Genomic DNA, 144179 nt, shown 5'->3' on the forward strand with positions numbered 1-144179 from the left:
AAATGGTGGTGAAAATTCAAAGGAGAAACACATCAAGTGTCCAGAGCCCTTGTTCTTGTCATACTGTCATCCCAGCAGAAGTCTCTTTGGTGGCATCTGAGGAACCAGAAGAATCACATAGGGCTTGCTGACTTCAAGGGTACAAGGGAGATGCCACTTTTCAGGAGAGGAGCATTTCTGGAGACTGCCAAGGGTCATCCTGATGTTCTAATGCCTCTTGATCTCAGCAGAATTCTGCTCTGCTTCTATTGACGAGCACAACTCCCATGCTGCCCTATGGCTGTGCAAATGCATGTCTGTCAGGGTACTTTTGCAATTGCCTGCTGGAGTTAGAGCAAGAGACTTAGTCTCTGCCCAACTGGGATGACCTTGAGCAGCTACACTGGTCAGCAGGAGCTGGGACACCTAGCTTTGTAAAGGCCCCTGTACTTTGTTGTGTTTCTTGCTGTGGAACTGTTTGTTGTATATGCTGACAACCTGGAACTATCCCAAGGGTAGACAGAGGTTATGTAGGGGCTCTCTGTCTCACTCTCCTGGAGCTGAGTTGGTGGCTGAAGTTGGTGGTCCTGACAGCAGGTCTGGTGGGCTGGGGAAGAATGTGCAATAGCCTCTCAAGTTCCTGGCCTAGTGGTTCACTTCACTCATCTTAGGGTAGAGCAGGGCAGGGCAGAAGCCATCCCTGTCTCAGGCTGGCAGCACCATGGCATACTTGGAGGACACTTCAGCAGGGCCACCGCCCACTCCCTATCTAGGTCCTTAGCATATCCTGACACAGAAGTTGCACTCCTTTAGTGGTCACCATGGGTTTGGGAGCATGGACCATGGAAAGGGGAGAAAGACTTCCACAATCTGTGTGAAGTTCCACATGCTCATTATGCAGCTTCTTTGTTGTTAACAAAGGAGTGCTGCTTACCATCATGCCTTGAGAGCAATGCCAGAATGCAGACATCCTAAACAGGAGTGGGCAGGTGCACATAGGCTGTGAGCTTGGCATCGGGATTAACCTAGGCAACTCTTCACAGGCAAGGAAAAGCATGCTTCTTCATGGTTGATAGTGAATCTTTTATTGCTCACAAGTCTGTACTCTGTAGGGGAAAGCCAACAAATATTTAATGACCAGTGGTGTCATGGTCTCTGGGACTTGAAGTCTCCTTATCAAAATCATACTAGGGAGTCAATTTGCCCGGTCCCTGCCTTGCTTTCCAAGATAGCACCCCCAGCAGGCCCGGGTCTCCAACCCGCTCCCAGCCATTGCTGGATCTTCACCTCCTCACCACCCTAGATATGGCATGGAACCAAAAGAAAGCCTCTCTCAGTCTCTTAGATGAGGAGTGGGCACCCCCTAGCTTTCCCAAGTCACTTCCCTGAGGTGCCTCTGGTCCACAAATAGAACCCTCCTGAAACTGGAATCCCAAGGGGAGTGTGAGAACCACGTGTCTTGCTTCTCCCTTTTTATTTTCTTTTCCCACTACCTCTTTGGCCTGAAGTGGAGTGGCAAGGGAGAAGGGAACAGGAGTGCTTTCCACCTCTTTTATGGTGTCCATTATGTGTACTACCCCTAGCATATAACAGAGTTGACCTTGATTCTTGATATAATAATGGGGACTGTAGCAGTCAGGGTTTTCTCAAAAAAACAAAACCAGCAGTAAGTATACACACACACATACCTATGTCATATATCTGTGCATATGGATTACATGATTGTGGGGACTAGTCATAGGATGGGTGACAGGCTGGGAACTCAGGCAGAAATAAATGCTTCAGTCTTAAGGCAGAATTTTGTGTTCCTCAGGGAAAATTTAGTTTTTGTTCGTAAGGTTTCTCAACTGATAGTTGGCTGAGGCCTGTCACATTATCAAAGATTAGTAATCTTTCCTTAATGTTGACTGAGTGTAGATGCTAAGTACAGTTACCAAACATCTTCACAGTAACACCTCTAGTGTTTGATGGAATCACTGGAGACTAGAGCCTGGCTGAGCTGACAACAAAGCTGATCATCATTTAATCGAAGACGTTTAGGAGAAGAATTTTTTTCTCAGTAGTCACAGCATGGCTTTTGTTTTCTTTTTCAGCACTAGGAATTTAACCCAGGGTTAGTACGTCCCCAGTCCTTTTTATATTTTTGTATTTGGAAACAGGTTCTTGCTAAGTTGGTTATGGTCTTGCTAACTTGCTGAGGCTGACCTTGAACTTATAATACTCCTGCCTCAGCCTTCCTAGTTGCTGGAGTTACAGGTGTGCACCATCATCCTGGCTACACAGCATGGCTTTCAAGACTACCATCTGGTCAATGGATACCAGAAATACTTTCTGGATATTAAAAGCTGACTCTGTTTCTTGTTATGTTCTTTCTGTGTGAATTTTAGCCATCTAGTTATCTGTGGAAGGTTGTGGGGAACATTACCTCTGGAATATTGTGAACAGAATATCACCCACAAGGAAATGTAAATGAAAAAATGTAAAAATTAATACATTTTACCAGTATGTTTTGCCTGGGAGAGGACATTGTTGTATCTTCACAATTATGAATCATCTCAATGAAGAGAGTGACAACTAATGACAGCTGCAAGCTTCCATTGGAAATGAACACAAACAAAGGACACTGATAGGGTTTATCCCCCCAGCATGGCAGGTATAGACTATTAGAAAAGTCCCAGGAAGGCCATGCCTGCAAGGCCAAAGTTGAGGAAAAGATGAGAGGAGTGGAAGAAGGCAAGGACACAGCAAGGGGCATGCTGTCAGTTCTGCTTGGCACTAGGTGATTCCAGAAGTGATAGGCCTGTTGCCTGAGGAGGCAGGTTTCCTAGGACTAGCTGCTGGGGGGGGGGATAGTCAATTACAGTTTTGCTTTTCATCCAATAGGTAATTTCACATTGCAAAGGATCCAACTAGTATCACCAGGTGGGCATCGCTATCTGAGAAAGAGAATAGTGGGGCACAGGGTCTGGACATCAGCTTCCAGCTTCCCTCAGGGACTCCTGCTTCTAGGCTCAGGCAGACCATGGCCATGATCACATGTTCCTGGAAGGTTGGACGAGGAATCAAGAGGGAAAGACACCCATGAGGTCCTCTGTACACAGAAAATTGACTTTTGAATCCAGCAAAGGGGATGGCTTCTAAGCTATTTGTTCATTGGAGTCTCCCTTGATCCACATTTTTCTCTACTCTTGTTCAGGCCTCTGTGCCTCAAACTGGTGGCATCTTCTGAACTAAGGTTGCAGTCTAATATCTTGAGCCTTACAGCCCTAAAAGGGGCAGGTGATATACCCAGAGGAGGGGGAAACTTGCACTTGGGCTCTGTGTTGAAATTTCATGGGTGAACTTGCTCAGGGTGCCCAACTCATGGGAAGGCAGTGACATACACAGGAAAGGACAGCAGCTAGGATTAGTGAGTGCTGTTCTACAGGCCTTGTGTGGATTCAATCTTGTTAAAAGTGAATTCAATGGAAAATACATTTTTTTTGATGGTCAGCTTATTTCAATCAACATAACATTTTTAGTTTTTAAAAATTTTTAAATTTGTTTTAATTAGTTACACATGACAGTACAATGACCTTGACATTTCATACATTTGAATCACATGGGGTATAATTTCTCATTTTTCTGAGTGTACAGGTTGCAGAATCACATTGGTCGTGAAGTTATATATATATATATATATATCAATGATAATGTCTATTTTATTCTGCTGCCCTTCCTATCCCCCCTCCTCCTATCACATCTCTCTACCCAATCTAATGTGACACACTTCTTTTTTTTTCCTCACAACATCATACATAGATTCTGTATAACAATGAGGGTCTCCTTCCATCTTCTGTGCAATACCCCTTCTCCCTCCCTTTCTCTCCCACCTCTCTTCCCTATTTAGTGATAATCTTCTTCTCATGCTCTTCCTCCCTACCCCATTTTGAGTCACCCCCCTTATATCAGAGAAGACATTCAGCCTTTGTTTTTTAGGGATTGGCTAACTTCACTTAGCATAATCTGCTCTAATGCCATCCATTTCCCTGCAAATGCCATGATCTTGTTATTTTTTTATTGCTGAATAATATTCCATTGTGTACATATGCCACATTTTTTTTATCCATTCATCCATTGAAGGGCATCTAGGTTGGTTCCACATTCTAGCTATTGTGAATTGTGCTGCTATAAACATTGATGGGGCTGTGTCCCTGTAGTATGCTGTTTTTAGGTCTTTTGGGTATAGTCTGAGAAGAGGAATAGCTGGGTCAAATGGTGGTTCCATTCCCAGCTTTCCAAGGAATCTCCACACTGCTTTCCAAATTGGCTGCACAAATTTGCATTCCCACCAACAATGTATGAGTGTACCTTTTTCCTCACATCCTCACCAGCACTTGTTGTTGTTTGACTTCATAATGGCTGCCATTCTTACTGGAGTGAGATGGTATCTTAGAGTAGTTTTAATTTGCATTTCTCTGATTGCTAGAGATGGTGAGAATTTTTTCATGTATTTGTTGATTGATTGTATATCCTCTTCTGAGAAGCGTGTGTTATTTCAAGGAATATAACATTTTTGGTTTTTTAAAAAAGTTTTATTGAGCTACTATTCACACAACATACCCATTTAAAGTGTGAAATTCACTGGTTTTTAGCATTTTCATAGATATGTGCAATCATCACACAACCAGTTTTAGAACATATTCATCACCAAAAAAGAATCCTGTGCCTTTAACTGTTAACCCTTGATGCCTCTCTTCCCACCCATCTAGCCTCTGTCTCCATGGGTTTGCCTGTTGTGGACTTCCAAATGAATTAAATGAGAAAGTTTTGTGTCTGGCTTCTTTCACTTAACACATTGTTTTCAGGGTCTATCTAAGTTGTAGCATAAATCAGTACTTCATTCCTTTTTCAGTCTGAAAAATACTCCATTGTATGGATAGACCACATTTTGTTTATCCAGCCACCAATCCATTAATGGCCCTTTGGGCTGTTTCCCCTTTCAACTCTTGTAAATAGTGTTGTTATGAACATTCCTACATGTGTGTCCATTTGGATGTTTGCTTCATTTCTCTTGGCTATATACTTAGGAGCATCCTGGAGTAACTCTTTCTGTATTTGTTTTCTTACTCCTCAGAAGAGCTCCATGAAGAGAAAATACTTGCATTTTCTCCATTTGGCAGATGGGGACACTGAGGCACAGAGACACTAAGTGGTTTGCTGACCCCACAGCTAACTAGTTCTGGAGCCATGATTTGAGCCCAGGGTCTCTGGCGCCAGACACCAGTGCTTAATGGCTGCCCTGTGCTGCCCCTTGGCTTACAGACTGCGTCCAAGTCCCATGAGGCCTTGGGGCAGCTGGGTCTTTGCCTTTGGCTTGAGTCCATGCTTGCTGAATCCTCCCACTGCTGCTTGCAGGCCAGGGTGTTCAGCATGCCAAGTCTGTTCCCTTTGTCCCCAGAGGAGCTTTGCAGCCACAGCCACTCAAAAGGGGCAGGGCTTTGGGCAGGCAGCATGCAGAGTGGGCCAGGGCTCTGCATAACATTTTGAAAAGGGCCACACATTTCCTCATTTGTTGCTGACCATGGGCCACATTATTGAGTGTGAGGAGATTGATTTATCAAACCCAAAGCAAAGCCACTCAGAAAAGAGAAATGACAATGCTGCATTTCCATGAAGGCTCTGTTCCACGTGCCTCACATCTTCAATGGCCAGAGAATTTCAATTTACAGAAAACCAGTATATGCTTCAGTAACCATGGCCAAACTCTCAGATGTTCTGATGAAGAAGCCTCCACTTGTGGCCTTATAGAGGGAGCAGGTTGGAAAGAGAAGGAGAAAAATCCACTTATTTATTTGTTTACTTATTGTGGTACTGGGGATTGATCTTGGAGTTCTCTAACACTGAGCTACATTCCCAGTCCTTTTTATGCTTTTTCAGTTTTGACACAGGATTGTGTTAACTTGCCCAGATAGCCTGGAATTTTCAATCTTCCTGCCTCAACCACCCAAGTAGCTGGGAAAGTTTGCCACTGTGCCAGACTGAAAAATCCACTTTTAGAAGGAAAGAAGTAGAGCTGGCCTGTGCCTGTGTAGGTGGCTTGTGGGCTGAGACAGAACCCAGGCAGAGGGGCTCTTCTGCAATCTGGGATTTGGAAAGCTTCTGCCTAAATAAAAAACAACCCTGAGAAGGCCCAGGTAAGTCTGGGCAAATGGAACCTGTTGGAGGACAGAACTCCCCCATTTTAGGAAAGCACAGAAGCAAAATAAGGAACGCTCTTCACCCCCACTCCAGAAACAATCTCTGCTAACAGTTTCGGGTTCACTTTCCGTTGAGGAGACTGTATTCCCACAGATGGCAAGGTCTCTTGTGATGATACATATATGTTACCCTCACCATTTCAAACAGGGTGCCTGGCCTGCCCTTTTTCAGGCACCCCAACTTCATGAGGAAATGACTCATTGTCCACGTTCCTTCCACTCATTGGAAGATCAGATGGAGGTGATGGTGAAGGGTGCTGGGGTGAGTGGAGCCAGAACCTTGTGCCCAAGAAGCAAGGAAGAAGAGGGCTCTTGCTTACACTTTTCTGGGTCTCTGGTGTGTGTGTGTGTGTGTGTGTGTGTGTGTGTGTGTGTTGGGGAGACTTAGGCAGCACACTTTCTTTTCTAAGCAAAACTGATTTTAATGGTAATTTCCTCTGAACACATTAATTTGATACTAAAAATGGGAACACAATTTTTATGGAACAGATAAATATTCACATTATTGCAATTGTGTTTTACCTAAACAATACAATGAAAAAGCACCAATATCTTTTTGCTCCAAAAATGTTTTGCTTCATACTCTTAATATGGAGACTCATAGTATTGACTTTAAAATCTGAAGATACACATGCTGTGTGCCAAAGAATGGGCAATCTGTAAAAACAAACAACACACATTCAAGTCCCAAGGCATCCAAAGTGTGTAATTTTTTATCATAGATAACATGATGGAAAGGGGAATGACAGATCTGAAGAGACCAAAAAGACAGCTTCCATCTTGGAACCCTACCAACTTGCTCCATAGTGTTCTTCAGGTTACTAGTGGAAAGTCTTGGTATTGGCCCTGAAATCAAATCAAGTCTGCTGCATCTTGTTGCTATTTGCTGATTCCTTGTTGTTTTCACTTACAAGGAACAATCTTTGCAAATGCAATATGGAAATTCATACCTGTATTTGATCTAATTCCATGAGCAAGACAAATCTTTAACCCCAAATCTCAGGTGCCTCAGAGTTCCTCTTTTATGGAGAAAGGCCCAGTCCCATTTCTGCTGCCTATTTGGTTGGATCTTTTCTCTGCAAACTGGTTTTTGAAGCAACTCTTCTAGCAGAGGGGAATGATAGCCAGTTAGTACCAATTTTGATGGTCAAGTTACTGAAGCTTTTAACCTGTGTTATTGAGGAGGAGGGATGAGAGGTGCTTTCTTCACTCCAAGGTTCAAAGAGCAATTTATAAAATAATGGCAGTCAAAATTAATATCAATTAATTCTGATAAAGTAAATGCATGAGGGAGGGTTAAATGCTGAGCATTGAAACGTCCAAAGTAACAATGATTCCCTTGAAGACCTCTTTAGTTCAGTCTCCTATTCACTGTCTGGTTCTTGGGCAGTAGAAGCTCCAGTTGCTGAGGCCCCTCACTTAGCATTTTTGTGGAGCAAGGATGAGGGCTGTTGTGTCTCCCTGAGAATTTGCTTTTAAGGGCCTGCAGAAAAGTTCAGAAGACAGGAGTAGATTAAACTTTTGAAGCAGGTTCATGCAGGCTCCTCTTGCATCTTTGGGTCTGCAGAGGAAGGTGATGTTCAAGGTTCTCAAATGGGGCCAAACTGGCTAGAAAATGTTCCCAGACTTCCAATAAATGGGAAATTCCATATGCTTTCTAATAGCTGCCTAATACTCCATAGAAAGGCTGTCACTAGTCTTTATTTTGAACACTTGAGAATTTTCCAGATTGGTGTGAGATCAAAGGATGTCATAATCAACTATTTTGTACACACATCCATGAATGACTTTACTACTTTTCCCTATGACAGATACTTATCATGTCAAAAGCCAAAGCAGTTCTCCTTGATCCTGAAGCTTAATAGGAAATTCCTGAGCCTTTTCCTAGTCCTGCTAAATGTTTGTCTTTGAGGTTAGGGCCCAGTGCAGCCATATTTTTCAAAAGCCCCACAGGTGGTTCTGATGGACAAACCAAAATTGAAACTCTCCTGGGACTTGCCAAACTGTCCCCACAAAAGTTGTGTGGATTTGTCCTCTAATCAGCAGTGAAGGAGAGGGGGCCAGGACCCCATGCTTCATCTACACTGGCTATTTATTATCAATTCTTACATCTGGGGCCAACCTGACAGAAATGACACAACAGAGTGTCATTAGTCTTATTGGCATTCCTTTCACCTTAAGGAAGGTTGTGGATTCACTGCATGTTCATAGACAATTTGTATTTATTCTATTTTTATTTTTTGTGCTGGGGAGGGAAGCCACTGACCCCATCCCCAGATTTGTGTTTCTTCTTCTTTTAAATTTCCTCCTCACTGGGTAGTTTATCTTTTTCTTATTGATTGAAAGAAATCTGCTTTTTAATTTTTTATATGTAGTATAAAAATGAAGAAATACAAAAGAAGAAATGTGGGCTGGGATTGTGGCTCAGTGGTAGAGTACTTGTCTAGCACGTGCGAAGTACTGGGTTTGATACTTACGCATCACATAAAAACAAATAAATAAGGGCTGGGGATGTGGCACAAGTGGTAGCGTGCTCGCCTGGCATTCGCGGGGCACTGGATTTGATCCTCAGCACCACATAAAAATAAAATAAAGATGTGTCCACCGAAAACTAAAAAAAATAAATAAATATTAGAAAATTCTCTCTCTCTTAAAAAAACAAATAAATAAAGGTATTTTTAAAAGATAAATAAAATAAAGCTATTGTGACCATCTACAACTAAAAATATTTAAAAAGAATAAATGTTTATCAAGATAATCATTTAGCTAAGAAGTTGAAAATGGAAAGAATTGAAAACAGCAGTTTTGAAAATATTGAGAACACAGGGATAATTCAAGTGAGCAAAGCAGCTGAGCAACTGTTCAGGTGATCAATTTCTGCATATTGCCATAATAGAACGAAGACTAATCTGTTTGGTTGTTTTGTGTATTTAGGTCCCCCCAACACTGTGCCCTGGTTATGGCGTAAACTCTGTTAGCTTCTGGAAAAGCAGTTGTAGGAGAACTGAGACCATTCCTATTCTCTTTCTAAATGCAGCTTACTTTCTGGCCTTTTCATTCTGCCTCAGATTGCTGGATTTGTATTAAAAAAAAAAAAAACACCTCTGTACATTTACAAATTATTTCCCTCTAATATTGTGAAATTTTCAACTATTCATAAAAGTTTGAAGAAATGTACAGACCTACCTCCTAGATTCAACAATTAACATGATAGTCTACTTGCTTTGTCACATATCTGTTCTCTACCCTTCCATTTATCAACCCATCAATCATCTTTGTTTATTTATCTTATGGGCTTCAAAGTACACACAGGCTTCAGTACACCTCACCCCCAAGCACTCCAGCAAATCATTAACTAGAGTTCAATGTTTGTTTAAGATCCTTCTATTGTAGGTTAAATTTATTTATAAGGAGATGTCTAGATTTTACATGAGTCATTCTCTGGATTTGGGCAAATGCATGCACCTGTATAACCCTAGCCCTATCAAGATACAGAACCTACCAGCACTCCAGAAAGTTCCCTTGTGCATTTTGCCAGCCAACCTTCAACCCTGGCCAGATGGTCTCATTATTAATTTTTTCACCATTCATTATTTTTGCCTATTTTAGCTCTTTATATAAATGGAGTCATACAGTATATATTCTTTTGTGTGTTGCTCCTTTCTTTCAGCATAATGCATTTGAAATTCCTCTGTGCTGTAACCTGTATCCATAGTTCATTTCTTTTCATTACTAAGGAGTATCATTGTTTATTGATGAGTAGTAAATGAATTGTATGAATATATGAGAGGTTTTTTGATATACACTTGGGCTATTTTTGTGAATAAAATTGCAATGGAAGTCTTTTTTTTTTTTTTTTTGGTACTGGGGATTGAACCACTGAGGCACTCAACTCCAGCCACAACCCCAGCCTTATTTTGTATTTTATTTAGAGAAGGGTCTCACTGAGTTGCTTAGTGCTTCGCAGTTGCTGAGGCTGGCTTTGAACTCACGATTCTCCTGTCTCTGCTTCCCAACCCGCTGGGATTATAGGCATGCGCCACTGTGCTTGGCTGCTATGGAAGTCTTATAATCATCTTTTTTTTTAAACTTATCTTTATTTTGTTCATTTACTTTTACAGAGTGCTGCGAGGATCGAACCCAGTGCCTCACACGTGGGAGGCAAGTGCTTTACTGCTGAGCCACATCCCAGCCACCTTATACTCATCTTTTTTTGTAGATAATTTACTGCTTTTTTGTTTTAAATCTTGGGAAAATTAGCCTTTGAATGTCATGTGTTGTGATTTTTTTCTAATTTTGTCATTTATCTTTTAACTGATGTGTTTTTCTTCAGGCAAGTTTTGAAAATTTTATATAAGCAATTTTAAGAGTCTTTTCCTTAATGTCTTCTGGATTTCATATCATGATTGGAGAAGTTTGATCTAACTTGACTATAAAAATATTTACTCTTTTATTTCTTAAAAAAAATTTTTGTTTTTCTTCTTTGTGTTTTTATTGATGCATTATTGTTACACATAATAATGGTATTTGTGGTTATATATTAGTACATGCAATGATGTAACAATATAATTTGTTCAATATCATTCACCAGTATTTCCCCTTTCCCTCCCCTTCTCCCTCCCCCTGGTCCCTTTTGCCTACTTTACTAAATTCCCTTCAATTGTCATAAGATCCTATAACCTTTCTTTCCCTTTTTTCCTCCTTAGCTTCCACATATGGGACAAAACATGTGACTCAAGGCCTTCTGAGTTTGGCTTATTTTACTTAACATAATGTTCCGATAGTACTAGAACCCTTTCTTCATTCTTCTTTTTAAAAAATTTCATAGATATTCTTGCTTTGTTGATTCCTCAGATGAATAATTCCCAGCTATTTTCAATATTCAGAAAATAATTCTATTGGGGTTTCATTGTGATCACAGAGATTGTGCAGATCCATTTGGGGGAGAAACACATCTATCTGAGATACAGAAGGGGTGAAGGAAAGACAAATATTAAAGATGACTCCTAGATTCTGGACTTGGAGACCAAGTAGATTTCTGGCATCCAGAACTGAGGAAGGGGAAAAGGAAGACGACCTTTCACTGAAGGATGCCCAGGCTTGGAGGAGGTACAGTGAGGAGCTTGGCCCTCCTGAATTGGAGCCGTCCTTGGCAAGCCCACAAGGAGAAGCAGGGAAGCAGAGACCCTCCTTATCCACCTACCCCATTCATTCTGAGGCCTGTTCTCTGCATGGGCTCTGAAGTGACCCAAGGCTTCCTCTGTTGAGCCAAGATGGCCTCCCCAGTGCTTTCCTGACCCCTCCTTTGTTCACCAGGTACTGCCCACTTGCCTCCTTCCCATTCCTCCTGACTTTTGTATTTGCTATTTCCTCTACCTGGAACATTCTGGCCCTAGCTCTTTGCATGGCTTGCTCTTTCCTAACCTTTAATCTCAGCTCAGATATCACTCTCTCAGAGATGTCTATCCTGAGCACCCTATTTGAAGCAGACTGTTTTTTGCTTCCCACTAGCCCCACCAAACTGAGGTTTCTCCCTCTTTCTGTCCCTCTTGTGTTTCCTTCACAGATCTTGACATGCCTTATTATTATTCTATTTGTCCATGTATCATTTGTCCCCATTCAATGGGTCATTTTATGTGTCAACTTGGCTAAGCTTTGGTGACTAGTTTCATCACTCACTCACCAATCTGTTGCTGTGAAGGTATTTTGTAGCTGTGATTAACATCAACTGATTACAATCAGTTGAATTTAAATAAGTGAGATTACCCTACATAATTCACTAGTATTTCCCTTTGCCCTCCCCTTCTCCCTCCTTTTGGGTGGGCTTCAGCCAGTTAATTAAAAGAACTTAAGAGCAAAATTGAAGTTTCTCTGAGAAAGAAGAAATTCTATCTGTGGACTGCAGCAGCAGCTTCTGCCTGAGAGTTTCTAGCCTGTCCATCCTGGTGCCCAGTCCTGTGGTTTTGGGTTTGCCTGGCCAGGTCTCCCTCCCATTACACAGTCTCCCACTGGTTCTCTTTCTCTGGCATAATCCTGATGGATGTATGCCCCCACCTTCCCCAGTTGATTTTATGAGGTTGGGGGTAATGTCTATCTACTTCCCATGCCTGGCATGTGCATGTTGACATGTCATTTGAATCACATAATTGCCACACACTAGGAAAGACAACCACGTGTGCTCTTTAGAACCTCTTGTCCACTGGATGCAGTGGCACACACTTGTAATCCCAGCAGCTCGGGAGGCTGAGGCAGGAGGATTGCAAGTTCAAAGCCAGCCTCAACAACTTAGCGAAGCCCTGTCTCAAAATAATATATATATATATATATATATATATATATATATATATATATATATAGAGAGAGAGAGAGAGAGAGAGAGAGAGAGAGAGAGAGAGGATGTGGCTCAGTGGTTTGGTGCCTATACGTTCAATTCCTGATACAAAACAAAAAGTAGAACTTCTTCTCCCAACACACTGGCTTTCCTGGATGGAGGACAAATGAGAGACAACAGTTTACCCATAGACCTTGGTCCCAGCACTCCAAGGGGCCTGAGCCTGCTGTAAGGGAAGAGGGAAGACCTGGGGTCTCACATACCTCCCTGGGCACTTCTGGCAGCTTCCCTGGGATTGGCCTCAGGGATGGAAGGGGGGGATTGTGGTTCTTTCTGCCTCTCCAGTGGGGAGTCCTCAGGCATCTGCCTGTAGCTCCTCAGGAGTCATGGGCAGCTGAGTGCCTTCTGCCCCACAGTCCTCCAAGAGAAAACCATGCAGCCAAGAAAGGGGTCCCTTAAGGATGGTAGATCAGGCTGTCAAAGGCAGGATGTAGACTCCAAGCTCTTGGAGGGCTTCATCCCAGTGTGGGACCCAGTCCAGCAGCATTCCCTGATGAGTGAAAGTCAGGACTCTGACCAGATGTCCAGAAGCTGAGCTGCTGGGATGGTGGATGCAGGATCCTGAATCAGTTTGTCTGAGTATGAAGTTTGAAAAGTAATGGCTGGAATGTCTCCTTGTAGAGAGGTGGGAGAATGGATGTCATTGTAAGAGAGAGGGCCAGATGTAGGCCAAAGGGGAAGAAGGGTCCCAGGATACTGTAGGCCCCAGGATCCAAGGGACAGCACATTTCTGCTGAAGGATTGAATCTGCTGAATATTGAAAATTTTCATTGGTTTTATGGACAGGAAGAAGTTTGTGTTACCTAGGGGGAAGGAGATGACACTGGACGCACACTGTTCTGGGTTGGCGGTGGGTAGGAAGAAAAGGTAGGGCACTGCCACTCACTCCTTGGCAAGGGCTGCAGAGAGTTGGGGTTGGCACTTTATTGGTGCTCCTGGAAAAAATCCAGCAGAGGAAAGGTTGATGGTGCTGGCGACAGAAGCAGTGAAAACAGATGAGAGGGGAGGCACTGCTGGGAGGCCATGAGGCCAGGCTGGGATCGGGTGTTAAGAACAGTGTTCAGGGAATTATCTGTGCTGTGGCCCAAACTGGTTCAGCCATGAGGTTACCCATGAGGTTTGCTTGGAAAGTTAAACCCTCTGCTAATGGAAGAAGGAATCACCTCAGTGGGACATGACCATCTTTTGTTTTGGTAGAGCTGAAACAGGGATAGCTCTGTCCCATGAGGCTCTCAGGAAGGCTGAGGAGGACATCTGGGAGGGCTGGGCAGGGGGTTTTACAGGGCATGGGATTCAGCTCCCTGATTAGCAGGTTCTGAGAAATAGTCACTGGGCATGTGGCCTAAACCCCTAAGAGGGGATCTGACAGCTGGGCCCTAAGGCTCCAGTGTATCTGGAACTATCTGGACAGGGCACTTGAGGAAGATGGATAATACTGATAAGGAGTAGAGACTGGCTGAGGGGCACTTGTGGGATACCTATTTCCTAGATCTACAGGAATGCTTAGCAGGAAGCAGGAGGGGCCTGTCTGAATGGGGGCTAAAAACTGAGGCTTTTGGGTAATGGTTGTTTCCATGACCCCTTTGGTCCATAGACAAGTAAGACATCTACCCTGGCGATCTTGGCACTTAGTCACAGCCATCTAGTATTAGATGTGGGCATTTTCTGAGAGCAGCTTTTGGTTCTGTTGGACATGACAGGCCCACCTCAGAGCATGTACATTTAATCCTGATCGTTTCTTCAACCATGCTATTACAGCACACGTGAGTGTGTGTGTGTGTGTATGTGTGTGTGTGTGTCCCAACTAGCTTCCTCCCCACCTTTTGGCAGATGTGGCTCCATTTGTGAATGCTTGCCACCTACTGGCTTAGTTCTGGCCACCTGGTGGGAGAGGCAGAGGTCCAAGCCATCCTATTAGGGTCCCCTTCAGAAGATGCCCAAATCAGATGAATCTCTGTAGAAGACACTTTCTTGCTGTGATGTTGGTGGCCCACAGGTGAAGCACATGGGAGTCCCTGTTGTTTCTGCAGCAGTTTAAGGAAAACCCACCACCCTTAGCAAAGCCTCTGGATGCACATGTGGATGGGGAGAGGAGGGGAAGGTGGGGGGACTGGAGGGCTTCCTGGGATGCTGGGATTGACCAGCTGGTCAGGATTTAAGGGAACTGGGTTGGAACTTCAGGGACCAGAGCTCCTCTGAAGGTGGAACAAATCCAAGTAATGCCTCTCCTTCCACTGACTTCCTGGACCTGGAGGCAAGCCAACTTTGACCTTCTACCTGCACCAATTAGTCTCCCTTTGCCCCACCGGCCCCAGCTCTCCTGGCTCCTCTCAGAATGAGCAGGGCTGCATTTAGCCCAGGCTTTGGACCACAGCCATGGGAGAGGGAGGCAAGAGGACCCTTCTTGCTACATGCTGCAGGGGTGCTCAACTGCCTGTGTCACCAGGGTCTTGTGGCTTTCTTTTCAAAGTATGGGTATATTTCCCTATGTAGCTGACATGTCACCCAACTCGAAGTCACCTCCCTGCCTAGCCACTGTTTGAAAAATAATTTTATTAGAGCTTTATAGTTACACATAGTAGTGGGATTCATCCAAATTCATTTGTGCAAGGTATTCAATGTCAGTTCATTACCCCTTTTTCCCATCCATCTTCCCTCCCCTCTCCTATTCTCCTTCCTCTACTCAGCTTACTTTAGCTCACTTTTTACTTTATATTTGATTGATTCATTCTATGTATGCATAAAGGTAAGGTTCCCTGTTGTATATTTATATATGAACATAACGTGACTTCCCAAGAATTCATTCTGCATTGCCTCCCCTTACCTGTCTCTCCACTCCACTTCTCTATCTCCTTCTTCCACATACTGATCTTCTTTTTATCTTTATGTTGTCCCATGCTTCCCTCCCCTTTCATTTATTTCACTCTAGCTTCCCCATATGAGAGAACACATTGACCTTTGAGTTTCTGAGTCTGCCAGTCACTCTCTATGGGTGCCCCTTCCATACCCAGATAGCAAGTTGACATAGTCATGTGCTCAATTCTGTCAGGATCCACTCTCGGTCCATTTTCAAGGGTGGAAGTGTTTGAGCAAAGAAGGGCAAGTGTGATCTTCACCAAGGGCAGGAGGATGGAGGTGCAAAGTCTGGATTCTCAGAGGGAATCTCCCACCCATCCTCTGTCCCCACTGTGGAATTACCTGAGTAGCCACGCAACCCTGTTCCTCTCCTGTAAAATGAGGAGTTGGGATTGAAAATGCTATGCTTCTATGTTACACTAGTCAATCACTGTAATGTGTTCTACCCAGCCAGTTACCCCTGTGTCCTCACCACAGCAGCTTTCTGATGCACAAGACATCAAACCACCTCTGAGAACCAGAGACACTACCAGGCTCAGCTGACTTGGGTTTGTAGGCACTGAATGCTCCCTGGAAAATGAAAACATAGAGGCACTTTTCTCCTGGCTGTTTATTACAGAACAGAAAAAACACACTGGCTCAAAATAGATGCCAGACTTTGATGTAGAGGCAAAATACGAGGTGGCAATTAAAATGTGATTACACAAAATCTGGACACTGAAAAAAGTTTACAGGACAGTGCGTGTGGATTTTTTTTTATAACAGACACTTAAATATACATGACAATAATTGCAGATAGAAACCATCAAAGACAAACTCCAAATCAACTATTAATGTTATAGACTCTTCACCCCAAACCACAGAGCCTTACACCAAGACGAATGCGGAAAGACTTGAAAGCAGGCTTGAAAGCAGGACGGGCTCACCTTCCCCCTGTGAGGGTGCACTGAAGCGGCAGGAAGTGGGGGTTTTCTCTGAGGTCTGAATGACAGAAAGAGGGGAATGTTCTAGCGCCTCGAGGTGGACAGCTCACACAGAGCTCAGCTCTTTGCACCTCTCCCAAATCTAAAGGACATCTAGCTTACCTGCAATTTCTCAGGGGGCACTTAACAATAAAACAGCTTCTGCTGTAGATGCTCATTAGGGAGGAGCTAGCAGGGACGAAGAAGTCTGCAATGAGATTAACAGTCACACCTGGCAGGCGACAGAATTTTTAGTGAAAATGGAAATCAATGACCAAGTGGTTTTTCTATTCAGCATTTGTCAGTTTGTACAACACCCATTGATCACATCCACATCTCTCATTGCATCAAAACCACAGCAACTCAGTCACCTGGCTTAACAAGGTGTCACTGCAGTGGACAACACAGTCTGCATATTTGTATAAAATGTATAATAAACACAAAACAAGGCATAATAAACACAAATCTATTGAAACAAAAGCCGTCACTTTATTTACAAAGTCACAAAACCAAGTATAAATACTTCTGTCATTCGTGTTTAGGAAAACCATTTACAAAATTTTTAAATATATACAAGTAGCTTGAAAAATCGCCAGCTTTCCATTGTTTCTGGTAGAGAGAGGGACAGGCTGGGCTGACACCACTAATGAGGAGCCAAGTGTGACTGTCTGGGGCCAGTTGTGAACTTGATGTGGATTCTGATGAGTCCTTTGAGTGACATCAACATGGGGGTTTCTGTGGGCATCCTGCTCTGATCTAAAACTCCCCAGTACCCTTGGTGAGTTGGTCAGCATTCTGGGCTATGGCATTTTGGACTGCAGCTTGCTGTTCCAAAATGTCATCGATCAGCCTCAAATTGCACACCCAGTCTTCATCTGGGCCCTCGCTAGAGCCTTTCAAGAGAGCTTCAATGAAATCCACCTCACTATCATCAGGGGGTGAAATCAGACCATTTAGTGGAGACTGGGGATGAGGTTGGGGCAAAAGGTTGTCAGGTGGCAGCTCAGGGAGGCTACCTGTTCTGTTAAATGGACCCAAGGACTGGCTAGCAGCGATGGCAGATGCAGCAGCGGCAGCAGCGGCAGCAGCCACATAGCTTGGTGGCTCAATGCCCTGAACGGGACTCATGGGAGCCATGGTGGCCATGCCCTGCTGGAGGGACTTGGTGGTGTTCAGCACAGGCACAGGGACCTGTATTGGGCTCTGCTGGAAGCTCTGGTTCCCCAGCAGCCTGAAGCTGGGGTTGGCCAGGGCATCACTAACCTTCTGGTCAGGTGTGCCTCCCGGGGCAGCCTGATTAGGGGGCACAAACGGCTGCTGAGATGGAAATGCCGAGGCTACCGGAGGCACTCCCATGGGCACCTTGGCAAAGACTGAGTTGCTATCAAAATGGTGCTTCATGCTGTCATCTCCCTGGCTTGGAGGAGGTTCCCTCGAAACTGCTGTGGTCATAGCTGCTGCCGCCACCATCCAGGCAGCATTGTTGAATACAGTGGGCATTCTTGTCATACTGGGCTGTCTGAGCTGGTGGGGACTTAGGTGCTGACTGTCCAGGGGGTGGGAGCAGAACCTGGGCAGGGGCACTCCTATAGGGGTGATTTTGGGATTCTGTGGATGCTGGCAGACAGAGCCAAGATTGCCCTGGGGGTTCTGGTTCAAGTGTGAGGATGTGGGACACTGGGGGCTGGAGTTGAATATTCTTTGCTGCTTCTTCAGAGTTGGTGAGATCGTGCTCATGCCCTCATGGCTCTGGTGTCTGGTGGGATGGATTATTCCTGGATTCTCATTGTTCTGAAGGAGCCCAGGTGTGGATGACATCATATGCTGGCTGGACAGGGGGCTTGCCTTGGTGTGGCTACACTTGGAGGTGACTTGTTCTTGGACGGCTACAGAAAGAGAGACATGGGGATCAGTTCCATAGGCATCCTCAGCAAGGACTGTGGCCACTGGACAGGCCATGGGTCCAGCATCCGTCACTTCTCACCTCATGTCCCTGACTAAGCAACCCTGCTCCCACTGACTCTTTTCAATTCCCCTCATTTCTCTGCCCTCAGCCTGGACACAGTTATTCTGTGAAGCCCTCCCATAACTCCTATGTCTGTACACAAAACACCCCTCACCCAAAGCAGATCATGCTGGATTGAAATGCCAGTTGCCCACCTTTTCAAGTAGACAGGAATCTCTGTGAGACCAGGGGCTGTGTCTGCTCTTACCCTCAGTGCTCTGTATTTAGGGGCTTGTCCTGAATATTTTGTAGAAGAAAGGAAGGGTTGGGGTGGAGTGTGGTGGGTTGTGGAAGATGGCTCAGCCCTCAAACTAGGGAGGATGTAGCTTGCCTCAGCTCTCCACCCAACAAACATGGTAAGAAGGAGTGCTCCCCATAGCCTCTGAGGATCATGTGTTTGCTGACTTGATCTGCAGTAAGTTTTCTTTCTAAAGGTCGAAATCTAGGAGGCCACCTTCTGAGCTTCCTGATTTTTGGAGAGAGACAGGGTGGAAAGAGACAGAGCAGAAGACAGAAGGTAGAATCCCAGGTACCTAAGTTTCAGAATGCATCCTGAGTGTGCTGTGGCTGACATCTACCGGCACTCTTGTTCAGTGGAAGCTGTGGAAACTGAGGCACGTGTCAGTCACATGGTTTGCCCGAGGTTAAGCAAGAAACAGTGCAGTTAGAATGCCAGCCTTGGACACTACTCATCTTACACTCCATGATCATAATTACTAATTCTATTTTTCTCTTGTAACTACGCCTAGGTTCTTTTATTACTGTGGCACATCCAAGTTTTTCAACTAGTTTACACTCTAGCCTCAGCCTTCCTGAAACTGACCTGCTCTGTCCCTGTAGCTGAAGCCTGCCCGACATGCCACTCCAGCCTGGGCAGATAGACACAAAGTTGGCTGGTATCAGGCTCAAAGGCACAGGGTTTTTTGCATGAGGCTGTAGACTCAATGGTGTAGAGGTGGCATTGGGTAAAATGAAGATACTGCCACTTGTCGGAGAGTGTTCCCATGAGTATGCTTGGCCTGCTCCAATCTCACCTTACTGGTTTGTAAGGACTGCTTAACTCAGTTCTGCCTGGAAGCCTGTAAATTCCACAAAGGTGGGACCATGTCTAGCTTTTTGCTAACTGGTACATCCTAAGCCAATAAATGTGGAGTACATTCACGGTTGCCATGTGGGTGGTGCGGTGGGGGGAGCTCCTGCTATCTGTAGAGGCTCTGGGAGCCAGTAGCCCTGGAACTCATTAGAAATGGAAGGCCAGCCCAGCTCTGTGTGAATGTGCATGGGGGAGTGAATGGGCAGGGTCAGAATTCATGTTCTACTTAACTGACTTACAGACCACTCAAGTGCTTTTCAGAAACACAGATGGTAACTGCTTACTCAGAAGTGAAATCCTGCCCCACCCCTACATATGCATCCCCCGGCAGGTCCCTTTGGGAAAACTGACCTTAACTACTTACCTTGAAAATGGCTCATCTGCTGGCCCATGTACATGCTCCTCTGTTTAGGGGTTATTGCCATAAGACCTGATCTCTGTTTCTCTTGCTAAACAGAAGATGAAAAAGACACATTAGATTATAGCTGCTGAGAAACGTTAGTCTTGGGATCACTGCTTGGGGACCTAGGACTCGGCTTTGGTGCAGCAAAAGCATGAGTGAACACACCAACACATACTTGCATGCATGTCCCACCCTCCACAGCAAAGTTCCACAGGTATAAAGAAAAGTAGGATTCTGCGCCTGGGTTAAAAAACCAACTGCAACAGCATAGGATGGGGCAAGAGGCAGAAATCAGCAGCAGTGCACAGAGAAAAAGACTGAGGCAGTTTGAATGTCTGTCTGTTCAGAATGGGTCAGCAGTGCGGTGTGGTCACCAAAAGAACAAATGTAACATTAGGCTGCATTAATAGAAGCAGAGAATGTAGAAGGACGGAGGTGACAGTCCTATGCTACTTTGTGTTGGCCACACATGCCCAGTGTGGATAGGAATCTGGCCATGCCATTTTCAAGGACACCCAGACAAACTGGCTGCATTCAAAGGACACAGTGGCTTGGGCAGAGCAGATTCTGGCCTATTTGGTGGTGGGTGTCCACTCTCTGCAAGGCTGTCATGGGGAAAGGACCAAGGTTTATCTGGGTGGTCCCAGCATGAAGGCTGAATGATCAAATGGTCACATGGACACTGAGTCCAAGAGTTGGCAGACACTGCCAATTTCTCTTCCTTTTCCTGATTGGCTGCAGCACGGACAATTGGGAGGAGCTTCCTGTCTCCTTCTCAAAGTTGGCTGAGTGGGTGAGGGAGGAGCCAGGTTTTTGGGCTGCAGTGAAGCCCCTTACGTTCCATCAAGTAACACATTGTACCAGGGTTGGGGCGGGGACAGATGAAAGTTAGAGGATGTGACCCAAGAAAAGGCAGGGGAGGGCAGAAAAGTGCAAAGGGAAGGATGTACAGAGAAAGTCCACCCAGGAGCATGAAAAAGAACAAATCAGTGTGGGATAGGCTCACAGACAAAGGAGAAAAACATGGCAGGGAGAGGATCAGAAGAAGGCCCAAGGCAGAAAAAGGCACAAATCACTAAGCCCCTCAGCCAGCCAGGGCAAGGTGGTGACTGGGACCCACATCTGACTTCAGTCCACTGCTCAACCTGTGCTCACCTGCTGCCGTCTCTCTCCCTTTCTCCAGAAGCCTGCCTGTGAGTGCACTAACCAACATTTTCTCTCACCTGTGCCCCCCATGTGACAGAGGTCTCAACTGTGCAATATGAGCTGCCTAGGCACTGCCTGCTTTCCTAGTAATGGGCTTCCCCGGGCAGCCCCTCTGTGCACTCAGTGGGGCTGGTGTGGGTGTAGGCAGGGCAGAGGGATGGCACTTTGGAATGTGCCCAGCTCTCAGGCCTGGCAGCAGTACCTGGCCTCAGCTCCTGGCAAGGCAGAGAGGACAAACACATGGCACTGGGAAGACTACACCAGGAGTGATTTCCCCAGCCTGGGCTTTGCTTTTCCATCCCACCCTTAGCCTGCTTCCTGCGCTGGCTCTTGTCTCCTCCCACAGCAGAGGCTGCTGGGATGTGGGTGGAGAGGGCTGTTTCTCGGCTGACCCATGGATCTGCCCTCTTCCTGCTAAAGCACTGGTTGGGCGGGGTGGGGTAGGTTAGCTTTTATGAGTGATCACTGTCTAGGGCACTTCGCACCCATTATTTCCTGTCATCTCAGAAAAAAATGCTCAGTGGGGACAGAAGGCATGACTGCCCCAGGCCATAGCCTCTAGATGTGCCTGAGATGCTCAGGGTGGGTGGGCATTTCTGAAGCAGCCCTTTCACTTATGTTCTTCTAATTGATTCTTAGATCAGCCTGAGGACATTGGAATACATCCAGAGTCCCCAGCTTACTGATGTGACATGGGAGGCTCACAGAAGTTAAATGACTATCCAAAGCAACATGGAAAGGAAGTGCAATGCTTCCTAACTGCAGACTCAAAGTCTATACCCACTGGCTGCCCCATCACTTTTATCTAGTATCACAATAGTACAGGGACCGGTGCAGATGGAGGTTAGAGAATGTGTCCCGAGCAAAAGCAGGGGAGGGCAGAAAAGTGCAAAGGGAAGGATGTACAGAGAAAGACCACCCAGGAGCTCAGAAAACAAGGAAAGCCTGAGCTGGGCAGGATTCAGAGAGTGGAGGCCCCTGCTCCCCTTGTACCATCTTTTGGATAAGAGAGTGCTTCACACTAAGTTTAGGGTTATAGGGACAAAGGGGATACTAGAGCATCCAGAGTTTAAGGGGAAAATCTGGTCAGCTGCATAACTATACATACTGCCAAGGTCAAACAGTGCCCTTGCCCAGCCAGTAGTGCTGGCAGCTGCTCTGTAGAAGCCCTGTGTCTGTGGGGACCCCCAGAAAGCTGGGGTATTCCACCAGCTCTTCACCCTGCTAGGGTGTCCAGAGACACTGCCAGTCCTCTCCTCCCTGACAGAGGGGGCCTGGGCACTCTCTCCAGCCTTTCCAAGGAGGCTGCTTCCTTTGTTTTGCAGAGGGAGGCTCCGATCCTTTGTTCTGAATCAATGTGCTCCAAAGATAAGCCACAAGAAAACAGTTGTTGCCTTTTGACACTGACAATTAGAATCGTTGGAAAATGGAGAAAACAGGAAATGACAAATGGTTTCAGTGACCAGGAGGAAATGGTGGCTGAAAATTGCTGCTTAGTGACAGACACTCACTTTCTGCCCTCTTGTAAAGGATGGCCCAGGTCGTGTGGCTTTTTATAAGCAAAGTTATGGAGACAGTCATCAAAGGACTAAATTTTCTAAGGCTGCGATTGTCATATACACTTTATCCTATTGTTCCCGGGACACTGATAAGTGAGCCCTGTGTGCCTCTCCCACAGTGGCCATCCTGATGGGCTAGGGCCAGCAGGAAGTCTCAGAGAACTAAGGCCTCCCCCTTCCTCTGTCTCACCTATTCTCAGCCCCACTCAGCCAATTCACAGACAAGTCCTGGGCTGCCTTTCAGGAAGCTTCGTGTTGATGCTCAGGAAGCTGTACAGCCCCACCAGTCTCTAGGGGCTCATAGAAGGGCTGATGCCTTAACTTGTGTGCCAAGCAGGAGCGAAAGGCAAAAGGCCAGGCCTAACCAAAGGCTGCCACTGCCTCCTGGCACCACTGAGCTCAGTACGGTGCCTGCCAATAGACTAGGCTGGGCACTGTACCAGCTTCACCCTGCAGCCACCACATGCTCATGTTTCTGTGCACCCCAGTACAATCACCTGGATGCTTCCTTCTCATCAGGGCAGAGGGAAAGTGATCTTAATAACAATTCAACCACCTAATCGGAAAAAGAGACTCTCCAATTGGGGGGAGTCAGAGGGCAGTAGAATCATATACAAAGACAGGTGCCCACAAAGGATTCCTGAGTTTCAGCCTGATTCAGATTGAAGTCACTCACTCCACGATCCCCTAGAGGAAAGCATTCTGATTCAGAGAAATACAGCATGTCGATTGAGAGAGGGAGGGAAGAGGGAGAGTGAGAGGGAAAAAAAGTGGGAGAACAGGAGGGAGGGAGGGAGGGAGGGAGAGAGAGAGAGAGAGAGAGAGAGAGAGAGAGAGAGAGAGAGAGAGAAAAGAGGGAGGAGAAAAAAGGGGAGGGGGAACAGAGGAGAAAGATTATTTTTCCCTCATAAGGGAATCCCCACCTGGTTTCCCCAGTGAACACTGCTTGTGCCAGCAAAGGCACTGAGCTATGTGTCCCATAGGGTAATGAGCTCTAGCGTGGGTTTGTTTATTACTCCACAAGGAAGAGCACCTTCTTTTGTAGATTATGGAAGCAAGAATTGGCAACAACTCACTGGCCCTTGGGACTTTTCCTTTGACATGACAGGAGGATGGCATACTGCATGGGAATTCCCACATCACTGAGATCTGATTTCTGAGGGGTCCCATGCTCCCCCATGGATGGGCACTCCTGAGACCCATGGGCTCTGGCCAGCCAGGACCCATAGAGAGACACAATTTAGTTACAGCTGCCAGAAGCCCAGTTTGGGGTGCTCTTATGCAAAAATTTCTTCTTGAGCATCTTTCAGAAACTGTGGGGGTTTCCTACAATGAATGGTAGGCAAGTATTCATTGTTTACTAGGTTCCTCAACTCTCAGAGCCTGTGACTCAATTTCTCCAGAAGATAGGGAGCGATGAGTACCCATCAGGTCACATCTCCCTGTGTATCACTGGGGCCATGACTTGGGGTGGAACCTGCTTAACACCTGCGCTTGTGTATGGCCTTGGCTTCATGGCTTCCCCTGCCCAGAGTGTCATGAGAGGGACAGAGGCCTCAATGACTCTAGGGTCCCTAAACTTAACTGTGCAAGGACGTGATGGGCTTACAGGGCAGCCCAGTCAGCCCCTCTGCCAGTCATTTGATGAACATGGGTCTGCTATGGACCAGGTTCTGTTTCCAGCTTGGAGTTGGCACTGTGTACCTCCGCTCTTATGGAGCTTACAGGAGACAGGAGGCTGACAAGACCCAAGTAAATCAGTCAAAGAGGATAATGTTCTACAGACAATATGCCAGGGTGAAGGGATGGTGGTGGAAGGTACTGGCAGAATCCCTGGGTGAGGCATGGGACCCTGAGGGGGAACTGGATCCTGACACACGGTTCCATATGCTTGGCAAAACCTATAGCAGCATTGGCCTTCTGGGGTCTTTTTTTGTCCCTTTGGACAGTGGTGCAGGAGGTGGAGCTCTCTCCCACAGAAAGAGCCCTTGGGTCCCAACCAGTGGAAGCTATCATCAGGGGCTTCACAAAATAAATACTATCAAAAGCAAATGGCTGAACTCCATGTAGGTCCTTTTTTGCTACTTGACCTATGACTGTGTAAATCATTCTGAGTCCTCCTCCATCTTGGTGGTTCCAGGGCCACCTGGAATCTGTCAAATGCTGGGATGATCCTTGGGCAGAGGAAACAAAATCTTTGTTATTTCTGTCCCAAACTCACAGGCTATTGTGACAAGTGCCAAGGACCCCCCTCAGTGTGGCCAACTTCTAAAGTTCCTAGAGAAAATGTTGGGGCCACACATGTGCTCTGACCTCTGCTACTCGGGCAGACAGATAATGAGGTGAGGTAAAGGAACTCTCCAGGCATGCTAGCTGGGATCCTCTCATTTGTGGCTTCTGAGGCCAGGGCAAGTCAGGACAGAGCAGGATAGAAATGGCGACATTCCGAGTGGACGACATCTATATCCTTTTTCTCTAATTTTGTTTCCCTGGCAGCTTTGGGCTGGACAATATTCTTCTGGTTTCATCTGAAGAGCGAACAGCTGAGGAGTACTGTGACTCTGAGGGAGAAAGAAATCAATAGCCCTTGAACGGAAAGCACTGCTTGTTCTTCCAGGCCAGGGCAGGCAGGATAAAGAGAACAAGGCTGGATGTACCAAAGCCGCATTTCCATTAAAGGCCAGAATCCCAGGAGGCCCTTTCAGCTTGATGGCCATCTTCTGATTACTATCACTTAGAAAATGCTTGTATCTCCAGCTCTCTCTCTGCAGATAGGGCAGACATCCTGTGCACATTGATATTTCATGCACCAGAATAACAACTCCAAGATCCAAATGAAATTCTCTGCAAAAGCTGGTATGCATCATCTTGCTGTCATGACTGTTAATGTGACTCTTTGGGGCATGTAAGCCAGCCATTCTTTCTAGACTCTAGAGGTTGATTCAGACTCTCAGCCATCTTGGGATAGGCTTGGCTTGGATGCCTTCTCCCTTCCCTCCTGGACTGCCAGGCCTTCAGTGGGGTCAGAGAATACCATGCGGTGCAGAACCCACAGCAGATTGCTGGCAGGAGAGGCGGTTCCTGAGCCCCCACTTGGTATCAAACAGGCAGTCATCTGGTAGGGGGATTTGGAAGCACAGAAGTACAACCCCTACTCCCCTTGGGCTCCCAGTCTGGCAGCAGGGACAGGCAGGCAGGAAAGGAAATGGAATGCCAGAAGGTGTCCAGAAGAGGGAGAGAGAAACTGCACCCTGAGCAATCCCCCACTTGTTTCCCTGCAGGTGAGGCCAAGATACCTGGAGAATTCTGCTTGCTTGGGCTAGAGAAAAAGGAAGGCCAGAAAGCACTACAAATCCCTCAGAGGCATACAGAACTTTATGGGTTGCCTTCAGAGCTGTCACCTCCTGTGTTCCTCCCAAATAACCCCGTGAGGCAGGCGGGCAGGCTGAGCGGGTGGCTGTGCCCCAGTTGACAGATGAGGAAAGCGAGGCTTGAGGAGAAGTGACTTACCTGCGGCATCGCAGCTAGGCAGTAGTGGAGCAGGCACCTGCCTCCAGTCCTTCGGATCCCAGCCGCCCCAGGGCGCTGCCTCTGAGGTGCTGTACGAGGAGGTGACTCTGGCCAGCTCATGAGCAAAGGAGCTGCCGGGCAGGAAGGACTCACTCCCCAGGGCCTGGCAGGATGGGGGCTGACGCCCGAGGCTGACCTGAGGGGGCCTGGCTTCCCCAAGCTTGCAGGCTTTGTCTACATGGGTCTACAACAACCGATTGAACAATCCATCAGCTGCTTGACTAGGAAAAGTTTCCGACTGATTTTGTCACTGTTCTGACCTCCTACTTGGGTGGTTTGGGTGTTGTGGTTATATACACCAACTGGTTTGGGGAAGCAAAACCAAATAGCTTTGTGGTCTTAGCTTGTCTTGGGTCACAGACTCCTTTGAGAATCAGTTAAAGGCTATAGTCTCTCGCCACAGAAAATGCCCCCGTAGTGTCTCCCCCTTCCTTCCCAGAGCATCCATGTTTTACATATAATTTTAGGGGTCTTCTTGACCACTTAATACCCATCCATGGATTTTGAGCAATTACTAGCTTGTGGAAAGCTGGAATAAAGCTACATCAGATACCTGGTTCATGGATCAAACCCCTCCCCACCCTGCCCCACCCCCACCCTCACAACAGAGCACACAACTCCAACTGGTTTGTAGTTCTGTGTGGGTAGACATGCTGCGGGGTCTGAAAAACCAAATGGTGAGTGCAAAACCAGTCAAGTGTACACCTCCCAACAGTCAAAACCCAAACTTGTCCGTGCCAGGGCCTCAAGGTTTCAGGATTGGATGGACAGGAACTCCCTTTCCATTAAGCTTTAGAAGGGAGGCATGACACCAGCATTGAATGTATGACCCAATTCATTCAGCAGAAGCAATTAAAATAACCTTCTACTTGATATCTATGTCAGCAAAAGCTTCAAAACTTAGATGAGTGGACGAGCCAGACTTTTACACCCTGACGAGCATGCCAAGTGTTTAGTAGCAGTGGTGTCCAAGAGGACTGGGCCAAAGACTGCATGATGACAACTCGTTGTTTTTCCCTGAAGCAGCATCTTCATTCTCCTACGTTTAATACTGAGCTGCAAGTGATCAAAAACTGGGTCCAAGAAACAGTCCAGTGGAAAGAAAAACACCTCTCACATCTAAGCTAAACACTTATGAAGCACCTACTATGAGCAAGTCTTTCCAATGGATGATAGTCCAGTAGATTTTTCGATATATTATTTGAAAAAAAGCAATAAAAATTGCCACTGCCATGAAATTTACTGAGCATTTTCTACACTCTAGCATTAACCCAAGTACTTGCAATATTTGGTCTTATTCAATTCTTATAAACAGTTGTCTCTGAAGTAGGGACTAATTACAGTCCTTACTATATGGATGAAGGCACTGAGGCCCAGAGATTTTAACTATGTTGCCCAAAGTTACCACAGCTAGCTAGAAGTAGAGCAGGATGCAGACCTAGGTATGCCTCAGTCCAAAACCCACACATACACGTTCAGGTACGAACATGGTATATAGAAAGCAAGTTTTGAAATGGAGAAATTGTCTTAATGTTCTATTAAGAAAAACACAGGCAGAGTATTACAAGGGAGGCTCCAGACAAATACTTAAGAGCAAGTTATAAATATTTAAAAATAGGCATTAGAAGACAACCTAACTACCTGAAGAGTTTTAGAGATAACACATTCTCATCCAAAAACAAATGAATAACCAAAAAACAAAAACAAAACTCCCCCCAAAGCCAAAAATAAAGCTAAAAAGAACACGAATTAGGCTTAGCAAGTGAACTTAATGTACCCGTGAAAAAGAGTTCTTTGCCATTCTGTTGGTGTTAATACCAACCATAGAGAACTCAGGTCCTCTTCCATTGGGGTGATTCATTAGCACAGAGCTGGGCTCACTGGCCATGTGCAGCTTTATTTCATCAAGCTCCAATTTGTCCTTGGAGCAAGGTCATCTGGGTGGAGTAAGTGCAGAAACGTGGCTTTCTACAACTCACAATCCTTTACTCCTGCACTTCTAGTTCCTTGATGATTCGGAACAATATTTTACAGCCGTATTGGTTTTTAAGACCCCAATATACAAATATTCTTAGGTTCTGATGACTTGCCTGCTCCATGATGACACATTCTAAAAGCAGTTGATGGGGCTTATTTGGACAGATTGAAAGCTTTTTAAGCTTTTGCTCAGGAATCTCTGGTAGCTTCATGTACTTGCAAGATATTAGTGATGGGTCAAGAAACAGGATCCCCTATCAGCATTAGCATAGCTTGCAATGCCTCAGTAGTCCATCACGCAGAAAAAAATGCAGATGGCACATGGATGTGTTCATCAGCAGAAGTCCCAACAGTGTGGGAACAATCAAGAGTGGGCCTGGAGCCACTCACTCAAGTGGAGCAGGATGGGATCAGGCACTACCAATGCAATCCCCAGTTTTAGAAAAATGGAATAAAGAAAATACGAAGCCTTATGAGTGTCTGTCCCAAAGACAGAGATGGATTTACCAAAGTTAATTATGTTTAGAAACCTTTAGAAGTTACAATGTTCCTAACAACCTTTTATACACTTATAGGATATAATTAAATAAAAGGCAGAAAACATGCCCATCAGCCATAAAGCTCTCACTTGGTCAGAGTCAAGATCAAATGACATTTCTTTTCTGATGGCAACTAGCTCAAAGTCACATGATAGGTAAGTGACAGAGCTGAAAGCTGAACCTGGGTCTGACTTTCAAAAAAGCCAGGCTTTTAGTCACAAACACTAAAGGTAGTTGAAGATGAAGCAGTGTTCAAAGAAAAACCCTTAGGCTTATGCATACTCCTTACTCCAATTTTCCCAGCCTCAAGTTCCCCAAGTGCCACCTTGCTGGGTACAGTAAGTACTGCTGATAGGCCCTAGGGTTCCTGAGAAGCCATACAACCAACTGACACATTCTAGCAAACAAGGAAGGGAGTGGCAGGATTTCCTTTGGAGACTTCCGGATTTAGACAGCAGATTTAATGCATGCATTTTAATTCATTCCTTCTCAAAGTCCCATTAGAACTACAGCAAAGGTTTATATTTTGCTTTGTTTTTAAAGGAAAAAATCCCACCAGATAGGGAGTGTAGAAGAGGAGATAGCACCATAATTTAAGAAGAAGCTATATAGTACATACACTTAGCTAGGCATGGTGGCATGTACCTGTAGTTCCAGCTACTAGGGAGACTGAGACAGAGGAACTGCTAAAGCTCAGGAGTTGGAGGCCATCCTGGGAAACACAGTGAGGCCCCATCCCCAAAGAAAAATGTCAACAGAGCAGGCTTCACTGACGACATAGCCCCATGGAAGCTAAATCACCAGTGGGCAGAACAGAAAGCTGAAAAGAAACTTGATCTCTATGGCAGAATCTTCATCAAGCTCAGAAATAGAAGCCTCAGATTGTCTCTGGAAATGGAAGGTGAAGTGGAAAGGTGCTGAGAGCCATAAAGTCCAAATGATACATGGCATTTTTGCCAGAACAGAGTGGTTGAGAGGTGACCAGCAAGCCATTGAGATGATAATGGTTATGTTAAGCTGTGTATATTAGACCCCTGCTGTCCGCCTCCACCTGCTACTTTGGAGTTCTTGTGCTACTTTGGAGTTCTCGCGGGGATTCCCGGAGAGTTCCCATTGGTTGGTGAAATGCCGCAGTCTGGCTGGGCACAAATCACGAGCCACTGAAGCAGGAACAAACTTTATTTCTGAACTCCACCAGCACACTCCACACACGCTCCCCGGGAACTCTCCCGAACGCCTCGAGGCTCCTCCAGGAACCACCAACCGGAATTCCCTCCTCCGGCACTTCCCCAACCAATGGGAACTCTCCAGGAATCCCCGCGAAAACTCCAAAGTAGCAGGTGGAGGCCGACAGCAGGGGTCTAATATACACAGCTTAACATAACCATTATCATCTCAATGGCTTGCTGGTCACCTCTCAACCACTCCGTTCTGGCAAAAATGCCATGCATCATTCGGACTCGGGTATGGCTCTCAGCAGAAAGGGGTGGTGGCCAATGTAATAGGGGTTGGTAAAAGCTGTTTAGGAAGCAGGTAGATCTCTGAATCCCCTCCTGACTCCGTTCTTGGGCAATCACCTCTCCCTAACTCTGGTGGAGATGAGAGATCTGATTTGACTTTTGCTGGTGAATTTCCACTCTGCTTTACAGGTGCTGCTGCCTGGATAACCTGAGAACTGTCACTTCCCCCCATGGAGATGTTTTGCACTGGCCTACACCTGATAGCTGAAGGAACTGAAGGCAGCCTATTATGAGCATGAAAGCAAAACCCAGCAGTGGCCCAATCCCTCTAACTGTATTTATTTTTTATGTATATAGCACCATGTCTAGAACTCTGCCAGGCATCCTGATGGTGGTGGACTTTGTACATTCCCAGGTTCATGGTGCCTTTAGCCACTTACTTCTCTAAGAGATAGTCTGGGGGTAGATAGTCAGAGGCAGCTTAGCTTTCCTTCTTCTAGAAGCCTTGTACCCTAGGTTGTGTTTGTCACTCAGTTTTCCAAAACAAAGCTATTGCATGTTTAAGAGTCCACTTATAAGTGATGAAGCTACATAGAAAATAAAGAGAATGATGATAGAATGAGGATAGTGGCTAACTCCATGACAGGAGGCTGTGGCAGAAGGGGTGTACAAAGTTCTACTTGGTGGTTGTCAACATTCTATTTCTGTACCTGATCAGTGCTAACATGAAGACTTTTCACTCTGTCACAATGTACACATCAACCTTCCAGACTTTTCTGTATCTGTTATATTTTCCAGTAATGGGGAAAGGCTATATACACAGGTTATTACCAACAATGTTATATACATTTCTGTATAGAAAAAGTTAGTGAAATACTATATTCCAACATGTTCACAATAGCTGTCCCTAGGTTATTTATATATTCATATGTTTGTATTTATATATTTTATATGAAGTTTGTTTTCTGCATTTTTTTCAAGTTGAATACAAAAAGCATATATTACTCTAGTAATCACAACATGAAGTTTGTTTTCTGCATTTTTTTCAAGTTGAGTACAAAAAGCATATATTACTCTAGTAATCAGAAAGTCATAAAATGTATTCTGAAAAGATAAGGTCCTTATGTAAAACTGAAACTAATAACAATCAACAAAATTGTGGAGACAAGTCATCTGTGGAAGTCTATGCAGAAAACAACTACCTAATGCATTTTGACTAAGCACAAGGACTAAAATGAGCTCAAAGCTCCTTGGAATCTTCTAGGGTGTATTTCTACAGTCAGCACTGGGAAGTCAGTATGGGTGTTATCTCTGGAAATAGGGAGGGTACCTGGGGATTTCTAAGCTATTGGATGTATTATTTCTTGACCTGGTTGATGGGTTATGTGGGTGTCAGATTTAGTATTACATGCTTTATAGTTTCTTCTGTATGTACAGTATATACTCCAAAATAGATTCCCTTGAGAGAAAATCAGGAATTGTGATAACAGAAAATATGATGCTATGTAAAAGAAGCAACCCAAGTTTATGTAAAAGCACCATTCCTTTGGAAAAGTTTATTTTGGAATTTGGGGCTTATTATGTGGTTTTGTGCTACAAATCATAGCTCTTTTTGGAGCTGCTTTAGGCACAGGGAATTGGGGTGGGTCAAGGTTGCAGTGCCCTGACTCAGTGCACTCTTGGTAGATTTAGAGCTTGCAGATGTCAGCTGTCTTGAGATCTTGTCAGGGATGCCAACCCTTTCAGGGTTTAGGATTTGGGTCCTGTCTTCTTCCCCCAGGTTTGTCCACATAGACAACTCAAACTACCCCATGGTTTGCTGCTACTCTTCTATGGTGGCCACCTATCTAGTCACTGAATCCATCAGTACCATAAAAGACTATTCACCATGATCAAATGGATTCATCCCAAGGATGCAAGCAGGGTTCAATATATGCAAACAAATGCACAAACGTGATCCACTATGTCAACAGAATGGACAGAAACAATATGGTCATCCCAATTGATGTATAAAAAGTTTTTAATAAAATTCAACATCCCTTCATGATAATATGCTGAACAAATTGGGCATATAAGGAATATACCTTAACATAATAAAGCCTATTTATAATAAACCAACAGCTAACAATATACTAAATGGAGGAAAAAGTAAAAGCTTTTACTCTAAGATATGGAATGAGACTAGGATGCTTACTTCCACCACTTTTATTCAACATAGTGTTGGATGTCTTGAAACCCCAAAAACTCCACCAAAAAAGACCCATTAGAACTAATAAATGAACTCAGCATGGTTGTAGGATACAAAATCCTACATACAAAAATTAGTAGTATTGCTGTACATTGATAGAAAATTACCTAAAATAGAAATCAAGAAGCCAATCCAATTTATAATAACTATAAAAGTAACAGACTACCTAGGAATAATTAACCAAAGAGGGGAAAAGTATCTACAATAAAATTTATAAATCATTGATGAAAGAAATTAAAGAGGTCACAAAATGTAGAACTATATCTGGTGTTCATGATTGGAAAAATCCATTGTTAAAAACGTCCATACTATCCAAAGTGATCTCAATGCAATCCTTGTGAAAATATCAATGATATTCTTTGCAGAACCAGGGAAAACAATTCTAAAATTTATATGGAACTACTACCAAACAAACAAAATCATGCCAAAGTCATCTTGAGCAAAAGAAGAAAGTAGGAAGCATTATACAAGTTCACTTCAAAACATTCTACAAATCCTTAATAACCAAAGCAGCATGATATTGGCAAAAAATGGACACATAACCAATGGAATGGAACAGTCCAGAAGTAAACCTATGAATCTACAGCCAACTGTTTTTTGACAAACATGTTAAGAACATGCATTAGAGAAGAGAGTCTTCTCAATAAATGGTGCTGGGAAAATTGGATATACAGATTCAGAAGAATGAATCTAGACTCCTGTAGGTCACCTTTTATAAAAATCATCAAGGGTCTAGGGTATAGCTCAGTGGTAAAGCATTTGCTAAGCATATGTGAGACTCTGAATCAGATTCTGAGAACCACACACACAAAAGAATTAAAAATTGATTAAAGACTTAAATATAAGATCTGAGATGATGACACTATTAGAAGAAAACAGTGGATATGCTTTAGGACTTTGGAATGGACAAGAATTTTTTTTTTGGAGAAGGATCCAAAAGCACAGAAAACAAAAGTAAAAATAGACAAATTTAATTAAATCAAACTGAAAAGCTTCAACACAGCGAAGTAAACAATCAATACACAGTAAAGTGTCACTGGGTGCGGTAGTGTATGCCTGTGATCCCAGTGGCTCAGGAGGCTGAGGAAGGAGGATCCCAAGTTCAAAGCCAGCCTCAGCAACTTAGCGAGGCCCTGAGCAACTCACTGAGAACCTATCATCTCAAAAAATAAATAAATAAATAAATAAATATATATATATATATATATATATATATATATATAAAACATGGCTTGAAATGTGGCTCTGTAGTAAAGTGTCTCTGGATTCAATCCCTGATACTGAAAGCAAAAACAAAAACAAAACAAAACAACTAAAACAAACAAACAAAAAGTCCAGTGAAGTGTCGATGTACAGAATGGGAGAAAATATTTGTAAACTATATCTGACAAGGGGTTGATATCCAGAATATACCAGGAATTTCAAAAACTCAAAAACCAAAAAAGCCTAAAAGGAGCAAAAGATATAGACATTTCTCAAAAGAAGACATAAAAATGACCAACTATATGAAAAATGTTAAACGTCATTAATCATAAGAGATATGCAATATCAAAGTTGGGGGTGGCATCTTACCCCAGAATGGCTCTTTTCAAAGAGACTAAAGATAACTAACTGGCAAAGATGTGGAGAAAAGGGAACTCTTGTACACTGTGGGTGCAAATGTAAATTAGAACAGCCAATACAGAACACAGAATACAGTTCCTCAAAAAATTGAAAATAGAACTACCATATGATCTGGCAATTCCATAATAGGGTTTATATCCAAAGGAAATGAAATCATTAGGTTGAAGATACATCTATACTCCCATGTTCATTGCTGCACTATGCACAATGACCAATAAGTGGAAATAACCCACGTCCACTACTGGATGAGTGGACAAAGAAAATGTGGTACATATACACAATGCGGTACATATACACCATTCAGTCATATAAAAAGAATGAGATGCTAGAATTTGCAGCAACATGGATGGGATTGGAGATCATTATGTTAAGTGATATAAGCCAGGCACAGTTATCACATAGTCTCACTTGTATGTGGAATCTAAAAAAGTTAATCCCATAGAAGTTGGGAGTAGAATGGTAGTTACTACAGTCTGGGGAAAGAGGAAGGGTGGGAAGAGGTTGATCAATGGCACTAATTTACAGTTAGAGAAGATCAAGAAGCTCTGGTGTGCTATTGCACAGTATGATGACTAGAGATAATAATAATGCAAATAATTTTCAAAAAAGCTAAAAAGGATTGAATTTTCACCATAAAAAATGATAAATTTTACAGAGATAAATATGTAAACAACCTGATTTATATAAATATATACATAAATAAACCTGATTTAAACATTGCACAATGTCTACATGTGCTGAAACAATACATGGTACTCCATTAATATGTGCAATTTTATGCATCAGTTAAATATTTGAAACATTAAAAATTAAGAAACTGAATATCCTATGTGATGTTATTAGGAGGTGGGGTCTTTTGGAAGTGATTAGGTATGAGGGTAGAACTCACATGAATGAGAACTAGTGTCCTGATAAAAGAGGCTTAGGGAGTCTGTTTATCCCTTCTATCATATGAGGACACATGGCACTTCCAGCTTCCAGTAGTGTGAGAAACAATTTTTTGTTGTTTTGAAGCCACCGTCTTTGGAATTCCATTATAGCAGCCTGAACTGACAATGAGCACACAAGGAGAGCTCATCTGTCTTCTCCCTTAAGCACTTGACTCATAGCTAACTAAGTTGATTTCTGTCTAAGTTCTATTATGGTTTCTAAAGATTTCTTAGGCTACACACCCTTTTCTGTTATTCTCCTTCCTCATTTCAATCATAAATTGGTTGTTTAAAAAAGGACAATTCAAGTCATATGATTCCCTCCACACCTCATAAGAAGCCCACTCTCCCAGAGTTCTGGAGAAGAGGGGGTTTAGGGGAGTCCTCTGAGTATCTACACTGGCTGAGTTTCAGACTCTGCCTGGTAGAGAAGGTTCTGGTCTCCGATCATGCAACTCTCTATTCTTCATGAGGGAAGAAGGGCTAGCTCTGGGAACAAAAAGGCAGGCTCATGTATAACCTGCCACTATGCCTGAGAAAACAGACTTTTCTAATATATTGAGTATCTAGTGACAATGGGATCCATCAGTTACAATAAACTTAGGTTCAGCCTTCAAAGTCAACATATATGGGACATACTTTTATTTAGGTTGTGGAGTTTATTATCTAACATCACTAAAGAAATTATTCAAAATTTTTAGTTTGATTTGATTTAATAATAAAATTTTATATATACAGCACAGGTTTTATATAGATAGCAACTGGTGATTAACTGTAAAGAGTATCAATTCATATCCTATTCCCAGATTTAAAGTTGTCTGCAGATGCAGTCAAGTTTCAGAACACATGAACCTGACTCTGAGCCAGAAGTCAGGAGACTCAGGCTGTTACTTGGAGCCAGTCATTCCACAGTGAAACAGACTGAATGTGGAGCCCCTCTAAAACTAGGCAGTTTCCTCCTGCTGCGAGTAAAGGCTTAGAGGCAGCCACCTGACCTGGGAGAAGGCTGTCCCCTCCGGCAGACTGTCTAGAACAAACTAAAAAAAATCTGTGCATATGTGTGTGTGTATGTGTGTGTGTGTGTGTGTCTACATATATATGTCTCCTGCCTTTTGTCTCACTTTGCCATCTGACTCCTCTGAAACCATTAGCTCAGTCTTCTACCAGCTTTCTATCTTAAAGCTGGCTTGGAATAAAACCTATTTTCCTAACAATTTCACTCTTAGTATTTCTGTATCAGCAAAAGGGCCCCCACCCTTACCCACTTACAGGAATTAGTGCCACACAGTAACATTTTTAAGTCACAACATGGCCTTCATTGTCTCTCTTTAAATCAAGACTACCTCAACCTTGGTGGGCCTTACCTCCCTCCTTCTAGCACTTAGCACTCCTCTAAGACCTTGCTCTACCTTCTGCCTTCCTTCAAGGCTACCTTGGAATGAGACCTATTTTCCTACATATTTGTGGAGCAGCAAGCTATAAAGCCTAGTTTCTTCCTTGGCCTCTAGGTAATAACTGCTGGAATCCCATTTCCCCAGAGGGAAAATATGGGATTTATCTAGATAAGCTCTTCAGGCTCTGTGGTGTTGGGAGAGTTTTGGGAGTTAACCTTTCTGAATTCATAAGGTATCCTTCATTTTCAGCCCCACTTGTCAAAATTATATTATAAACCAAAGCAAGAACTCCAAGTTGTCTGCAGCTATTCACAAGGTAGAGTTGGGTATATCCCATTTATAAAATATTGTGTTCTAAGTCAGTGTTAGATCTCAGAGTCCTAAATGACAGAATTTGAAGAAAGAATAGGGATGATCTGCATCAGAGGTTCTCAAAGAGGGGGACCTTGGAGCAGTGGCAGCAGCACCCCTTAGAAACCTGTTAGAAATTCCCAGGACCCCTGCAGAACCTATGGAATCAGAAACTCTGGGGGTGGAACCCAGAAATGTGCATTTAAACAAGTTCTCTGGAACATACTCCAATGTGACATAATGTGATTTCCTCCAGCCCTCTCATTATAAAGAACAGAAGACCGGGTCTCAAAGAAGCAAGAATCACGTGACTCCCTGCCACCCCTGTGTGGCAGAATATGACATGGACAATGGATTGGTGACCACTCTCTGTTACTTTTCAATCCCCCCTTTCCAAATTGGAAGGTTTTCTTTCTTTCTTTTTTCTGTACTCCTGCTCTTTCTCTGCCCAGGTAAGTACAATGACCAAGGAATCACTGAAGGTGAAGAGAGAGCCACATAGTGACCCAATTGTGAGGATGGTGTATCTCTCAGGGTTTCAAGTTTGGAGCTGGAGCTCTTCAGAGAAGAGTAAATAGGATTTCTATAGGGGGAGAGAGAGAGTTTTGGGGAGGTATGTGCAAGGAAGAGAGAGTGTATGGATGAGGAGGAGCGAGGATACACCTGCAGTAGTGAATACTGTTGGTGGTCTGGCCAAAACTGAATTATTCTCTTGATGACTTCCCCCCATTTTCATTCAGGTAGCCTTACTTGTCCTATGCCACCTATACACTTTGGTTAACCTGCCTTTACTTTAGGTCCTAGAGATGGGCACTTAGCATCACTGACATGAATTTGAGCACAGTAAGTATGTGATCAGTGCAGGTTAGTAAGCTCAGAAGTCCCCAGAGACTTCTGGGAAAGAAGCCTCCTTTGCTCTTCCAGCAGAGAGACTAGAAGCAATGCCTGCTTTCTGAATGGGGACAGGAATTGTTGGCTGTTATCATGTGCCCACAAGGGGGAGCCAGCTACAGGATGAGGCCCATGCTATGTAAGGCAGAGCTAGCCAGAAAGAAACAGCTTCTGGTGACTGCTGAGCTGAACCCTGAAGTCTGTCCAACTGCTAGACTTTCACTTTCCTGGGGTTAGTAAGCACCCTTTATTCAACCCAGTGTGAACTGGGTTTTCTGCTATGAACTGGGTTGTCTGCTACGGGCAACTGAATACATTCTAACTGATAAAGAATCTAGCCTGGCCCCTCAGACCTCTGAGTTCATGATCTCTGCACTATGCCTTTAGCCTCACATTAGAGCAAACTTCATTTCTAATGATGAAGCTTGGGACTGTTTAACTCTGCTGAGCCCTGAGTCATGTTTCTTTATCCATAGACCAGGCCACCTAAAGACAAAACTAATATACTTGAATTGTCCAGCATGCTCTAGCAAACCCATCTAGTACAGATCAAATATTGCAATCTTAGGCTTTTCATTCAGATCTAAAGTATGGCACTCAAGCTCTTAATTATGCATTAGTTGAATGTGATACACATTTTAGAAGAAATAGTTTAGCTTAACATTAAGAATGTCTGGATCATATTCAATTTCGACGCAAACATGAATATGTACTTTGTGGGTTTCTATGAAGAAAATAATTGATGATTCAAACTGGAATTCATCTATAGAAAATAGGCAGTGCTAGCTCCTAAAAGCAATTATTGGCACCAAGCTCCTGAATTTTTTAAATCCTTTGAAAAGTCTTAGGATACACCAGAAAGTCAAAATTTGATTTCAGAGGTAATAACTAAACAAAAACCCTAAAAGCCTGTAAAAGGTATTGCTGAGTAGGAAGCTGATGGTTCTAGGAACAATTGTGAGGGTTGGCTCATTCTCTTTCTCTGTAGTCCAATATTATATCAAAAATTTTGTGTATAGGATGGTGAGAAATAGAAACAAATGATGTATAGGACTACAGAGAATGCTTATAAACCTCAGTGGGGGGTTGTTATGAATTGGAGTTGGCATGAACAATGGGCTTAGGCAGGGCAGATGGGGGATGTGGCTATCACCCTTGTAAGTGGATCATAGGAGGGCAGGAACAAAGCAGAATGTTTGGAACATGGGAAGAGAACCTCTTGCTCTCTTCTCCACTGGGCCAAATGCATCTGGAGAATTTTAGGTCCATCCAGTAGAGCCTTGCTCACCCAGAGGGCTTCATGTCAATGCCCTGGGCACAGTTCAGAAGCAGGAAGTAAGGATATGGGCAAAAAATTGGGTGGGAATAGAGGCTCAGTAGGAATATTAGAGTTGTCTTCAAATCTGTGAAGTGCTTTTAAGACTTGATGGGCATATAGGACTAGAATGTTGACCAACCTCAAGATCATGCAATTCTTTTAAAAAAAATGAGGCTAAGAGCAAGATGCTAAAATCTAAATTGAATGTCAATCTACCTCTGACAAGTCACAAAAAGATTTATTGCTTGTAGCAGGGCCTTGGTAGAACCTTGTAAATTCCTAAGGCTAAGACATTATTTCAAAAGCAGACTAATATAGTCTTTCAACAGATGAGTCCTTGGCTATAATCTTGCCTTTTGCAGTGTGGGGTAACCCCTGGGGGTTTGGAAAAGAAGTACTTCTCAGCAGCTTCTGAGGAAAGAGGCAGGCAGAACAGATCCCCATGAATTCAGAAGGAATTGACATTGCCAAGGCTATTGCCAGAGGCTGCTCTTTCAACCTCATTCTGCTCCTTTGATCTGTATCAATCTTGAACTATAGTTACTAATAGAGTAATAAAAGAAATCAGGAGACCTTTCCAGGTAGAGTCATATGGGAGGGAATCTCCTTGTGATGTAATTGTTCTGCTAAAGAAAACTCTTCTACATCAAAACTAATAAAGAAAATTGAAGAAACTACCAATATAGCTGTCAAAATGCTAAAAACAAAACCCAAAAGAGAGAATCTCCATAAGCAAAGTAGGATCTGTACTCACAAACTAAGAAAATAAAATAATGAATTTTCAAAACAGTTGTGGGAGCTTGCTATAATTTGGAAATTCAATGCACCCCCAAAGGCTCATGTGTTATAGGCTTGGTAACCAGTCTATTGGCAGGTGGCAAAACCTTTAGGAGGTAGGGCCTTGTGGGAGGAAATGAGGTCATTGGGGGCATGTCCTTGAAGGGGATATTGGGATCCTAGCCTCTTCTTCTTCCTTCTTTTTCTTCCCAGCTGCCATGAGGTAACATGGCACCCCTATAGTGTTCTGCCTTGCCACAAGCACAAAAGCAACAGAGCCAACAGGAAACTTTTCTCCTTTTAACTTGATTATCTCAGTACTTTGTTATAGCAATGGAAAGGTAACAGAGCTTAATTCAAATGCAGTCAAGTGTTCTTATAAGTTACTATTTAAGTGTAATATATGATGAACAGCCTTCAAAACATGCCCACTTGATCCTTTGCTAGTCAAAAAGAAATAGCAGAGTTATCAACACACTGTAAGTATAGACCACTCACTGCTCACATGACTGACTGCAATTGAATGAGTGTAAGTGCTGCCTAAGAGTGTTATGAACAAATCTTAACTGGGAAAAAGCAATGAAATTGAATGGTCTGAATTTCTAAGCTAGCTTTTTTTTTTCTTATCATGTGTGGCTGTCATTGTGGTATGTGAAACTGCAGCCAGAAGTCTTGTTTTGTCCTTGTAAATTGTATTAAATGATGACAGCAGCAGCAGAAGCAGCAACAACAACAATAGAACACCCAGTACAAATTATCACTGGAAGTATAAAGCTCTGCATTTTTTGGAAGTTGAAGAAATACATGTATTTAGATATTGCACACTTGCTGTAGAATGACAAGAAACCCAACTGGAGCAGAAAAGAAATCACACTATAGGCAGTGGCCCTACATTTAGAGGCCAACTTCTCCCTTCTCCTCAGCTTGAGACTACACAGGTTCATTAGGCTCCTAAGCTGTGAAGACACAGTTTCTATGGATAATTACCCTTAAACATGCAAAAGTCTCCAGAACCTAACATTCTATAAAGGCTGGAACTCATTCATTCACCCCTACATTTTTTCTGCTCATTCATTCAAAGGGTCCTTCAGCTCACATTTACAGAGTTAGTAAGACATCTTCCTGTGACTGAGGAACTTACTACCAAGTGGGGTAGCAGATAAGACACAACCAGTTAAGAAGTTCACGTCACCAAACCCTGAGAGGCAGAAAGCAAAGGCCTTGTGAGCTTGGGTGTGAGTAGTGACATAAAAACCAGGTATACAACTTTCCCCAAGTCATTTGGTCAGGGTTCTCACTTCCTACTTATATGCCAGTGTCATAGCCCTTAAGAGCTGGCTGTCACATGGCTGAGAGACTTAACATTTTCCAGCACTCTGTTCCAAGTACCAGTACTTATTCCAGAGGGACAGTTTGCGCAGAAAAGCATCATTTTGTTGACTCCTGTATTACTCAGCAAGCTGTGAGTCATCCTCGTGTTTCCAGACTTGTGGATAAACCAGAGGGCCATTGAAGCAAGTGGGGTTTCTTATCCCATTCAAAAGCAGAGATGATACCCATCCCCATTTACAGCCATTTCTTTGTCCCTCCACCCAACATGCTTTCATTTCTCCAAAATGCCTAGAGAATGACAGTCATTTTGTTTAATTTGCCAGAAAAGTTATTTCTAAGCACTAGCTATGCCAGGTGACTCTATCCTGTGTGTTTAACCTCCATGCACCTCACTAAGACATGCAGAAAACCCAATGGACCACACAAAATGACAAGTGGACATGCAATCAATTCTGCTCCTCCCCAAGATGGAAAACAGGCAGCTGAGCTTGCTGCCCTGCCACTTTATAATGCACACTAATTTACTGGAAATGGAAATATTAGCAAGTGTTTTAAAACTGCAGGTTTTTTCTTTTTGTTTTGGTAAGGCACCCAGTCAGGTGTCACTTAATGAGACACATTCTGAGAAATGTATTGCTAGGTGATTTTGTCTTGGTAGGAATGTCCTAGAATACACTTACAGAAACCTAGATGGCACAGGTCAACTACTCATGTGGCCTGTTTTAAAATTTTTGGTACTAGGGATTGAACCCAGAGGTGCTTTACCACTAAGCTATATACCCAGCCCTTTTATTTTTTAACACAGGATCTCACTAAGTTGCTGAGGCTGACCTTGAACTTTTGATCCTCCTGCCTTTGCCTCCTGAGTTTCTGAGACTATAGGGGTACATCACCATGGTTGGCTCCTCATGGCCTCTTGATACAATCAATAGACTTGGTAGACATAAAAAGTATGAGATTACTGATGACATGACACTGCACATTGTTTCAACAGTGATTTTGTTTATAAGCAGAAGGAGTACAGTCAAAAATAAAGATTAAAAGGTATAGTACACTATATGCTTAAACCAGCAATATAGTTATTTACTATTATTCATTGTATGTGCTATTCTTTCATATGACCAGTTTTTTTTTTTTTTTTTTTTTTAACAGCAGTATCGCTGCAAACAATTCAATGTGTTACACTATGACCGCTATGGTGAGAGTAATTTTTTGGTTCCATTATAACCTTATAAGAGCACTTTCATATATTCAGTCTGTTGTTGACAGAAACATCATTTTATGGTGCAAGACTGTATGTAGCATAAAACTGACCATTTTGATCTTTTAAGTGTATAATTCAGTGGCATCAAGTTCTTTCACAATGTTGTGCAACCATCATCAGTGTCCATCTGCAGAACTTTTCATCTTGCACAACTGAAACTCTGGTCCTTTCATCTGTGAGTGAAACTTGCCTAATATGGGATGAAGGAACAAAGCACCGAAGAAACAGACAGACAGGGGCCTATAGTCCTCTCACTATCTTAGAAACTGTTATTCAAATGGGATTCAGGAGTCAACGAAGTTTCAGGACAGCTGCAGAGGTGGGACTGCACGTGGGATGGGGCGATCTCTTTGGATCTCCCTGTTTTCTGCTTTCAACACCTCAGTATTTTGGATGGGGAGAAACCTTCATTTGTGATGAGTCCTCATCCACAAGAAACAAACAAAAATACACTCTGGAAAACCAGCTATCCATGTGTACAAGAATGAAACTAGGCTGTTATCTCTCACCCTGCACAAAAGATAACTCAAAGTGGATTAAAGACCTAGGAATTAGACCAGAAGCTTAGCAATTGCTAGAAGAAAACACAGGACCAACCAATACTCCAACCTATTGGCACAGACACTAACTTCCTTTAAAATCCCTAAAATTCAAGAAATAAAATCAAGAATTAATAAATGGGATGGCATCAAATTAAAAATCCTACAACACAATAAAACAAGAAAAAGCAGTGTTTGCCATTGTGGGCAAAATAATGAAATTAAATACAATTCAAAGTGTTTCAACTCCTTAGAACAAAGGAGAAACTTTCCTTGGGGGTAGAAGGTGGAGTGCTTTAACCATAATAAGTACAGATCTCTCTCCATTTCCATGGAGACTTAGTTTCAGAATTTCCCTCAGATCCCTAAATCTGCGGATGGTGACAGCCCTTACTTCGAATAATCTCCAGATAAATTATACTAGCAATACAATGTGAATGCTATGCAAATACTTACATTGTATTGTTTAGGGAATAATGAAAAAGAATAAATAAAAAGTTTGTACATGTTCACTATAGATACACATTTAAAAAATATTTTTGATCCAGAGTTAGTTGAATCTGGGACTAGAGAAAGCATAGATATGGACAGCCAACTGTATTCTACCTCCTGCTGTCCCTTTCAAGCTCAAAAATAACCAGGTCAGAGGACACACAGTTAGTTTACAAAGCAGGACCAGATTGTGGGATTTGTCAAACTCCAAGGAACATATCAGGGTCTTCAAGTGGCAGATGACCCCAGCCTGCTGTAAGCAGCTGTGGTTGGATCCTTATCCCTTCCTTCTGCCCACCTAAAGTCATACTGGGGTCACATTTGTCACTCATCATCCACATGGCTCTTAGTGCCTCAGCTATTTGTGCTAGGAGGGAAAACTTGGCCTTGAGCCCAGCCTCAAGATCTTCTGGGGGCCCCAAGGCAAAGGTCCCAGTGTCTGTTGCTCTGTGCCATTTCCCTTCAGGCCTTTCTGCTGGGAGTGTTGGACTTCAGAGGACTAGGTGTGCCAGGGATCAGACAGGCCCATTGGTGAGGGTTGTGAGGGATTTCCCCAAGAGCCTACCTCAGATGAAGCTGCCTGGACCCCACCATAGACACAGCCCCTCAGGGAGGGCAGACGGTGAGATCACTGCCTTCCCAAATGTTGAGCGCTCACTGCTGCCTGAGCTAAGGAGATATGACGCTTCTTGTCAAAGACAGAAAACAGAGCAGACCCAGTAGGAGCTTAATTCAGGCTTCTCCAAGGCAGGCTGGGTTCACCTCTCTCTCTCCTCTCAGAATTTGTCAAAACAACATCATGTGCCTTTTGGTCTACTTCTCTGCAGCTGCCCTCTTCCCCCTGTGCCTCGCGGCCTGCCTCAAGGATCGGATTCCAGGATTTTTTGTTCTTATTCCAACTGGCCACCATCCACATCCCTCCTCCCCATGAAGCCTCACTTGCAGCCCTGCAGATCTGAGCAGGGCTCCAAAGCACGTGCACTGAGGGCCTCTGGCTAGAGGCAGCCCCCTGCTATCCTGCTATCCCTGCTCTCGTGCACTGCAACTTCCATCTCTTTGAAGATCTTGTTTTCCTGTTTAAGTAAATGAAAGTTCTATTCTCCAGTAGCCAATGAACTAAATCCTAACCTTGATTTTTGCAACACACTCAAGAATCTCTTACAGTTTTCAGGTTGAAGGGGTATCAAATCATGGGGACAAAATTCATTTTACCTCACTTTGATTAAAAACAGATATGTCACCCAGTCTGAGGGTAAGGTGGGGCAGATATAGTATTGGAGTAGAACAAACTCACTCTGAGTGTGTCATGAGAGAGATTTAAAAATCCTTCTCTCAGTAATTCCAGGTCCATATCTCTTTACTGTAATTTCAAGTTTCAAGACGCTTTGAAAGTTAAAGTTTATGTTTGTAAATCTGGTCACAAATTTTACTTTGGGCAATATTTGACCTGGACTTCAATATGAATGCTTATCTGCAAAAATAATAAAATGTTTCTCCAGATTCCACTGGAGGGTTGTGTGTATTTGGGATTTACACCATATTACCGTGATCAAGTCTCAAATGGTCTCCACTAGACTGTCATTGGCCACATGGGCTTTAGATCTAAGGCCACAAGCGTACACTGGTCCTGCCTAAGTGTATGCCTGAGTAATTTCATCTTATTTTTTTTGTGGTGCTAGGGATTGAACCCAGGGCCTTGTGCATGCAAGGAAAGCACTCTACCAACTGAGTTATAGCCCCAGTCCCTAATTTCATCTTCTTTATCTTCTCAACACCTTTGTGTTAGAGACTGTTTTTTCCCCATTTGCTGCTGAGGTTCAGGAACATTGCTCAGTGTCTACAACCAGACTGGAAACTACTTCTGTCTGCATCCAGTGCCCTTGTTTAACCTGCCACACTGAACTGCTTTCCTGAAGCCAGACAAGCATTTGCCTTTTACCTGACATGGAAGTGAATGGTTCAGTGAAACTCAATCATTATTTCAACAAGTAAAGTGAAATTCCCCCAAGTTGAGAAATACTAGCCTGCAAATAAGAATGAGATCCTATAAACAACTGAATTTTGCTTTTCTGATTACTGTAGGGTTTGTTTCTCACCTCACATTTAGAAACTATTCTTTTAAAAAAATACGATCCACCTGGGCACAGTGGTGCGCACCTATAATCCCAGTGAAATGGGAGGCTGAGGCAGGAGAATTGCAAGTTTGAGTTCAGCCTCCACAACTCAGTGAGACCCCCAGTAACTAGTGAGGGCTGGGGATTAGCTCAGTAGTAAACTGTCCCTAAGTTCAATGCCCTTGGTTTCAATCCCTCCTATGGTGTTAGGGGTGAGTAGAAAAGCTAAGATTGAGATTCAAACATATCTCCATTGTAACTCAGGAAAAGTGCCCCAAGCTAACAAATGCCATGTAAAGCTGAGTTTGTAGACCTTAAAGTTACTGGGTAAGGTCAAGAGAAGGAAAAGAGGGAACAGGGGGCTGCTTGTGGCATTCTGGCTGAAAGAGAGCCATGTAGAAATTGGAGTGCTAAGGAGAGTTGGGGCAAGAGCAGAGACAGCAAAGTGAACATGGCTCTTTCCTTTTTCTTCCAGCCCTGGGTTTCTTGTGGGGGTGGGGGTGTGGGGGTGGGGGGGGTGTGGGAGTGGGGGAGTGGGGGGGTGGGGGCATGGCCTAGAACAGGAAGGTCCTGCAACTCTTGTCAGCCTCATGGCAGACACAAAGCTGGAGAAAAGTGCTTTTCACATTCTGTCCTGACAAAGTTCCTGGTTTGAGATTCATACCTTAGCCCCAGAAAAACAGATCTGGGGGTTCAAGGTCAAGAGTTAAAAGTCATAGTGGTTATAAAAACCTTTTGCCAAGCCCTTTCCAAAGTACTTCAGATTTCTAAACATTTAATCCTCAAATGACCTCTCATCACACCATTTTGTAGAAGAGGAAACAGGTAAGAAGTGAAGGTAGGAACAGAAAGTTCCAGAGGCAATGCCTCATGCACAGAAGTATGAATGTGGGCTCTGTATCCAGACTCTGTGTTGTTTGACTTGCTGAGTGACTGTGGGTTACCTCTGAGGATTCAAATGATAAAAGGCAAGTGAATCACTGAGTCCCATGTCTAGTCCTTGAGTACAGGCTGACACTGTCTGGGAAGGTAATTCTCCTGACAATATGTCATGTAGGGAGCCCAGACTCTCTCTGCTGTCAGAGGTCTCTGAGCCCCTTTTGGCTTCTAGCCTTAGAGAGCATGGCTGCTTGGTCTTTCTCCTGAAAACATTCTCCAGTCCCATCTGAGTAACCGGTTGGATGTGATTTCCATGATTCCAGGTGATCTGGCTCTGGGACAATGCACCAAGCCTATGAATGTACCCAATTGCAGACAAAACAAAACAACAATGGCTCAAAATGTTAGATGGTGAAATACCTCTAGGATAAGGGCCATGCTTACTACTGAGAATTCCAGAGTCGATGCCACTGCTCCACCAAGATAGCTGCAGAAGTCCATGCAAACAGATAGCAACAGCACTATCATGAAACCAAACCACAGTGTTCCTCAACTGCAGACAAAGGCCTGAGTCCCCAGGTGGTCTGCCCTGTCATGCCTGCTGAGTCAGTCCTCATGCTGCTTACTATGGCCACCCCCCTGGGAGCTCTGCCTTCTGTGTACATAAATGGAATGATCAATTCCCTGGTGTCAAGCACTCTGCTTGGTTAGGCTCCATGAGACCTGGATGAAAAAATTATTTATCTCTAGGGGGCTGCCATGGTCATCCTTGAATAGGAGTTCAGTTCCTCACTGGAGCTTTCCTTGGGTTAGGTCCCTGACCAAGCACTTTAAAGACATCTTCTCCTTGAATGCTGTATAGAAGACGGAGGCCATGTGGGAAATGGAAGCATGAAGGATAGTCAGGAGAATGCTTCCTGATGGCACAGTGCTTGAGCCTTAGGGAACTACAGGAGTTGGACAGGAGAGAAAAGGGATGAAGAAAGAGCTAGGCATGGGGAAGAGCAGGGGTCAAGGCTAAGACTACACAGGGTGGATTAAGATGTTAGTGAAGCAAAGTACAAGGCATAGGCACTGAGTCTAAGAAGGTTGGTGGGGGCCATGCTATGACCCTCTGGGGACTTTTGAGCAAGTGGGAAACATGACCAGGGCAACTCTTAGAAAAGTGGATGGTTCTTTGGGGGAAACTAGTTAAGAGCCAACTGCATAAATTCATATTTTGAATCAAGAGGATCCAAACTTGGGAAAGGATAAAATGATAGAAAAGAGGATCATGACTAACAGTATTCTGGGCAGGCATACATGAGACATGGCCTCTATTGAGCTCTGCCTCCAAGTAGTCATCCTTCACAAAATCTCTCTGGCTGACATCTAATGAAGAGAATATAGACTGGATTATTATAAAGACTATGGCTTCTGACTTGCTGGCACCTCTCTCCTGCCCACTTGGATGAAGCCAGCTACCATGCAGTGAGATGCTCTGTGAAGAGGATATGTGTTAAGGAACTAGTTTGTGAGGAACTGAACACTCAGCCCCATAGCCTGCAAGGAACTACTTCCTGCCAACAACCATGTAAGTGAGCCTGGAAGCAGATCCTTCCTTGTGGAGTCTTGCATGACTGCAGCCTTCTGAGAGACAGTGAGCCAGAAGTCCCAGCTAAGCTGTTCCAGGATTCCTGACCCACAAAAACTGAGCTAATGTACACATGTGGTTCAAAATTGGTGCTTTGGGATAATTTGTTACACAGCAGATGATAACTAGTATAGGCAAAGATCAGAGCAATGACAAGTGGGAAATGTAACGAACACCACCAAGAAAACTGAGCTGCATTTAATGAATGAAAAAACTAGGAGATGAAGGAACAGGAGGGATCAAAAGTAATTTCAAGAAGAGCACAGGTTCTGGAAAAAAGCTTCCTGGCTTTAAGTTCCTGCTCTGCCCCTTGCTATCTGTGTGACTCTGGGCAAGTCATTGCAACTCTCTGAGCCTCAGTTTCTTCATTTGTAAAATGGAGACAGTAAGAGTTAACTACCTTGCTAGTGCCTTTTTCCTTCAGCACCTGCCTCAGTGTCCAACACAGTGATGAATGGAACACTGAAGTTGTTCAGCAAGTGATTGCTAAGGCATTTCTAGAAGGCTTAGTGTTCATCCTTATACCAGCAATCAGTGAAACTTCCTTGCATCCCAAGAAGACCTCACAAGTTCTGCTGCACAGCCAGTGCTGGGGAAGACAGTACATTTCTACACAATGCTGACTTGTCCTCCTCTTGCCTTTCCTTCTCCTGGGAGCTTTGTAAGTACTGCTTTCCTCCCAGGGGAGTTGGGCGACATGAACAGGCACTGAAACCATAACCTTGGCCTCATTAACACTGCTTTACCCACACAGAATTAGATGACTGACATAGACTTTGCCAGAGTCAAGTCCAGCCTCAGAGAGGACAATAGCCTGGATTTGCCCTCCAAAGCCAGGTTTCAATAGCATAAAACATAGTTCTTATTTCACAACAAAGGAACACCACCAGGTGTGAGATCCTCTTACCTGTCTGGGCAGAGCAGGCATGGAATCTGAGGCCACTGATCGCTGAAAGCGCTGGGATTGCTGCATCATCTGCTGCAGTAGGAATGCAGAATGGTCAGGCTGTGGTGGTGGTGGTGGTGGCGGCAGTGGCTGTGGTGGTGGTGGCAGTGGCTGTGGTGGTGGCAGCAGTGGCTGTGGTGGCTGCAGCTGTAAGGTGGCAGTGGCAGTGGAGGAGGCAGTGGCTGAGGAGGCCTGCACTGGTGTGGGCTGCTGCAAGTAGTGAAGCAGGGATTGCTGCCTGGAGGGGGCAGGCATGGAGGGTATCTTCTGGGGGCCTGGCTCAGAAACAAAGTGGGACAATGGCTTGGTGTTGCCAAAGGTAAATGGTTCAGGGGCTTCTGGGCTGGAATTGGTCAGCCCCTGTTGCATGATCATGGTCATGGTTTTGGATGAATTGCTGGTTATGGACTTGAAGATGGCATTTGCTTGCTGCTGTTGCTGCTGCTGCTGCTGCTGCTGCTGCTGCTGTTGCTGCTGCTGCTGCTGCTGCTGACTTAGCTGAGTACTGGTGGGAGGGAGGCTCCTGATCAGAGAGTACTGTGGAGTGAAGGACTGCTGTGGCAAGCCTGGGCTGGAGAGTTTCTCTGGGCGATAGGGTGGGGATGGCCCTGGATTGCTGGTGGGCAGAGCAGACATCAGGTGTCCCTGAGGACTTTTGATTGCAGAGGACACCAGGTTTGCAAGAATGGAGCTCTGTTGGCCAAACTGTGGTTGTTGATTGACAGCCACACTGGGATGCTTCTCAGGAACATAGTGCAAGGTGGGCCCCATAGTGGCACTGCTGCCAGACGTCATGCTGGAGAGTAAGGCATTGGGCGAGGCTTGCACAGTGCTGCCTGAGGAACTGTTGGATGATATGCAGGGTCCCATGAAGCTCTGAGAGCCAAAGGGTGGTGGTGGTAGTGGTGGTGGTGGTGGGTGTGGTGATGGCACCGGACGGTAAGGTGGGGAGATGCCTGTAGGAGGCAGGCCAGACCAGGCGATGCAGGGCCTTGGGTGCTTTGTAGCAGATCCCTGCTTGCTGGCTGCCAATGCTTTCAGCTGGTTGGCATGATGCCACTGCGGCACTGGTAATGGGGGCAAAGTGACAGGGAGCATGGCCTGGGCCTGGTTCTTGGCCTGTGTTGTTGAAGGACTGACTGAGACCATCTGCTTACTGGTGGAAGGAACAGAATGGCTGATCCCAGTGGAGGAGGGCATGATTGGAACTGACACGCCAGTGACTTGGCTGCAACTCGAAGCAAAAGCCTTGCTGGAACAAACGCTCTCCATTTGTGGCATCTGAACTGGAAGCTTGGGAGGCATGCCTACGGTTGCCTGGGGAGGCATGCCTACGGTTGCCTGGGGGGGCATGCCTACGGTTGCCTGGGGGGGCATGCCTACGGTTGCCTGGGGAGGATGTAAGACCAATGGCTCTTCTGGCTTGCTCCCCAGTATATTCTCAAGATCTAATTCAGACGAAGAAGGTTCCTGAATTTTGGTTAACTCTTCCAGCAGATCTTGAAGTTCCTGGTCTTCAGCAGGTGGGCTGTTTTTCTCATAGCAAGGAGCAGAGGGTTCTTTCAGCTCCATTTCTGGGGTTGGTGGCACTCCAAATGGTGGGCCTGTGACACTGCCATTCATGGCATTATTCTCAAGTAGTAATGACTGATTAGGTACTCCCATCACTGCAGAGCTAGGATTCACTGATAACATGGGAACCTGCATCTCTGTACAGAGGGTACTGGGATGGGTACCTGGGCCCATAGAAAGGGTGACATCTTCAAGGCAGGGCCTCTTAACTTTATTAGGGTAACCCCCATCAGCCATGCCTGCAAATTGGTAGTTGTCTCCTTCCTGCCTCCTCTTAAGGGTTCCCTGTGGCTGAAAGAGAAGAAAGAAAGAAAGGGACAGGAAGGGGGAGAGAAAAAATGTTATAAAGGCTTGGCACATTAAAGTTAATGAATAGGAAACCTGCAAGATAAAACATCTCTCAGTCTAAGACTTATAGTTGTCAAAACTATAAAATATAGCCTTTAAAAAAACGACTATAATGCTTGCTTCTTTGTTCTTGTGCTTCATTTCAACAGTCCTGTTACATTTCAAATAATGAGTTATGCTACCTGGATACCAAACAGGATAAAAAGTCACATCAAGGGTATTCTTTGCCCATGTAAAGGGGAGGTCAATAAAACTATGCCAAAACCATTCTATGTACCTGTTGCCAAAGGCAGGCGTTAAAAAGCAAAGGAGAACTGGCTGAATATTTTTAATTCCTACTTGTCTACAGATACCCCTGTCTTGGTTAAATGCATCAAACTGTGGTAATAAACTAAATCTCAATAGGAATGAAGCTGATCTGGGAGTGTTCTTTTGGGCAGCTGTCTAATATATATGGTTTAGAAAAAAGTCTAAGTTTCAGAACATTGTAGTTCTCATTTCATTTATTTTTATTTACATACACACATACATGCACATACAAACACTGCTTATACATGCATAAAACATAACTTTGAAGAACCTATATCCAACCATTTGGAGTAGTCATTTCTTGGGGATTACTGGCAATTCCTTTTCTATTCTCTACACTTCTGTACTGTTTGTTTTTAATGAGAAGAACTTGTAATCCAAGGGGGGAAAACCCACGTATAAGGTTATTTAAATAAGAAATTCCTCTCTGCAGATGCATCCTCAGGTTGGGGAGATATCAAACAACCGGAAAAGGCCCCTCTGTGGGATCTGTACCGTGGGAGAGCTGTTCCCCACGTATAAAAGCACAGCCTTTGGGAACAAAGCAAAACTGCCAGTAATGCAGTATTTCCTACTCTTTCATGGCTTTACACACTTATCAATGGCTCTCATGTTAATAAACTGCCTGTCAACAGGTAAAGGGGGAAAGGGAGTAGGGTGGAGCAGAGCATGTGGGAATAATCAAAATAAGAAAAGGAAGACAGGGACTTGGCAGTCACATGAATGTCAACAGGTGAATAGGTATAGTTCTCTTAAAGCACTTTTTCACATAAGAGCTCCTAATTTCAGCTTTGGAAGTCTGTCTAGGACATACAGTGCTGTTACATTAGATAGAGATATCCCCCCTCTCACCAGCATGATGAAAAGAATCATGGCCCTCATGGCCAGATGAACAAAAATGTAGCTCCCTCAGTGCTGTGAGCCTTAAGGCCATGCTGAACACTCAAATCACTTAGAAACATCCAGATTCCCAGAACCTCTTATCACAAATCAATTGCTTTAATCTCATCCAGGATAGGGCTTGTACACAGTCCCATGGGTGATTCTAAATGCCCCTAGATAAAGGCTCACTTCAGTGCTTCCTTTTTACATGGTTACATGATTTCTTACTCATTTCCATTGTGAGAGGCTGGCTAGGCCTTCCCCATGCCCACTGCCACACTGGCAACTTTGCCAGGTCTCCTGGGCCAATGGGTGCTGTTGCTGAGATTCTACCTGCCCAGGTCACATGTTTTCTACTGAATTCCATGGCTACTGTCTTAAATCAAATACACCAGATCAAGAGAGCTCACTCCTCTGGAAAGACTTCCTTTCCCAATGTCCCCGACCAAGCTTCCAGACCTTTGTAAACAAATCTTCTCATTTTCTAAGTGTGCTGTTTTCCAATCTCTGTGGTCTCAGTGACAGCAAGCTATTAGTTCTAGATATCAGCCATTTCTTACTTCCTTCAGTCCACATATTACACAGATTCCTGCCCTGAGTCTGTGACATAGAGTGAAGCCATAGATGTTGGTAGGATTCCTAGAGAGCAGATCTAAACCCTCTACTTCTACAAAAAACAGAAGGGGCTATAATTTGCATTTGGCCATACAGTCAGTTAAGGGATAAGGATCCTAGACCTCAAATGTCCCAACTTTCAGCCAGAGCCCCTGCAGGTCCTGCATTTGGTGGTAGAAATGAATTAGTTTCTCTCCATACATAGTTGCCTGCAGAGTCCCATTTCATAATCAGGCAGACAAAGCTACCAATGTGATCCCCATGACCTTATAAACATTCATTAAAATGCATTTTGAAGCATGTGATGGCTTCCCCACCCCCTAAGTCATGAGAAAACAAAGGCAATCCTTCTGATTGGGGCTAAGTTCAGCTGTGAAGTCAACATTATTTCTGGTTCTGTCTGAACAATGACATATGGCAATGCTTCCCTCTCTACATTTTTAGTTCAGAATGACAAAAAGGACAAAAATTTCTTAGAAAAAGGAATAGAGTATAAGAATACAGTCCAGGCTCATGAAATGGAATAAGCAAAATAAAGAACATAACTTATGAGCAATACTCTTTCCAAATATGCCTGGCAGGCTGTTTTAAATGCTTAATTTTGGACTCTCTTGCTGAAAGTTTCACATAGATACCAACAAAAGGCCAGGAAGAGGTATGCACAGCTCCTATTGGATAGGAAGGTAAAAGGTCAAAGGTATCAGGGAGCCTCATTCTCCCCCTGTTCCCCACAGAGGACACTGAGCACTTAGGCTTTTGTGTAAGATTATTAAGAAGGTAAAAATTGCCTGTGGCTTGTTTAGTCTCCTCTTTCTCCTCATTGTCTCCACTGTTTTAGCTCAGGGCAATTTGCTTGCTGGTTCTTCTGGTCTCTCCTACAAGTACATCTGAGTATCAACAACTTTATTTTCAGTACTATGACACTTCCCCCCAATGAGTTTCCAGGCACTTGATGTTGGCCAAACAGACTAGATTTCCAGCCTTCTGAGGATAAGGATATTTCCCCAGCAGATCTGCTCAGAAGAAAGTAACGAAAATGTAGGCCCAGAATAGATAAGACAATGGTGCATCATGACTGGGTTTATGGGGGGGGGGGGATGAGCATATGAGAATATGCCTGGATATATACATGGGCTCAGATGAATATCCATTTTAAATGCCTATATTTGGGCATATATGTCATTTTCATGTTTGTTTTTCAGTGGAATGTTCCAAAACACTGACACTGAAGTTTATGTAGGACAACAGGATTATCAGCATTTCCAGAACTGCAACACATGAGGCTCTGGACAATCAGGGTATTTGGTATCAGCAGGGAGCCTTGAATGCTGACTGTCTTCAACAGGAGTCAGTGATGTCTCAACCTTGACCTACCAATGGGGGATTTCCTGATGCCCCCAACTTTCCTTGAGCTAGCAGAAACTACATGTTCAGCACCAGATGCAGGTAGAGGCTCCTAGTTCCTACAATGAGAACAGGATGCTTCATTTTCTTCAGATGAGGGCCCGGTGACAAGATGCATTGTCTCAGGGCCACCCAGTCATACGCATACGCAGTCCAGGCCAATGGCAGCAGGGCAACCCCAGTAGGCATTGGACCAACACACTGACTCCATGTGTGCTTTCTGACAAGTCCCACTCCAGTTGCTGTGGGCTCCTCTGTCATACACAGTGCATTCAGCAAGGGGATCAACCGAAGGCTACAAATTGTATAGAGCCTCCTGCCTGCAGACCCCAACCATCTGCTATTAGGAAAATATAACTGAGGCACAATCAGGTCACACAGTGAATGAATGAAGAAAATATCTCTTTCTGAAATGCTCTAAAGAGGTGGAAGAGGGGTGAGGAAGGAAGTGCTCCTCCAAGTGCCTGGGCAGTTCTTACAAATGCCGGACTTCCCTTCATTTGGTGAGTGACGAAACCAGTAGAAAACACCCATAAGGGGCTGGGATTGTGGCTCAGTGGTAGAGAGCTCACCTAGCATGCACAAGGCACTGGGTTCGATCCTCAGCACCACATAAATGTAAAATAAACATATTGTATCCACCTAAAACTTAGGAATAAGTATATTAAAAAAAATACCCATAAGCTGTAATGCTTAGACACCATGCAAAGCAGAGAGGCCCAGATATTCCATAAACTAGTGGGCTGTGAAATCCCATAATTATGCTGTAAATATTTCTTTTCTTTTAATTTTTTTCTAGTTGTAGATGGGCACAATGCCTTTATCATTTTTATTTATTTTTATGTGGTGCTGAGGATCGAACCCAGAGCCTCACACATGCTAAGCAAGCACTCTACCGCTGAGCTACAGCTCTAGGCCTGCTATAAATATTTTTAGGCTGCCCTGGGCTATGATGGACCCTGTCCCCAGCTTTCTATATGTCTACCTAGAGCCCATGTGCAGATGAGCCATCCAGGCAGGCTAAGAGTGTAGACTTGCATTCAGAGACCTACCCAGGGAGTGGAGGGCAGCCATACCAACAGTCTCAACTCATTTGGTGGGCCCTGCTTTCATGCCATACAACACTATTTGAGGCCTCAGATTTGGCTGATGAATATATATCAGATGGGGAGCACTTATCTCCACCTCCCTTGCTCCCTGGATACTCAGGCCTTCCTCTCACAAGTGTCACCTTCTTGGCTGTGTCTTTAAATGCAGGATCCTTTAGGCAGTGGAAGGCTCCTTGCTGATGGTGATTTGACAGCTGGGGAAGCCCCTGGGTTGATCCCTGAAGGTATGAGAGGATTTTTAGAGGGGCTACTGGTACATTTCAGCGATATAATATAATGCTGGGTAGAGCTACGCTGCCACAATAAGGAGCCATTAGTTAGAATGGTTTAAGCTATGTAAAAATCATGCAACACATGGGGTAGCCAAACACATTATCCAGAGCATTTCTAAGAATGGTTGTGATTGGGTAAATGAAGTAGCACCAGCTCTTCTTACAGCAAGACCCTACCAGCCTTGCCTCCATGCCCCAGTTCCCCTCATGACCCAACTCACGCCAGGATGGCACATTAAAATTACTTTTGCAATAGCAGTTCTTGGGCCTATCTCCACACTGTTGCTTAGACTTCAAAGGATCATCCTAACCCAAGGAGTTTTATGGCTGAATAATATCCCATCATATGGGATATTAAAATGGCCACATTTTTTATGTACCTATTCATCAATTGATGGATATCTGGATTGTTTCTCCCTTTTGGCTATTACGACTAGTGCTGCCATGAACATCTGTATGCAGTTTTTGTTGAATATCTGCTTTGGTTGTTTGGGGAGTGGAATGGCTGGGTTCTAGGGTTTAACTCTTAACTTTCTGAGGAACCACCAAACTGTTTTCCATAATCTAAGTCCTCTTTGAAATGTCCACCATTTGTGGGGGTTGGAGGTCTCATGAAAAGGGAAAGCAGTAGAGTACGGGAAAGGGATCAGAGGGAGGGCAGAGGGAAGGGAATGGGGAAATATTAGGAAATGACATTGCCCACATTATATTGTTATAGTCTATACATGTATGAATATGCAACAATAAATTCCACCATTATGTGTAATTATAATGCCCCGATAAAAATATGGGGGGAATGTCCACTATTGTAACTAGATGAAAATGTGGCAGAGAGGGCTAAGCCTCAAAGTCAACTTCCAGGCTGGCAAAAGGAAACCTCTATTTTGGTAGTCTGAGATGGAATCCAGGGCCTCCACATGCTAGGCAAGTGCTCTCCCACTGAGCTACATCCCCCTAGCTTCTGCAACTTCTTTAGAGAAGCACCTATTTGCTCCTGCTGCCTTGCACTGCCCACGGCCTCTGACAGAACCAGAGTTTGATGTAGGCAACACTTTTCCTGTCTCCAGGCTGAATGAAGATATCCACCATTCTAACACCAAACAGACAGAGAGCCAAGAGAGAAAAGCATGGTCAGATCAGGCAACTAGAAAACTGGTTCTGATTTGTCATCTAAATCACATTTAGCTTTCTGATCTAAAATTGCATCATGGGTAAGGTTTAACAGAAGCCTAGAATCCTATGGCAGAGTTTGTGAGGACCCGTGGGTCACTGCCATTTGAGTTGGAGAGGTTGTTGTATTCCCATTCCAACTGAAATGAGCCATCTAGCCTGGATTGCATTTACTTTGAGGCAAGAAGCCTCTTTAAAGGCATGGTCCTCCAGAAGCCTGTTCTGCTGTACCTACTCCTCAACCTCCTGGCTCCTTTAGCCCAACTCCACATCTGGAATCCTGTTAAGGCAAGCTGATCATATGTTCCCCATCTATTCAACCAAGTAGAACACCACTCTAGAATTATCTCTGGCCACCACCTGGTCAGAAACAGCAAGATATGTGTCTGCACAAGTAAACAGCAGAGCCTGCCTGAGCAGGGAATACATGCCTAGGAGTCAAGTTCTGCATTTTTATGTGCACACAGGAGGTGGCTCCTATACCAAAGCCTTTCCAAGGATGTGGGGGATTTGTGATGTTTATTCCAATTACACAAGCACTCAAGCAGTAGTCATGAGGGATCTATATAGACTCCCAACATATTGGACTGTTTTTGAACTTCAGCTGCAATTCTTGGTGTTATCAACCACAGACCTTTGTAAGATTATAGCCTCTGTCAGTGGAAAATGGACTTTCTCATTCATTGGTTCAAACAGCAATTGTAGGATATAGTCATGGTTTTACTTCAGATCCTTGTTTTTCACATGGGTAAACTGAGGCTCAGAGAGGCCAAGCAATTTCTTCAAGTAGTACAATTAAGTTGGTGGCAGAGCAGAGCTTGACACTCAAAACTTCAGAGTGCAGATCAGAAACAGTGTACCAAGAATCCAGATGTGCATGGCACTAGATGTATGGACACTTTGGAAGAAAGTCAGCCTACCCAAGGTGACCTAGAGGTTATGCTTGGACACTGAGGAAAAGGCACGTAATTTCAGTAACATAAAATCTGCTGTTTTCCACAAAACTACAACTATCTTATATTTGATAAAGGGGCTAAAAGCATGCAATGGAGGAAGGATAGCATCTTCAACAAATGGTGCTGGGAAAACTGGAAATCCATATGCAACAAAATGAAACTGAATCCCTTTCTCTCGCCATGCACAAAAGTGAATTCAAAATGGATCAAGGAACTTGATATCAAATCAGAGACGCGCCGTCTGATGGAAGAAAAAGTTGGCTACGATCTACAGTCGGTGGGGTCGGGCTCCAAATTCCTCAATAGGACACCCATAGCACAAAAGTTAATAACTAGAATCAACAAATGGGACTTACTCAAACTAAGAAGTTTTTTCTCAGCAAAAGAAACAATAAGAGAGGTAAATAGGGAGCCTACATCCTGGGAACAAATCTTTACTCCTCACACTTCAGATAGAGCCCTAATATCCAGAGTATACAAAGAACTCAAAAAATTAGACAATAAGAGAACAAACAACCCAATCAACAAATGGGCCAAGGACCTGAACAGACACTTCACAGAGGAGGACATACAGTCAATCAACAAGTACATGAAAAAATGCTCAACATCTCTAGCTGTCAGAGAAATGCAAATCAAAACCACCCTAAGATACCATCTCACTCCAGTAAGATTGGCAGCCATTAGGAAGTCAAACAACAACAAGTGCTGGCGAGGATGTGGGGAAAAGGGTACACTTGTACATTGCTGGTGGGACTGCAGATTGGTGCAGCCAATTTGGAAAGCAGTATGGAGATTTCTTGGAAAGCTGGGAATGGAGCCACCATTTGACCCAGCTATTCCCCTTCTTGGTCTATTCCCTAAAGACCTAAAAAGAGCATGCTACAGGGACACTGCTACATCGATGTTCATAGCAGCACAGTTCACAATAGCAAGACTGTGGAACCAACCTAGATGCCCTTCAATAGACGAATGGATAAAAAAAATGTGGCATTTATACACAATGGAGTATTACTCTGCATTAAAAAATGACAAAATCATAGAATTTACAGGGAAATGGATGGCATTAGAGCAGATTATGCTAAGTGAAGCTAGCCAATCCCTAAAAAACAAATGCCAAATATCTTCTTTGATATAAGGAGAGTAACTAAGAACAGAGTAGGGACGAAGAACAGGAGAAGAAGATTAACATTTAACAGGCATGAGAGGTGGGAGGGAAAGGGAGAGAGAAGGTAAATTGCACGGTAATGGAAGGAGACCCTCAGGGTTATACAGTGGAGGGGGTAGAGAGAGAGGAGGGGAGGGGAGGGGAGAGGTGGGGAGGGGGGAGGGTGGATGATGGGAAAGGCAGCGGAGCACAACAGACACTAGTATGGCAATTTGTAAATCAATGGATGTGTAACTGATGTGAATCTGCAATCTGTGTATGGGGTGAAGGTGGGAGTTCATAACCCACTAGAATCAAAGTGTGGAATATGATATGTCAAGAAATTTGTAATGTTTTGAACAACCCACAATAAAAAATTAAAAAAAAAAAAAAAAAAATCTGCTGTTCAGTCTCAGTCATAGCATTTCAATTTGGCTGTAAGGACTGTTGTACTTGCCCTAGGATTTTCCAAGTTACACATCACAGGAGAGTGCCAGATAGCAGCAGCCTTAAACAAGGAAGCTCCTCCTGCAGTTTTTAGTATGAACATTAAGGTAGTTTGGCTACTAGGAATTTGCTGATCTTCGAGGGCCCAAACATTTGCCTAAAAAGCCCTTTATCTTCCCTCAGGTACCAGGTGCATTGTTATTGACCTGACTGAACTGCCAAATACTCCATGCATATTAAAAGTGTTGTAGACAAATGGAGGATCTGATCAAATAAAGAAACTTCTGGACATCAAATTCCAATTGCTGAACTTAGCAGTGTGGGATGGTGAGAGTGCTGCAGATAGGTCTTGAACCCTCAGTCTGCTGAAACCATGGCTCTTATTTGTAGAGACCTCAAGCAAATCTTTTTTTTTTTTAGTTGCAGATGGACATAATACCTTTATTTTATTTTATTTATTTATATGTAGTGCTGAGGATTGAACCCAGGGCCTCACACGTGTGAGGCAAGCACTCTACCACTGAGCCTCAGCCCCAGTCCCTCAAGCAAATAATTTTGAGCCTGTTTTCTTACCAACAAAATGGGGAGAGTGAAGCTACTTTACCATTTGTTATAAGGATTATATGAGCTTAGAAATGTAAAGTTAGCATAGTGCCTGGTGTGATGTAGATACCAAATAAATATTATCTCTCTTTCTACTCCTGAAAATGCAAACACATTCCTGGTGGTCCTAAAATAGCTGTTAACATGGCTTACTCAGCAACATTTGCCATTCAGGGCAGATCTGTCTTTAGTCATTGGCTGAGCTCCTGAACAGCTGTGTGCAAGGCTAACTTTTGTAAACCAAATCATAATAAAATGCAACAAGAATTTGCCACTGAAAGGAAATCCTCAGTATATACTTTATGAAGTGAAAGATCCCTCACCTAAATTTATTGTTTTTTTAAGAGTATACATTAGGGGATATCACCCTTTCTTAGAGTCAACTTTAATTCAATGTTCATCACAAATACATGATGTTCCACAGCCCCAAAGCACACAATAAGAAGAGTAGGTTACATATTGAAAATAATGACAATTAAAACATGTATTTAATATACTATATATGGACTGTATCTGTAATTGCATAATTGAGTGTCCTTTTGTGTGCGTGTGTGTGTGTGTGTGTGTGTGTGTGTGATAGAGAGAGAGAGAGAGAGAGAGAGAGAGAGAGAGAGAGAGAGAGAGAAAGAGAGAGAGAGAGAGAAAGAGAGAGATGCTGGTGCTGGTGGTAGAGTTGCTTGACGTGATAGAAGTGGGCAGAGGTGGTGATAGTGGTGATGGTAGTGGCGGGGAGTAGAGGTAAGTAGTAGAGATGGTGGAGGTGATATAGGTAATGGTGATGGTGGTAGTGGTACAGGTGTGAACAAGTAAGTGGCAGAGTTGATGGGTAATTGAGCTGGTAGTCATGGTGGTCAAAACATGATGATATACTGGTATGAGGGTGGAGGTGCTCCTACAGGATATTAATTTCTTGTTATAGCACTCTGTAAGAAGCTCCACTGACTGGGCCTGAGGAAGAAGACTCATTTTGAATGTGTTATTAACAGAGATCTCAAAACAGCCTGTCTCCTTGCAGTCATTCATACTTAATTTTTCCTTATCTGGGAAATTGAAGCTGAATTACTCGGGAAACACAGGAGATTCGTGTTTGTTAACATGATGCCAGTAAAATAATTTTATGTCAGATTTAACTACAGGAAGGGGCAAAGCAATTTAAGTTCCTTAGATGTCATGTGATAAAAAAATAAAGAGTGGTTAGCTACTGTACACTTAGCTGTGTGAAGCCATTTATTCAGAAAGCAGGTGTTGGGTGTTCGTGTTTGTAGACTGACTTCCTGGAGGAATTTTATCTAGGCCAAGTCCATTGTTCCAAACCCTAAAGGCTTTACTTGAGGGAAGATGAGAGGCAAGAAAATGTTTAGGTCGTCTTCTGATAGTCACACAGCAGCCCTAACACTAGACTTCAGCACCTGAAGCTTGTTCTAGAAAAGAAGCAGCTAGAGTGGCACTGAGCTTCCCTCCACCAGAGATGGAGACTTTTAAAAATGCAAGGCAAGGCTGCTGAGGGGCCCAGAAGAGACCTCCACCAAAATGAGCATGTGCCAGGGAAGAGAAGTGTCAACAACAGAGGAGCTGGAATTCTAGTGGGGCAAACAGTAGAACAACAGGAACAAAACCAGAGTGAGCAGCATTGAAAAAATAGTGATGTGATCGAGAGTGGGTGGGGGTCCTCTAAGGAGGAGACTTTTAAGTGAAGGTCTAATGCAGAAAGGAGCAGGCAGAGAAGCACAGGGACAACACACTCCAGGCAAGAGCACAGCATGTGGAAAGGCCCTGGCCCTGGAGGGAAGGCTCTTGGTCTGTTGTGGTGATGAGCAGGCGGCCAGCGTGCCTGGCACACAGTGAGCTGGAGAAGTAGCCAGGAGCTCACAGAGGGCCTTGCAGGCCATGGGAAGGGGGCTGGATGATATTCTGTTTGCAGTGTGAAACCATGGGGGGGAGTGGTGAAGCTGCAGAAAGATCAGTTCGATGTTTGTGAAACCTCTCTGGATGCCAAAGGGGGAGAAATGAATGTTATAGGAAGAAAAAGGAACAGCTGCAGATGTAAGAACTCCCAAGGAGGATGGGATTGACAGCGTGGGGTCTGGGCCAGCTGCAGTACGGTGGCATGGGGTGGAGGGGATGGAGAAGAAGCACGTGGGGAGACATAAGGTCCTATGATTTTACCTCAAGTGAGTAGTGAGGACAGTGCCCACGTATTGGGGGCAACAAAGGCCTCAGGGAAACTGGTACCACATGCCCAGTGACCTGGATCAGGCTTGGCAAACTTTTCCTGGAAAGGCCCAGATAGTGACTGTCTGAGGCTTTGCAGGCCATGTGGTCCCAGTTGTGAACTCGTTGGTAAATAGTATGCCAAGGACTGGAGCCACGCACTAACTCAACTGCATTAACCAAAGCAGCTTATGTGCTGCATGGAGTTCCCAGTCCACAGTGTGTGAGCCGAGCCTCTTCCCCCTGGGAAATAAGGTATTTCCGAAGTGCCCTCACTGCACTGCAGGGGAACATGCAGGCCCATTGTTCATAGAAGGGTTGGATAAGCAACCTTTTTGGAACTGAAAAACTTAAACATTTCCACTACAGTGCGACCATTTCTGAACCGTGTTATGCAGCAGTCCAAAATGGTATGCTTCACCTACACTAATGATACTTATTATTGTGCAACTGTTGGCCAGTGTTCCAAGGGAAACACCCTCTCCTCCCAGATCCCCTCCGGCTTTGCTCTTACAGCCTTTGTCCACTGTTGGACAATTTGCATATTTTCTAGGGGATTAAAGCACACCCTCTTCCCTTGGGCCTCAGTGGTCTCTCTAATAGGCCTTGGTTTCTACCTTCCCCCACAATGCCAGTTGCTCTGACCAACCTCCAGGCCCCTGTGATGGGCCTATGCACCTTTCAACCCCACAACATGCTCTATGAAGGTCAGACTGTTTCCTACTCATCTCTTTACCCCTAAAGCACATAGCCTTCCTGACAGGGCTCAGCTGGCATCTTCAGATTAGAATTACCCATTGGAGCAAATGGTGTTCTGTAGATTATCCTGTTCTGTTCCAGTGTAAGGCTTCCAGACAACCACTTTTCAGGGTGTCAGACAAAGGCAAGCCTGTGCCAAAGGGGCAGGAGGCACCAATGAGGTAGGGAACGACAGAAGCAGCCAGGCCTTGGGTTTGGGCCCTCAGTGGTCAAGTCCACTGGCTCAACGATCATGTCTGCCTTCCTAACTTTGGAATCTAGGGGATGATCATCTATGAGAAGGGAGGAGGGAGATGAGAAGGAAGGGGGAGGATGGGAGGGAGGGAAAGGAACAAGGGGAGGAGATTTTTTGACACATTATTCTGTATCTACTGCAGAAATCAAAATATGTAGCCCAAACCTGAGAAGTATACACCCCCACCCCCATCCTGTCATTGCCAGAAGTGTGGAATGAAATCCCCCCAGGGCAGTTTAGGATCCGTATATCTAACTGTAAAAGGGAGACATTGAGTTCTCCACCAGGGAATTTTCAGTGAAAGCAAGAGGTGTCTGCCTGCATAGGTCAGCCCACAGTTTGGGTACCACAGGCTCATACTCCCAGGACATGTCCCCTAGAAGGCAGTGGAACCTGAGTCCAGCTTGGCTGTGCGATTCTGTCACCCTTGCCCTGAGGGGAGTCCAACAACATCCCCTCCTCTCCCTGGGACAGTTCTTCCTCCAGACACCTGTTACCTTGGGTCTAATATCAAGGAAACTGGGGGAAGGAACTAGGTAGGAATGCAGACAAGGCCAGCGTGGGCTTCTGGAAGTTCAGAAATAGGCTCCCAGATGCCAGTGGAAGCCAGCTGCCAAATGGAGCTCCCCTTCCAGCATCCTCCCCCTCCAACAGACTGCAATTAATTTGCAGGTCACCGGTTTGCTGAGTTGGGTTACCCAGGCAGGACCCAGATGCCAAGCCCAGTGGTGTCCTGCAAGCTGACCGGTGCTCAGCCCTTGAGGAAGAGATCTGTCTGCAGGCAAGGCTCTGCCTGGTTTCCCGCCCTGGTGGGGTGTCTGTAACAGGAAAGGGCCCATTGCTGCAAGAGTAGGAGGAGGGAGCAAAGGGAGGGAACAGCTGCGTGCTCCATGGGGAGGATCCCCAAAATAGCAAGGCACAAGCGCACTTTGGGCCTTGACCCAGAATGCTCAAAACTGCACCATACATCCAACTCTCCTCAGTGCAGTGGGGCTGCTGATGAGGCTGTGGTATCCTCAGGGGTCCTCTGTGTTCCTACCTGAGTGCCAAGGACACATTCCTTTTTGCCCTTCTGATGGAAGAACAATTCTGAGGCAATGCCATTCTCTGATCACTAGAACAAGTGCTAAGAGCAGTCCTACCCTGTGTGCTTTACAATGCAAGTACATCTGTGTCCTGCTTCATCATCCCTGAGACATTCACATAGAGAGCAAAATTATAGGCCTACTTCGCTGATGTGCAGACTGAGGTCCAGAGGCTCACCTAAGTGCTTAGTAAATGGCAGAGACTGCTGCTTCCTTGATGAGATGGTCCCTGGGATCACCTGGGTTTTGGAAGTGAGGCCATACACATGAAATCCCCTCTCTATGGGTCAGTCATGTACCCACAGCATACCCACAGCCCGTGTGAATCTGGGCTAATGGCAAGGACCCCAATCCCTGAACCTGGTCCTCCTTCCCATACTTCTAAGTGTCATTCCAGTTCCTAGGTGGCTGTCCCCCTATCCCTATGGGATCCTCATTTCTGGTTTTCTGCCAAGCTGGACAGTGAGTCATGCTGGTCACAAGGCTCCAGGGAGCTAATAGGTAAAGATACTTTACCTGTTTATGGGATGAAAGCTCCAGGAAAGGGGGCTCTCTTTTCTCCACTGGTCTAGCCTGAGCACCCAGAGTTGTGCATGGCCTGCAAAAGGTCCCACAGATATGAGTCCCTAACTGGGGAATGGGAGGCAGTTAAGTGGGAGGAGATTTGAAGGCAGGCAGGGCAACTGGGTTTGAGACATGAATTTACAACTTTTCATCTGTGTGACACTGGAAAAGTCCTTGTCTTTACCTGAACCTCTGTCTCCTCTTTGATGAAATGAAAATAGCAATCCCTGTGTCACAGGAGTAAATGAGGTGATACACACAAAGTACCTTGCACAAGAGAGTCACTCAACCATTCTCTCCTCCAGGTTGCACCACAAACTTCAGAATAGTATAGCTTTGTTCCCAAGGAGGGAAGGCTGAATAATTTGCTCCTAGACTGTGAACTCCTGGATTTTAGGGAGGGTATTTGTTCAAGGTCTCACAAAGAGCTTGTCACACTAATAGGATATAGTCTGAGATCTGCTTCCTGAGTCCAGTGCTCATTTGCAAGCAAAAGCATGTGACTCCATGTGCCCATGGCAGATGGGCAGAAATCTTGAACCAGATCACACACTATAGGAAGAGGGGAATACAGCACCTCCTACTAGGTATTTCTAAGGTCACCAATCTAAAGAAAAGGGACAAATAGAACAGGACCAGTATTTTTGCAGCCATCCAAATCTCTACATACCATTACTCCAGTGGCTCCTCTCTTCTGCCTCAGCCCTACTTTCATTTAGAGGAGAGGAGACAGGCTGAGAATTGGTTCTGGTCAGTCTATAGGTAAGAAGCACACTGCACTGGGAACCCTAGATGAAGCTACCTACCTTCTGTGAGTCACTGGATTTTTCAGATTTAATTATCTTCACCCATAAAGGAGAATGATAAGAATAACCTGTCCCTTCTGGCCCAGGTCAGCAAGCTCAGAAGGACTACAGGGCATGTCATCTCAAAGGGGCCTTAAAGAGCAAGTCATTTAGTAGCATTAATTAGCTACAGAAGGTAAGCAGGTAATGCCCTTAGTTCCCCTTTTTGTCCAGGAGCTGCTCACAGCTGAGGGAATCTTTGCAACTTCAGTGAGGTATAGACTCAGATAGAGCTAACATGGGACATATAACCTGAGTCCTGACTGTATGCACACTCTGGAGGACTCCCAATTTGCAGATCTAATAACTTTGAGATTCTCACACTAGTAATCAATTGACCTACAGATTTGGGGGAAAAAATCAAGATCTTAACTTCAAAGGGAAGGACCAACTGTTCTGCCTCCTGTTAAAACTCCACACACAAACTGCAGACTGGATGCCTTATTAACCTTGGATAGACACCCAAATGTTCAAAAGGCAAAACTCCTGTTTTTCCCACATCACAAGTCATTAATCAATCATGCCACTGAATGAATGAATAAATGATGCTGAAAAGGTGTTTGCATTGCTGAGAGTTCTGATGACCACTTTTTTTTTTGCAAGGTGAAATTTTTATTATGTTATCACAAGATATTGAGAGAATATTAAAAATACTATTATAGTTAACTGATGACCACTTTTGCCTGATACCTAACTCAATGTTTTGTGGTTTTCAACATGCTTTAGATCTAAGAGACACAGAGTATGGTGATGAGGATAGCAGATGCTGAGATCTGCCACTTTCCTAGTTTTGTGACTTTGTCAAATTGCTTAACCTCTCTGAGCCTCAGTTCCCTGCAGAGAATAATAGTCTCTTCCTCTCAGGGTTGTCATGAGGATTACAGGAGATAGTGTACCCCACTATCTATATTTGCTTAGCAAAGTACCTTGCACCTAGTGAATGGCAGGTATTCCTGCCCTTAGTTCATTTGAACTTCATTCTCAGAAAAACTTTGGAGCTTTTAGGAGCAGATGGAAGACCAGAAACTTGGTCTTAGGGTAGAATAGCTGTCACATCAGATGCATATATTCCTGCAATGGGGCTCTCAATTTATTTATACATAAATCCCAGAGCTGTTCAAAAGAACTTTCCTCTGGGACAGATAGAATTTTATTTCAAGACACTGACTTAAGATGTGCATTTTTGGTTAGTTTGTTTCCCAGGAAAGAACAAGAGAACTAGTTCAGCCAAACCTGAAGCAGATATCTATGTTAAGGTTGCTTTCAGGATGAGAGGGAGTGGTGCAAGCAATGTGTTTCTAGATATCCATGGTTTTGTGAATGCAAGGTGCAGATCCTTGGATGTTATGGAGCATCAGAAAAACAACACACAATGGAAGCATCTGGAAATGCACAGCTAGATCCTACAAAGGGCCTCCCCTCTGCTGCTCACATTCTAGGCCCTAAAGTAACTTCTTTGGACAATAGGTTTCTTGGTGAACTCAGAGGTCATTCTGCTTTTAATCTGTCAATCTCTGTCCCTCATTTCTTAAGAATCCAGCTCCTGAGATCCTCAGTGTGTGCAGTAGAGTTCAATGTTAGCAGAGGGTATCTTCCTGAGGTCTCACAAATTGACCAAACACTAAAATTCAGCTGCTCTCACACCTCACCAAGAGCTGCCCCGGCTGGTCAATGATGGAAACATCACTTGCCCAGCCCAGCCAAAGGTGTAGGCTCTCTCTATGTCATCCACTTTAGAGACCATATGTCTTCCAAGAAGACAGATGTGGTTTCAACTGTGAAGATGACTTTTCTGAGACAGCTGTTTTCTGAGTCCTGAGGCATATTTTTTGGATCCCCTTAACTGGGGCAAATCCTTAGTCTTCTAGGACAGTTTGGCATTTTCAAAATAGGTCACTCAGAGCCAAGGACAGAGAACAAGGTGTGACATGGAGGAGGAAGAAGGACTGATTGTGGTCAAGTTCAAGGTGTGACTTTAAAGCAACGAATGTGAAATCTTGGCAAAGCTTACAAAGGGCACTAAAGGCTATCTTCCAGGAAAGGCCAAGCCTGGAGATGGCATGAGGAATGATAGCCTCTCCAGAGTGAGAGCATCGCTGGCTGCTCCAAGGACTCATTCTAAGTACAATGCTCCCTGGGCATTGTGATCTACACTGCTTAGACTGAAGCAGTTACTTATGTGTTACATTTTTTAAAAGAATATTGGTGGAGTGGGAGAGACCCCTACAACTACAACCTACTTACCCTTTTCTCCTACGATTTGGCCCAAGTGAATGAAAACAAGTGGGAAATGAAGAGGCGGTCTAAAGCCAAGCTAAAACTGACCAGGAACTCTGGGGCCACTATTAGAGATTCTTCATTTACATACTCAGTTATTGACCATAAGAGAAAAGCATGAAATAAAAAGGGTAGTTAGTTAGGATGGAGGTTAAAAATTGCCTTCTAGAAGATACCTCACAAGGGGCTGGCAGTTTGGGGAACAGGTTGCTGGCCAAGTAATAGCTGTCATCTGACTGTCATTTCTGCCAGAGCTGGGATTCCAGTAAGTACAATTTTGTAAACATGTACACATTTAACTTCATAGCACATTCTCAAAACATTGTTGGCAATGAGGGGAAAAAAGGAGAAGCACGATTCAATCACCTCCCCCCCCCACACTCCCCCCCACACACCTGGGCACATATCAGTATCCTAAAATAAATAAAGTACATTGCCCTGGGAATTGGAGAAGACAGGCCCTCTAATTATGTGAAAAGGCATTACCTCAGAGCCTAGGGCTCCTAGTTCTATGAACAGGAAGGAAGCAGACCCATGGCTCTATAAGAGCCATTTCCTCTCTGCTCTATTAATTTCAGAGATTAAATAAGCCACTCCTTTTGGGCCCAATACCCTAAGATAACAGCCATTGTGTTTGCAGCGACTCCTGCTAACTGAGTTAATCTCACTAGACTGGTGATGTTTTAGGCTTTTATTGTCAAATTCAACCAACCCATGGCTCTCATGGCCCTATCTATCATTGTCTTGGACTCACAGAACTACCACTAGAATCAAAATGCTAAATTTCAAACACTTGGATGATTTCTGGATTCCTAGGGGGGAAAGCAAAATTTGTCCAAAAAGTTGTAAAGAGGACACTAGGACTACAGAGTTAAAAGGGAACCCCTCTGTGTTCCCTACTCACTAGCTTCTTTCTTTTAGTCATATTAGGAAGTTAATGTAAGACATCTAGTGCTTTCCATTCTGGCTGGTTTCTATCCAAAGGAAAAGGAAGATTTTCTTTCCTCTCACCTTTCACCCTTTCCTCAATTAAAGGGGTTCAGTGCAGAAATTACTGGACTGAGAATCCAGATTGAGCCTTGGAGTATATTTCCAGCTCTTTCACAAACCCATGTGGGGCAGGAACAGCTCATTTTCTAGATCTTTTTCACATCACATTCAATTATATTTGGGTTAGACCCCTGCCATCAAGTTTGCATAGAGAATTTCAATAACACATCTTATATTCAACTTTAAGATTAGAAGCATTCAACACCCCCTCCCCCCATAGCCCATTTTCTGACCGATTCCTGGAGCTTTCTGGGCTCCTGGCGATTTCCCACCATGGCGAAATGGGGAAGCATGCTCTTGATTACAAGCCGACTTTTCCAGTCATCCATTGTTTGACCTGCAATTTTATTCTTGACTCTCCAAGGCGCTTCCCAAACGACCTAGACACAGGGCTTAGGGAGACAAAAAGTACACTGTCTTTCAGATATGAAGATGAGACCATTGACCCCGTGAATCACAGACTTACACTCTGAGGACAGGTTTGTGTGGAGTCAGCCACATTCCTTTTTCCGTCTCTCTCTCCACCCCAGAACCCTTGTTGAGCACCCCCACCCCCAGTGATGAAGGGCACTTCTGTGAGGCAGTTGGAGGGATGAAGTGGCAGTCTCTGGTCATGGGGCAGAGCAAGGTTTATTGGAGAACAGGGGGTGGGTGGAGGAGCAGCCTGATATTACTAAATAACACCAGGCACACAGATGAGGAATGTGGGCTGTAGGTCTCTCATTGCTTTTGAGTGGTATGCAATGGGACACAGGGAAGACTCTTCCATGGTCTGGGACACAGTTCCTTTGTATGAAGAATATGGTAGTTGGATCAAGTGATGGCTTAGGGCTCCTTCAGCTCTGTGAGAGTAAGTATTAGGACCCATAGAGGAGCAGATATCAACATGGCCCTGCTAGCGCCTAATCAAGTGTTCTGACCAATAGTTCAAAGCACAAAGTGACACTAGAAGGAAGCAATGGGTGCTGAAAGGAGCTCAAGAAACTCTAGTGAACTGGTTGACAGGAAACAAACTGAGCAGACTGTGACTATGGCTATTCCAATGTATGTGCTCTGTGATGGAGGAGCAGACATACAAACCCAGGTAAAGATGTCATTTTTGTTTTCCACAAGGTGGACATGCGATAAGAGCTCTGCTAAGACATTCTTATACAAGAGCAGCCTGTTTTAACATAGATCTTCTTAGCAGTATATTATGAGGCTCTAAAGTCTGAACTTCTATCTCTAGAAAGAATGCTTTTGTCCCATTCTCCCATTGAGTATAATTAAAATTTCTTGACCTTTTATATCAAACAAATAAAGAGTCTTAAAGGTAGAAAGAAGGCATAGTGGAAAGGAACCTTGGAATTTGAGGAGTTCCTTGGGTTTTCTTTTGCCTCATATATTCCAGACTTATTACTAAAGAAACCAGGACTGGGGTTGTGGCTCGGCAGTAGAGTGCTTGCCTAGTGTGTGTGAGGCCCTGGGTTCGATCCTCAGTACCACATAAAAATAAATAAATAAAATAAAGGTATTGGGCTGTGATTGTGGCTCAGCAGTAGGGTGCTCACCTCGTATGTGCGGGACCCTAGTTTCGATCCTCAGCACCATATAAAAATAAATAAGTGAAATAAAGGTATTGTGTCCAACTACAACTAAAAAATAAATATTAAAAAAAGAAACCAGCAACTCAGAATGCCAGTAGGCACAGACAAAAATGTCTGCTCTTTCTAACCAGAGAACCAGGAAAGGGGTAACTTAGCAAGAAAGAAATTTTTTAGATAAAACTGTTCTAATTCAGGGCTGGGGATGTGGCTCAAGCGGTAGCGCGCTCGCCTGGCATGTGTGCAGCCCGGGTTCGATCCTCAGCACCACGTACAAAGAAAGATGTTGTGTCTGCCGATAATTAAAAAATAAACATTAAAATTCTCTCTCTTTAAAAAAAAAAAAACTGTTCTAATTCAGCTGAACACCAGAGAAAACACTGCAGTCCCATTCCATCCCATCAGCAAAGACCAATCAGGGATTCTAGACTCTACCTCAACTTGGCAGTAATGAGGCACTTCTCCACATCTCTGCTAGGGTGGTTATCAGTAGATGCCCAGTGGTGACCCAGAATTTTCATCCTTGCCTGGTTGAAATGAGGAGCCCTACCCTTTCTGACATTAACAAAGGTTAAATGGGAGAACCCATACTTCTATATCCACCTGGCAAAAATAAGATGGTGCCCTTCTTTCCCTGCCAGAGGCAGTATAAGAAGAAGTCAGGTACAACAGAAGATTGAAATAAGATCCACTTTTATAACATAACATCCTGAAATGTCTTGATTTCAAGAGAAAAACACTTGTCATACCAAGAAACAGAAAGATTTAAAATGGAAAGAAAAATATTATCAACAGATGTGTCACCAAGATAACACACAGATGTTAGAATTATCTGACAAGGATTTTAAAACACTAATCATTTAAAAGCTTTAACCAATAATTACACCATGCTTTAAACACAAAATAGAGAATGTCTCAACAAAAAAATTACACACACATACACACACACACATATGAACCAAATAGAATTTTTAGAACTGAAAAACACAATATCTGAAACTTGATGCATGGGATAAAAAGGAACACAGAAAGGACAAGAGGGGAAAAAGTTAAGATGAAACAACAGAAATTACCCAATCTGAATGACAGAGAGAAAACAGGCCAGAAAAAAAGTGAACAGAGACTTGATGATATCTGGGTTATAAACAAAAGATCTCACAATCATGCCACTAAAATTCCAAAAGGAGAGGAGGGACACAGAATAGGAGTGAAAAAGTACTTAAAGAATTAATGACTGACAACTCCCCCAAATTTGGCAAAAGACATAAATGTGGAAATTCAAGAAGCTGAGTGAACCCCCCAAAGTATAAATGCAAAGAAATCCACTTAAAACAATATATCAAAATTTGTAGAGCACAGGTAAATGCATGCTAAGAGAGAAATTTATAACATGGTTACATTACACATGAGGAAAAGTTTAAAATCAGTAATCTAAACTCTCATTTAAAGCACTAACAAAAGAAGAGCAAAATAAATCCAAAAGCAAGAAGAAGGAAGGAATTAATAAAGAAGCAAAATAAATAATATTTAAAACAGAAATACAATAGAGAGAAACCCAATGGGAAAAGAGCAAGACAAAATTAATAAAATTGACAAACTAGTAATCTGACAATGAAAAAAAGACAAATACAAATGGCCAATATCTTGAATGACTAAGTGAATGTTACCACAGAACCTGCAGGTACAAAATGGATAAGAGGATGCTATGAAAAACTCTTCACAAAAATTTGGAAATTTAAATGGAATGAATTAATTATTCTAAAAGCACAAACTATCCAAATTATCCGATATCAAAAAATTGGAATATCCTGATATCACTTTGCACTCACTGGGATAAAAAAATACCACATTGCTGGCAGAAATGCAAAATGTTGCTGCTGTTGTGAAAAACAGTTTGGTGGTCTCTCAGAAAGTTGAAGAATTACCATTTGATTTCATAATTGCACTCCTAGACATATATGCCAAATAATTGCAAATGGGCATTCAAACAAATACTTCAAAGCAGATGTTCATAGCAGTAGTAGTCACAAAAATCAAAAGTGAAAACAATCTAAATTTTCATCAGGGGATAAATGGATAAACAACATTTTGGAATATCCATAAAGTGGAATATTAGTCAGTTATAAAAGGGAATGAAGTGTTGCTGGGCACAGTGGTGCACCTCTGTAATCCCAGCAGCTTGAGAGGGTGAGGCAAGAGGATCAAGTTCAAAGCCAGCATCAGCAACTTAGCGAGGCCCTCAGCAACTTGTCTCTAAATATAAATTTATAAATTTAAAAAAATCAATTAAGTAATTAATTAAAAGGGCTGGGGGTGTGGCTTGGTGAAGTGTCCCTGGGTTCAATCCTTGGTACCAAAAAAAAAAAAAAGGAATGAAGTATTGATATATGCTACAACATGGATGAATCTTGAAAACATGCCAAATGAAAGAAGTCAGTTATAAAAGGTTACATATTGTATTTTTTATATGAAATGTGTAGAAGAGGTAAATTCAAAAAGATGAAAAGCAGATTGGTGGTTGCCAGGGGCTAAGTGGAAGAGACATAGGAGAACTAATTGTTTAAAAATTGTTATGGTGTTTTATTTTGTGGTGATGCAAATATCTAGGAAGTAGATATGATTCCATAATATTGTGGATGTTCTCAATGTCACTTAATTGTTATACAAATTTTGTCTTTATAAAAAAAATAGTGCCAGGTGCGGTGGTGCATGCCTGTAATCCCAGAGACTTGGGAGGCTGAGGCAGGAGGATTGCGAGTTCAAAGCCAGCCTCAGCAGCAGCAAGACGCTAAGCAACTCAGTGAGATCCTGTCTCTAAATAAAATACAAAATAGAGCTGGGTATGTGGCTCAGTGGTTGAGTGCCCCTGAGTTCAATCCCCAGTACCCCTCCCCACAAAAAAGTGACAACGTGAAATGCTGGTGAGGATGTGGAGAAACTGGATCACTCATCCATTGCTGGAGGAAATGTACAACTGTACAGCCATTGTGAAAAACAGCTGAGCAGTTTCTTAAAAAATAAAAAATGTAGCTACCAGCAACTGCACTGCTGGATGTTTATCCAGAGACATGAAAGTCATTATCTAAGATGTCACTTTGGGGGAAACTGGGTGAAGAGTACAGGGTTCTTTGAACTATGTTTGCAACTTCCTCTGAATATCATCATTTCCCAATGAGGACCTAACTGCTATTAAAAAAAAAAAAAAAAGAGTTCAGGATTCATATCCAGGGAGATCACTGATTCTTCTTTGTACTTCTGGGACATTTTCTACATAGCATTCTTTCTTCAAGCAATTTATACACATTTTGTACCCACCTTTTTTATTTTCTAAAATTGTCCCACCCAAATGTTCCCTATTTCAGGAGCCAAACATGAGACCTCAGCTGTGAACTGACTCCAATATTATGATCTAGAAACACCAAAATGAAGACAAAATGGCACATAATATACAGCATACCCAAATGAAGAAGGAAAAACAAGACCACAGATATACCACAGAGGCCATCATGAACTCCCTGGCCCAGGCAGGCCCAGCATCTCCTGTCTGTGGGGGATGGAGCACCAGATCTCATTTCAGGGCTGGCAACACAAAACCTATCAACATCAAACAAACTGCCTATTCAGCTCTAAAGAAAAAAGGCCAAAAAAAAAAAAATGCCGCCTTGGCTTTTAAAGACTCAAGTCTATTGATTTCATGTCCTGCCCCTTTGTGGCCCCCAGAACCAAGGCAAAGAGAACAGGTGGGGGGTAGTGGCCAGAGCTTTCTGAACAAAGGCCCAATTCTCTGGCCAGAAGTAGCAGCCTATTTCCTCACTACCACAGTCAACATGTTTGGGTACTGGCTGGGCCCAGAGCTGGGAAGCGAGGGAAGGAAGATTTGTAGGGTTTGATGGCTGGATGCACACAGACCAGCAGGATGAGGATATTCCTATCCTCTAGATTTCCAGCCTGGATGGCAGGAGGAGGTATAGACTGCTGATAGGCAGAGAAAGCTACAGGAGTATTAATAGACTCATTAACCCATTGTCACAATCATGACCACTTTGGAATCTAATTACAGCAGATCACCCTGCTCTACAAGGGATTAACTGTTACTAATTACTATCTGCTGTGAACACTCTTGGTATTATGCTAGGGTATGGATCAAATAGGTTACCTTGGGCCAGGGAACTGAACCTGGGAAGGGCAGGAAGAGTACAGGCTAGAGACAGGCAGGTCAAAGGTTAAGAAGGTCAGACTTCTGGACGGCAGTATAGCTGGGGCTTTGGAGCCCAAGGAGGAAGGAGAGCCTGAGGCAGGAAGGTGAGCTTCTTAGTCATGAGTTACGGAGCTGCTTAAACTTTGAGACTTGATTTACTCATGTGTAACATGCAAACTTCTGTACAGAAATGTAACACCTACCTTTGAGCACTTGCTATGAGAGACATTAGGCTTAGCTGTTTACATACAGCATCTCACTGGTTCTTTAATAAGCTATAAGATGAATAGGAAGAGCCTATTGTACACATGCTCCCTCTGTGCACCCTTTGACTTGGCAAGAGATATGTATTTAGTATTTGGCCCTACTTCTAGACTATCTACTATGTGAGGGAAGGGAGATGTCTTTTCTGTGATGGTAGGCCCACAGAGTATTCAGAGCCCCCAGTAGGGTCTTAGGAACTATCTGCTGAATGAGTCTATGGGGTAGATACAAGCATGGGTAAAGGGCTTCACCAAAAACTGATAGTCACCCAGCATGGAGTTTAGCAATACATAATACATTGTTCAATATTTCTGTGCATTTGGAAGGACTGTTGACACAATGTAACAGCTGCAAGGCATATAATTATAGTCTTATGCTAATAAATATATCAATATTCTAAAATATCACTTTTGTTTTGAAAAATTGACTTTAAAAAGCACCAAGTGATGTAGAGAAATTAGAACCCTCTCACTGGGGGGAATGTAAAACAGTAAGTACAGCTGTTATGAAAAATAGCAATTCCACTCCTGGGTATATTCTTAAGAGAATTGAAAACATGAATATACACAAAAACTTATACATGAATTTTCAAAGAAGCAATAGTCATAGTGACCCAAAATGGAAGCAAACCAAATGTCTATCAATGAATGAATGGATAAACAAAATGTGTTCTACTCCTATAATGGAATATCATTCAGCCTTAGAAAGGAAAGAAGTACTGACACATGCCACTATACGGATGAATGTTGCAAACATTGTGCTCAGTGATAGAAGTCAGCCACAAAGCAACACATATTATGATTCCATTTATTAAAACATCCAGAATACATAAATCCTCAGGGACTAAAAGTAGCTTAGTGCTTGCTTAGGACTAGGGGAGGCAGGGAGAATAAATACTGACTACTCATGGATACAGTGTTTCTTTTGAGGGTGATAAAATGTTATAGAATTAATTATGATGATGGCTGTACAACTCTGTGAATACACGAAAACATATTGGATGGTACATTTTCAATAGGTGGATTTATGATATGTAAATTATGTTCTAAAAAGTTGTTATCAACAAATTGTTATGACTTCTTACTGTAATTCAGGATTTCAGAAGGATGTTCCTTGTAGAGAAACAATGAAGCAATCTTTTTTAAGTTTCAGGAGGCAAACAATGTTTATATCCTCCACATTAAGCAAGATTATCTCCTTTCAAAATGGAACATCAACATGCCCTTTCTCTGTTTTGCTACTGACACAGCAGTGCTGGAAACCTTCCCCAGTGACCCACATGCTCTCCAAACGACTTCAACTATCTTAGGCTCTCTAGTTGATCCTACTTTTGGCAATGCTGCTGCTGCTCCCTAGAAATCTCCAATCTCTACACCTTGGGTTTCAGAATTTCTTCATGCTGTTGAGGTTACAAATGATACACCCGCACACACATCTGGGTATTAACTGGCACTCTGTGACAAATCAGCTCAGCTCAAGATCAGTACTTCCTGGCAAATAGAAGTGCTGCATGTTCCCACACAGTGGTTTCAGATGACAGAATGCTGCTTCAAAGAAGCAACTATCTAAACCAACGAGCTGGCTAGAAAACTTATTTGACTCTAAAGTGGAACAACATGTATTAGCCATCCATTATGGATTTGGAGACTTTTTTGAACTTGGGAACTCCATGAAATGAAGGCAGACCAAGATCATCTTAGAGCAATGATGACAACACTGGTCATCATGCTCCACTGAAGCTGAGAATTTTTGAGATCTCATTTCTTAAGAAAGAAACCAATTATTGGCCTTGTTTAGTATCATCTTTTCTGTGTCATAAACATCAGACACTTTTAGGATTTAAAGAGACCTTGGATTTGAAGTGGCAATCCAAACTGGAAGGCCAGGCTAACGATGCACTAGTTTCCCATGTGATAAATGTCAGAAAGCTTAATTTCTCTAAACTTTTCTGTAGCTGATTATCAAAGTTGGGGCTGTTACAAGGTGCTGGGAAACTATTCCAGTAGTGTATCATCCTGCTCATAAATAGGTATACGTAAATACAGACATACACATCCTCTCTCTCCTCCCTGCCTCCACTCCTAGAAAGCACTAAACACTAGAGACCCTGGGGGAAAGGGCTCCTCTTTTAACTTTCAGTTTCAGTAGGTATCTGGCCCTACTATTTGTCCATCAAACTGGGCTTGCTGCTCAATAGGTCCTCAGTAATTTCTATAGTTGACCAGCAAAAGAAGCAGGAACAGTAGCTGGGCTATTCTTTCCTGTCCCTACCCACTGCTCAGCCATGGCCCCAAAGGCCACAATGACTCCCCCTATCCTGGATATGATTTTTAAAAATCTAGACTTGTCATACAGGAGTAAAAAGGAATGCTGAGCAAGGAGGGAGAAAAATGTTGGAAACTGTTTGGTTTTGTAGCAATTTCAGCTAGCAATCACCTCAGTGTAGAAACAGTTTGTAAACATGCTACACTTGGGCCCAGATGCCAGTCATAACAGCAGGTGGAGGCAGGCAAGTGCAGCTTTGCGAAGTGTTTTTAGCTGATAGTCTAGAAGCAATAGCAGGCTGAATATGGGGCTGGGAGTCAAGAGACATGGGGTCAACTTCCATCCAAAAATTGCTTGACCCCTTTGAGCCTCATGTTACTCATTTGCTATATAAGGCTGATTCCCTTGCTCTCTCCCCTCACATGGTATATGTGAAGATAAAGTGAGACTTGGATCTGAAAGCCACTTGGACAGAGGGGTGCTGTGTGCATGAGAGGTGTTGGGCGAGGGTATCCCCTTTTTGTTCTCCCCCTCTTCCACAGTAAAGCTCAGTTAAGGTCCTTGAATGTTAATATTGAAAGAGAAAACTAGAGATTGTAGGGCCTAACCCCCTTTGGTACATATAGGGAAACTGAGGCAGAGGCCCAGGAGCACATAATAGCAATGGATGATGGGAGCTGACTTTAGAGTTATATTCAGTGAATTCTAAGGCAGGGCATGAACCCAGAAGGCTGGACTTGAATACAGACCCTTGATGCAATGTTTCCTTGGGTCCACATTCTGAAAGCACTGGGCAGAAGAAGCCTAATAAATCTGCAAGGCAGCCTCTCAGGCTGCCCACTGCCTGCCTCTCCTCAAAGATGTGCCGGCATCATTGAGGTTTCAACCTCTCCTGCCAAGGCTCACAAGCAAGTTGCTTCATCTCTCTGAGTTTCACTTTCTCTCAATATACTAAAGAGCTTGGCCTGAAGGACCCTACAAGGCTAGCCAGCTGGCACAATCTCCACATTGGTGACTAGCTTTCCTCTACAGTCATCTACCTATTATGATTCCCCAGCCAGCGTGCTTCCTTTCACTGGCTGCTGGAAAGAACCTAGATTGGCTCCAGATTCCTAGTGGGGCTAGGTGGAGTTTGAGGTCCCCTCTTTCCACATCAAACCCAACACAAATGACACCACTCCCCAATTCTAAGTAAAGCAATCTCAGGGGATCACAGCCCTGCATCGTTAACTAGGACAATGCTCAAGAATTATTCATCAACCTCAGAACCCAAAGTATTCTAAAAACAAAGTGGGAAAAAACAAAGCCACAACTAAGAGAGAAAGAGATGTGGGCCATTGTCACTGGCACTGTGAGCATTATGAGGAGGTGGTCCCCATCTGATGACAGGAAAATGTGCTTTCAGTACTTAACATGATGAAATAATTTCTCTCCACTTTTGGAAATACTGCTCTGCAAATATTTTAGATATTATTTCCCAAATGAAAGAAAACAGTCAAGGCAGCTACCATCAGCTTGAAGGAAACAATCTAACTTTCAAGATATTTATCCATGGCAAGTTGGCAACAACAACTTTGGTTTCCAAAGAAAGTGGGAAAATTGCTGTGTATTTCAGAAATGGTTCCCAGACACTTCCCTTTGAGAACAGTCACCAAAATGCATGTAAGCAGGTGCTGAAAGTAAGTGTGAGTTTATAGGGAGCCATTCAGCGACACGACGTGATAAATAGGCAAGACCAATGTTTTACACACAGACAGCTTTGGGCTTCTTAAAGGGCTTGCAAGGGAAAACTGACATGAAGACTTTCACTAGGCTACCTTTGTTGATAGCAAGAGCTGATTTCCCAGTTAGAAGTATATAAATCTTTCTATTCCTATTGCCTGCTGAGTTCATCTATTTATCAAGCATGAAGTTCTAACCCTGTGCTCTAAATGAGCAAAAGAGAATCTGCTAAGTCCCAAGGAGACTGTAGATGCAAGTCACTTGACCTACAGCTTCAATCTATTCCCTCCCATAAGCCAGATGCTAATACCAAACAAGATACTTTTTCTTTTCTTTTTATAAATATTTATTTTTCTAGTTATAGGTGGGCACAATATTTTTATTTTATTTTTTTTATTTTTATGTGGTGCTGAGGATCAAACCCAGTGCTAGGCAAGCACTCTACCACTGAGCCATGGCCCCAGCCCACAAGACATCTTTTCTTGTTCAAAACTCTCTTCCCTGAGTCAGAAGGAGAACATGCCATTGACTGGTGATTAGAACCAAGGAGGCCACATGTGCAGTGTGCTTCAGGGTATTCCATCCTGCTCAGTGGCCCCTAGTCAGGTTGGTGCATCTGAGGAGACATCCTAAGTCAATCAGAAAGCCTGTAGGTCTAGCTTATCCTGAGGTTGATTTTGCCCATCATGTTTACTTCTTCTGGACTTAATTTCTTCTAGATCCAAACCACTACCACTTCTACCACTCCAAGAATCGTTCTTGCTCTAATTCCTTCAAGAATAAATACTTAACTTTACTTTTGGGTCGAATATAAACAAATTTCTGGGGTGGAAGGATTCAAATAGCTGGATCTTGAAAGGCATGTTATTTTGACACATTTCGCACCTACAGACTGACGGCTTTTTAATGGAATGTCATCTATTATCATTTCTTGGCCGTGGGCATAGTTGATTATGAATTCAAAAACACCCCAAATAAACACATTTGTACCAAGGCTTTGCAAATTTCATTCACCCAACAAAGCTCCCTATGTCATACTGGTTCCAGTACTTATCTTTTCTCTTTTTTTCTTATACAAAGCAAATATGAGAGTGTTATAGATAAGGCCTAAGGAAAAGAGACAAACTTTCCATTCTGTATTGTGGCAAAGTAAGGTACAGTAAAATCCTGTTAGCTATGGAACTTCGATGCATAAAAAAAGACATTGTTTTAATAATGCTTATCTTTTAAAGTGGTTAAGAAACCCCTGGTGGTTTATGAAATTCATTTCATACTCATTGAATAAATGGCCTAATGAGACAGTATTTATGCTGAGTTGCTTTCAGGTGGTGGAAGTTAGAAGGTGGGCCCCACATATCAGAAAGGCCAAAAGGGTCTCTGCTTTCTGTTAAAACATTTTTCAATACTTAAACCATTTTTCAACATACTCAGAAGAATCAAAATGAAATGAATCCAAAGCTTGGTTTTTGATATGCAGCAGACATGCTGCCTACATGGTTTTGCACCAACATTCACTAAAAATCCCTAAAGTTGGCATCTGGAACCTTGGGTTCAAGCCCCAGCTCAGGGAGGTCACTGGCTGCATGCCTTTAATTATGAGCCTCCTCATCACTTCAGTTTTTTCTTACCTGGAGACCCCATTTGTCATATGACTGATGTGAAAACTAGGCACCATGCTTCATGGGTGGCAAAAGGAGCACCTCAACCTTCCCGCCAAACAGGCCATGGCTTGTAGTGGAACCTGAGATGATGGTGCTCTCACTGGCAGGCCCAGCTCACTACTAAGTTACACTGAGATGGATATCAACCAACATTCCCTAGTTTGTTCTCAGTCTACCATTTTTCCATGCTACAGTTGGGCAGATGGGTCCAGGAACCAAATGTAACATTTGCCTTGTTAAATTCAGTCTTGAGCTCATCAAGATCTCTTTGGATCTCAATTTCATGCTAGAGAGAATTCCTCATTTTCTGGCACTGTGTCAGAAGAAAATCTGGTTAGAGCAATTTCTCAATCTTCATTTAGATCACTGGGAAAAACGAAAGCAGGAGGGAGCCCCAGTACTTGCCTCTTAACTTCTCTAAGGGAAGACATTAAACCATTATCCATGACCTTTGGATTCAGTCCTTTAATTGGTTACACAACCACATAACTGAGCTGTAAATGAGGATTTCATGACAGATGCTGCCAAATGCTTTGCTGAGGTCCAAAGATGCCTTCCTGCTTTGCTCTGATCTACCTGCCTAGCTAACTTTTCCAATGAAAAAGGAAGCCATTCTAACAGAGCGAGCTACTCTGAATGAGCCTCCACTGGCTCTGAGGGATTCCCCACTCCTTTTGCTCCAGCTTTGGCTTTAGACTCATTTTTAACTGGCTTCCTTTTGTAAGCCCTCACTCACTATTCCTTTTTCCTGGAGCCACATCAAGCAAACCATAGGTACACAAGATATTCAGTTTAAGAAATTCCTTTGTGGAAATGTGGAAGTGCCTGCCCACTTGGTTTGGTTTTGCAGTTCTGTGTGAATTCTTCATGATCTGCACTGAAGGTTCCCAGTAGGTGCTCTCTTTCTTCCTCAATGCCATGGTCTGTCATTCACTGTCTGCAGTGACCAGATAGCCCTCTCACAATCACTTCACCCATTAGAATCTTCTATCACTTTCAGGTTAAAGACCATTCCAGAGAAACACTCATATGATGCTTATACAGGGGGGAGGAATTCAAGAAATACCATGGAGGACAAGTCAAGGGGTCCAAATGAGTAGTCAGTGAACCAAAAGACATCTCACATGATTTCTCAAAAGTCCTTGAGTAGGTTGGAGAGGTAATTTGATCATCCACAGGAACTAGAAATATTCCTGTGTAAGTAGTACTGGCAAGTGAACACCTCAGACGTTTCAAAGTCAGGTTTGTGATGAGTCAGGTAGTTAGAGGAGTGTTGTGAGTGGAATATAAAAGTATTCTTCTTACCTTACAAACAAACTCATAAGTCTATCTGAGAGAAAGAACAAGCAAGAGAGAATGAAAGTTGGCTATGGAATCAAATTAGTTGGGGAAGTTGTCACAACACTATAAAGGCTTGAGACAAAGTTCATCAGTCCATGTGGAGTCCATGGGTCTAAGCTTGAGATGGCAACAAGATGTACAGCTGGAGCAGTGGAAGAACAGGCCAGAGGAATACAAAAGGTTATGGACAGGCAGGGAGGTGGCCAAGGATGGGAACCCATCTTAAAGGACGCAAGAGGGAAGCAGCCAATGGAAGTGAAGAAGTAGACTGCAACATCTGTATGGCTGGCTGAGGGTTAGGAGATGTCAGGAAGGTGACGGGTGCTGGGTGAGGGCACAGTGCAAGGAGGATTGGGGAAAGCTCACTTGACCCACAGTTAATAATGGGTTAGTGGAGAAAACAGAAATCATTCCCTCTTACACTCATGGTTATTTTGATGACTTTTGTTGTCAGGCCATGAGTTTCAAGGCTCCACACATTGATTTTAACTAAAAGTATCAATCAGACTCCCATCCTAGTATTGTCCATATGCTGACACTAGGCTTTTTCCTAATCAGTGTCTGATTCCTTCTATGAAAATCCGTATAATCACACTATACCATTTTACTTTCAGAACATTTTGTGTAGCACTTTTAAATCCTCGACTTCTAATATGGTTCTAGATCATATGGTTTTAATTACTGAAGTTTTATTCCCTAAATTTGACTAAAAATAAAGTGATTTGCAAAACCAATGGGCCAGTTAAACAAGGTGGTTGCAATTCACTGGCAGCCTGCCTGCTTTTCCTGTCAATAAGTTCAGTTTCTGCTCCACAGCTCTCAACAAGTAGCTTGCTGATACCTGGGAAAGAAGGGAATAGGCCAGAGAAAAAGTTCTGCGGGCTGGGTGTGGTGGCACATGCCTGTAATCCCAGCAGCTCCAGAAGCTGAGGCAGCAGGATCACGAGTTCAAAGCCAGCCTCAGCAGTTTAGCAAAGCACTAAGCAACTCAGTGAGACCCTGTCTCTAAATAAAATACAAAAAGGGTTGGGATGTGGCTCAGTGGTTAAGTGCCCCTGAATTCAATCCCCAGTACAAAAAAAAAAGTCTACAGCAAAGGGGCCCACTGGGAACATTTGTGAGGCAATGTTGAGATTGGGGCAGTGCTGGGTGTGGTGACAGCATCCCAGAGGTATGACAGACAGCATCTAAACAACCTCTGCTCTACCTTGTACATATGTCCTCTCCTCAACCCAAGGCTCAGCCAGAGCTCCTCCTACTACTTCAGAGGCCAAATCCAAGAGACACCACGCATACCAAAGGCTAAAATGGCTTTGCAACTGCCAAGATGGCTCCTAGGCACAGGCAGTGGTAGCAAAGCACTTACCCAGCAAGGCAACAATTCATCATTTTCTGTAAACCTGATGTTGTCCCAGCTCAGACCCAAGAATTGGGGTCAGAGTTATCAGTGCTGATAACATTGCAAGGGGCAGGGGCAGATACGATTTACAGCCAGCTCCTTAGAGACTCAAAACCTCTTTGAAACAAATGAGCTCAGGGTTCTACCCCAGAGGAAGGAACTTTGAGGAGGGTGATGGGGCACTGCTCAGGCCAAGTCATACCCAGCTAGCACATTGCTATCTCTGACTTTTTTCCAGGGTGAAGGTACTCCTCACTTTTAGAACAGAGGGCCCTGTCTTGACTCTTGGACTTTTCTTGAACTTGACATGTTGCCTGCAGGAGAAGATTCAGACTACACCATCCTGTGAGGCAGTGTAGCCACCAATCATGGAATCTGACACCCAGTAGTCTGAATTCAAATCTTAGCTTTGCTACTGATTAGCTGTATGGCTTTGGACAAAGTAACTCAACCTCTCTCCTTTTCTGTTTCCTCAACTGTGAAAGAGAGATGCTACTAACAGAATCTGCCTCATTGGGCTGTGGTGACAATCAAAGGTATGATATCTCTAATGTTCGTAGAACAGTTGCTAGTACATGGTAAACTCCACCAAATAGTGGCTGGTGGCACCCTCTTCCCCAGGGCATCCATTTGAGTCCTGGGAGCAGGTATCTTGGCCCCGTGACCACAGCTACTGTTTGGAATGCAATTTTGTCCACAAAGCAATGTGGATTGTTTTTCTGTTCTGTCTCTCCTGACTACAATAAGAGCCCTATGCTGAATGCCCCATTCCTAGAAGAAGGCCTGGCATGTGACAGGAACACAGTGATAAAAGAAAGAGTGGGTACAGGAATTCCCCCCTTGTAGTGCATGACTCTGGAAAGAGTGCCAACATTAAAATAATACTTACTTCAGGGCTAGGGATATAGCTCAGTTGTTAGAGTGCTTGCCTCACATGCACAAGCCCTGGGTTCTAATCCGTAGTACACCACACACAAACACACAAAATACTTGCTTCAGTGCAAATACAGTTGGGTGTCTGAGAGCAAAACACACGTAAAAAGATGTGAACTTGCATCAGATATCCTACTAGGAGAGTGACAGGAGCTGGCCCAGGAGTCAAAAGGTGAACTTTGGGAGACTCTGCACGCACCATTTCTACCTCCATTATAGGAGCCAATTTCTCTAGCTTAAAATGTTCATTGTAAACCACACCCTGCAAAAAACATGTGAAACTTATATTTAAAAAGACATTTTGGAAAACAGGTACATTTTGACAGGAGCCGTCTGAAATTGCCACAGGCATAAACACACATAAATTGATACTATTTGGTTTGCATCTGAGAGCCACAGGCAGCTCAGGCAGCTATAGCCAACTATTTTATCTGAAGTGCATCTGTCATGCTGTACCCAAGAAAATGAACCTGGACTAGTCAAGTGGATAGATACTAATTTTACTACCTTTGCTTCCAGAAGCTGTATCTCATTTTGGCAGCAATGGTCCCATCCCTGACTCCTTATCACCTTGGAGTTATCACTACATTGATGTCCCAGAGCTCCCCAAGCCCTTCATGTCATATCTCTCCTTCAAAACCTTTTGCAGACATGGAGTACTTAGCAGGAGCAAGATTCCCCATGAGACCAAAACTGATCAGACAGGCAGGTCTATGATCACTTGCCTTCAGGCTTTTAGCCCTCCCTTCTCCCATGTCTGGAAGTCGAGGATGGCCTGTCTCTGTCTACCTGATGCTGGGCAGCCAGCCAGCTACACGCCTATGCAATCGCATAGGGTTTTGAGAAGAGGAAATGTCATATTCCTGAGCTGGTGCATGAAGCACAGTAATGCTGACTCCCTGGCAAGGAAAGGTGTGGGGCCCCACTGATTGTGCCCATGTTTTACCACAACCAACACCATCCAAGAGAAGTTGAATCCCACGTAAGGATAACATCAAACCAATAGCTCAGTACCTCACCCAAAGTCTCCACAGAGCACCTTAAGGTCAGAGTCAGCTTATAGGCATGTCCTTGCTTTTGGGACACCCCTATGGCAGCCCCACACAAAAGGTTATCCAGTCCCTTCCAGGACTGTGGGCACTTACAACCATATCCCACTTCCCCATAGTTATGAGTTCTCTCACTTGCTGTTACTTATGCTAACATACAACTGAGAAAGGAAATATAATGGAGAATGGAAAGCAACCTATATAAGAAGCTTGTAGACCAGCAAGATAGCAAAGATGCATTTGAAACAGCTCATGCAACCAAATGCCAATGGCTAAGCAAACCATTACCCCAGGACTTACTCCCCCATGTTGGCCCTGCAAATTGAGCTACTCAGCGCTTCCATTTGCAGACATAAACATCCACTTATGAGTTCTAAAAACACTATCTAAGCCAACATTTGGACTCAAGTAATGCTAACAGGACTGCATAATCAGTAAACTCCCTTTTCCACTCTGTGCTTTTACAATATTCTCAGAGAAGAATGCACAAGAGTCTTACAGATAAAAACTGACATGGAACTAAGTTACTAGTACATAGAAATATTGGATTTTGAGTAAAATATATTTCATTCAGCAGATAAAGAGAACAGAGATTTTTTTTTTCCTTATCTGAAAACAGAACCTTGTGCAGAATTGCTGAAATGGAAGTAATTATCAAGAACTGAGAGCATACATCAAGAAAAAACCTGTTCTTCCCTTGTTCTGAAACTTTGTAGATGAAAAAAAAAAAACAATACAGAGCAAATGAAATGAACTTGGACCACATGGATCATTTGGTTACTTTCCCCTGAAACCCATATGATGTTTCACATCTTTCTCAGATACAGTGTAGTTTATCCCACCAACATTTTGATAAGAGCAGCTCCCTACCACCTCCAATCATCCTTTCCTACTATTGCCCTGGTAAATGTCAACAGGCAGCTCTTGTGTTGGGTGGGGGGGGGGCGCTCTGAATTAAAGTGTTCCTGTAGCACTTGATGATTTCTCTGTTGTAAACACTCTCACTGTGAACTATTTCAAGCTACCAAAATGATGTCAACCATCTTGCAAAATTTCTAAAAATGTAACAATTGGCTTTCAGGAACCAGTATGAACCAGCTTAGCCCATCTCCATCCATCTCCTGTCTATGTGCTTCCTATGCTTTCTACTCTGGGGTCATAGAGATGGCAAAGACATAAATTACCAAAGAATAAGGCTGACAGTTATAATAGTCGACATATGCATGCTGCCCTTTGATTTATAAACTGTCATCTAGAAATAGTTATTGTAGTTAACCTTTTTGAAAGTGCTAACGTGCTGCTGGGATGTTTTACAAGCATTATCCCACGTAATTGTCATGTCAACAGTAGAAGATAGATACCATTAGCACTTCCATTTTACAGAGGAGAAAACTGATGTTCAAAGAGGCTTAGTAAGTGATCAAAGCCACCTACTTCATAAGTGGGGGAGCCAGGAGTGGAACTTAAACCCCCTGGTTTGTGCTTGGCAGTAAGAAGGAAGCACAGTAGAAGAAACTGGTATAAGGATAATAGTTGGACTATTGGGAAAAATCCCAATCAAGCCAATGGGTTTCAATATTGTCTTAGCAGTTTCCCTTATCCTACAATTCATGGATAGAATTATGGGGTGGGGGTGGAATTACATTTCTATTTTCACTTACCTCTAACTGAAAATTTAGTACTTCTTCAATTATGAATGTTGGCAACAAACCACAGAAATATTTACAGAACCCCTGACTTTGTCACCAAGAGAAAGCACAGATATTTTTACTTTTTATTACAGTCATAGCAGGAATCTTCAAATATCACTACCTTCAAATTACAGTAATTATAAGACCTATTGCTAGATCTTATTTAATGTGTTAAGCACATAAATTAATATCTCACAGGATTGTTACAACAAAACCACTTTGATTTAATTAGTATTCTTTCTGATCCCATTGCTTTATTTTATGCATTTGAAACATTTGTTTTCCGGAGAAGGAAGTCCAAAAATTTCCTAAGAGAGTCAAGGGTATCCACGACATTTTATCCTTCCCAATTAATTTCTCCAGCACCTAGGACTGATCCAATTCCATTCCTAAAGGCCTCAGGACCAACTCAGCACCAGAGAGCCCTGAATCAACCCACTGCAGATGTCAGAAGGATCCTCTAACCTCCAGCCTCCCCTGTTCCCTCTTCAGGGATGATGAACTTTTTCATGGAAAGTGAGGTTCTCCTGAGACAGAAAGATAAAGCTGGCATGCTTGTTTATTTAGTATGGCTGGGCTCATTCACACAGAGGCCAAACCCAAGGCCTGTAATTGTTGATGGGCCCTCCAGCATTTTCCCCCAGTGAGAAAGCTTGATACTCATGAGTCAGTCCTTCCTGAGAAATGGTCGAGGAGCTTTCAGAGATGAAAAAGTAGAGGGGGGAAAATGAGGGAGGGGCAGGGGACAGTGTGAGTCAGACCCCCAACCACTCTTCCAGGGCATCCTAGGAGACCAGTTCAATGGAAAAGGGGAACTATCCTGCCCTTCTGGGGCTGAATCATGCCAGGGTGGCTCTGTTCCTCTCTGTCTGTGTTTCCCTTGGTGAGGCTTTTATTTTAGGCCAAAATGAAGGGCCCTGAACCCAGCAAGTGTCTACCACAGAGAAACTCTGGAACAAGTGGGTTATTATCTTGATGGAAAAGTACTAATATAGTGTGGATCTTCCAAGGGCCATAGAACCCATCTCTTCTTGGCTAGAGTATCAAGGAGTCCCAAGCCCAGGGCCACCTGTATTTTAACAGATTAAGGAAATGAAGCTGCAGTTCAGACTGTTCCACTTCTACTTCAGACTGGAGGTTCTTTGAAGTGGTAGGGGCAAGGACAGTGCACCTTGCCTTCCTAACTTGCACCCACTGAGTCTAATTTTCTGAGAAAGAATTCCTTTTCTTCTTACCAACTCTGCCATTCCCTGGCCATGTGATAGAAAGCAAGAATTTTACCATTTCTGTGCCTAAGTATCCTTTTATTAAATGGAGGCAATAATATATTTTATCCATCAGGTGCTGCTGCAAGGGTTTAAAAGAAGACATTGTAAAGTCTGGAGCACCATCTCTGATGCAGAGGGTGAACGCATTAGCTAAGGATCAGCTGTTGTCATAGCTCTTCTCAACATGAAACAAAAGGCACCCGGCATACACGCTTGATAAGGAGTGCAGGCTTGGTAAATATCCAGGAACTTTCTCTTCCTTCTCATCCTGCCCCTGCATCTTATCAGTTTAAACCCAAGGATGGTCACAAGGGACTGTACCAATGCGTATTCAGAAAAGGAAGGCTGACAATGTCTGTGCAGGAGTGGGTTGATAGCCTTCTGGGTCTCATGCCTGCTGTACTCCCCCTCAATATCAAATCCAATGCCCAGAACACTTTCTTCACTAGGCAGGAAAGACTCCATTAGTACTGTTAGTGTAAGCTCTAAGATGCAGAGAGGAAAGGCTTGATATCAGTATCTGCAACCCGCTCCTTTTTAAAGTCAAGGGCAAGGATAAGGCCCCAGAGCTTGGCTCTTATCCTTGGAATCCAGTGCTGGAGTGTCCCTCATATACCACTTCATGTTAGCCACATCCTGCATAAGGAGGAACCTGAGCCCTGGGAATGGGAGAAGCTGAAACAACTCTGGCAGAACTGGCCCTAGGACAGAAGTCTCCTGGCTCTAGGTCTCTCACTCTTTTGGCTCCCCAAAAGAGTCTAGCAGTCTCCAGACACTTTCTGAACACACCCCTAAGAGAATCAGAGGAATGCCCAGCACACTGTCTACCAGGAAACCTTTGTGGGATAAAGAATTCTCTGATGAGATGTGATACTAACCAAGTTGCTTCTCCACCCTGCTTCTCTCTGATCAACCTTTATAGAAATGATAAGAAAGACAAGAATTATATAAAAAACAGTTAATTGCTCAAAAGGTAGAAAATTCAACTGCCTTCTCTTTCCACTTATTCTAAGTTATAGGTCAAGTACATCTGGTCTCATTGCTATGAGTTCCCAGATCCAGGCAAGTACATGACCACATAGTTGCACTACAAGGCTTAGGGGTGGGCACCCAGAAAAATGGCCCATTCATTCACCAGGGACTTCTGGATCTTCCTAAAGATACCCAGGGGCTCTGGACACTTGGCCATCTCTTACATTTCCTCAGCCACCTGCAGCTGTCAGCGTCCCTTTCAAAGGAAGTCAGTTTGACTTCTGAGGTCCCCCTATTCCAAATGCATCTCCATCTCCCATACTCAGTCTTTCTTTCATAAATCACCCCTACCTTTAATCATGTTTAGTAATATACCCCCAGAATCAAGTCTAAGGTTATTTCTGGATCCAGCCCAATGCCTACTTTACTGCAGAACATGTGTGAAAAACCAGAACTTCTACCAATCCTCTAGGGAGCAGGGATCGTTAAAAAAATTGCACAACTCAATAAGTGACACTTATGCTTTACGAGCCAAGCATTTTACTACTGAATGTTTACCTAAAATATATGGAAAGTATATGTCATACAAACACCAGTATACCTAAATTGATGGCAGTTGTATTTATAGTTTCCAAGTAAATTGGAAATAATCCAAATGCCCATCAATAGGTGAATGGCTAAACTGTGGCATCATCCACACAATATAATACTTCTTAGCAATAGAAAGCAATGAATAATTGATATGTGTACAAAACATGAATGGGTCTCAGCCATTACACTGAATAAGAAAAAAGAATCCCAATTTTATGGCTCCATTTATACAAAACTCTGGAGCATTGCAAACTGTATACCAGTGCTTGCCTGAAAATAACAGACAGGGGCCAGAGGGAAGAACCATCAAGCGTCATAGGAAAATTTCGGGCTGATGAGTATATTTTTTATCTTGACTGTGGTGATAGTGTACACATGTGTCAAAACTGATCAAATTTTACTTTAATATCTGTGGTTTCTTGTGCCTCAATTATACCTCACTAAAGCTATAACATAATTATAGTTACACAGCTGCTTGTCTCTTAAAAAAATTAATTGATTTTTAAAAAATATATGATAGTGGAATGTATTACATTTCTTATTACACATATAGAGCACAATTTTTCATATCCCTGGTTGTATATAAAGTATGTTCACACCAATTTGTGCCTTCATGCATGTACTTTGGATAAGCTGCTCGTCTTTTTGCTGATATCCCTGAACCTCATATGACACCATATATGGTACCAACATTCTTCACTCATTGCTCTATTGGCCCTGTGTTCTCTTAGCTTTCTGGATGAGAACCTCCAAAATACTTTCATTTGCACTTCTGGAGAGCTCCTAAGAAGACAATGGTCTAGAGAGAAGCAGTTTATGAGGGAAACTGCACTTTACAAAGATCACTTTGCTATAGCATGGAGGCACAGGCCTCTAATCCCAGCTACTCAGGTGGTTGAGGTTTGAGGATGGCAAGTTTGAGCCCATTCTGGCAACTTACTGAGACCATGTCTTAAAATTAAAGGGATTGGGATGTGGCTTAGTGGTAGAGCACTTGCCTAGCATGCATGAGGCCCTGGGTTTGATCCTCAGCACCACCAAAAACAAAAATAAAACATTAACAACAAAAACAACCTACAGTCATTTGCAATACCTTTAACTAAGATTAAATGAATACAAGAAGCCTTGCATCCTGGACCTTCCACTGTTACCTTTTCTTTCCCACCATAATATGCAGCCAATCCATTCAGAAGTAAGACAGAAAATGCCATGCATGCTCCAAAGGTAGCTCTCAGGATGACAGGCCTGCCTTGTTCATCATGCCATGTTGGCAAACGGCAGCTAATGTCAGCATGATTAGGCTCTCTGTGCTGCGCACTATTAAGCTGAAGTTGAGACTGCCCCTCCTCCTCGGGGTCACAGACAGGATTGCTGATCTCCAAATTTTCATAAACTCAGTCATAAAATCTTTCCAAACCTGCAAAATTCACAAAACAAAAAATAAATCTTTTTTTTTTTTTGTTTTGTTTTGTGCCAAAGATTGAACTAAGAGGTGCTTAAGCACTGAGCCACATTCCTAGCTCCTTTTTTTTATTTTGAGACAGGGTCTTGCCAAGTTCCTTAGGGGCCTCGCTAAGGTGCTGAGGCTGGCTTTGAACTCCACATCCTCCTGTCTCAACCTCCTGAGCCACTGGGATTACAGGTATGTGCCATCATGTCTGGAAAAATAAACCATTTTAATGTGTACAATTCAGGGGCATTTAGTATGTTAAAAGTGCTGTGCAAACACAGTTTCTAGCTAGTTCCAAAGCATTTTCAATACCTTAGAAAGAAACTCTGTATCCATTAGCAGTTACTCTTCATGCTCCACTTTTTAACCCAGCCCCTGGCAGTTCATTTTTCTCTCTTCCTATGAATTTACTGGTTTGGGACATTTCATATAAACGGAATCACACTCCTGGAGGCCAGAATTCTGAAATCCAAGCATTGGCAGAGCTTCCTTGTGAAGGCTTTGAGGCCTCCAGGGCTCCGTGGTTGTCTCCTAGCTTCTGGTTGTTTCTAGAAATCCTTGATATTTCTTGCCTTATAGATTTTCACTTCAATCTCTGCCTTGGTCTTCACATACCCTTCTGCCTGTGTATCTTTTTGTGTCCAAATTTCTCTTTTATAAGGATCCTGCTAGTCATAGTGAATTAGGGTTCATCCTAATAACCTTCTTGTAACTTGATTACATCTGCAAAAACCTTATTCCCCAGTAAAGTCTCATTCATGGATTCTGGGAGTTAGGATTGAAACACATCTTTTTTTGTCGGGGTAGGGGGAGGTGGGGGTCAAAATTAAACACACCAACACCATTCAAGTCTCTGAAGTAAATACCCAGAACAGTTGTTGATGACAGTATTTCTATCATGGATTCAACTCCACATCTCTGTCCTGGTGAAACACCAGTCAGGCCTGTCTTTGGAGTAATAGCCATCTGTTGATTCTGCCTCTCAACCATCTGTCAGGTCTGTCTCCTTCTACTGCCCTGGCTGATCTTCCTCACCACTCCCCTGGATTCCTGCCACAGCCTGCTCCCAGGGGAACTTCTCTGCCTCCAGTCTCTGCTTTCCAATTTGTCCTCGGTAGAGCAGTCAGAACAACCTTTCCAAAACATTGATCTCACCAACTTCCTGGCTCAAATACATGATGGCTCCCTACTCCCTCCAGAAAAAGTTCCAAAGCATGGCCTTCAGAGTACTTCACATGTGCTAGTCCTTCTCTGCCATGGTCATAGTGTTCAGTCTTCTGGACACCCTGCTGCTCCCAAACTCATTAGATCAGGGCCTAAGCAAAGCCCTAGATGCTTGAAGGTGATGGCATCTTCCTGTTGCTAAGTGATCTCTGAGCCATATGTATCCCTCTACCATCCCTTCACCCAATATCACTTAGTTTTCACCTTTTTGGCCTCTGTCTATCCATTGAGAGCTTACTTGGGGGCTGGGACTTGCAGTTCAGCAAGAGAGGTGAACTTCTGGCATATGTCAGAGGGTGTTAGATTCTCAAAGAAAAGGTCTTGAAGATGATAAAGCTTCAATTGACCATAAGCTCCTACAGTGCAGAAAGCACTCCTGACTTATAATTCACACTCGGTACTTAGTACAGTACCTCATAAATAGCAGGTGCTCTGGAAATGCTTGAGCAATCCATTCTGACTGTGGAGCCCTGAGAAACTTTTAGAGAAGTTGTGCCGTCCAAGTGGAAACCTAATGAATGAATGAGATTTTGACAGGGGAAGAAAACACAGTGGGAGATGCAGTGGTGGGCTCAAAGGAACTGCTTTATAGGAATTAATTTTCTAGAAACAATTATATTAAAAGTAGAAACAATTATATTAAAAGTTTTTAAGCAGAATCTCTAGTAAACAGAAATGTCCCGTAAGAGTTCTTGGGGGGGGGGGTAGTATTCTATAGTTGTTTTGTTTTCATAGTTCATTGGCATTATATTTATTTATTGGTCTGTCTCTTCCACTAACTTTGAAGTTCTGTGATGACAGCATATTTCTCATTACACATACACATTGTATCAAGTACTTAGGAAATACATTATTGTGCCCACACTGAAAATACCCTAGTGTAACTATTATTATCACTGGCAGTCTTCTTACTAAATATACCAATGCTGCCTGTTTTTTTTTTAAATCCCTACTGATGGAGTAAGAAAAAAGGAACACTTACAAAAATTAATGTTTATATGGGCCTTTAGAAAGCTACTGGATTCTTGGGGCTGGGGATATAGCTCAGTTGGTAGAGTGTACAACCCTCACGTGAACAAGGCCCTGGGTTCAATCCCCAGCACCTCACAAAAAGAAAAAAAAAGAAAGAAAGCTACTGGATTATTGAAACTTCCTCTTTCTCCTCCCCTTTCTCCTCCTCCTCCTTCTTCTCTATCCTCCTCTAAGAGTACTTGGAGATGAGGTGGTGGAAGGTAAGCTGCAGCCAGGATCACAAAATGTTCTGGATGTTAGGCACATAAGCTTGACTTTCCATCTCTGTGTGCTGGAACCTGGCAAAGCCAGGACTGTGTCATAGGACAATCCCATATGAGGTTCATAAAGAGATGGGAAATAACCATTATAACCTGGAGCAACAGCCTAGACTGAAGGCAAGGGTCACCGATGTAGGGGGTAACCAAATAACCACAGGGTGGTGATTTTGCAAAGGAGAAGATAAGAAAGAAAATTAGCTGCCTCATAAAAGAGCAAGTTCTCAGTCCCTGGAAATATATATCCAAGTATATGCCAGGAAGTTCCCTTAACAGACACACTGAAAACAGAATTCAGGCAACAAACTGAGGTTAGGCTACATGACTTGATGATTCTATCTAACACAGACATTTCATGACCACAGCTTCTAAACTGCTGGAGAATTATTAGAACTGAAAAAACAGTTGATGAAGTATGTAAAGTGTTAATGATTTCATATTGTCTATCATGTGAGTGTCAACTTTTTTGAAATTTGGGTTGGAGTGGTCAGGGAAGAAGATTAATTGAGTTTTATACACATTGAGTTGAAGACAAAAGAGAGCTAGCCATGTATGCAGTGGAATTGACAGTCCCAAATTTTGTCAGATACTCAAATGATAGGTTGGAGATCCACATTTGAGATTCACTGATATATTTCATATGCTAAACAACCATGGATGTGATGTGCACAATAGGAAATAAAACCCCATCTACAAAAGGAACAAATAAGATAATATCCTTCGGAATAAACATGGCAAGCAATGCATACAATTTCCATAAAGAAAATTCTACATATACCTTATATACAATCAGAGATATAATAAATTATTGTATAATGGTGTATTAAGAATTGTAATGCAAAAATAAATAAATAAATGAAAATTCTGAAACTCCTGAAAGACTCAAAGGTATGTGAGAACAAGTGGAAAGGATCTCTTGCTCTTGAATAAGATGACTCAACATCATCAAGATGTCAATTTTCTATAACAAATTATAAATATCAATAAATCCAATAAAATACCAACAAGCTTTTTTAATGTTGCTAGATAGTTTGGTATAAAATTTTACATGCAAAAAGTTAACACAGAAGAATAGATAAGAGAATAGACAAGAGAACACATTAAAGAACACTTTTGGTTCTAACCAAGGTAGCGTAGCACCATTTCATCCAGGTGCTTCCTCTTACAACTAAAACACCAGGACACATTGCAATGTAATATCCTTAACAATATTGAACTACAAATTTACAAATGGTTAAGATGGTGAATTTTATGACACATATATATCATATATCATATCACATATATCATATATAATATATTACATATATAATATATTGCATATATAACATATTACATATATGTAATTCCATATATGTATTACATATGCATCACATATTAATATCATATGTAACATATATTACATATGCATCACATATATTAATATCATATATTACATAATCATATATTACATATATTATATATATGACATATATATGCCATAAAATGACATATGTCATAAAATGTTATATATATATATGTATATATATTCCAATTAAATATTTTTAAAAGCAAAGTACAGTACAAAGAAAAACCAAGTCATAATTAACAAACCAGCAAAGGAAGACTCTGGAAGATAGAAACAAAAGGTGAAAAACCTAGGGTCCTAAACTTGAGAACAACACAATATTGAGTTCCCTGGGTTTCCTTATTGATTTCCAAATATTTTCAGAAGGGTACTGTAGAAACATCCAATCTAGAAGAGGTAAAGAAAATAAAAAAGCAGGCAGAAAACTAGTAAAGGCATAATTAAACTCAATACCATTAATCAAATGAATGTAACCAACATCAATAGAATACTTCTTCCAATGATTGCAGATACACATACTTCTTAAGCTCACATGGAATATTCACCAACATACATCACATTCTGCATCATAAAACACACTTTAACAAGTTTAATAGACTAGAAATCATACAATGTTTCCTCTCAGACCACAATAGAATTATACTAAAAATCAACAACAGAAAGATAACTGCAAAATCCCCAAATTCATGGAAATTAAACAATACATTTCTCACTAATGTGTTAGAAATATGGGCCAAAGAAGAAATCTTAAGAAAAAGTTTAAACATATTTTGAACTAAATAAAAATGAAAATACAACTTGTCAAACTTTGTGGGATGTGGTAAAAGCAAGGGTTAGAGGGAAATTTACCATATTGAATACATGGGAAAAGAAGTAACATACAAAATCAACAATCTACATTTCTGCCTTAGGAAAATTAAAAAAAAATAAAAAAGAGTAGGTTAAATCCAAAGTAAAGCAGGAGAAAATAAATAGTAATTGAGGCAAGAAAAATCAAGTGGGATAAACAGAGAAAAATCAATGAAATCAAAAGCAGATTAATAAAAATTAAAAGCCTCTAGCCAGGATAAGGGAAAAATAGAGAGAAGCCATATTGCCAAAATGAGAAATAAAAGAGGAGACATCACTACAGAATCTGTGGAGACTGGGGCTGGAGTTGTAGCTCAGTGGTAGAGTGCTTGCCTCTCGTATGTGTGAGGCACTGGGTTCGATTCCCAGTATCATATATAAATAAGCAAATAAAATAAAAGTCCACCAACAACTAAAAAATATTTTTTAAAAAAAGAATCCATGGAGACTATTTCCAAGTTGTCGGTTCATCCCAACAGTCTATAGAGTTAATGCAATTCTCACAAAAATTGTAGTAAGTTGTTTTGTGGATTCTAAACTTTATCTGGAGAGGCAAAAGACCCAGAATAGTCATCACAATATTGAAGGAAAAGAACTAAGTTGGAGGACTGATGATGCTACCTGACCTTGACACTGACTATAAAGCTACAATAACCAAGACAATGTGGTATCAGTGAAAGAACAGATAAATGGAACAGAATAGAGCTCAAAATTAAGCCCACAGATGGCACACACCTGTAATCCCAGCATCTCAGGAGGCTGAGGCAGGAAGATTGAGTCCAAAGTTCGCCTCAACAAAATCAAGGCACTAAGCAACTCAGTGAGACCCTGTCTCTAAATTAAATACAAAATAGAGCTGGGGATGCAGCTCAGTGGTTGAGTGCCCTTCAGTGGTTCAATCCCTGGTACCAAAAAGAAACAAAAATCAAACCCAGAGATAGAGTCAATGATGTTTGACAAGGGAGCAAAGGCAATGCAATAGTGTAAAGTTAGTCTTTTCAACAAACAATGCTGGAACAACTGGATGTCTATAGCAAAAAATTAACTTAGACACAGACCATACACCTTTGAGAAAAATTAACTCAAAGTGTAAAACACAAAACTATAAAATGTCTAAAAGATAACAGAAAAAAAACTTAAGTGACTATGGGTATGTCAATGACTTTCTAGATACAATACCAAAGACATATTCATAAAAGAGAACTGATAAGCTGGACTTTATGAAAACATCAGCTCTGAGAAAGGTTAAGGTGGAATGGGGAAGAGTGAATAAGTGGAGTACAAAAACTTTGTAGGGCAGTGGAAATGCTGTGTAAGATTCTAGTCTGATGTGTACATATTATTATACATTTATCCAAACTCCTAAATGTATATGAAGAGTGAACCCTAAAGTGAACTATGTACTTTGGGTGACAATGTGTCAATGTAAATTCATCAATTGTTATCATTCAAAAGATCATTCAACAAATGTATCATTCTGGTGGAAGCTACACATGTGTAGGTCAACAGGTATATGGGAATTTCATAACCTCCTTTCAATTTTGTAGTGAACTTAAAACTGCTCTAAAAATAAAGTCTTTTTTAAAAGCTCCAGGAAAAGCCTTTCCCTCTAGCCAAAATACTGTGAAAAAGATGGCCTAAATAACAGAAGTTCTGTCCAAAAATATCTGCCCTACTCCAGTCAATACCAACAGAAAAAAACATTCCCCTCCTGTGGTTTTATCTGGACAAAGTGGAAAGCTGATATTCCACTTACTCAACTCCATAGCCCCATGTATACAGATAACAGCTCTCTGATTCCCCCTGCCCAAAGTGTCCAGAAGTCCAAGTATGCTCTTTTTCCTCCATCAGGGTAGTCAGCACAGTCAGGGGAACTGAGCCTTCACCTTCACCTGAAAGACTTAATGAAGTACTGTGAAATGGAGCTAAACAACAATAGACTTCAGCAAGCATCCCTATCCTAGTATTAGTGAGGTAGTATGGAAAGTTTTACTTTTACTCCTACCCAGCATTAACAAGACTAAATAAGGTCATGCACATCAGGTATGGTCATCATTCCACTTTCCATCACTAAATACAGACTAACAGGATCTAGATGGCACTTAGAGTACACTCCACCCAACAACAGCAGATTACACATTTGTTTCAAGAGTTCATAAAACAAAGATAGATCATATCTTGGGCCATAAATAAATTTAAAAGTCATATAGTGTGTTCTGTAATTACAGTGGAATCAAACTCAATGAGAGAACAAACTCAGAAAATCTCCAAACACTTGGAAATTAAAATATATATATATATATATATATATATATATATATATATATATATATATTCCTCTAAGTAAACCATAGATTAATGAAAATTAAAAATGCATTGAATTTAACTGAAAGTGAAATGAAAATATTTCATTTAAATGAAAATGAGAATATGAGTTACACAAATATATAGGACACAGCAAAGGCAGTGTTGGGAGGGAAATATGTAGCACTAAATGCATATATTAGGGGCTGGGATTGTGGCTCAGCGGTAGAGCACTCGCCTAGCACAGGCAGGACCCAGGTTCGATCCTCAGCACCACATAAAAATAAAGGCATTGTGTTGTGTCTATCTATACCTAAAAAAAATAATAAATTAATTAAAAAAATAAATGCATATATTAGAAAAAAGGAAAGGTCTCAAATTAACCTTAGGTAAACCAATAACCCCTCAATGACCTAAGAAAATAAATACAAAATAATACCAAAGGAGCAAAAGGTAATAAATAATAAAATAATAAAAAAACAATGGAATTGAAAGCAAAAACTACCAGAGAGGGAATCTATGAAATAAAAATCTAGTTCTTTGAAAAGAGCAATAAAACTGACCTCTAGCAAGAGTTGAAAAAGGGAAGATACAAAATATCAACATCAGAAATGAAGCAGGGAATATCACATACAGACCTGGTACACATCAAAAGGATAATAAGGGAATATTGCCAAAACTCTACACACATAAATTTAATAGCTTACATGAAATGGACCTATTCCTTTCACAGCACAAACTACCAAAATAAAATTTTGAATATACCTATCACTATTAAAGAAAATGCATTTGTAATTTAAAAATTCTCCCCCAAATTCTCTAAACCTAATGGTTTCATTGGAAAATATATAAAAGGATAATTAATAACAACTCTACACATTTTCCCCCCAAAACAGAAAGAGGGAACACGTCCTAACTCATTTTATGGAATTAAGTATTATTCAGATATTAAAAGCAAACAAGAATAGTAAAAAAGGGCTGGGGATGTGGCTTAAGCGGTAGCGCGCTCTCCTGGCATGCGTGCGGCCTGGGTTCAATCCTCAGTACCACATACAAACAAAGATGTTATGTCTGCCGAAAAACTAAAAAATAAATATTAAAATTCTCTTCTCTCTCTCTCTCTCTCTCTCTCTCTCTCTCTCTCTCTCTCAAAAAAAAAAAAAAAGAATAGTAAAAAAAAAAGCTATAGACTCACACTCCTTATGAAAGTAGATGCAAAATCGTTAGGGAGTTATTAGACTAGAACAACTCAGACAATGCTAAATATGTAACCCAAATTACCCTGTAATTCTTTAGTAAATGTATTTGTAGCAAAAACTCTTCAAACAGAAATCTCTAGACCTAGGTGGTTTCTTTGGAGAATTTTACCAGATGTTAAAAGAAAAATTAGTGCCACTTTTACACAATATTTTTAACACAAAAAAGTGGCAAAAGATTTCCCAAACAATTTATGATTTCCAAATAGTTTTATAATAAATCCAGATGAAAACAGTACAGAAAAAGAAAATTATAAATCAATCTTTCATGAATTAATTTTTTAATACTAACAAAACACTAGCAAATGAACTCCAGGAATATATAAAAGAATAATACCCCATGACCAAATGGAGTTTCTCCTAGATTGCAAGGCTGGTTCACCAATTGCTTGAGCCCAGGAGTTGGAGACCAACCTGAGACCAACATCATGAGATATAATCTCAAACAAAACAAAAACAAAACAAAAGAAAAATCAAATTATCATATTTGATGCAAAATATAAAGTGTTTGACAAATTCAACATCCACTCATTACAAAAACTCTCAGAATACTAGGAATAAAGGAGAGCTTCCTCAACTTGATAAAGAGCATCTACAAATCCCTACAGCTAACATTATCCTTTAGAATGCAAGACTGGCTGCTTTCACTCTAAGACTGACAATAAGGCAAGGATGTCTGGTAAAACTACTGCTACAAATACTTGCCATTCTAGCTAGTGTCATAAGGCAAGAAAATGAAATAAAAGGCATGCAGATCAGAAAGGATAAAATATATAAGTCCCCATTTGCAGATAATGTGATTGGCCACATGTAAAATCCAAATGAACTTCCAAAATAAGTCCTAGAACTAACAAGTGTGTTCAAAAACCAACTCACAAAAATTGATCACATTCCTGTATACTAATAGCAATCATTTGGAAACTACAAGAAAAATCATAATGCTACTATCATAGAGATAGATGTATCAATCAATAGCATAGAACTGAGTGTCAAGAAATAAACTTTAGGGCTGGGGTTGTGGCTCAGTGGTAGAATGCTTGCCTAACATGCATGAGGCACTGGGTTCGATCCATAGCACCACATAAAAATAAAGATATTGTGTCCATTTAAAACTAAAAAAATAAAGAAATATTTTTTTAAAAAGAAATAAACTTTACATTCATGGTCAATTGATTCTTGACAATGGTGCCAAGCAAAACAATGTGGAAATAATTTATCTTTTTGACAAATGGTGCTAGACATGGATATCTACATGAAAAAGAATGATGTCAGACTTTTTTTTTCACTGTTTATACAAATGGGCAAAGGATCCAAATACATATTTTTTCCAAAGAAAACATATGAATGATTAACAGGTAGATAAAAAGGTGGTCAACATCACTAATAATCAGGGAAATGCAAGTCAAAAATCACACTGACATATCACCTCACAGAAGTCAGGATGTCTATTATAAAAAAAAGACAAGCAATAAGAAGTGTTGGGGAGACTGGGGAGAAAAGGGAATCCCTGTACACCCTTAGTGAGAATGCAAATTGGTGCAACCATTAGGGAAATTAATTCAAAGTTTCCTCAAAATAATTAAAAATAGAACTACCATACAAACCAGAAATCCCACTTCTGGCTATATAATCAAAGGAGATGAGATCAACATATCAAAGAGACACCTGCATTCCAATGTTCATTGAAGCATTGTCAATATATATTTCCTAAGTTTCCTTCAATAAATGAATGGGTAAAGAAAAAGTGATGTGTCTTTGAAATGTGAATACCAGAGAGAGAGAGAGAGAGAGAGAGAGAGAGAGAGAGAGAGAGAGAAATATTCAGCTGGTTAGGGGGATAAAAGGATGCCTGCTCAAAGTATATAAACTTTCAATTATAAAATAAATAAATTCTGGGGATGTAATATACAGCATGATGACTATACTAAACAACATTATTTTCTTAAAATTTGCTAAGAGCAGATTTTAAATGTTCTCACCTCATACATACATATACACAAAAATGGTGACTATGGATGCTGATGCATGTCTTAATTAATTTTATTGTGGTGATCATTACACTATGTGTATTTACATCAAACAATCACATTGTACACCTTGATTTTATATAAATTTTATTTGTTAATTAAATATTTTAAAGGGCTGGGGATGTGGCTCAAGCGGTAGTATGCTCGTCTGGCATGTGAAGAGGCCCTAGGTTCGATCCTCAGAACCACATAAAAATAAAATAAAGATGTTGTGTCCACCTAAAACTAAAAAATAAAGAAATATTTAAAAAATTCTCTCTCTCTCTCTCTCTCTCTCTCTCTCTGTCTGTCTCTAAAAAATATTCTAAAATAAAAACTTTAGAATGGAATATAGATCTAAATGTAAGAAATGAAATTATTGAACTCTTAGAAGAATCATAGGAATAAATCTTTCTTAGATATGATACCAAACACACAAGTGATGGAAGAAAAAAACTAAATTAATTAGGCTTCTTCAAAATTCAAACTTCTGTGGTGCAAATAATTCCATGAAGAAAAGTAGAAAAATGCATCACAGAATGGGAAAAAATATTAGTAAATCATGTGTCTTATGACTCTAGTGCTCCATGTATGTAAAGAACCCTTATAATTCAACAAGAGAAAAACAAATAACTCAATTTAAACATAGGTAGAAGCTCTAAACAAACATTTCTCCAAATATCTACAAACGGCACACAAACACACAAAAACATGCTTAACATCATTAGTTAACAGAAACATGCAAATAAAATGCCACAATGAAATGCCATTTCATACTCACTACAATGACTATAGTCAAAAAGACAGATGGGCTGGGCTATAGCTCAGTTGGCAGAGTGCTTGCCTTGCATGCACAAGGCCCTGGGTTCAATCCCCAGCACTACACACACACACACACACACACACACACACACACACACACGATAGAAAATTACAAATGTTGACAAGGATGTAGAAAAATTGGAATCTTTACATATTTTTGGTGAGATTGTAAAATGGTGTAACTACTTTGGAACACAGATTGGCAGTTCCTCAAAATGTTAAACAGATATAACCTGGAAATCCCACTTGTAGGAATATACCCAACAAAAATGAAAGCATATGTCCCCATAAAACTTTTTACAATGAATGTATTATTAGTCAAAATAGCCCCAAAGTAATAATTCAAATGACGCTCAGTTGATGAACAAAAAGACAAAAAGTAGTCTGTCCACACAATGGAATATTTTTGGCAATAAAAAGAATGAAATACTAATCGATAGATGCTACAATGTGAGTAAATCTTAAAAAAAATATATTATGTCAAGGGAAAGAAGCCAGTCACAAAAGTTTATCTATTATATCATCTCATTTATAGAAAATATCCAGAATAGGCAAATGAAAAGAGATGGAAAACACATTAATATTTGCCAGGAATAGAGGGGTCAGGGAGTATGCGGAACAGTTTTTAATGGGTAATTCTTTGGGGGGGTACATTAATTAGGACTGTGGTATTGGCACATAAAAAAAGATCAATAGAAAATTATAAAGATCCCAGAAAAAGATCTACCCAAACATACTACATTTTGACAGGGGATGAAAAAGCAATTCAGTAGAGAGAAAGTTTTTTCAACACATATTGCTAGAGCTATTGAGCATCCAAGGCAAAAAAAAAGGAAAGAAGAAAATAAACATGCAAACAAAAAGAACCTCAACCTAAGTTTCACATCTTATACAAAACGTCATGAACAGACATTAAACTGAAGAAGATATACAGATGGCAAATGAGTTCCATAAGAGACATTCAATATCATTAGACATTAGAGAAATACAAATGAAAATGACAGTGGTATGTAACTACCTACAGATGAGAATGAACCTATCATGTATTTTGCTACACTACTATCAGAATTAGGTTGGGAGAAAAAAGTCAGTCAAGAGATCCCATGCTATATGATTCCATTTATATAACATTCTTTTGTAAAACATTCTTGCAATGTCAAAATTATAATTACATAGAACAGATTAGTAGTTGCCACGGGCTTGGGATCTGATGCGGGGCAGAGCAGGAAGCAATTGGGTTTGGATATAAAAGAGCAAGATGGAGTATTGAGGTTCCTTGTAACAATGAAAATGTTCTTTATCTCGACTATAGCCACATGACTCTATGCATTGGATAAAGCTATTTTGAATTTAATACCCACCCCCACACAAATTTGTGCATGTAAAACTTGTGAAATCCGAATAAGGTAGGTGTATCAATGTCAGTGTCTTCATTGTGATATTGTACTATGGTTTGCAAACACATTACTGTTAGAGAAAACTGAGCGAATGGTATATGGCATCCCTCCTATATTATTTCCTAAAATTGCATATGAATCTATAATAATATGAAATATTTTTAAAAAATCATACTATAAGGGTTGGGATTGTGGCTCAGTGGTAGCATACTCATCTGGCATGTGTGAGGCACTGGGTTTGATTCTCAACACCACATTAAAAATTAATAAATAAACAAAATAAAGGTATTATGCCCATCTACAACTAAGAAATATTTTTTAAGAATCATTCTATAAAGTCTGTAATAAAAGCAGATGAACAAAAAAAGACAAAAAGTGGTCTATCCATTCAATGGAATATTGTTTGGCAATAAAATAACAGAATAAGAACAGTAGACAAATCCACCACTGAAATATCATATGTATCCAGAAATAGACTGAGATGTACATGTAAGTTGAATGTATAATAAAGGTGACCTTTCAAATGACTTGGATACAAGTGGACTTTTTATATAATGGGTTTCTGATAACTGGTCAGCTCTTTGAAAAACGGTAAGACCCATACCATACAGATTTCACAAGAATAAACTCAAAATGGGTTAGGAATGTCAGTGTTAAACATGAACCCATACAAACACTGGAAGAAAATTTGGTGAATTCCTATATAATCTTGCTGAGGAAAGTCTGTGACTCAACGTCCAAATGAGATTTAAAAAAACTGGTATCTGACTCCCCAAAATGCTTTTGCATGACAAACAAAACATAAATATCAAAAACCAAGAAACCAACTAGGAGAAATTATCTGCAACATATATCACAGATAGAAAACTAATATTTCTACCACATAAAACTCCTAAAATTGGGGATAAAAGACCAAAAACCCAATAGAAAATGGGAGCACAGACTTGAACACAGAATTCGCATACACGGACACTATCAAAAAGGCACTTAGGCATATGAAAGGATGTTTCAAGTCATTCGTAATTAGAAAAATGCTGATTAAAGTACACTGAGATATCATTTCTCACCTATCTGATTTGCAAAAATTAAAAAGTATAGCAGACATTTGTTGGTGAGGCTTTGGGAAAAAAGACACTCTCATACACTGCTGATGGGAATGAAAATTGGTGCAAACTTTGTGGAGGGGAATCTGGCAATACATAATAAAACTATATTTGTGTTTACTTTTTGATACACCGATTACACATCTAGGAATCTACCCTGAAGTTAGCACTTCAACAATGTGAAAATGTATATTATCAGGCTGTTGATTGAAGCATTATGATTATAAAATATTGGAACCAACCTAACATGCCTATATCTAGTATGGTATTTGAAAAATCTATGGCACAATCACAAAATACAGTAGTCTGCAACTGTAGTGAAGAAGTGAGGAAGATGTCCTTTATGTAACAAAAAAGGGCACAGCAATATACAAATATCTATTTATGCAAAAATATAAAAAACTAATGTTTCCTATGTTCTTATATGAATACACAACCACTATAACTTCACATCATATACAACCACAAGAATGGGAAGTCATATTCCATGTATGTATGATATGTCAAAATACATTCTACTGTCATGTGTAACTAAAATGAACAAATAAAAAATACAAAACAAAATAATGAGGTTGTTTACTTACAGATGAGTGGAATGAGGTGGAAAGGATAGAAGTAATGAGTCCTGTCACCTTTCTGAGAATTCTTTGCTGAACAGATCTCATTTTTTTAACTATGTTATTATTTCACATGCTCAAAAAAGGGAATCAAATTAACAAAGATTGGGGAAATAAAAAAGAATCTAAACAGAAACAAGTGAACTAAACCATATTCAAATGATCTCATGGGGATGAAAGGATGAAGAATTAGCTCAGGTAATGTTTTAATAGTGATGAACAATAAACTCATAGACTAAAGACAAAAAGAATTCTAAAATACTGTACTCAAGTTAATAGGCCTCTTCATAGAGTCATGGGTTAGTGATTCTGAAATCACTTTCTGTGTATTCTAGGAATAAGTGACTGAATGTATTATGAATAATAGCAGAGAGATTTCTCACTGTCTAAAATAGAAATTATACATATGGAAAAGGGAAAGGAAGAATCAATGTTAGTGTTGGATCAGATTTAGAGGAAACAGCATGAACTCATGGTTTATTGATAGGTAGGTAGCTAGAGAAACAGATATTCCCCAAATACTAAAACTAATAAATGAAAAAGATACAGATAGTTATTTTCCTAGTTTTGTGGACTGAGAGGATTTAGTAGCAAATTCACATCTGTAAAAATTATCATACACCTAAGAATCCAGACCATGGTTTCTAAATGCCATTCTCCACTAAACGAATAATCAAAATGAGAAAATGCCTAAATTTAACACAGGGAAAATACAAGAAGGGTCTAAAGCAACTTGTGCAGAAGTTAAGGCCAGGCTCAGAGATTAGACAAAAAGATGTAGGAGCCAATTTGAAGGAACTCCCACTGGCCAAACCTGAGCCAGGAGACTGAGGCAGGAGGACTACAAATTTGAGGCCAGCCTCAGCAATTTAGCAAAACCCCATGTCAAAATATAAATAAATAAATAAAGTGTCCCTGGGTTCAATTTCCAGTACCAATAAAAATAAAATAGAGTAAAATAAAACAATGATAGTAAAGGATTATGACCAACGGAAAAAAGAAGCCAAAACTCTTCTTAATAAAAATAAACGTATTAGTGAACATATTTACTTATGATGGGGTAAGGGAAAGCTCTTTCTTACAGTAGAAAGTTAAATGATATAGAAAGAATGTTGGGATCAGAAATTAATTATTTGGCAATGCATAATAAACTTGCCTCAGGCAAGGATCATCAAAGGGCTGCTAAACTAGTGAGTTAAAGTTTGAAGAGTAACAAGATATTAACATAGCTTCAAAATATGTTCCTTCCCCTAAGATATTCCTTAATTGCAAGGGTAAAAAAATGGTATTTTCAGAGTTGGAGACACCTGGCACACACCACTTTAACTATGTGATCAAATTGCCTGTCACCAATGATGAGATGTAGTGACCTCATACACCTCTGACCTGCTATACCAAGAGGACACAATATCACGTCTGTCCTGATCCTGCCGAAAGTATAGAATCTGAATCTAATCATGAAGAAACAACAGACAACAAACCCAAATCAAATGATATTTCACAAAACAGCAGGCCTGTACTCTTCAAACATATCCATGCTACAAAACACAAAGTATTTCACAAAATCTGAGAAATTGTCCCAGATTAAAGAAGAATAGAGAGACATGAGAACTGAATTCACTACATAATTCTGGCTTCACTTTTGCTATAAAGAACATTATTAGAACAACTAGCAAAATCAAAGGTCCTTAGATAGAGCAATAGCAATTTTAGTTTCTTGATTTTGATCAACATTGTGTGCTTTTATAAGAGAATACCTTTATTTTTAGGAAGATAGATATACCTACACACACAACATACACACACACACACACACACAGTTATCTGCAATTTGTTCTCACACAATTTGCCAAAAGTAATTGTGTGTAGAGTAGGTGGTATATTTAAAAAAAAAAGAAAATTCAGTCGAATGTTAACATTTGGAGAACTGAATGAAAGAATTTATTTTGATCACTCTTGCAATCATTCTGGAAGTCTGAATTTGTCAAGCAAAAAGGTTAAATTAAAAAAGGTTAGAATAAGTGGCCTAGGGAGAAGGTGTGGAGAGCCAAAAGTACATGCCTGAGAAAATGTTCCTGGTTGCTGGGTGGCTTTCCAAGAGGCAACAGGACAGGAGTCTCCAGGCACACGCAGGCATTCAGGAAATGGTAACCTTCATTTGGATAGACTTCAAGGCAAAACTGGAGCCCTCCTTCTGACAAAGGATTCATTAGCAGTGCTCCTCAAGGCCCTGCTTTGTGTGACAGATGTCAGCTGGTCAGCTGAACTCCTTCCAGATCTGTACTCACAGGGCAAAAGCTTGAAAATCAGAGGACTCTTTCAGGTAGGGACACTTGGGAAGGTGGATAGAAAGTTGAATGGATGGAAGGACAGATGGATACATGAGAGTCACCAAATAAAAGACTACTGAATATCATAGTGAAAGAACTTATGAAAACCAGTGATGATTAGCACATTCATTATTTTTAATAATTTCAGAGCACTCAGCAAAGAAAGCCCCTTATAATGTAAAGTTTATCAGGGACTTTAGTGAGAACATTTAACTTGAGTCTAGTTAATGTACTGGCTGATATAGTGGCTACTGAGCACAAGTAATGTGGCTAGTCCAATTTGAGATGGGCTGGAACTGTAAAACTGAAATATGAAGACTTAACATGGTTTACAAAACACTGTACATCCAGGTGTGGTGGCGCAGGCCTATAATACCAGTGGCTTAGAAGAGTGAGGCAGGAGATGCAATCCCAGGGCTGGGGATTTGGCTTAGTGGTTAAACACCCTGGGTTCAATCCCTGGTAACAAAGGGGGAAAAAACCCACAAACAACAAAAAACAAAGGGAAAAAAAACCCCTCTGTATAATATCTCACTAATTTTTATGTTGATTACATGTTACATGTTGAAATAAAATATATGATTCACATTAGTTCCACCTGCTTCTTTTTTAATGTGGCTAATAGAAAGTTTAAATTTCCATGTGTGGCTTGGATTTGTAGGTCCTGTTCTATTTCTATTGGACAGCACTGCCCCGTTGATGAATGGCTTTGCTAGTTTTTGCTCAAATTTCACCTTCTCAGCAAGGTCCTTGCTGTCCATCCTATTGAAAATTGCACCCTTCCCTGGCAACATCCAACTCCTCCCTTGATTTATTATGCCTCAAGGAACTTATCACTTTATAGGCTACATATTTTACTTACTGATTTGTCTATCATTGGTCTCCCCTGCTAAACTACCTTTCATGTGTCCTTTTTTTTTTGGTATGGTTCATTCCTGTACCCCTGACATATCATTAATTTGCAGAAATTTTTTCACCATGGGTATTTAGTACCTTTTAAAGCTTAACTCTTGTGCATCTACTTATCCGAACATCTGTCCATCCACCCATCTATACATCCTCTAACAGTTCCTGGTACATTGATAACAGACTTAAATCTTTATTGAGACCATTTTCTAAATAACTTTTGACCAGCTCCTGAATTGACAAGCATCCAAGTCTCAGTTTTGGATTACTTAGGGCTCCAGTTTCATACCAATCCCTCCTTCCACATTGTACAAATAGGAGTGGAGAGGCAGCCCAATGCCAGCCTGTGCCACAGAGGGCCCACACTGGAAAAAAAGACCCAGGGCAATGCCCCCTTTTCCCAACTTGCACTGATTTTGAGGTTACAGTGAGAGGAAGGGAATAAATATATCTTTCCAAAACGCTGACAGCCATCAGAAGCTCTGTGGTTAAGAAAGCAGATAAGTGGCTGGGCTGGAAAGGAGAGACAGTCCCAGAGCTGGTGGCAGCGTGAGGATGAGCAAAGTGCATTTTCTAAGTACCTCCTGAGTTATAGGTGGCTAACTCTTTCATGTGATTAAGAAAAGCAAATAAACCAAGCCCAGACACTTTGGATGCAAACAGTTGAGAAACTAAAAGCTTCTTTTACAGGAGAAAAACTGTTACTCATTACAAAAATAAGGGTGGGGTAGCTTGGGTTTGTTTTTTCTTTCTTTAATGAAAATTAGCAAATATGAAGTCAAATCTAAAACAGTCCATCTGTTTAAAGAAAATAATTTCAAATAACAGGCCCCTAAGGACAATCCCCCAACCATTATTCAAAAAAAAATCTGTTTTATTTTAAATTGGGCATTGGTACAAGACCAACACAATAAAATATTTACTGTTAACTGAGAATTACTCATAGATGTTGGGGGTAGAGGTGAGGGACAAAAATTCTTTTCTGATAAGCTACTATTTGATAGCTAGAAATTCAATCTCTTATCCCTGTATTCTGCTGACTGCAGGCCCACATGAAGCTAGGAGTGTGAAGGTTTCTTCTGACAGGGCTTAGGAACTTTGGGTGAGCTACAAGATGGGACTCAGTTCCTAGCAACTTGCTGAATGACCCTCAGCAAGTGTGGGTTTCTCCAGCCCCCGCATCTTTATGTGTACAATGAGGGGTTTCTAAGGGAATTTCCAATTTTCCTCTTCTTTGGTACTACATAAATGCACATCAACTCTTTAGCCCAAAGTTGTAGGACACTAATTTATATAAATCTCGTCCCTGAGATTTATATAAATTAGTGTCCCAAACAAAACTAAAACCCCAAATTTTCAAATCTCCAGTAATTTCAAAAAGAACTATCTTTTTATGTGTCATTTTCAAATATCTTAAGTAACTTAGAGCTCAATTTGCTCTTCAGACAATCATAGGATGCAGAGTGGAAGGAGCCCTTTAGATCCCCCAGTCTATTCCTTCATGGTGCACATGGGGAAACTGAAGTCCAGAGAGGGGAAGTAGTTTTCCCAGAGTGCCATGGCTAGTTGGTATCAGAGCTGGGCCCTGAGCACAGGGGGATGTTTGGCTTCCATAGCACCAGGCACTCCTCCCAGATTTGGAAAGCTGATCCCAAACAGTACACCTTCCCAAGGGCAACAGCTAATTGCCCAACTTTCAAATTCACAAAGCACTATCTTTTTTTGTTTGTTTGTTTGATCATGTGATGGTGACTAAATGGCTAGTGGGGATCTGCTTTCAAGTATTTTGCATGACTCCTTCCCTTCCAGATAAATAATGAAATTAAGAGCAAGACACTCCAGCAAAGGATGGTAATCCAGAGTCACTCTGCATCATGCCCTGTACCAAAGGCACATTTGAAACAGGATGCAATTGCTCTCCACTTAAGCATCCTTGGCAGATCTGGCTGGTTTAACACAAGAAAGAATGAGTAAGGGAAACCCAGGGGTGACCAGGAGAGAGTGGAGGAGGGAGGGTGGGGAAGGAGGAGGAGAAGGGGAACAAGCCTGCAGGGAAACTCCCTCAACTTAATACTGGAACAAGTTGGGCTCTGGCAGGCTTGAGGCTCCCATTTGATAAGGGCCTCACCCCCCTCTGTGGGAGGAAACCTCACCACCAGTCCCATTAGTGGACATGGAAGGACTCCCAGGCTCTGCTCCTGCTCAGGGCACCAGTCACACTCCCAAAGTAACACCTGAGCCATGAGCCAGGCAGCTTCTTGGGCTCCCTGGGGATGCTGGCTCCCCAGCAGGATTAGTGTAATGACACTCCTTGATATTTTCAGAGCTCATTTTGAGGGTTGTGGCTACCTCTAACAATCATGCTCTTTACCCCACTGCTAGAAACAACCAGATTGTTCACTTTAATTCTAATGTCAAGTTAATTATTTTAACACTAAGTTTGTCAGATTTGACTCCATATCCCGAAAATTAATTTTGAGTGGCAGTGAAATAAAATGGCTTACTTCTTTGAGCTTTGTTACAACATGTTCATGCAACAAACAGCGAAGAAAATTTAGTAATTAGAGGTTAAATTAATCCTTGACAGACAAGTGGCTTAGAAACGCTACACCCTCCTCTCCAAACCTAGCATAATGCATGCCAGTCTCTCAGAATTAGACACGCAAAGCATGTGACTTTGGCAACTGCACTGAAACTACTGTCCCACTTAAAATTCCAAGGTCGTGCTGGAACTTCCAGAGGCAGATATTAACACTGGGATCTCATTAAGAAGGAAACTCAAACAACCTTCTTCAACAGCCAACAGAGCCCACCCAGCTGAGCCCTCCATGGGGCTGACTGCCCAACTCTCCTGCAGGAAATTTGGAAGCCAGATGAGAGACAATCCCTTCTGAGGCCCTAGAGCCTGACCCTAGTCTTATCCTTCACTTCCAGCCTCCATTCTCTAGCTTGTTCCAGCCTTGGCATTCTGATTTCAATATGCCCCTCTACTGTTCTGACAATGCCTAGAACAGCACACACAGATACAGGGCAGATTCTATTCCACCATATGAAAAATGTTCCTTGATGTGCTGCACTTCTTCTCACCATATTTGCTCTGCCTGGAAAGGATGCCTGTCTGCCCACACATGGGTGCAAAATGGGTGTTCCAGACATGACTGAAAATTAGAGATCAGGATTCTGTCTACTTCGGGTTCCTTAAGTCCTCTCAGGAAATTCAGGCACCTCTCTGGACAGCAGTTTCCTCTTAATAAAATCATAGGGTTTCAGTATTCCAACTCAAAAACTCTATTTTTCAACATCTGAGTTTGTAGGAGAGTTGCTTTTTTTTTTTTTTTTTTTTTTTTTTTTGGTGCTGGGGATTGAACTCACAGCCTTGTGCAAGCACTCTGCCCAGGCTGAGAGAGTTGCCATTCTTATGCTAACAAAGTACAGGAACAGTGGTAGACCAGCTAAAGGGGGCCAAAATGGGAAATGAGCTGAGTCCTTTTCTCCTCTGCCTCTGCTGTGCCAGCATGCCACCAAAAGAAGCAGAGAGTGGGGATTTCAGGATCAAATTCTGGGCAAAATTATGAGGGGTGGGGCTGGGGACCACTAGACAGAGCATTTTGGATTCCTGAAGCATTGAAGACCGCTCATCTTTGTCTGCCTCTAGTCCCTAAAGGTTCACACTTCCCTCCAAAGTTTGAAAGCACATGCCAGAGCCACCAGACCTTCTAACGCAGATGCCACTTGCTAGCTCAGGCCCTGCAGCCTCCAATGACCTCTTTGAGAATCAGCGGAAATGTGTCTCTATAGCCTAATGTCCAGGTACACCTCAAGGTGGAAGAAAGGGGAAATCACAATGGCTGGCTGGCTAGACCCCCTTTCAACAAAATGGAATCCTGTGGCTTCTGGGGTATTTCCTTCTGGGACCTGGGGAACAGTTCTGAGCCTTGAAAAAATGGCATTTACCAATCCTGACTTAATGGTTATTTAGTGAGTAGAGCAAGCCACAGAGTACAGAGAAAAAGTAAGGTGGCTGGATACCCTCAAGAAAATAGGGGGGCAGTGAGGCTCAGACTGGGCTGTGCAGAAAGGGGCACTGGCTCCCCAGGGGTCAGAGGGCAACCAGGGCACAACTGGGTGCCACAGGAAGAACCCTCTTCCTAGCAACAGGCAGAGGCCCCTCCTTGCAGGCAGGGAATGATGGGGGAGTCAGAAACTGGGGTCCCAGGGAAGCTTGGGAAGGCCCATGGGACAAGGAAAGTTCTTGGAGTTTGCAAATAACATTTTCTTTCTTTCACCCAAATCTTCCTTAGGTTTCTCTGGATGCCTTTACTCTGGGGAACTGGTGCTTACAGCCAGTGAGGCCCCTTACTGTCGCTTTCCCCAGGGGATCTTTTTGGATTGTGACATATCCAATTGCTTACTTTGGAAATTATGAAGAGGTCAGATTTTAGGAGGAAATCTGAGGTTCCAAGCAAACCAAGGAGGCTCTGTGAAAGGGAAGAAAATAACTGGAGTGGGGGGAGGGGAGGAGAGCCAGAACCCAAGTCTTTTGCTTTCCTCCCCTCCCCTTGCAGAAATTCTCCAGGCTACAGCAACCCTGGGTGGTTATTTGGAAGGAGGACCCCACCAGTGGCTGGCGCCTTGCAGTGTTCTTGTGTAAATACCCTCTAACAGGAATTCTTCCTCACCTCTGTGGGACTAACTGCCTACAATTCTAGGAGGTCTTTGCTGCATTTACAGACTTAAGGCCAGCAATGACAAACACAAATAACAAGCGGAAAAACAAGTGCAACAAAATTCCTTCAGGTTCATTCCCATTTAGGAAGACTCCCTCCTTAAAGTCCTAAAAGATGTCTAAAAATCAGACCAGTTCCAACTGAGCTTTGTGATGCTTCTTTCCTGCCATACAGTTGACTGGTGCTGCCTAGGTTACTCCTTGGTGGCGTTGTGAGAGGTGTATGATGGGAATTGGTTTATTGTGCTGATCCATAGTAACCAGCTCCTGTTCCTCCATCATTTATCTCCCTCCCCAGCGACATCTGGGTTGGTCTATTCACACTCTCAGCATTCTATCTGCTCCAACAAACACTCAGCTTTTTCTGCTTGGATAAGGAGATTTTTTAGTTACATCCATTATATGTGTATCAACATTTATGGCAGCAAGATAATTGCCAAAGAGCTCAGAGGATAAAAGGTCCTTCTTCATAATGTCCACCCCCGCCCATTGCAAAAATCAATATTAACAACAAGCAGGACAGTGGCAGATTCTTGCAGGCTGCTGTGTCCCCAAAGTTGAAAATGTGATTTTTAGAAAATACTCAGCTGGACTAGAGAGGAAAGGAAGGCTTCCACATGAGTTCTGAACACACATCCAGTGGTGCAGTGCATGTGGAAGATGCAAGGCCTTTTTGTCCTTATAACCTCTGCTAAAGAACTACAAGGCCGCAAATCTGCTCTATATTTGATGAATCCTTTGGAAATACGCCAATCTAATTTCAAAGAGTTTAAGATCCTGTTATCTGTGGACCAACCCAATGATTAGGAAGGCCTTCCGTCAATAGTTTGAGATGGCTGGATTAGAAATATTGGACCAGAGGTCTTCTAGGTTGCTTCCAGGGCCCCTTGTCTATGATTTTGAGTTACAAGTTCCCACTTGCAATGATACAAGAAAGTGCACACTTTCTACTCAAAAATTGTTTTGATTGGCCTTCTGCCAGTTTTTATTCCTTCCTCTTTTCCCTGCCCCTCAAAATCTTAGCCCCATTTCTTTATCTATCTGGCTGTTTTCTCCAGTAAGAAAGTTGAATGTGGTGTTTTACTTTCCCAGAAAATGACTACTTGTTCACAAATCATACTGCTTTAGAACTGAAAGGGAATTAGACTCAGAGGTTATGGGGAAAGAGCAGAGAAGGACAGACTTGCCTATGATCTCTCTGTTAATTAGTGGGAAGAGTTTTCTGGAACACAAGTTTTCCAGTTTCTGATCTAATGATCACTGCAACTCACCATTACAGAAAAAAAAACAGAATCCTTTTGAAAAAGAAGTTTACTATGTATGCAAAGTCCCATTTAAGAAGAGTAGTTCAACTACTGTCAGAAGAACCATTTACTTAAGATGAGTTTGTGCCCATTTCATAAGCCCAAACAGTAATTGAGTTTCCTAGAGATGAACCATTAACAGGTGCATTTTGAGCCTAGGTGATCAAATTTAAAAAGGAAAAGAAAGACATTAAACCTTCTTGCCAAGCTGAAAAAATCTTTCTCCTTACAGAAAAGGATGAAGAACAGTAAATTTCCTACCTTAAGATGCAAAGAATGTGTAGCCCCCAACCCCCATCCCAGCAACAGGCTATTTCCTGGTTGAGTTTAAAAATTCAGTGACGTTCCTGTTTCAACCCACACATCTGTGTCACTGTCAGCGTCAGTGGCAGGAAAACAGACAAGTCACCCTTTGCTAATGATTTCCTAACATGGAATTTCCTTGTATCTCCTAAAGCCTTTCTTCTTCCAATGCTAAACTGCCCCCTCCCTCTTAAACACATTGTACCAATGGATGGAAAACTGAAAATGGTCACGGCCGGAAGAGGATGGTTTATAAGCAGAGCTTGTAAGGAAGAGCTTCAGCACTTGAGATTTTTAAAGAGAGAAGAGGGGAAGGACTGCTAGTGTTTCTATGCCATTAGGAACAACACAGGGAGATTTCCTTCAAAGGAGTCTGGAAATCTCTCAGCTACATCTCTTTCTTTCCCTCTTCCTTCTTCCCCCTTTCCAAGTTTCAGTTTGAGCAACATTCTCACAGCCATACTGGAGGAAACAAACTCACATCCCACAGAAGTAGACAAGGGCAGAGGATGAGGCAGCCCCCCAGAGCAGGGAATAGGCACTGGAAGACCACCAAAGCACAAAGCAACACAGAAACCCGTCACTTTTCCCCTGTAGAGAATATCCTATTTAATATGTAAACTGGTTATCCAGAGAAAAGAGGGCTGTTACTTTAAGGGGAAGAAGCTGATTAGCTGCTCTGGCTGGCAGCAAACAGCTGGTCTGTCCGGCAGGTTCAAGGCCATTTCAGCTTCTCTCTTATGGAGGCACCATATGTTCCATCTCGCACATCAGCAGCTTTATTTTCCAATGATCTTGCTCCAGAAGAGAAGCACAAAGGGGGGAGGAGAAGGTAGAACTAGTAGTTTATCCTTTGATTACTTTCTGGTGGTTTTAGATGCAGTTTGGATGTATGTGGTGTGTGTGTGTGTGTGTGTGTGTGTGTGTGTGTGTAGGGGGCTGGGAGAGTTTAACGCTTTACCTTCTTCTCCAAAGAGTAGAGAGCAAATGTTCAACTAACACATATATTAATAACCTCCAGAGATAGGAATGGAAGTGGAGTTGGGTAAAGATACCCGAAAAGGCCCAAATGAAACGTCGACATCAGCTTAAATGCACATGGGGGTGCAGAGGCAGCGACAGATCGTGAGGAATCTAACTATGCTCCATAAACCCACTAGCCTGAGCTGCAGTCCCGCCCACTTCTTCTTGTCTTTTTTTTTTTTTTCTTATTGTTAGTATTCCCTTCCTGAACAAACTTTGGGAGAAGAGAAGTGGACCATTTTGGATGATAGAGAAGAAGCCGGCTGATGTCACCATTCCTCCATGCAAACCCTGGTTCCTCCAAGTTTTGGGGGGAAGCAGGTGTAAGGGAAAGGTCTAAGTCGTAAATGCAACTAAACCTGACTGCCTGAGCGTCTTGGACACCCACAGGCGCCAAATGCTGGGTCCCTGCAGAGGCAGCAGGCCGGTGCGTGGTCCAGCACAGGCATTCTAGTTCTCACTGCCCGCCCAAGCTGCACGAACCCTGGAGGTAGCAGCTCCTACTCCCTCGGCGCCACTAAACAAAGGGCACCCGCGAAGAGTTTCAGCCGTTGTGTGTGTGTGTGTGTGTGTGTGTGTGAGAGAGAGAGAGAGAGAGAGTGTGTGTGTGTGTGTGTGTGTGTATGCGCGCGCGCTGGGAGGGGCGGGGGGATAGGGTGCGGCAGAAGGGCGCGAGAAGGAATGAGGAGTGTAGCTAGATGCGGGTGACGAAAGCCTACAAGCCGCCGCCGCCGCCGCCGTCTCCGCCGCCGTCTCGGCCGCAGGCAGGCGCGACAGCCGCCCTGAGCTCGGGCAGAGAGGGGCGTCCTCTGCAAAGCGAAACCGAGGAAACGGCGCCCCCTATGCCCGAGCCCTGCGACCGCAGTGGCCGGCAGCGTTTGCCCACTTCACTCAGCGTTGGCCACATCAGGCCCCCTCACCCGCGGGCTAGCTGTGCAAGCCCGCTGAGCCGTCTGGGTCGCCGGGATTTAGGGTGTCCAAGGCTGGCAGGCAGAGCGCACAGTGGGCACCAGGGGCTAGGGTTCCCCATGCCTTCCTGGGTTCCTGCAGAGGGTCCTTGAAACACACCCCCTCCCCCATCGCCTACATTTGCCCTCGGGTCCCAAGCAGCTCGGAGCCGCACGGAGGCAGCCGCCCCCGCCCCCTGCTTCTGCGTCCCTTTCCCCTTCCCTCTCTCCAGCCTCCTGGGAAACAAAGGGGCTTTTTATAAAGCGGATTGTTGGCGACGGCGGCGGCGGCGGGGGTGGGAGGGAGGGGGGATCTATAAAGACAAGAAGAGGTGGGAGGGAGGGAAGGAAAGAAGCTGCGAGGCCTCTAGGGGCCCAGGGCTGTGATGGTGTCTGGGAAGCTCCGGCGGGTACACGGTCGACCCCGCCCGGCCGATGGGCACCCGGGCGGCAGTACGCGCCTGCCAAGAACTGAGCACCAAGCCGTTGTGATGCTGCCCGCCGGCTCAGAGTCAGGGAACACATTCCCCCGCCGTGGACAGGGGCTGATGGGGGTGGCACGATTCCTGTGGTGGTCTCCTATGGGAGACCTAGACCCTCTACGTAGTCAACTCTTGCTTGGGCTCAGGGAGACTTTGCGTCTTTGTTACAGCGCGGTTATCTCTAGCAGGCTCGGATCACTAGCCCTCACTGTGTCCCAGAGCCGGCCTTGGTCGGCTACACCAAAACAGCACGTTAGCCCTGGGGACAGCGCCCTGAGGGGTTCCTTCTGCTGCCAAACAAGCAATGGGAGTCCCTTTTCCTATGTCCCCTAGCCACTCCGTGCTCCCGCCTGCGCACACACCCACACTCAGGGTGCAGGGGCTCAGCCGCACCCAGCTGTAGGAACGCGGTGGGTAGTGAATCTCCTCGGCTGGAGGCGCATCTGTTTGCTAAGGTTCCGACGGCTTCGGGCCGAGTTTTCTTGCAGGCTGATCCTATTAGTGTCCACTCAGTCCGAATTTAATCACAGATCAGAGTCAGACATCAATGCCAGCTTTCCAGGAGGCTTCGGACACACTGCATCGGACAGAGCCTGGCCCGAGCCAACTGGCCGATAAAGTATTTGGCGGCGCTCCGGGGGGCTTCCCGCCCGCCCCAGCCGGCGCCGGGCGCCCGGCTCTGCTGCCGCACGGATGCCGGAGCCGGGAGCGCTGAGTCTGGCACAGGGGCGGCAGGAGCGCGGGGTGGGAGACCAGTAGGGGCTGCCTCGAGCCGCTAGATCCGCTCAGGGCTGCACTACCGAGGAGGAGTTGGCAGGGGAGGGAGCACTGGGCAGCGGGCTCGGCGCGCGCACACTCCACACTATTGCTCCGAGGCGGCAAACCGGGTTGGGGCGGGAGAATGTTTCCCTCAGTGCCCACTGCCCACCGGCCGGGCTTAGGGAGCTGGCATGCAAAGGAAGAGTCGCCAGTGGCACCTGGGCTGTGAGCGGCCCAGGGGTGTTGGTATGGAACGGGAGCCTCCCCGTAGCCCAGGGCAGCCCAAGGAGCCGGAGCAGCTTGCGCTCTCAACCTTCCCTCCCGGGTATATAGCTGCCTTCGCCCCATTTCAGACGCCCAGTGGAAGCCGAGAAGCAAGCTGAGGCCGCGGCCCCGGGGTGATGCGAGCTGCGATCAGCCTGGTTGGGCTGGTCCGAGAGGGGGATGGCCACCCCCAGTGCCAGGTGGGCCCTGTGATCAGAGCAAACTTTGGGGTCCCCCGGCTCCGCAGCACCCCAAGGTCCCGGATCCTTAACAATGGGGACTCTAAGTGGGGGCTCCAAGTGTACCCTGGAGCCCCGAGAGCAGCTGAATCTCCCCAGCCCGCCCTCAACCTTACCGTGTTGCGGAGCTCCGGCGGTGGCCAGGGCAGTGCCCGAGGGGCGGGCGGCCGCCGGCGAAGGCAGCCTGGCCCCAGGCGCCCGCCGAATGGCCCAGTCCGGTTGCAGATCACCCCCTGGCTAGCGGCCGGTGCCCCCGAGCCCGCCCGCCGCCGGCCGCTTCAGCTCGCGGCCAAGTTCATGCTGGCGGCGCTGCAGTGGCGGCCTCAATCTGCTCGCTCCATTCCCACCGCCCGGCTCCGCGCCGCGCGCCCGGAAGGTGGAGTTTCGGGGGTTTAAGTTACTGATAGGCATTTCTCACTGCTGTGTCACTCGGGGAGGAGGAGACACGCACGCCGCACACTCACACACCCTCACACTCACAGCGACGAGCGGCTTTGGTCTTAAAGGAGAAGCTGCGCTGCCCTGCCCGCGACCCCGCCGGCCTCGAGCTTGGAAACACTGGGTTTCCAGGCTGTGATGGGGCTAAAGGTAGCCCCAAAGCACCGGATGCCCAAGGGGCCTCCCGGGACCTCCATTCACTTTTTAAAAGGGGAAAGTCACCCCAGTCTGGCTTCACTGTGGCCACCTCATTTTTCCAGTTAGCTCGAACCAGGGTAACATGTATGTGTGGGGAAGACCAAAGTGGCGCAAGGGGCTCGGGTGCACTCACCTCAGAAGCTTCTCACGCTGTGGAGGATGGCCTGTGCCCTTGGCGTCAGGTGGCTCTCCTAGACGGTGAGCTGATGGGGAGAGGAAACATCAGTGTGACCAAGCACCCCTGGGCTCAAGCAGACAGAGCCTACCGGAGGGCCACGGGCTCGGCCGGAGCGCTAGAAAACCCATGGCTCAGGTAGACCTCCTGCATGTGGGAACAGGGAGATCCTGAGCTCTGGATTCCCCGGACACACGCAGAGAGAACCGGGAGAGTTGGAGAGCCAACACTCACCAGCGACAGGGCGAGTTAATGCTCCAGACTCACAAGAGATCAAGAGAGACAAAGGGAGGGCAGAGACTGAGAGACAGAAACCAAGTGAGGTAGAGACAAGTGGATGGAGAGGGGAGTGGGCAGAATCGAACAGAGAAAGGGAATTGATACATTCCTGTAGGACCCCAACACGTCCCAGCGATGGGATTCTCATTTTTAAAAAGTAGCATATTTAAACCCTTTCCCCCTTCCCACTCTCTGCAAAGCGAGATTCAGCCCCATCCTCCCTTGGGGAGAGGTGCTCACCTGCAGTGGGTGGCTAGGGGTGGGTTACGCCCGTCCCTCCACCCACGCGTCCGTCCTCTTGATCACCAGCTCGCACCTGGACCTCCAAACAAATCGACCTGCAGTGGCGGCAGCAGGGACCAGACTTCTCAAGTGGTGGATAATGAACTGCACCCCCTCCCCTGTCTGCCTGGTGTTCCACTCTTCACTCCCGGATCCCCTCTCCGGCTCTTGGCGCGGAAGCTGTCGGTGTTGCCTGCCGGTGAGCTTACCCAGGAACCCAGGCGCGCGGGCCGGCGGCGGTCTCCCGCCCTACTGGCCCAGAGCAGGCAAAGCCCCTACCCAATCTGGGCTGGACTGGCCCTCTCCGTGGCGCTATTCCGGGCCCGACACCTGTGGCTTTTGCAGGAGCACTGGTTCCTCGCAAGCTGCCTGGCCAGCCAGTGCACCCTGTCTGCCCTCTGCCCTGGAGCAGAGGCTGGCGAACCCCCTCCCCCATCCCTGGGTGCTGGGTTGCACCCCTTCTGCAGGTTTCCCACCACAGGTGCGTTTACTAACTTGGACTTCTCTGGGCGGCAGCAGCGGCAGGGATTGAGAACCTCTTCCACTCGCAGATCAGCAGCGCTCTGCTCAGAGTACCTCTGAGTAACGACCTGAAGCTCCGCGGAGCCGCAGGCCATGAATAAAGGGGTGGGACAGCCGCCCGCTCAGCCCCTCCTCCCTCCACGCCTACTCCCTAGGTCCTCAGAAAGCGCCAGAGGGTCCCCTGCAAGAATCCCGCAGAATCTCTTGGTGGGCTACGTGTAGGCTATTCTCCAAGGGTTTGACTAAGTTCGCTAGTGGAAGAGTGGCGTCTGGGCCCTACCTCAAGGCACAAGTGCCGGACACAGCAAGAGCTTATCACCGACCGGTTGAGGTGGGGTGAGCTGCTCCACCGCGCGGTAAGGAAGGAACCCACCTTGGCTGGGCCCAACCCTGTCTGCTTTGGAGCAGCAGGAGACCAGGAGAGGATATTGTTCTCTGGTGACTGAACTAGTTGAGGTTCACACCTTCAAGACCCCACAGAACGGAAAGCCATCCCAGTGCCCTCCAGGAGCTGAGAGCTCTGGAGTCTGTTGAAGGGAATCTGATTAAACAAATTGAAATGGAGAGTAACCATGTCTATCACGGACCATTGGTCGGAGGCAGCTGCACATCCTCTGAATGTGCATCAGCCGAGGAGGTGGGAGATGGGATTCTATTCCCTGTGCCTTCCCAAGCCTCATGTCACTCTGCTTCCCCAGGGAGGTAGTGATGCTCATGATCCTTGAGTGTCCTGGAAAGACTGAAATCACAGATGCCAGCCGGCGTCACCACTTAGATTGTCTCTAGTCATCTCAAACTGAGCTGAGCTCCTGCCTCCTCCCTTAACTGCCTTGCCCACCATAGTCCACTATCTCTGCTCATGATACCAGCATCCTTCAAGATTCCCAGGCCAACAGGCTGGAGTGATCTGTGACTCTTCTTTTTTGCTCACATGCCATATCCAGTCCAGCAGACAATTCTGTTGTCTTTGTTTTCAAAACACACCCACAGTCTCAGCCTTCTCTTCTCTTCCTCTTCTACCCATTGGTCCCAGCCACCAACATCTTCTGCCTGATTTACTCCAGGAAGCACCTAGCAGACGGCCCTGTTTCTTTCTTCCCTTCCATCCTCCCCTTCCCTCTGTGCAAAATCCTGCAGTAGCTTTCCATTTCACAACGAATCAAACCAAAGTGCTTCTTTTGGCCGGTGGGGCCCTGCAGAATATGCTTCCCTGTCTCCACCATCTGGATGATATCATATTCCCTCTTGCCCTATTCACCCTGCTTCAGCCTCATGGGCCTCCTGACTCTTCCTTACATACTAGGTACATTCCCACCTTAGGGCCTTTGCACTAGCTGTTCCCTTGGGCTGGAATTCACTCCCCCAGATATTCACAGACTGGCTCCCTCATTTCCTTTACTCTTGAAACAAATGTCACCTGGCTACCCTGTGTAATGCTTCAAAGCCCACGCCCATCTCTGGCACTTCCTCTCCCCTTCCCTGCTTTGTTTTCTCTCCAGTACTCACCAGCAGCTGCCTTTTCTGTAGGTTATAGTGGTGCCTGCTGTTTTCACTGCAGAGTTGCCAGCTTGTAGCACAGTGCCTGGCATGGAGTAGCTGCTCAATGAATGTTAGTAGATTCTGTTTTCCTGCACCTTTCCAGGAGATTCTGGGGGCCACAGGATTATGCACACATTGGGAAATGGGCTCTAAGCTGTCATCACATTTTAAGGAGATTCCAGGCCTAACCAAAGGTTAAGAGAGATGGAGGCCAGACAAAGAGCTTCATGTTAGCACCAGGAAACTAGCCTTGGACCACATCACCAAGGAGCACTGTGCACTGAATACGCTGGTGGCAGTCTCACAGGCAGCTGCACAGGTACAGAGAGAGACTGTCAGTTACTGTCTGAAACAAAGGTTCCCTGTGATTGCCACCTACCACACCCCAAGATTGAAGGAGAAATGGGAGAAGAGGCCAGAGAAAGAAGCTAACTGGGGCTTTCTCCTGAGTAGTCAGGCTAAGAAGGCCAGGGCCCTTTTTCATATAAAATGCAGGACCTAGTCTTGTGCCAGCAGTATATATCCCTCCCTTTCTGTAGGCCTTGCTGTATTTTACTGACAGGATTATGTTCCTGCTGTAGTGTGAGCAACAGTCATCTTCAGGCTGTAGATGAATAAATGGAAAGATCAGAGAGGTGGAGATATATGTCCAGCAGCATGCAGCTCCAAAATGGCAGAGAAGTAACCAATTGGGCCTGAAAGCATGGGCCACTATTACTTGGTATGTAGCTACCTGTTTAGTGTGTAAGTCCTGGCCTGAGGGTCCAGGTAAGGAGAAGATCCCATATGTGATCTCAAGGAGCTGCCCTTTTCCTAAGAGAATCTCCTGGCCCTGTTGCTGAATGGGTGCCAAGCAAAAGGTTGAAGCTGGGCTATTGGGGTCCAGGGGCACCAGGCCAAGGCACATAAGGCCCCTGCTTTTGGTCTGACCCAAGCTTGGAGCTCCATGGATTTGAAAACAATCAGCAACCACCTGTCATGCGTAGTCATATTCCTGTGAACTTATGCCAAGTCTTCCCAAGTTCATATGACAAATGCAGCGAGCTTAACTGGGTAGCCTGTGGAATTCTGTGTGTGGCTTATACAGGTAGGGGCCCATGGAGAACACTCATGCTGACTGAAAAGAAGAAAATACACCCACTGGTTCTATTCATCATCACTCTCTTGCTCCCAAACCCCCTGTGGCTCCCTACTGCTGAGGGAACTTAAATTCCAACTCCTCAGCTTGGCATTCAAGGCCCTCCATAGGCAGGCATCAGCCTCTATTTGCTTCCAGATTCTTCTTTTGGTGCTTTCACACATGACCCTGGGTCTGCTGCCTGGCTGGATTGCTGTCTGGACACCTAAAAGTTCCTGCTTCTTCCCGCTTGTGCACTTTCTGCCTGCATTTCCCATGCCAGCTCTTCTGTTGAAATCCTGCCTGGCCTTCAGGGTGTATCTCCAAGTCCTCCTCCTCCTGAAGCTAGGCTCAAGTACCTGTTTAGTGTGTAAGTCCTGGCCTGAGTGTTTTGGGGGGTTCACTCCCTGGTGAACTCATGAATGACCTTCAGTGGGGGCAAAGTGGGGTTTGGGGTGCCTTCTGGATGGCAGAATTAGGACCTGCAAAGAGGAGGTAAGTAGGTGTGGTAGGGCTCAGCGCATGCTCAGATGCTGTTGGCTATGCTCACATGAAGGTCACCATCTCTCCCTGTTCCCCTGGCTCCCAGGCCTGCAGCTATGCCCCACTCAAGTAGAGGCCACATACCCACAGTGCAGTAGCATAACCACAGCCCCCAGTTTCTTGAGCTCCAGGGGCTGCTGCCTTGTGTCAGGGGAGTGGGCCCTCCTGTGCACCCATCCCTGGCCCAGAGAACTGTGTTCTGTGATCACAGAGGGCTGGAAGCTATAACCAAAAGAAGCCCAGGAATGAGGACATACACAGGTCTATGTGGAAGAGGCCCAGGGTGGCCTCTACCCCATGCAGAAACAGCATGGGAACCTGATGTGGCAGGTAGGAGGCGCTGGTGCCTAGCCAGGCTCAGCTGCCTGCTGACTGCTCCACCTCCTGAGCCTAAGGTCTCACTGGTCAAATGGGGTCACAATAGTATCTACTTTATTTAGGCACAGTCAGGGTCACAGTTCCCCCATGTGCTGGACTGCCTTTGGCAGGGTGCCTGGCTGATTATCCCTCAGAGAAGAGGGTGATGCTGTAATTATCCCAACCCCGCCCCCAAGGGACAGGAGGCACGCCTTGAATCCTAGAAGATGACATACATTCGAGTGAAAGTTCAGAACCTCCATGTAGGGACAGACACCTTTTGATTCTGGACAACTCTTCAAGTGCCTCTTGAGGAGCCAGAAGCAGGCACTGTGGAGGATGTATGGTATTTTGCCCTGGTGGGGTGGAGGAGAGCCTCTAGGAAATGAGTTGAATGATCTCTCTTTGGTGTTTTCTTAAACAATTTTCATTTTATTGAAGATGTTGGTGGTGGTAAGCATTTCTAGCAAGCACAATGGAAACAAATGGGAAATTGTTAAAATATTGATTGTAATTTCCTGGCGACTTCACTGATTTAAAAAATAGAAACCTTTAAGAAAAAAGCCCTCATTAGCGAGTGAACAGTTAATTAAGGGGCTGTAGAATGGCTTGCATCGATTTCACCATGAAACCAGAAAGCTGTGGCTGCAAGTCCATTTTTCCCTTACCAGCTCCTTGCTTATCATGAATGCTGCTTCCAGAATGCCATAGGTGATACCACCAAAGTGTAGATGAATATAAGGAAGGGCCATTTAAACAGAGATGGATAAACAATTTAGGGAACTACCATAAATCCAGATGGCTACCAGTTTTCCTCTTGCACCATACATACAACTGAAAGATACTTCCAAAGCTCTTATCTAGATTAAGTATGCAGATGGCTTGCTAATTATTACTCTTCATGCAATCACATTGTTCCTGATAGCACAGGCGATTGAGGCCCCACATGGGAAGAGGCTCTATCCACTGCTCTAGGACCCTTCAGATCATTTGTGATTTTGTGATAAAAAAAATGAAACTCTGGCCTTTGGCTGTCCTAGCAACTGGCTGAATTGATGCTGTACCATGACCACAACCATGTAGAAGGTTAATATGACCTAACACCAGGAGACTAGCAAGGGCCAGCATCCCACAGGCATACTGGCTAGGACATCTGGAGAAACACCTAGACAATGTGTTCCAGGTGGTCTTGGTTTGCAAAACACAATTATATTAACAACAAATACAGCAGCCAGTACTTGAGGGCACACCTACTATGTGCCAGGCTCTATGTGCCAGGCTTCACATTTGTGAGTTCAATGAAGGCTTGTAACAACTAATTTCAGAGATGAGCAAAGTGAGGCTCAGAGAAGTTAAGCAACTTGTCTGAGATCACACAATCACTCAACATGCAATCAAGATTTCAGTGTCCTAGGCAGTCTGGAACTGAGCAGCCTCAGTAGCATAACATTGGCACAAAGCTCATAGGGAAGGGAAGGACTGTGCACTTCACACTTTTGGCCCTGTGCCTATACTGATTGGCTTGCATCAGCTTGTGAAATAGATCTGTCACATTTTCAGAAATTTTGTTAGCCCGTTGATGTCACATTGGTAGCTTGAAATTGGCCATAGTGGGAACAGTTACACCACATAAATGGGCAAATGCCACAAATTTGAATTGGTTGTTAAACATTTACCAACACATCATTGTATGCAGGTGTCAGAGTCAGACTGCCTGATTCAAACCCTTGCCCCCCTGCTTACTAACCATGGCCTGCACAAGTTTCCTAGTTTGAGAAATGGAGAAAGCAATATGTCCATCCCATCAAGATGTTGCAAATCATTAAATCTAACAATCCATGTAAACCATCTAGGATAGTACAATCAAACCCCCCATGATAATATTTCAATGACTGACTGCATATACACGGTGTCCCATCAAATCACAAGGAAGCTGAAAAATTCCTATCACCTAGTGATGCTATAACCATCATAATCTTATAGCACAACTCTTCTCTCACAGTTTTCTGCTTCTATTTCTCTGTGCTTCTATTTCCTCATCTGTAAAATGGGGCTAATGATGGTTCCTACCTTAGTGCGGGGTTCAGCGAGTTTGAATCTGCCAGATGTTAGTTATCATTCAGTTATAGCCAGTGCCTAACGTGTAATGGTGGGACAAGCATATGATAAACAGTCCCATTCCAAACAGGAGAAATGGGAAGGACAAATGGAGCCAAGGCTGTAGAGAAAGTCTAAAACATAGCATGGAAAATCCTGTTCGATTTCAAGGCTTCAGAATGAACCTCTTTGGTTTGATGCTCCATCCTCCAGATTTGTCCCCAGCCTCCACAGAAACATCCTATGTGGTGGACACAGCAAACCACTCATTGTTCTGAAGCACTCTGTACTTTCACACCTCCATGCTGTGTACACGTTGTTCCCTCCAGGCTGCAAGAGGCCTCCTTTCCCCACCACTTGGCTATCCATGAGTCCTCATGCAGGAGGACTTCTTTGGCCCCTCCTCTCTGAGGCCCAGGAGTAGGAGCTGCCTTATTTGTAAAAAACAAAAACAAACAAACAAAAAAACCCACCTCTGGCACTTGTGTGACCTCCAGTGCAGCCTTCTCCATCCTGGCTCGTGCCTGTTTATCTATGTGCTCTCTCAGTAGACTAGATACTACCTGAGCTCAGGCACCAGCTCTCCTTTATCATGTATTTGAAACTCAGGGTCTGGTACAGAACTGGAGCACAATATGTTAATGCCTGCATGTGAGAGTGATCAAATACACAGAAGAACCTTTCCAGATTACCTACTGTGTGTAGAGTATTGGACTTGGGCTGTCCACTCTTGGGAAGGGAAGAGGAGGGAGTAGGACAGACAATCTCAAAGTCAGTTGTGACAACACCCACATTTACATGTCGAACATATGAACACTAGGACTTCAGTGTGTAACCTTAGAAATAGGGCCATTACAGATAGAATTAGGATGACATCATACCGGAATATGATGTAATGAGAGATGCTAAGGGCCCTTAGCTGCAGGCACTGACACCAGACATGTATTAGCTTGTGGCATCACACATTGACCCTGTGCAGGACAACTTATCACAGTGTAAAAGTCAGCACTCAGGAGCATGTGAGCCTGGTTTGATTCCAGACTTTGCCACTCATTAGCTATGTGACTTTGAGCAGCTTACTCAACCACTCTGTGCTTCTATTTCCTCATCTGTAAAATGGGGCTAATGATGGTACCTACCTTAGTGTGGGGTTCAATGAGTTTGTATCTGCCAGATGTTAGTTATCATTCAGTTATAGCCAGTGCCTAACTAGGTAGCATAGCATCTGATGCTGCTGCAGAATGTCACCAAGACCAAAACATGCTTCTCTGCCCTGGGACAGATGTGGACAAAGGAAGTCTCAAGGAGCCCTCTAGGTCTCAAGTAATGCACTTCTGTCCTGTACATGAAGTGATTTTGGTATATAAACAAGCAGCATGTCTGTAAGTACAAATGAACACAAGTACATGGGGAGAGGGCAGGCTCTGAAATGGCCAGTGATGCCAGGTGTCTAGTGGTGGCAACCCTGTTCAATGAGAAGATCTCTGGCCTGGGAGGCAAGACTCTGTTTTTTAAAATATTTTTATTAGTTGTAGATGGACCTTTATTTTGTTATTTATTTATTTACATGCAGTGCTGAGAACTGAACCTAGTGGCTCACACATTCTAGCCAAGTGCTCTACTGCTGAGCCCCAGCCCCAGCCCAAGACCCTGTTTTTTTATCATTATTTTTTAGTTGTATATGGTCATATTACCTTTATTTCATTTATGTTTTTTATATGGTCCTGAGGATCAAACCCAGGGCCTCACACATGCTATCAAGTGCTCTACCACTGAGCCACATCCCTAGCCCAACCCTGGGTTCTTGACTCTGTTCTGCAAGTGGCTTGCTCTGGGACCTGGGACATGAGTTTCTGCCCTCCCATAGGCTTGAATCTCCCCTCTATAGCATTTTCCAAGGAGTCCTCCTGCCAACTTATTTCAGAAGCCAACATATTGGTCCTGGGCTGTGAGTAGCCACCAGGTTTGTTGGCTCTGTGGCTGTGCCTCCACTATCCTGCCTTACTGCCACATAGGGTGGCTGTGCCTCCACTATCCTGCCTTACTGCCACATAGGAAACCCTGCTGCCTTGGGGCCTGAGTGTAGGTGCCACTTGGTGCAATTTAAGTAACAAAATCCAAGGGCAAGCAAATGGCTTGCTGCTCTTCCCAGTCAGCTGGGGCAATTGTCTCCCTAGCACTTTGTCCTGAGTTGAGAAGTGAGTGAAGCCAGAGGATGCTCTCAAGTGTGGTCCCTCTGAGCACACATTACTCCCTTAGTGCCTCAGGAGGCAGGTGCAGAGTGGATTTCCTGCCTCTGAGATGCTGCCTGAAACACTTCAGGGTGACACTATATGGAGAATTACGGTACTGGGCAGTTGCCAGGAGGAAGAGAGTATGTGCTTTACATGGGACTGAAATGTCCCTGCTGTTCACAGAAAGGAGATTCAGAGAAGAAGGTAAAATTGGGGCCTTTTCAGCAGCCAAATTTCCATCTCATTGCAGTGTGCTGGAAACGTGATGCCCAGAGCTGGATCACTCAGGTTGGTGTCACGTTGCATCAACGGCAAAACAAACACTTTGAGTAAGCAAATCCTCAGGACCTGGTAGAGGATGTCTGGTTTGCTAGGAAGGCCATGGTGCTTGATTTTAGAACTGTGGAGGTGCATATAAGCTAGATATGGTGCCACACTGACCCTCATAGTGGACATCTAGAAGCTTCCTTCAAGTAGCCATGCAGGGCTCAGCTTCCTCCCTGCCCTGACTCTGTTCCTAGACTTGCCCCACAGAAGCCCATTTAAGTTCACTGTCATGTCTGTAAAGCCACAGCCACACACTACCTGTTTGTTTCTGAAGAATAAGCATGACAGCATGCCACCTTACAGGCACCACCTTGCCATGCCACTGTGGGCTCAGTGAGGCTAGGAGAACCAAGAGCAGAAGCCTCATGAAGCTTTTGCAGCTCTAGGCAGAGGCTGGGAAAATCAGAGCAGAAGCCTTGAAGAAGCTTCTATAACCCTAAGCAGCTGTGGTCACGAGGGGCCACGTTTCTCTAGTAGGATAAACAGCAAGCAGAACATTTCCTACCCTGATGGAGGCCAGAACTAGCTGTCCCCTGCCAAACTCCATGCCAACTCCATTTGCTCTCCACTCAGGGCTTGTTCCTGCTAATGAAATGGCCATTCTGCCAGTGTAACATTACTTAGCTATTTATTAGTAATTATTGATTTTCAATTGTGGTTTTCTGGGGCTGTGGGATACAGCAAATCGAAGGCATCCTGCCTGTGGATCTCCATCCATTCACTACAGGTCAGGGGCTCAGATGCAAGTAACTTATGCACAGCTGAAGACACTCGCACTGTTCTGCTGCTCAGTTTCCATTCACTCTTTCCTGCAGAACCCTCCACTCTGCTTCCCCTGAAGCCCCAGCTGCAGATGGGAGCAGAAAGGACTTTGAGTTGAGGCTTTTTATAATTTTTTTTCATGGCCCCGACTGGTTCCTTTTTCCACCTTCCAAGACTTACCTCTGTCTCTTTGCTCCCCAGAGGCCTCCATCTCTTTCTCCCTTTTAAAGGGCTACTACTTCTTCCTGATGGTCCATTGTCCCTCAGCTTGCAGAATGGTAGCCTCCCAACTCTGACAGGATGCAGGAACGTCTGAGTCAGCTTTGTGTGTATTACCTTGTGGTTTTGCTTAAAGGTGCAAGGGTGGTGATTCCCATCATATCCTTGTTCAATCCATCTGTATGGCTCCAGCAAAAGCTGGATGAATGATGGCAGATCATGGTGAACTGCTATAGTAAACAAAACCGGGGGGTTGCCCCAATTATGGTTGTACTGTGGGATGTGCTATCTTTATTGAAATAGACCAAACACCCCTTGGCACTTGGTCTGGAGAATACATTATTATTATTATTGTTATTATTATTATTTGATATCGAGGACTGAACCCAGGGGTGCTTAACCACTGAGCAACATCACCAGCCCTTTTTAATTTTTACTTAGAGACAGGGTCTTACTGAGTTGCTAAGTGCCTCGCTAAGTTGCTGAGGTCAATTTTGATCTCCCAATCCTCCTGCTTCAGCCTCCCAAGCCATTGGGATTGCAAGTATGCAAACTGTGCCTGGCTGAGAACACATTATTTTAACCCTCATCAATAATTGGGATTACAACCAGTTTGCATTTATTTGAAAAGTCCAGTGGTACATAGGCTCTATCTTACCCTGGGGGTAGGGGAAGTACATTAGTTCATCATCTTGAAGAAACTGCTGACACATGCTAAATGCACCTGATGAGTATTAAATAACAAGTACCCTAAATGCCTTTATAAGACAAATGAAAAACAGAGTTGGAGGCACCTGTCATGTCAGTGAAATTTTGGGGGGGGGGGGTCTAATTATCCATGACACCTCTCCTAAAGGAAAAAAAAAACAAGTAACTTTATCTTTAATCATCTTTCATTAATTGGGACACAGCACTTGGTGAATCTTTTTGAATTTTGGAGACATAGACTGCAGTTGGGAATTCCACATATTTATTGGGTTAATCAGAATTTTGTCAATTCTGAGTAGGACTTAGAATAAGACAAGACCCTGAAGTGGATCCAGGCTGAAATATGAGCTACTTTATGACTTGAGCCTAGTGACTCATCAGATCCATTGGTGCCAGAGAATGTTGTGTGGAGTCTTGGCAAGCTCCAATAGGAAAACCAAAGAGTAGGCCTCCAGGACCTGGTAGCAAGGTCATGCCTTCTGAGGCAGAAATTTGCTGTCTATTCTCCCCAGCCCCCCAAATGGGAATTGAACCCAGAGCCTTGTGCATGCCAGGCAAAGTGTTCTTTCACTGAACTCAATCCCTAGAGGATTGTTCTCCTTTTGTAAAACAGCTCCTGAAGTGCTACTGGACCCTGGTAGAGAATTAGTGCTTGGCCATGAAACCCCAGATAATTATAGGACTATAGTTGCCCATCATGACCTAGGTATATATTACACCTATTAAATTATAAGGTCAAGCAAGCACACTAGCAATCCATTGTATGATTAAAATGGTAATTTGACTTTGGATCCAAAAAGAGCCATAGCTCAGATAAATTATACAAACAAGTGGCCCAGACACCCATGCCAGTTACATCTGTTGTAGTGACATACCATTTCCTTAGTTCATGTTGATGACCTTATGAGGTTTCCCCATGATCAACTGATGGAAGATAAAATAATTTGAATCTAGTTCTCATAAGGATAAGCACAGTGTATTGGTGAAAACTGGATAAAAAGGACTGTCACTACATTTCAATCCCTCTGGCAATGGTCTAAAGGACAGTAGAGTTGTAAACAATAGGGTTGGTGATCAACTTTTTTTGGAAGGAAAAGTGGCCTACAAAGAGATGGACTAATGGGTAGTGGCAATTGCCTTAATTGGTTGTCATAGGTCAAATCTTGCTCTCAAATTCATCTATACAAGTCCTAACACTCAGTACCTTAGAATGTGACCTTATTTAGAAATAGGGTCAATGCAGGTATAATTAAGATTAGATCATACTGGAATAAGTGGGCCCTAATTCAATATAACTGATGTCTTTACAAGATGGGGAAATTTGGACACAAACACACAAATAAGGAAGATGATGTGAAGAGACATGGGGATGTGATGGCATCTACAAGCCAAGGAGAGAGGCCTGAAACAGATCCTTCCCACATACCCCTCAGAAGGACTGAACCCCTGATGATGTCTTAATTTCAACTCCTAGCTTCCAGAACCTTAAATCAATACATTTCTGTTGTTTAAGCCACCCAGGTTTGGGCACTTTATTATGGAAGCCAGAGCAAACAAATACATTGGTTGGTTAGGAACCTGGAAGGAAAATGCTTGGAAAACTAGAAATGGAAAGTCCTGGAGAAGAGCATACCTATGGGAGCAGGCAGAAAGCCTGTGGGTCTTTGTGCTTTATAATCATGCCTACCAGAGACCATACACCACAGAGGGCACATTCAATGAGGCAGACAGAATGACCTATTCTGTGGATTCTGTTAGCTCCTCTCCATGATAAGCCTCTCATCAAGACAGAGTATAAGAGAGAGAGAGGAGAGGGGCTCCCCACTGCTGTTACTATTGACCATGAATGGAGTGACCATGTGGCATGGATGGATGGACAGAAGCTGAGGTGGAGCCAACAGCATCATGTTTCTTCTTGCTAAGTTTTATATAATGATGCCAATGCTGCATACCCAACCTGTCAGCAGCAGAGTGCTGAGTACTTGATATTGCTCCATTATTTGAGAGTGAAAACTAGCTACTGGGTGGTAGGTTGATTACATTTGAGCCCCTTCCTCTCTGGAAGGAGCAGGAATTAGTCTTTACTGTAATTGATACCTACTCCAGGTGAGTACTGCTTTCCCTATCCATGGTGCCTCCACCAGCACCAGATCTGAGGGTCTACAGACCTCAGATGGTATTGACATTGTATCCCACACAGTATTGCCTCAGTCCAAAGAACAGACTCCATGGCAAAGAGGGTGTCAAAATGGACATAGGATCCCCTGATATATCCCTATAACTAATCTTTCAGTGGCAGCAGGTCTAATAGAGCCTAGTAAAGGCTTATGTAAGATGTCAGCATGGAGACATCACACTGGGGTTAGGTTCCTATTTTCCAGGATTTAACATATACATGGGTTCAGTGGCTGATGTATGCTGCTATGTCCCCAAGGGTGGAACCCATAGATCAAAGGGTAGATGTAAGAGTGGGCCTTCTTACCCTCACTCCATGACCTACTTTTGGAATTTTTGCTTCCTGTTTCTAAAGACATAGTCCCTGCCTGATTAGAAGCTTTTGTTTGATAGGTTAAAATGTTGCCATTAAGGGTCACAGTAATGATTCCATTGATCTTGAATCTACAGTGACCCTCTGGTCAGTTTGGGTTTTTCATAATAGTAAACCAGTAGGAGAAGTAGGAGTTAGGCTACTGACAGACAATGGGGGCATGGAGAAATATATTTAGAGCCCAGGGAATTCAATGGTGGGGGTGTTCTTAGCCCTTCTATGTCCAGTGCTAAAGGTGGATGGGCAATTGCAGGAACCGTAGCTCAACAAGGGAAAGGCAACTAAGGTCTTAGTTTTCTTCGAGGATAAGCCTAAGCTACCTCCATAGGCAAGCAACACAAACTAATCAAAGTGCTGGCCCAGGAAAGAACATTTCTAGAATAGAGGATGAAGGAGGGAGATGGTAAACAAAAATTGAGGCCAAGGACTATTTTGGCACCAGTCACCATCACTATTTCATTAACCTTCTGGCATTAAGTCTTTGCAAATATTGCAGATGAGCACTACTTGGAAGTGGCTTGGTATAGACTGGCTTGGGAACTCACATGTGTTAAGAAAGAAGTGAGAGCATTTTGTCTTCTTGAATATAGAGGCCCCACATTGTAATAATGGATCTGAGCATAAATAAACTTGAGTGGTAGGAGGAATGGACTATATCAGGAATCTTTTGTGACTCACTTCAGACTCTCTTGGCCTCACCCATTCTTTAGTCCACTCAGTGTTGTGACAGTAGGTTCTTTGAAGACTCCTACAACCTCCACACTGGTGCCATGCAGTGCCCCTGATACCTATTTCCCTCCTCCTTTCTGTGGGCTTCTCTCATGTCAAGATGGGTCATTAGGGAACTCACTCAGCATTCATGCATGTGAACTCTGGTATGTGGGGACATTGACACCCCATGGGATGCCTGTTTCCCTTTTTCTTTCCCCATAGATGATCCTGAGATGCATTTCATGTAACAGCAGCCAACTTGATAAACACATTCTTGTAATGGTTTCTGTTCATTACTTTCCCACCCCTCACTTTGCCCCCTGGGGTCACTCTCCTACAAGTGTACTCACATCTAAGCCTTTGTCTCTGAGTCTATTCTCTGGAGGAGTGTAGATTGAGAGAATGGGCAGCTGCTGGTCCTCACTAAATTCCCAGTCTGGATGGGGGAGATACACATGGCATTTAAATATTGATATGGTGTGCACCCTCCAGGACTGTGCCCAGTGTTACAGAAGTACAGGGGAGCAGAACATCCCTCAGTAACATGTGGGGAGGACTTCCTGAATTAGGATGGTTCAGGTGATATATGAAGCGTGAGTAGAAAGGCAGTTAATGGGCAGTAGTGTGGGCCAAGGTGTTTTTGTAGGGTTAAGGGATGCATCAAAAATTGCTGAATGTTTCAGGTTTGGAAATAGCAGTTGGAGGTGGTTTTGAGGTGTGAGAAAGTGGAGGCAGCCAGAACAGAGCACTCTTTCTAGAAGAAGTGAGGCTCTGGAGGAGATGAGACAGGATGGGGTCTAGAACCTAGGGGATATGTTAACCATTCCCAGGGGAAGGAGCAACTATTCTTCCAGGGAGATTGAAGATAAAGAAGGAATAGAGGGAGAGGATGAGTGGGGGCATTTAGGGATGGTGAGAATGATGGAGGCCTGCAGTTGAACAGCTTCAATTTCCTCTGCAAAATCTGAGCTAAACCCGCTGCTGGCAGAGTCAGGGTGGGGCTGGGGCTAGAGGAGGCTGGTGGGGAAAGCTCTGGACAGCTGCTGTTGGGGAATTCCAGAGGGATTGAGTCGGGAGCTCTGCCTGACTACCTGCCTGTGGGGCCAGACAAACGCGGGGCTTTGCATGGAGGAAAGCCTTGAGATGTTTGCTGAATAGAGAGCTGGTTTGCCATTTGTGGCCTGAATTGCTGCAAGTTCATGCTTACCCTCCACTTGACCCACACTTGGCTTTCCTTCTTCCTGCCACCCCCACTGTCAAATGCACCCCCTCTCCCACCCCCAAACCTCTTCCCAAGTTGTCCCTCATGCAGGCAACAACTGGTCTTAGATCCCCCCAAGCCACAACCCACATTCTTCAAATCGCAGCCCAAAGCCCCACCTCTAAGAAGCTATCTTTGTGATTAATACTGACCATGCTCCAACCCCTCAGTAGAAGCCCCAGACTGGCCCTCTTGTGCAGTGCACTCCTATAATTTCTGTTTATATCTGAATTTGGCCAGGGCCAGTCCCAGGATCATGTTAGGATGTCCACTCTAAAAGATAAAAAATATCAGAGGTAAATCCCATTCATGAGCCCCAAGACCATTCCAGATCTTCTTCAGTCAAGTTCACACATCCTCAGGAAGTCCAGAGAAGGCTGCAATTTAACTATGTGACCCTTGGATTTGGATACCAAACACTATAGTGCATGTGTGTGTGCTTCTCTGTGTTTTTTTCTAGGTAGAAGTTTCATAACTTTCCTTTGCTCTTTTCAAAGAGAACTACAAATCCTAAATAGCTCAGATCCACTGCTGCAAACCTTTGTTGGTGGACACCAGCTTGCAGTTGGTGTAACCCCTGCTCTGTGTGCAGAAAAGGAGGAGTCCCTACACAGCTCATTAGCCATCAGTGTCAAACCTACACATTTAAATGGTTGCTACTCCAAATCCCTGGACCACTGCCAAGGGTGTTGTGGCCACAGCTACCTATACTCAGCCAGAATCTAGTCTGTGAACCAGAGCATCCCTAACACCACAAAAGATGGATGAAATTAATAGGGAACCAGGCTGGGGTTGTGGCTCAGTGATAGAGTGCTTGCCTCCCACATGTGAGGCACTGGGTTCGATCCTCAGCATCACATAAAAATAAATAAACAAAAAAAAATTAATTAATAGGGAACCATCCAAGTTTATGAGTGTTATGAAAATTAATAAAATCCTAACCTGTTGTATCTGGAAGGGCTTTTAATGTCTGTCAAGTCCAATATTTCCAGAAATGTGTTCTGTGGAGCATGAGTTTTTCCAGATGTGAAGAGCTATTCCAAGAAAGAAGGTTCTGAGATCAAAAATAATTTGCAAGATGGGGCTAAGAATGCTAGAGCACTTTGAATAGCATGCACGAAGCCCTGGGGTCCACCCCCAGCACCACAATAATATTTGGGAGCTATGGGGTTAAACAATGTTAAGTAGTTCTTTTTCCAGCAGGACTTCTCAGCACCTTCATTGTATAATATATGCATTGAATTTTCAGGAGGGACTAAGGTAAACTGTTTTCCCAACTATATTTAAAGTACTGTGAAATCCCTCTGCAGAGTATCAGGCAGAAATAAGATTTCAAACAGTGTTCTACTCCACAGGTCTAATCCAAACTCTTTATCTTATGAAGGAAGAAATGGAGGCCCAGAGAAGTAAAAGGTCTTACCCAAGGTCATCTAAAAAAAAACCTATTCAGTTCTTAAAAGGAACCATAAAGGTGAGAGGGGTGGTGTAGGTTAAGGTACAAACAGACTGCCTGTCCAGCTCTGGAAGACTGAGCAAAGGTCAGGTATCCTTAAACAGGGGTGTTGTCCAGGACATAGCTATACAAATGTAGTCTAGGGATCAGCCTCATTGGTATTCGCTGGGAGATTGTTAGAAACTCAGAATCTCAGACTCCTCCACTGACCTATCAACTCAGAATCTGTACTTCAAGAAGCTCACCAGGGCATTTGATGTCACATTCATGGGAGAGATGTGTGGGTCCCTTAGTCATTTATGTCCAGTTTTCTGTTAGCCAAGTTTGGGTTAGAAAATGTTTCCTGACATTTGGGAAGTTCTCCTCAGCCCCCACCTAAGTGCAGAACTTGGTTGGATACGTGAGCCTCTTTGAGGACAAGTGGAGGTCAGGATACTATCACTCTCCCAATCCCTGGACCTTCCCAAGCTTCCAGGCAATGATTCCATGGACACTTGTGTCATATTTATGTGCCGGGTCCCATCCCAAGTACTTTATACTTGCTTACCCTATCAGGCAGTGTTCTCCAGGGAAACTGAGTCAGCAGGGAACATGTACAAATATATTGAAAGGAATTGGATTGCACAATTTTGGGACTGGCAAATCTGAAATTTGTAGGGTGGGCAGCAGGCTGGGAACTCAAGCAGAAGTAGATGTCTTGAGGCAAAATTTTGTCTTCCTTGGGGAAATCTTAGTTTTTGCTCTTAAGGTTCCTCAATTGATCTGATAGCAAAGGCCCATCATATTACTGAGGATTAATAATCATTCCTTAAAGTTGACTAATCGTAGATGCTAACCACAGCTACCAAATACCTTCACAGCAACACCTAGACTAGTGTTTGATGGAATCAGCAGTGAATAGAGCCTGGCCAAGCTGACACATTAAACTGACCATCATACTCACCCTGGCCTTACAACAATCCTACAACTAGCTCCATTTTCCTGTTGAGGAAACTGAGGTGCTTGGAAGATAAGTGACACACCCAAAGGCAGCCAACCAGCCAGTGCCAGAGGCAACATCTGAACACAGGTAGCCTAGCTTCAGGTGGTCACTGTTCCCGCCAAATCAGGCTGCCTCTCTTGGCAACCTGCCTACTGACAACGCCAGGCCTCAGAGTGGCAGCTCCCTGGCTCTCCAGCCTGGTTTGGGGGGCTAGTATGTGCCCCCGTCCCAGGTTTTTCCACTGGCGGGGGTTGCTCATACAAAGACAACAGAAACTTGGCACCTGTCTAAGCCAGGCCTGCAGGGCTTTATTTGCAGGTGTATTTGGAAGAGGCTCCAGGTTGTTTCCTGAGCATGTGTGTTCAGGCCTGTGGGGGTGGGGGAGGCAGACTGTGTTATTTGATAACACCTGGAGATCCCTTTGCTTCCAGCACTGCCCATGAGCATCCTAATGCCTGCAGCCGTAGGCTCATGGCCAGTGTGGACTCCAAGCCAGGACTCTATGGGCTATGCTGCAGTCCCTGTGCTTTGATGGGGGTCCAAACTTAGATGAAGCTGCACTGGGAACTGATGTGCTGCCTGTCCCTTTGGGCCAGATTTGTTTTTCCTGGTATTTCCTCTCTCCTTGCCTCCTGTCTTCCTTTCTTTCTTTTCTCCTTCCTTTTCTTTCTCCCTCTTTTCTTCCCTCGCTCCCTTTCTATATCCTCCTTCCTTCATTTTTTACCTTTCTTCCTTCAAATTTCCTCTCTCCCTCCATCCCTCTTCCACTCTTCCTCCCATCCCGCCTTTCTAATTTGCCCTCAGTCATCTGACCCCAGGCACAAGGTAGCTCCAACAGCTGAACAAGAACAGCAGTCATGTCTCTTGTCCTATTTGAGGAGGGGGCTGAACAACCAGCATTCTTCCCCTACCTCCCCCTCACATTTAGCACACATTTCCCCATTATTCTGAAAGAAAAAAAGCCAGGATTTCAGGAAGCAGTACATATGTGTGTTCACCTTGGAGCCCAAGATCCATAGTGGCAGCTTGTCCTCAAAGCAGACAGCTATAGTTTAGTGTGCTGCATGCTTCAGTCTCTCCTTCCTTTTGAGCCCCAATGACTTACGGTTGGACCTGCCTTTGATTGCAGGCAATGCAGGTGATGTCCTGACCAACATCTGTTTAGAGGTAAGAGCTGGCCTGAACAGCTTTTGCTTAGCTGCCTAGAAGCTAGAGACTAGAAGAGACTAGAAGACTGGTGTGTTAGTATTAGTCAGGTTTAAGAACAACTTAGATGAAGAACAGTTTGTTTTGGGCTCATGATTTTAGAAGTTCTGTTCATGGTTAACTGACTCCATTGCTGTGTGCCCAAGGTGAGGCAGAGCATCATGGAAGAAGGGTGTGGTGGAGGAAAAACTACTCAGCTCATGGCAGTCCAGAAGGAAAGAGAGAGAGAGAGAGAGAGAGAGAGAGAGAGAGAGAGAGAGAGAGAGAGAGAGATCCAAGGACAAGATGTAGTCCAAAGATAGAGTGCAAGGGCATGCTCCCACTGACCTACTTCCTTCAGTCACACCCCACCTATCTATAGTTACCACCCAGTAATTCATTCAAATTATTAATACATCAAACGGATTAATCAACTGATGAGGTTATACCTGTCATAATCTAACCATCTTATTTCCAACCATTCCTGCATTGCCTAACACATGAGCATTTGAGGCGACATTAAAGATCCAAATCGTAACAAATAGGTTCCTGCTGTGACTTTGGGCCACTGGGCCTCCATAAGATGGCTCCCTTTGGTTTGCCTATTCTTTACAGATTACCAAACATGTTCTTATCCATTCCCATCTACTCATCTGTCAAGTCTTATGTCTACTACATATTTAACAAGTGTTGGTTGTGCTAGGCATATAGAAATGGAGTGGTGATCAAGATCAAGCTGTTTGCTGCCCTCATAATGTTTGCCATCCTACAGGAAGCTAGAAAAGGAACACAGAATTCCAAGAGGGGTACATGTTTCACAGGCTAGGAGACTCTATTGCAGTTCAAAATTGGGGCAGGGAGCACCATTCTTAAGACTATGTTCTCACAACAAGGCAGGGTAGGTGCATTCAATCCCAGGTGTCATACTTCCCAGGTTAGGGTTTTCTGTACCTCTCCCCACTGCTCTTCCCTTATGTCTTCCACCTACTTCCAGCTGCTGTCAAATGTGTTGAAATTCACCATCATTCATCCAATGAGCTTGGCCAATGACAAGATCCTGCACTGCTTGACTTTAACCAAACCAGGTGACTAGACAATTGAGGTCTTTGACAATCTGGAGAAAAGACCAAGCAATACAAAACCAGGACAGCTCATCAATCTTCCTTGGCTTCCTGCTGTCACTGGTATGGCCAGACTCCACCTTTGGACTTCTAACACCTGGGAGTGGGGAAGGGTTAGAGGAAGCTGCAGGGGGCATGTTGTGGGCGTGGCTGTGCTTAGGATGTACAGTCTCTCCTATGTGTAAGAAACTTGCATTTTGTAAGTACTGAAACAGTGGTTTAAAATGGGTAAGAATGTGACTTTTCCAGTATTACTTGGCTTTAGAGATTTTAAAGGGAAGGAGAACTGGCATTGGCTTTTCCTAACACAAAGGAGTCCAGAGAGCATCAAAGAGTGTCAGAAAGAAGCAGAAAGGGCAGAGTCACCTGGGTGGAAGGTTGGTTGGTCTTCTAGCCTTGGGTAAGGTAACTCTCTGTTAAGGGAATCCCTGGAAGGTTATCCAGATGGGAATGCCAGTGCTACTCATTACTGTAGGGTTCCAAGTCAACCTACTATACCTATAGCCTCTTCTTATTTTTTCCTCACTGCACATTCACTTTAGATATTTGGGTATAGCTGTCAAGGTCCTTGAAGAGCTAGCCATGACAGCCTTATGTAAGATGTCTGCATGGCATTTTGTGTGTGTGTGTGCTGGGGATTGAACCCAGGGCCTTGTGCATGCAAGGCAAGCATTCTACCAACTGAGCTGTATCCCCAGCCCCTGCTTGGCAGTCTTATATGGCCTGGTGTGGAAAAGAGGTGCCTGAGCCCTCCTGCTTCCCCAGCCAGATTCCTGTGCCTCTTGGCTGTGTACTAAGTTGTCTAGGCCATTGCCTTTTTATAAAGTGGGGCTTAGCTCCTGATGACTCAGCTGTACTCATAGAATTTGCAGAAGAATCGTCACCTCTGTGACAGCTCTCTCACTAAAGGCTGGCTCTCTTTGCTGCAGCATAGAGTCCATTCGCCAGGAAGCTTGCTCTGCCATCCACTCTCCACCAGGCTTGGGAAGCCCTGCCTTCAGCCCTGCAGCTATACCCACTGGACTCTTCCCTCTTTGGGGAGGAACTAATGGACAGTTCCATATGCCTTTCTCTGTGATAAACCTGATGATTTTGGCCAAAAGTACAGTCCCTCCAGGAAGTCGTGGCCCATTGTCATTACACAGAAAATCCCAGAGGCTCCACCATGAGTTGTCCATGCCATTCCAGTGCTAAATTTGGCAGGGAAGGAATCCAAGGAATTCTTTAGGCTCTCATATTCCACCTTGTTATTTTGGGGTACAGAGAAGAAGGGGGTGGAATCTATGAAATTGTATCCTCAGCCTCAACTCTAGAGCTGAGGAAAAAGCAGAGCTGAGACCCCTAGGGAGTGACAGCCCCTTCCCTCAAATCTACTGCCACCCCACCCCCTTCAGCACCATGGCTACCAGGACCACACAGTAGTTTAAGTTTCACCAGAATCCCAGGGGCCCTGTGCTGGGGGCTTCTGGGCCCCTCTGCTGCTCTGTGGGGCTGTGCTAGGGGCCCTGACCTGCCCACTCCTCATGGGCCCAGGGACCCTGCCAGCCTACGAGTCTTTGTGGCTGGGTCTCACTTCCCCATCTCTGTTCTGGTCACGTGGAAGACTCCCTGTCCAAGCCTCCCCTCTGCCCCACTCAGCCTGCACCCCCAGGGGCTCCCCCTCCCCTTCTGCCCTCCACAGATAACCAGAGGCAAGCTCAGCAGTGGAAGCCACGGTCTGTACTGCAGACTGCCCCTCCCCTACCGCGTTGGAGACACAGAGCCACCTGTGTGCCCCAGCTGGGTGGGCTGTGCCACTAGAGCCAGTGCCGGGCCAGGAGTCTGCTGTGGGCCAGTGGCCATCTCGGCCTGTTCTCCTTTGCACAGTGGCTCAGTCCCAGGGGCCGCTGATAGAGCCACAAGCCTGCAAAGGGCAGTGGCCCCCTCCCTCCCGCTTCTAAGTGGGAGGAGCCCACTTCTTGGAAGGGCTCTGGGAGACAGACAGATGTTCAGGCAGGAGGTCAAAGGGACCCCAGAGCCAAGGCTCTGCCCCTGCATCCCTGGCTGGCCTGGGAAGGAGGGAAGGATGGTGCCCAGGGCTCCTAGGACACCTGTTGGCAAAGCCCCATCAGCCGCCACCAGGGCCAACTCAGTGCCAGGGCAGCTGCTCCAGAGGCATGTCCTGTGCCCTCGGGGACTGTGTGCTTGGCAGACATCACCTTCACCAGGTGAACTCCAGAGAAGGCCCCTGAAATACCCAGGCCTGGCCAGCGCAGTCCCCAAGGAGAAAATCTCCCAGTTGGCCCCAGCATTAAAAGGGGTTACTTCCGAGGATCTTGGACAGGCTGCCGGGTCTTCCAGAGCCTGCCAGCATCTGGGGACGGCCTGCCACCGAGAGCCCTGACCCAGGACACAGGGACCCTCACTGTCCCTGACTTGCATGTGACCTTGGATCCAGCTCTGTCCTCTGTGGGCAGGGTCTTCCCCAATGTCAGAAGCTGAACTGGGAGCCGGCCCCACCTGAGAGGCCCTGCCTGCCTCTTCCAGGTTTCTGAATATGGACTGGCTTCAGGATGAAGGAGTCCCATGGCCACTGGGACCCCTGGATCAGTTATTGCTGCCTGCTGCACGGGGTCAGGAGGTCACTGCTATGGAGATATGAGAAGGGTAGACCCTGCTTAGGGGTCTGCAACCCACTCCTCCAGGGCCAGCTCCAGAAACAGGGTGCTCTTCCAGTGCTGCACTGAAATCAGGCTTACAGACAGTGGCAATTCTGGGAGGTCCTCATGGGGCAGCCAGAGTTGTGACGAGTTGCATCTCTGGATGTGGATGCAGTAGCAGAAACAAGGATCAGAAGAGCTCTCAGGCTTAGGCTGAGGCCAACCTAGATCCTTACCTCTGGGAATCCTCACAAGAGCCCTGTGAGGCAGGTATGCTTTGTGTCTCTGTTGTTTTAATAAGGACATGGTAGCTCAAGGCACATACTGTCTAGCAGGGTGGCACTAGGATCCAGCATTCCATCCTAGGGTTGATTAACCACAGAGATGAGAGATGAATCTCAAACTAACTCATGCTGCCTCGTGGTCATGCTCCAAGAACCCTGAAAGCTGAGACCTTCTGTGGAACTCCTCCCAGCTTCACTCAATGCCCAGCCCAAAGGTGACATCCAGTTGGTACCTCTTGAAACATGGTCTGGATAAAAGAGCTTATGCTCTGCTAGACAGGGAGCAGCACCCTACCTAGGCCTGTCCTGACCACTGGGGCTTAGGATGAGGAAGACCTGTTTCTCCAAAGAGGCTGTCTCTTGCCATCCCCAAGACTGTTGCCCTAGGCTGCAGGGGCTGCTTTGGGGCAATTGGTGTCCCCTGTTTTCTCAGGTGAAGAAAGAAAATCTCCCAGTTAGCCCCAGCATTAAAAGAGGTGTCCACCTCTGTGAATGAAGGAACAGGCCCTAGTAGGCTCCCAACACCAACCTTGAACATAGATTAGGTCCTGAAGTCTGGAGTCCCTCCCCAGAAGAGCTCTGGTTCCACATGAACCACTGGCAGGAGGAGCAGGAGAAGTGAGTTGGGGGTGGAGTAAGGGTGGGGAGAGGGATCTAAATAGGAGGGATGGGAATGGACTCAAAGAGGAAGGGAGGGGACTCAGAAGTTGGGTGGGGCCAGGAGGAGTACCTTCAATGCCTTCCAGGGAATTATAATTCTAGAAATAAGCATAAATTACAATCAATTTCCAGATAATACATGCCTTGAGAGACAGATTGTGGCTTACATGTTCATTGTACCCAAACTTTAATTAAACCCTTTAAAATGAAAACTTACCCTGCATTATTCTGCTAATTGACCTGACCTGGTGAAAGAAGGCCCTGTCTGGGACTGTGGTGATTGTGTGTTAATAAAATTTATTTCTGCAGTCTCGCCCAACTCCCTATTATGTATTCAAGAAATGTGTGGGCTCAGAGCCAGTCATCACAAAGCAAAAAGTAATAAAACCTCCAAAGACTGTCCCCACCCCACCCCCACCCTTGCCTGCCACTTCTGGTCAGGCTCTGTCTTTGCCATTCTCTGTACCATGAATTCAGTTAGGATCATTTGAGGTTTTACCCCTTTATAGTAGCAGAGATTTGGAAATCCCTGTGCTTATTGTATTGGGCACTTGGAAGGCTCCCCAAGTTCATAAGGAACACAGCTGGTGATGAGTGGAGATGGTACTTCTCAAGGCTGGTAATATCGCACATGGTTTGGTTTGCTAAGAGATGGGTGCAATGGCCATGGTCTTATTCTTTACAATTCCATTCAGAGAAATCAGGGGTTGTGACCAAATCTGCTCCTTAGCCTCTTCTCCTTGGCAGACTGCAGTGCCTGAAATTGCCACAGTGCTTCACAGAGTCTCCTCTGCTGAGAGAGTCTGATCAGGTCCTGTCCCTCTGGA

The 144179-nt window shown here is 43.8% G+C and overlaps 1 protein-coding gene across 1 annotated transcript; it reads right to left on the bottom strand.

Annotated features, from left to right (window-relative positions):
- Window positions 1-16896: 16896 nt before the first annotated feature.
- On the bottom strand, window positions 16897-119068 carry Mamld1 (mastermind like domain containing 1). Its single transcript, XM_046453601.2, has 6 exons — window positions 118828-119068; window positions 69060-69218; window positions 48931-50832; window positions 26204-26447; window positions 19890-19974; window positions 16897-18313 (listed from the first exon to the last, which is right to left on the bottom strand). Exons 2-5 carry the CDS (start codon window positions 69153-69155, stop codon window positions 19934-19936), a joined length of 2283 nt encoding a protein of 760 aa, XP_046309557.1. The 5' UTR covers window positions 69156-69218; window positions 118828-119068; the 3' UTR covers window positions 16897-18313; window positions 19890-19933.
- Window positions 119069-144179: the final 25111 nt, after the last annotated feature.

Source organism: Marmota monax, unplaced genomic scaffold, assembly GCF_021218885.2.
Source record: "Marmota monax isolate L192 unplaced genomic scaffold, Marmota_monax_Labrador192_F-V1.1 WCK01_AAM20220418_F8-fsc00142, whole genome shotgun sequence".
NCBI lineage: Eukaryota > Metazoa > Chordata > Mammalia > Rodentia > Sciuridae > Marmota > Marmota monax.

Bases quoted from the DNA above. Each gene is read 5' to 3' on its own strand.
- Mamld1 (XM_046453601.2), bottom strand. From the start codon at position 69,155: ATGGATGACTGGAAAAGTCGGCTTGTAATCAAGAGCATGCTTCCCCAT. The intron at 50,833-69,059 runs GTCAGAAAATGG...CTTCTCTTTCAG, and splicing joins CCAGAAAGCTCCAGGAATCG to CCACAGGGAACCCTTAAGAG. The intron at 19,975-26,203 runs GTAAGTCACTTC...TCTTCTGTTTAG, and splicing joins GCCTAGCTGCGATGCCGCAG to CAAGAGAAACAGAGATCAGG.